A 144179-nucleotide genomic window follows, 5' to 3' on the forward strand; every position below is an offset into this window, starting at 1 on the left:
GCTTCCCAGCAGTCCCCGTTGCCTCTCTTCCCGCCTTTCTTAACCTTTTATGGGACCTGGCTGACAAGTCTAGGGAGGTTTTATGTTCCTGTCTGCTCCAGTTTTCTCCAAACTCCACATACGGAGAAGAGCCTCAGGCCTCTCTGCTGGGTCTCCCGGGGCAGAAGGAAGCCCACGTGCTGCTCAGAAAGCCCTGGGTCCATGTCTGTGTCCACTTGGGGACATTGATGAGCCCTCTATCTTCACAGCCTATCCGGAGGGCCCTGAAACCTCAGCTCCTTGTCTCCAGGGGTCTCCGCTTGCGTCTCGTGGGCCAGTGTGTACTTTATTGACCCGGGCTGAAAGGGTCATCTGCATGGCTGTGGAAAGGCTCCCCGGGATGCATGGAGGACAGGATGCTGGGATGACAAGGAAGCCGGATGTTTACTGCCTGGACGTGGCTGCTTAACTTCTCTGAGTCTATAAGTGGCAGTGACGAGGGCCATCTTCATAACACTCCTGGGGAAGGCAAAGGCATCTTTAGTCATGAATCTGCATCTGTGAACCAGGCAGGTGTGGTTTTTAGTCAGGGTTGATTAAGCACTGTGCTTGGGCTCTCTGTCCTGTAGGCTAAGACTGTGTGAGCCGCTCTCCCCGACATGGGCCTCCCTTCAGGGTCTTGAGTCACAATGCAGTCAATGTCGCTGAAACCGGAATGCTCTCAAGGCATTTCTGGGTGCAGCTACAACCGGAGGAACTAGAATGGGGAGAACCAGGTGCTGGACCTTGTACCGTCTCCACCTGCCACCCACACCCTGCCTCACTCCCCGGCTAGAGAGAGGCCAGCGACTCAGAACAGTAGCACTGTGGGGCTTTTCCAGAGCCTGGGGCCAAACAAACACATCAGAAACCATGGTAACCTTACACATTCTTACAGAACAAATGTGCATAATTTCTGAGTCCACGTGCTTCATTGGTCCCTGAGGCTCACCTTCTTGATGGCTACCTTACTAGAAGGTAAAAAAAAAACTATGTATTATCTAGTTATATAAACCAACCCTGTGGGCTATGATGTTTTCCCCTATTTTGTAAAAGGAGACTTAAAGGTAAGTCTTAAGACTTGGAGAATCAGATACTTCCAAAGTCCTGGAGATTCAGTTTTCTGAGTCTTACTATTATGCCCAGGGAGAGCAAAGGGAGAGAAAAGACCTGGCTTGAATTCAAATATGAAGAATGAAGGCATTTAGGCAACAACCCTTTGCTACCACTCTAGAAACAATCATTTTGCGTCCACCGTGTACAAAATCGCATGAAGCGCTGAGGCGCAAAGGTCAGAAGTCTCTAGAAGACTAGGGCGATGTCTCCACCATAGCGCTCTGTGGTTCTTGATGGCTTCTTCAAATAGTGGCTTCAAACCAGTCCCCGATCAAAAAGTAACAGTCTGTTTCCCTGTTGTTAACTGCGGGCTCCATGGCGGATGAGAACAGATCATTGCTCAACATTTCACTGCAGCTCCTGTCTGCACCTACCCCTAATAGGTACTTCCAGCAGTGGGCAAGCCTGCAGTACTGTTAAAGCAGATGCCGGTGTCCACCTTGGTGATCAGATTCTATCTGCCTAAGCTGCCTTTTGTTCATCTGCCTGTCCCCACTTTTGCAAAAGAACAAGGGGTTTATGAGGGGCTGGGTGTCAGTGATGGTGGCCGGTCACACGGTGAGACAGCAGTGCATCATGGGAGCTTGCGTTCCTGTTAGGAGCAGAAGGACCCAGCATGCCCTCCAGGAAAGCCTGGTGACGTCGTGGTATAGCCAGGGGTAAGAGAATATGCTCAGTCAGATTCTACAACTAAAAGGAGAAAGAGTGCATTCAAGTGAATTTTCTCCCCATTTCGATAAAATAATATGCTCTGAGCCCAAGACCTTTTCCCTCCTGTCTGCTGCCCAAAACTCATTTCTCCAGCTGTGATCTAAGCCACCATAAATCCAGCCAGGGTCGGCACAGCTGACACAGTTTTAACTATGAGAGAGCACGGAGTAAATGGTGTCATTATTATCCCCAAGAGCTGTGTGCTGCCTTTTCTAGGGGACAACAGAAAAAAGCAATATTTTTTTTGTCTTGAACATATACAATATGCTAGAATTTTGAAGGACAAGTCCAAGAACTCAAAAGCACAAGAAATCGTCAACCGGAGGAGTAAACAAAATTGAAAGCGAACACTTTGCGTTTGGTTTCATCTGGCTGCCATCCTACCTCAAGTCTGGAGACACTGTTTCTAAATAAAACCTCCCCTGTCCTACCCCCCACTCGTCCTGGCCCTCTCTGTTCTTTATGAGCCTGAGATTAGCTTTCCCAGAGCTAGTGGAGACTTCAGAGGTGAAGGGCACAATCTCTGACAAGACTGCCACCTTTAGGCACCAGCTACAAGCCCAGTCAGAGTGTCCCAGGCCACCTTGGTGGTCACTTGGTTCCAAATTCAAGGGTTCTTATGGCCCCTTCAGGTTCAGTAATTCACTGAAATGGTTCGCAGAACTGAAAAACTGCAAAATGAGAATTATCTAAGTCAGGACCAGGACAATAAAACACACATAGGGCATGGTCTGGGGACCTGCCTCTTCCGTGCCATCTCCCTGTAGCCTCAAGAAGTGCCACCCCTCTCCAGCATGTTACTGAACTTAGCATCAGGATGCTGACCTAGTGTTTAGAGTCTCTCTCGGGGTTTACAAAGACACCACCGGATCACTGGCTAGATGAGCAGACTCAGTCTGCGGCCCCCCTCTCCTGCTGGAAGTTGAACCGTATCAGGTGGACTTGGCACTAGTCCCTCACCACAGCATCCTGCAACTATCTTCAGCTCCCAGGAGTCACCTCATTAGCATAAACCAGGCACCTGTCCCAAGGCTCACCCCGGATGGCGAAGATGCTCTCATCACTTGAGAAATACCAAAGGTTTGTGTAACAGCTCCGTCTCTGAAAATGTGACAAACTATGTTGGCACCAGTGGGGGACAGTTCTGGGTCCCCCCTTTTCATGGATAACAAAACCTGTTGACACTTGAAACCTTTATCTAAAATGTCAATGCGTTTTCTGTCACCTGCTCAAGCTTCCTGTACATGGAATCATCCCTATATTATATGGTGCAGTACAAATGCTATACTGTGTGTCTAGGAAAGCCAGGTAAGGCGTGTGCATGTCTGTTTTAGATGATTTTGTGAATATTTTTGATCCACAGCTGTACCTAATGCATATAGGATCCAGTTATGGAGGGCCTGTGCTTCATTCCGTAGCAGAGGGAAAGGCCTAGACTTTGCAATGCTGAACCTGACAGTCTAGACCCCGTACTGTTAACCTCTCTGAGACAAAGCCTTGCTAACTTCTCAATCTTCATCTTCCTCACTGCCATGTCTGGCCAACCTTATTTTCAACGGCTCCCCATGATGAATTCTGCCTCCTGCCCACATGCTCACTGTGGGCCTTTGCAGAGTAGTAAGTCGAGAAACTCTGACCTGAGGAACATGCCCGGGTAAGACTAGACATACAGATCCTAGCCAGAACCCAGGAGTGACCAGAGTCCGAGGAGATACCTAGGAGTCTGACGAGGAAGGAAACCCAGCCTGTGGCCATGAAGATCCGAGAGCGTTCAGTGTATGGCTTACAGGTTGTCCTTGGAGCAAGGAAGTAGTCACTTCACACTGAGGGCCTGCCAAGGGCCATTTGAGCAGAGCAAGCCGAAGTCAGACATCAGGGGCAGAATGGAAACCAGGAGAAAGAAATGGAGACACAGGTGTAGACGGGCGGGCCTGCCGTTAAAGGGAAAAGCGGCAGCAGCCGGGGGAGGCATGAGAGAAGACAGAGGGCAGAGCCTGACCAAGTGCTGACAAGAAGAAGCTGAGAGAGAGAAAATGAAGCTCGTAGAAAAGAGAGATTACCGAGAAGAGGAGAAGACGAGAAGAGGAGTGGAGAATGGGACCTTGTCCAGTAGGCTGCTAAAGGAGCTGGGGGAAGGAGGGCTTCTTCACAACACACGGCCGTATAGGCAGAGGCAGCTAATGGTTAATGAGTTCTGGGGTGAGGCTCTGTCGGGTGTGTGTGAAAGCAGCAAGCTACGGTGCGTGCACATTTGCTGACAGAGGTAGAGCTGACAAAACTCCCCCCTGGCCCCCACATCCCCTCACCCCCCCCCACAACCACCCAGAAGAGAGACTCAATGGGCTGGGAGTCTCGAACGGCAGGAAACAAATAGTGTGTGTTAACTGAGCAACAAAGCGGGAAGGGGCAGGTTTTCGTCTAAGACTTGAATGTGGGCCAAGAGACGTTGGGGTCAAAGTTAGAACATGTGCACGTGGATTCAGTGCACTGGTAAAAGGGTGAGGGTGATGCAATGGACTTGTTGGGGTCCTGGGAACCCCCAGGCTGAGAGTTGGGTCAGGAGGAAGGATGGATGAATACCAGGTGTTGTGCCTTTGTAAATGGAGAGGATTTGACATAACAAATGGGAGCAAATGGTATAGAGAGACTGCAACTCTTGGGCCTGAGGACCACACTAGACCAGTAGCCTGGCTTTACCACCTATCTTATGAGAGATCACTACCTACCATTCCAGAGCGAGGAGACGTCATATCCAATTCAGACTGTCTGGAGGGCTGCTCTTGGGGAGAATTAAGATGGGACAGCCCGGGATTCACTTCCACATCACAACCCCAATCCTGCCTCTCCGCCTTTGTGGGCCTCTCACCCCAGCTTAGCGAGATCAGGATCCTGGTAAAGCTCCTAGCATCCTTGCTGATTCTGAGGTGTGGGGGTAAGGGACAGTCTCCCTTTGGAATGTTCTGGGGAGTGTGGTAGGGGCAGCCAACATGTCTCCAGGTCCAGGTCCAGTTGAAAAGGTGAGGAGTCTAAGGATTTGATGATGGGCAAGTCCTTTGGGACTGACATAAAGTTTCTGGCAGGACCTTACCTGGGAGAGCTCCAAACAGGAGTCGTCTTTCAAATAGTGCGAGATGGGGAGCACTGCTAAATTGCAGATGCTCGGGTAGCATGCACAAGCCTTGGGTTCTGTTCCCAGAAGGACACAAACCTGGCAAGTCAGATAAACCTGTCATCCCAGCACTCAGTCGGTGGGAGCAGGAGGATCGGAGGTTTCCGGAGTCATTCTCAACTACACTGGGTTTTAGGCCAGCTTATCTAAGACAACAATACCAGAAGCCCAGCTCACTGCGCTTGGAACAGCCCGATGACTGGGTGAAATCATTAATATGGAATAGGACACACAAGATACCTTTGGAAACACCCTGCTAGGACACTGCAAGAGCCCAGGTGTGGCTGTAACTGACAGCAGGGAACTGAACCAGACAGAACTTCTGAATCTCTCCCTGGGAATTGCCTACAGCCACAGAAGCTTGGCATCAAGAAGCCCAGATGTGCCAGGCAGTGGTGGCGCACGCCTTTAATCCCAGCACTCGGGAGGCAGAGGCAGGCGGATCCCTGTGAGTTCGAGGCCAGGCTGGACCAATAGCCTCAAAAACAATACAGAGAAACCCTGTCTCGTAAAAACCAAAAAAAAAAAAATATGAGCTGGGATCTTTCTCTCCAATAACCCCTGCCTCCTTGAGGGCCACAGAAGGTTGTAACAAGCAGGGGAGAAGAGAGATGCCTGTTGAGTTTCCACATGCCTCCCTCCCCTCTAGACTCCTGCCCTATCACACTGAAGCTATCTTACTCATTTCTACTAACACAATGCTCAGAGGGCTTTAAAGGGGGCATCTTCGGGTAAACTGTGTTCCTGATGCCATGAAAGCCGCTTGCAAACTTGAGCGAGGAGTTCACTGGCGGAGTAAGGACCGTTCTATGTTACATTAGACATCCCTCAGGTCAAGACATGGCTCTTCTACCTTATTTATTGAGGCAGGACCCCCTCAATAGAACCCGGAGACCACCAATGTGGAGTCTTGCTGGCTACCAGGTTTACTCTGGAACTCCTGCTTTGAGACCGGAATCACAGGCATTGGAGGAGGAAGCGACTACAGGCACTAGACCCTCGCTGTGGTTATTGGGGTTAGTGGGTAAACAGAGAGCAGATGTGGAGAGAACAGTAGCAGCTCATCTGCTCCTTCTATGGCTTTATAGACCCCCTCAATACCTTACTACCCAATCTCAAACTCAAAGGAACCTGCGACCCCAATACGGCTTCCAATCCGGATCCCAACCTGTAGGATGCCATCACCTGTACTCTCCAATTGGCCCCTGTGAGATGCCCACTAGGACAGAGAGCCAGAATGGAGGTTGGTAGGGAGGCAGCCTCAGGCTGCTCCATCTTCATCCTTTTCAATCTGGGTTTGACGTGAGCCTTCCTCGCCATTTTTCTGTTCTTTCCTCGTCAAAGGACAACAACAAGAGGAATCAGAAAACTCAGTCTCTGACCTTGTGTCTTTTCAGCCTAAACAAGAACATGTCTTATTAAAAAAAAAAAAGAGGGGATGATATTTAATTTTATTGGGGAGAAGCAATCATTGAAGGAGAGTGCCTGAGGCTAAATGAGGCCATCAAGAGACCAGAGCATGCACAGATATGAAGTAATCTCTCTCCACTCTGAGGAAAGCTGACACCCAATTTCAGAAGCTTCAGGCAGGCCGCTCCAATGCTGGAGGGATCACAGCCTCCTTCTCTGAACCATTTCTAAGGCTTCAACTCTGCTGTGAAAGCTTAAAAATGCAAATGAAATGGGGCCATTTACAGAAAAATATCCCTGCTAACTGTGCTCTGGGAGGGAAAAAAAAATCTACAGCTCCGAGGGCAATCTTAGTCAATGGGACTTGAAGGCGAGACAACGCTTTACTCTGACAGATAATGCGTTCTGCACTTCTCCCGGGTGAGCTTAGAAGTATTTAAAGAAAAAGGAAAATCACCCTGTTGGATTCATTACTCATCTGAAAAAAACATCTGGTTTTGCTCCCGCTTCTGGTCTGATGACAAAGTCTTCTAAATGGGTGTTGTTGACAATGTACAAGGGTGCCTGGGTGTTTGGGAGAGAATGAAACCCTGTCCTAAACTTCCATGGCAAGTCCTGCTTCTGTGGTCCTAGAAAGACAGACTGAAATTAGTTTTCAGGAAAGAGATTGTCTCAAGTGGGTGTGCAATGTTTACTGGGCAGACCCAATAACTGCCCATTTTACAGGTGGGGCAACTAAAGGCACACAACTTACTCAATCCCCCAGACCAGGAAGACATCAGAAGAGCCCTACTGACTCAACACGATGCTAAGTAGCCAGTAAAGCTCCTTAGAGGAGATGCTCATTTTTACTGGGTTAGATCAGCCACGTAGGCCAGGCCGCTCAATGCAACTGACAGCATCTTGCTGCAAATGTTTTTTTTTTCTTTGAAACAGTAGAGTTCCTTCAAAACCACTGCACTGCAAACACAGCTGGTGTCTGGTAACCAGGTATTTGGGGACTGAGGGACAAAGATGGGCAAGATCTAGGCAGAATAATTTAAGCCTAGGAATTCTTGACACTATCCATCTCAGAACTTTTCATCTTCCCACACTGAATGTCGTTCCCCATTGCATGTTCTTAGGATGTGATTGGAAACTCCACATCTATGATGCCACTTAACTCAGAGACAACACATACATTAATTCAAGAAGTGTTTTTTCTGTTAGTGTCATTCAAGTAAACTTCTCCACTTTAAGAGGGGATATCTGAGCTGGGCTACTGACCTCCTTTTCCTTTTCCCATTCCTCTTTATAGACTGCAGTCTATATCTTACAACCGGAAAGCATTGAGAACTCACACTGCTGGTGTTGATGGAAACCGATGGAGTCACTGCTTTGGAGACATATAAACCCTGCAAGCCAGGACTTCCGAGCCCGGTGCATTCCCCTAGAGACAGTTTTGTGTGTGAGTATCAGAAATCAAACACTCAAACATTCCTAGCAGCCAGCAGTGCCTACCAAAAAATAAAAATTAAAAAAACCCCTAAAATCTGGAAACAGGCCAGATGTCCATCAACAGGAGAAACGATGGATAAACAGTGACATACGCTCACAAGGGAACATGTTGATCTTTTGGAAAGGGATTAATTGCAGCTGTGTGCACGCATCTGCAAGGGTGAATTTAAGAGCATAGTGGGCTAAAAGCAATGGCAGCAAATGAAAGTTTAACATAGGGACAGGACTAGTGTCCAAACCTGGGAGAGTCATGTCGTTTACAGATGCACAGTAGGTAACAGTGATACTTTCAAAAAACAAACAGTGGGTCCTCACAAAAGTCTGGAGGGTGGTGTCAGTTGGGGGCAGGTAGAGACGTGAAGATGTGGGGGGTAAGGCCTGTGGCAGGAGCCCAGGTCAAGAAGGGACTGAGGTGTCTCATCACTGGACCTGGAAAGGCTAAGAGGGTAACACATAACTGAACTGTGTGTTCGTTAGAAAACACGTTCTTCTGTGTGCGTGGCAAATTATATATGAGTACACTTGTGTGTACGCCAATATCAAGAAGGCACGGTCCTGTTCCATCCGTGGCACACCAAGTGTCTGTTTTCATGCAGAGTTGATGTTCTGAAATCCATTCTCACCATGAAATTCCCTCTAAAGCATGTCACAAGAAACCAACCATTCACCATTCACCACCCAGCTAAAGAGCCTGCCACGCAGGGTGCTCAGTGCTTGTAAAGACATCCCAGCCTTTTGTAGTTTAGGGCTTCTCCTACAGACAATAGAGCCCTTGGTGAGTATTTTTTTAACTGGTAAAATAAAAATGATACAAAAATTTTCATTTTAGAAACTGTTGAGTAGAGGGACCAGTACCATTAAGTACATCTATAGAATTGTACAGCTGCCATCCATCTGCAGGACGTTTCCCCCCCCTCCTTCCCAAACTGAATGTTCCATTTAACAATAGCTCCCTGTTTTCTTCTTCTGAGTCGCTGGTATTTTCTGTCACTGTGAGTCTGACAATCCCAGCATCCATACTGTGGGTTACAGAATGCCTATCCTTCGGTGGCCAGCTTATCTGATTTAATATAGTACCCACGCTTATCCCAGTAGCATGTGTCAGGACCTCCCTCCTCTGTAGGCTACTCTATTCTACTATGTCCGGATGGAATTTTGTCGTCCCACTTCTCTACTGATAGGCATTTGAGTTGCTTCTGTCTTCCAGCTTCTGTGGGGAATGCTACAGTGGGCATGCATGTGAGGTTATTTTTTCTTCACTACTAGCAACATTTTATACCCAGCTAAAATGTTTCTTCTTTTGGACTCTTCCAGACGGTCCTTATTCTACTGCCTTAAGTCCATGTTAGCTAGGGGATGGAGAGATGGCTCAGCGGTTAAGAGCACAGACTGCTCTTCCAGAGGTCGTGAGTTCAATTCCCAGCAACCACATGGTGGCTCACAACCATCTATAATGAGATCTAGTGTTCGCTCTGGCCTGCAGGCATATATGCAAGGAGAATACTGTATCTGTATATATAATAAATAAATCTTTAAAAAAAAAAGTCCATGCTAGCTAAACTCTCTTCCTCTTCAGGAAACCTTTGAGTTGTTTCCTCTTCCTCCAGGTATTACGAGTTCCTTGAGTCTTTACAGCAATCCTCATATAGTACCTCAGCATCTGAACATGCTTCTCTGGAGACATTGTACATTACATTAACTTTTGTGGAGATCACATACACAATCCAGTGAGGAACCCTTCACTTTTTTCAAAATTAATATCTGCAAAATTAGGTCTCCCCTGCCTGTGGATATGTAATTGATTTTTGAGCTTCAGTGCAGTAAATTACCATCCATAGATGATAAATATCATCTTGATATTTGGCCTAGTCTTGTAGTTCATAAAAATGGTGGTGGTGGTTGGGGGGGGGTTGTGTGTGTGTGTGTGTGTGTGTAGTTTAGATACATGTTTGTCTGTACTTGTATGTATGGGTGTACATGCACATGCATGCAAAAGCTAAAGGATGATAATGAGTGTCTTCCTTGATCCCTCTTCACCCTATTTTTAAAATCAGACTGTCTCACAGAATCAGGAGCTCATTTTTTAAGCTCAGCTGGCTGGATAATGAATTCCAGGTATCTGCCTATCTCCCAAGGCTCCCAAGCACTGAGATAGCAGGAACATGCCACTGCACTCAGTTCTTCCATGAGTGCCTGAGACCCAAACTCCTATCCTCACGACTTTGTGGCAGGCATTCACTGAGCCATCTTCCCAGGGCCCTAGAGATTATTTTTGATACTATGTCATGTGAGTCTGCACTACCAAAAATTAGAAATCCTATCTGTTCTCTCTAGCATCGCACAGCATGCCGATTGCTAACTACTAGAACACCACAGATGAGTTTACTGAACACTATGGAAATCTGTGGAAATCATGGTACTACAGGTCTGTGTATCCCCAGGCGTTTTTCTCATGAAGCCAGCCCATGAAGGGTCAGCTTATGGTGCTATATCAAAGCAAGCAAACACAGACTGTATCATTCCTTTCTGAACATGCATGAAGTCTGTTTCAATCACTGTTGAAATCTTAGCAGGTCTAAGTCTCCTTATTAGCCTCTGAAGATTCCTCTTTCCTGCCTCTGAAACACGAGCAGGACGCTACTCTACTATTATTCTGGGAACTTCTCCATTCTTCATCGTTATGGAAAACTAGAGTTTTGTGTCTTTAATGCACGAGGTTAAACCACCTGAACTGGGAAACTGCAAGCCCATGTGGCCATCTGTGCTCACACTTGGGAAGCCCTCATTTGACTGCCCCTGTCTTGATGGAAACTACTTAAATTCCCCTGAGCTCCCCAGCTCTTCTGGCTCCTTCATCGGTTTCCTAGAGCCATCGGCCTCCCCACATTTGGCAAATTTTCATTAGTCTCATTGCTATTTTAAGTATTGTTGTGATATATGTGTGGCCCCAAGAGGATAAGAAGGAAAAAACTTCCAAGTTCCCAAGACTTGATTGGTCTTTCTCTAGAGAACAGAGGGCCTCTTCTCACCAGGTGTGAAACTAGCAAAAGGGAATAGAAGAAACCGAGTTGCTTGCTGCTGTTTCATTGGCCTGGGGAATTTCAGGACTTCATTGCTCTCACATCTGAAAGTTGGGGGAAGGGACTTACCCGCCAAACAGAAGCAGCACTGTCACTTGGACAGGAAGCCTCCTGCTGTGTGTACATGACAGTTCAGCATTAACTGAAGCTGTGCCCCTTGGTCTCCTCACTACAAAAATCCAAACAACAGTGTGTGTCCCCAGAAGCCCTGACTGAGACCCACTGAGAGACCACCATTAGTGTCTCTTTCATCCCTCAATTTCCGATCTATAATCTCAGCAGAGAAACACTTTGAAATTTCTAATCATTAGTAACTTTACATTAAGTTTTAGTCAATAACACGTTACTTTGCTGGAGCTCATTTTCTAGATGAAATAGAGGAAGTCTGTTCAATTTCAGCAGACATGCAATGCTTTTTTATCCCATTTTTTTTAAATTAGCAGGAGTAACTAATTGCAAATCTAGACATCAAGAAAAACTGGTACATAATTAATCATTTAAGTCAATCAGATGAAGAGCTGGGTTGAATAAAAAATGTTGACAAATTCTCATCAGATCATCACAACGAAGCCAGACAGCTGAAAACCTGTGCCTTTTACCTTTGTTTTAGAGAGCAAATGCCTTGGCTGTGCCTTGAAATTCTCTTGCAGATCAAGAAGCTGCCCCTCAAATCCAGGGAATTATCTACCTGGGCAGAACCATGTGTTTGCTTCTTTCAGAACAGACAACTCAGTCCACCAACTCTGATTCTTCTATCCTCCCTCATTACAATACTTTCCTGCTCTTTTACCCCCCCCCCCCCACTCACACCAAACATCAGTCCCTTTCCTCCCATGCACCCCCAACCAGGTAAGCCAGAACCTTAGCAGAAATAGCATAACTATTCAAGGGCCACACAAGGGTCTCTATGACCGCACATTCAGAAAAATATTTTCTTCTCAAGGCATAAGGCCACCCTCCCACAAAAAATTTCTGGCCCCTTCAAGGGTTCTGAGCAAGTCTAGACAGCAAGGGATGGTTGTGAAATTAAAATGAGGCCTCCTCTTCCCCACCCCACCCCACCCCTACCCTTGGTAGTGAGTAAAAATAAAAAAATGGGAAGGAGTTCTTCTGAAACAATGAACCGTGTCAGGCTTCCTCGGCTCCCCCAACAGGTCTAAGAAGGAGCATCGGCAAAACATGCCATGTCATGTCCCTATGCCAGGATGAGAAGTGAAAGCATTCACACTGACTTTGCAAAGGGTGAACCCTTAAGATGCTGGTCTCTTACAGCTAGCTCTCAGCCTCCTCAGCGGTCTTTGGGGAAAGGGGGGAAGACTGCCAAGGATCTGGGGTCTACACATTGAAGGAGTGATGGAATAGGAAACCTGAAAAGACAGAGGTCTGTGTGGTTGGATGACGAAATTGGAAAGTTGCGCCCAAATCTCAAATTCATTTTTGCTTTTCAACTAGTTACTCGGCATAGCCAGCCAGGGTTGGTCAGCTACTTTCCCAGGGAATGGATCTAGGTAGCTAACCTCAGTGCTAGGTACCTAGCATTAGACAAAGGCTATTTTTCATAGATTTACAGAGGCCATAAACAGAAGAATGGGACTAGATATCCTTTCATGAGGGTGAAGCCAGCAAAAGGAGCAGATACTGTAGTTATTAGGATTCAGGGTAATGAAGTCACTAGCAAGGGTTCCACAACAAAGGCTACTACTTTGAAACAGCTCACCCTGCCATCTTAGTGACTGAGGCTAATGCAGTGCAGTCGATTCAGACCCACGGTCCAGGGCAGGAGTAATCAGAGTGGAGGGGAATGACGGGACTCAAGTCACATTAAGACACTGGAGTTGATGGGCTGTCACATACAGAAGGCAAAGCTTACAGAAAAATCACAGGTGACTCCCAAAGACACCTTCAGCACTGGGTGAAAGGGGGTGCCTCTTAAAGAGGAAATGGGCCCAGTGGGGTCGGTATAAAAGCACCAAAAAAAAAAACACTCTCCCTGAACATCTTCCCCATAGCACAAGCATGATTTCAGTACTGTTCCCAGAAATGGCCACAGAGACATTAATTAACTGGAAAGAAATATCAGCTTTATCTTCAGAGCTGACTCAAGGCCTGCCTCATCCCAACTTCTGGACAAATGGAAAAGTCCAGCCAAGTAGACGCCCCAAGAATTTCCTAAGTACAGGGCCATAATCCTAATAAACCACTTTTCCAGTCAGTTTCTCATTCGAAGAATAGCTTTAGATTTCCTTTTTCCATGTCTTCAGCTTTCCAAACCCAGCACCTAATGGATAAAGTTTTAGTTGAGCCATAAAGGAACAAAAACCGTAGGCTAAGTCGCCTAGGAGTTGCTTATTGGCCTCAGACAAGGACTGGGTGCTCTAAGTCCAGTGGGAGCTAAATTCTGTGAGATTTTAGAGGTGAGAACTTAAGCAAACACATCCTGAGCTTAGAGCTTTTTCATTTGCAGAGAGCTCTTGTTATTGCTCCTCCCACCCTGTGTCTGCTGCCGCCTCCCCTTCCCCCCCCTTCCCCTTCCCTCCCCCCCTTCCTCTCCCCTCCCCTCCCTTCTCCTCTCTTCACTCCCCTTTAAGAAAGAATTCAGTCAGGAGACATAGTTTGAGCACAAGTTCATTTGGCAAAGGTAAACAAAGCAAAGACTTCAGAGAACTTGGAGTGGGGTGCTCCAAGCTAGGGAGCAGCCGCTGGCGGTGCGGAGAGTCTATCTACACTGCGAGTTTTGGAAGAGGCTTTTATAACTATCTATGAAGCAGGTGTCATACTGATGGGTCAAGATGGCCCCTCTCCTATCCTAAATCGGAGTAGACCAGCTCACCCTTTTAGAGCACTTCCCGTGATCCTCCCCAAGATCCCACCAGAGGAGTGTATGAAACCCCACAGTAATATCATGGTGATGCCCCATCTTCTGAAGACACAGACCCTGGGTTAGTACACGTGTGGGGGAACCTGCCTTCCTGCAGCTTCAAGGAGGCATAATAGCAAATGATGCTCTGGCAGCGGCTGGAAAACACAGCTGCAGTGGGCAGCGTCGACTGTGTCCACCCTGTTCATTTCCGGTTCGCCTTCAAAGTCCTGTTGCATCACAGAGAAAGCAAGGGCCGGCAAAGGCAAGGAAAACGCCCGGGTGCAAAAGAGAAGCCCAAGCTTAAGACCAAAATCTGGGGCCCTGACAGTGCGAGGCAGCTCTAGCATCCTGGTGCTGGAGGGAGATTGGAGATGCTGCAGGAAGCGCAGTGCCCGCCCAGCGGAGTCGCCATGATGACATCTCTTCCGGTCCTTCCATCCTGTCCCACACATGCTGTGTTGCCAACGTTCATTCCTAGGGCAGCTGGGGCCGCCAACCCTATTGCTCCGGTACCTGGCTCCCTCTAGGAGACAAGAGACACCAAAGCACCAGAAAAGGGGGGAAAAAAAGAGAGATGTGCCGGGCGTTGGTGGCGCACGCCTTTAATCCCAGCACTCGGGAGGCAGAGGCAGGCGGATCTCTGTGAGTTCGAGGCCAGCCTGGTCTACAAAGTGAGTTCCAGGACAGCCTCCAAAGCCACACAGAAAACCCATCTCGGGGAAAAAAAAAAAAGAGAGAGAGATGTGCTCCACAGTGCCAGCCTCAGATGTCCCAGCCTATGTGCTTCAGTCAAAGGCACCTGGGTCTCAGGGTCACCCAGTCTCTGGGCCATTTGAAGGGATCACCTGGGCGGCCTGTTAAACTGTAGATTCTGAGTCAGTAGTTCTCAAATGGGGCCTGGCATGGCGGTACCTAAGGAGGTTCCAATCCCTGCTGCTGGGAGAGCCTCACTCTGAGCATTAACAGTATAGACACCGCACACGTGAGAACAGGCTATAAAAACCTCCGTTCACTCTTCCTGCTTTCGAACTGTGTTCCTGGCCAGACCTGGCAAGATTTCACCGGGAAATCTGGAAGAAGAGAACAAAGACATGTCCGCTCCCTGCTTCAGCCCAAACGGTTATTTCTCTCCCTTAGAAATTAGAATCCGACACAGTTCATTTGATAAAGACTTCTTTGTTCTCGAGTTTGAGAGCTACCACTTATCAATCTAACCACCTCTAGAAGAGCTCGGGGGTGAGTCACAGGAGATGGTGAAGTAGTTAGAGGCCAGGCCAGGCCACAGCCCTGGTCTCCATTCCTAAAAATCGAGAATAAGTGATGATTCCCCTTCCTAGGCATTTACCAGAGTGAGCCCACCAGAGTCCACAAATACCCCAGCTGCTGACAGGTGACATCTTGTCCTGCCTCTACCCCTACGGCTCACTCTCTGAACCGCACGGCCATCTCCTCCTGTTCAGTCTGGGCAACCACGGGATGGTGGAAGAAGCTACTCAAATGAGGAAAAAGTGAGGACCCTTCCCAGCCAGAGACAGGGCTGGGGGTAGTGCTGGAGTGGTTCCTCTGAAGGGCAGGTGTGTGCTTGCCAGATCTCCTTGGAATCCCTGTGTCTGAGGAGGCGCCCCTGATGACTCACCAGGGCACTTACAGACAGCTTTCTTCAAGCTGACATGAAAAACGTGCCAGGGCAGCTGTGGGGCCCTGCTGTACAGGAAGGTTCGTCCTCTCAGCCTGCAAGTGGGGCCAGGGAAGAGTGTAGAAGCAGGGGAAACTCCCCATCAGAAGCATAGCTAGTGCAACGACAGTGAACGTGAGAGATTAAGTTGTTTGTGAAGCTAGGAGAAGGAGCCTGGGGCTATGGGGAGAAGACAGAAGATATTTATGGATGAGTCTGAGGACTCCATAATGTGCAGGGGTTGTAAAGAGATGCACAGGTAACCATTAGTGGTCAATACAAAACAATGTGTAGGGGGCTGGGGAAATGGCTTGGTGGGTACTCAGGACTCTCCATGCAAGCAAGAAGGACCTGAGTTCAGGTCCCCAGCACCCATATAAAAAAATCCTGTTAACGGCGGTACCCATATATAATCACAGCACTGGAGAGGCTGACACTCATCTAAATGGCAAGCTCTAGATTTAATGACAGGCACTGTCTCAAAAATTAAGGTGGAAAGCAACTGAGGAGATTCCAAATGACCTCTGGCTCACACACACACACACCCACACACACACACACACACACACACACACACACACACACACTTGTAATAAAAACCAAGACTGAGGGAATCAAAATGCAAAAGCCACAGATCAAGGCCTAAGAGAGCATCATGGGCTAAGGCGTATGGGGAAGACAGCGTGAAGAAGATCACATGGGATGTGCCAGCTCCAGACAGAAAAACAACAGGTGACTCATGTGTTCCGAGGATCCAAGGGGTGCATGGGGAGCTAAATCTTTCCGAAAGCAAGACAGGTGGGGATGATGAGTTCAGAGTCCTCCCTGAAAAGCTATGACCAACATGACACAGCCTAGCTCAATCCCCAATTGTTTCTGCTTTCCAAGGGGCTTTGCTCATTTCTTGAGCTTTTCAATCAAGCAGTTCCAGGAATGCTCTTAGGATACAAGCCAAGACCAACCCCGATTTCTACCCTGCGATAGTCCTGAGCCAACATTATGCTTAAATGTCTTACATATTAGCATCTATCCATTGTCCTTGCACCTGGATAACACCTTCCCCTCTTAAAAAAAAAAAAAAAAACGTGTAATCGCCCAAGAATAGAATATGACCATCCCAGAGACAGACACCAGCTGAGGTTCTTCAAAGGGGAAGGGATTTGGTAGAAATCGTTCAGTGGGTTTTGAAGGGGAAATTTACAACCGTATTCACACTCCACCTCTGGTCTGACTCCTCCTAGAGGGTAAGAATGAACATCTTTAAAATCTCATCCTACCTGATTCACACTCTTTCCACACACAAGTCTCTGGGGGTAGGGAAGTCTGAGTGAAACCTATTTCCCAAAGATTCCTTGCTTGGCTGACAAACCTCAGGATGGAATGCCCAAGATGTCCACCTCCATTGCTACCATTGCCTACCTTATCTGACTCCTGAACTACACTCAAGCCAATTTAGAAGACTGGCACTCTTCAGCTCTATTGGGAATCCCAAAAGTTTTCACCACATGCCATAGAACCTAACTTTTGCCACTATGACACCCATGCCAGCATCATAAATTTTTCTCACATCCCTTAGCAGCCATATCTGGTCTTGCCCAATGTCTATAAACAAAATCATGTTCTACTTCTAAAAACACCCAAAAGTAATTAAAAATAAATAAATAATAATAAAATTTAAGATACATTTGCTGGGGGGTGGTGGCACATGCCTTATTTAATACCAGCACTTAAGAGGCAGAGACAGGTGGATCTCCTGCCTGGTCTACAGAGTTAGTTCCAGGACAGGCTCTAAAGCTACAGAGAAACCCTGTCTCAAAAAATAAATAGATAGATAGATAGATAGATAGATAGATAGATAGATAGATTAAAAAACATCTAATGTGGTGCATATCTTAAATTCAGCACTCAAGACAACAAGGCATGAAGATGTCAAGTTTGGGGGCAACCTGGGATAGGCCATAATTTCCAAATCACAAAAGGTCATCTAAGACTCGGAAGTGGAAAGAGCCATTGCATGTGTATTATCCAGCCCTGTCCCAAAGACAAAAGAGGCACAGATTTCATGAAGTGACTTATCCAAGGTCATGTAAGGTCCTTGACAGGAGACACAGTCTAAAGCTCAGGTCTTCCAAGTCATATAGAGATGGAATCATCTTAAGAGAAAATATAACTGTTGCCCAAGACCTTACTTGTCCTCTATTTCACAATATCCTTTGGGCCATTTGCAAGTGAAGGCATGTACCTGCTGACCACATGTGTTTCCACCAAAGGATGGATCACGGTGGTAGGACTGGGAAATGAGTCCCAGTCAGGTCAGCTGTTACTTCATTTTGCAGCATCAGACCAAGATGATTACAGCACCAAAGCAGAAGGAACACCCATCCAGCATAGTCACCTCAGAAAGGAAGGTGAGGTACACTGAAGGGAAGCCTATATAAACCACCTCATTAAAGAATGAAAACAGTAAGCAGGGCTTGTTAACTCCCTGGTCCTATCTTAACAATAATTGTATGATTAATTCCGTTAACTCCCCAGTGCTTCACTGTAGACATTCAAACCACTCATTGTAACCCCTTTCAAGCTCAAAGCAATAAAAATCCCACACTCGCTCCATCGTCAGTTCAGCTAAGGAGTCTGGGTCTGGCGTTCTGTTCAGAATGAGATGAACCCAGGGCTGGGAGCCCAGGACACCTGGGTTTATTTATTTATTTATTTTTATTCGTGGAGTGACATTCAGCAAATCGTTTCATGTCCTTGCAATTGCCTGTATGGGAGAGTTGAGATAAAGAAGTCAACAAATAAACTCTCCAGGTGCCTTTCCGTGCAAGAAGTCTCTGTCTTCAACTGATGCCAAGGTCATTTTCCCAGCTTCATTTAGAGCTGAACGAGAGAATGGAAAACCAACAATTATAGAGTATTTGCTACTTGAGACTCACATCAGCCCGCGATAAAGAACTGCATGGCCCACTGGATTTGGAAACTGTTATCAGAGTGCTAAGTTGCTCACCCAAAGTTTGTGACTGGAGAAGGAAGGCATCTTTGCGCTACGACGCCACACAAATTCAAAGCCCTCAGAGTCAAGAAACGTAAGTGAGTGAGTGGCAAGGGCCAGAAGTAGACAGAAAACAAGCTGCCTCCTCTGGATGAATAACTTTAGCATCGTGCCATAAGGAAGGGACTCCGCCTCAGAGTGTTAGAATTGAGACTGATACCCAAAGTTTTGTGTAAAGTGACCCAACTTGGGAATTGCACACACAACTCAACACAACACATCACAGAAGCCACAAGTATGAAAGCCAGTACCAGGCAGAGCTCTGTCCCTGTTGGCAAACTCTAGACCAGTGGTTCCCAACCTTCCAAATGCTGTGACCCTTTAATACAGTTCCTCATGTTATGCTGACCCCAACCATAAAATGATTTCCATTGCTACTCCATAACTGTAATTTTGCTACTGTTATGAATCATAATGTAAATATCTGATATGCAGGATCTCTGATATCTGACCCCCCCAAAGGGGTCATGACACAGGTTGAGAACCAGTGCTCTAGACATTTAAAAGATCTGCTTGACTATGGATTGGGAGAAACTGGGGCACTACACACTGAGACCCTAGAAAGCCTCATCTCATGTCCTTTTATGGGAAGAATTAATTTTCTAGTGTAAGGCACTATGAGTCAACCAACCCTACCAACTGGCTGGTGTTTGTTCTGGCAACTCTCCTGTCTTGGGACAAAAAGCGAGGGGGCCAGACATGTGTGCTCCTAGAACCATCAAGAGTGCACCCCCTTTTTTCCTAACAAGCAACAAATTATTTGAGGCAACTGTGCTGAAAACTGGTTCTACCCCAATAGTTAAATCCAATTATACCGTAATTACAGGGAGTCTGCATACATCAGAGCTTAGCTGGAAAAGAAGAGGAGTGCCCGTAGCTCTTCAAAACACTGGCCAGAGGGAAACCTGTAATTTATCTACATTGTCCTGGCAGAACTTCCATGGGAAAATAAAAGGTACAAGGGGGCTCTTGATGGCCACAGACAGCAATGCAGAGAATGCAGGCTTCCTGGCCACCGCATCAAAAAAAACACAGGACCAGGGGGGTGTCTTCCTTTCAAACTGACCAGAAACTAGGAGTGCGACTCTGTGAAAGAAAGTACTGGGTTTGCTGAGGGAAAAACTCAGTTTAAAAAAAAAGCTTACTATTTCCAGGCTGTAGAGATGTCTCAATGGTTACAAGCACTTGACTGCTCTTCTAGAAGTCCTGAGTTCAATTCCCAGCAACCACCTGTAACCGGATCAGATTCCTTCTTCTGGTGTTCATGAAGACAGAGCACTCGTTACACAAATGTATGGATAAATAAACCTTTTCTTTAAAACAAAAAAATCTTGGGCTGGCGAGATGGATCAGAGGTTAAGAGCACTGACTGCTCTTCCAGGGGTCCTGAGTTCAATTCCCAGCAACCATCTACAATTCAATCCGGTATCCTCTTCTGGCATACAGGCAGAACACTGTATGTGTAATAAATAAATAAATCTTTAAAAAATTGTAAAACAAAAAAAATCTTACTATTTCCAATTTTTGTAACGCCCCCCTCCCCTGCCGCCATGGAGGCAAGACAGGATTATCTAAGTATTTTAGTTAAGTTGGTGACTAGGAGGGAACTTTTAGAAGTGGTCCTCAAAGTGGGGGAAACACCAAACGATTGTTTCTGGGTAGAGACAAGACGGAGAAAGCTTTCCTCAAGTCTGGGAGAGGATCCCCCAGCTGGGTGGGTGCACTGTGTATGCTCTGTGCACACTGTTATCGCCAAAGATCCTGTTAGTGGACATTCTTTCCTGTTCATCAAAAGCAGGGATCTCTTGCCTCAATGCTGAAACCTCCACAGTCCTCCTGACAACACCCTGGGAAAAGCTCAGCACTGTGCCTGCCTGTGTTAGACATTATCGGGGCTTCACGGGGGACACATTGACTTTGTAGCAGTAGCATCACACTCTAATTCGTCCTTAATCCCCATCGCATTTTTGTGTCAAAATATGTGACTTCAAGGAAGGGAAGTTTGAGTAGATTCATCAAACAGGTATTAACTTGAAGTTGGGCGGGGCCTAGTAAAACGTTCTTAGAGGAGGGGTGGCCAGGAATGAGGATAGGGAAGCCGGGGCCTAAGAAACTAGAAAATGCCCTCGAGTGGAGAGATGAACACATCCTAGCCTCATCACCACATAAACAAAGTCAATTCCACTTGTGTCTCTGTAAAAGCTCCAGGCCGTGAGTACTCCAGGACAAGGAAAGAGGAGACCCTGGCATAGGATTGTCAGAGAGCTCCCAGCCAGTCAGGGGGCACCACCCCAGCCTCTGAGGCAGCTGTTGTGGGTGGTAGAGAGAGAGAGTGGCCCACTCGCCCACACACAAGAATATGTGACGACAAAAGAATGGGCAGAGACCAAGAAGAGAACCCACTGGACTTGAGATGTGGTCTGGCTCAAGAAAACCCTGTATCTCTGGGGACCAGAAGCCAGTCCTGAGAGCCTTGGGGTGTGGGACCAGTTCCCAGAGGCCTCCCAGGGCCCTCGGCAACTGCTTCAGTGCACTAAACAAGCAGAAGAGCTGGCCGTGGGGAGGCCTGGGTACCTCACGCAGAGCCAACACAGGGGCAAAGGAGGGGACGGCTGTGTTAGTAAAAGCTTAACAACGGGGCTGTTTTATGGCTGGCATAACAGGTCCCATCAGGGCCAGGTTTGAGCCACACGCTGTTTCCTTACACGCTTGCTGCTGTCCACCTCAGGAGTGGGGCTGAGGAAAACCAGGAGTCTCGGCTGAGTCCTCAGGTCCAACACGGAGGCCGGAAACTAGGTGCCCAGCAGCTCCATGATAAAAATCGATAGCCAGTATGAAGCTCTGCATATTGTTCCTCGTGGTGAGGAACCCAGACGTCAAGAGTCCATAGAATGTGAGGCACGATCTCAACACTCTGCAGGCAGAGGTGGGGGAGATCTCCAGTTTGAGGTTTGACAACCATGTAGCATAGTCACCACATAGTGGGGCTGGTCTCTAGTCTAATCTCGCCGTCTCTAACTCATGAGCCCAGGAGGTCTAACTCCCAGTTCGTTCCCATTCAGTAAACACGGTTAAGATTTCCCCTGGCTCTCCCCATCCACCCTTAGCCTCACACGCTGCTGCAGACATTCAAAGTCCTCCCAGCTTGGGACAGTGCACCCTGGAGCGGCCCTCCTCTTCCCCGGCCCCAGCTCATAGAGGGTCCCGAACGCCAGATGCCTCCCATGCTCCTCTGCCAGTCTGGCTATGTCTTTCCTTGCTCGCACCCCCTCCTCCGAGTCCACTACTAAACTGTAGGATCATCATACTCCATACTCTCCTGCAGGGCAGACCTCCCCCATGGCTTATTGCTCTGCTGCTCAGAACGGCTGACCTCAGCATTAAAGCTCGCTGCTCCCAGACTCGGTGAGATGGATGAGCTGGCAGCCAGGAGCGTGGGTCTGAGACAAGAGAGCAACGCTCATAGCCTGAGATGAATCCTCCAGTGAAGTTTGGTTTTTTTTTTTATCCTGAAGGATGCAGGTATGAGAAGGCAGACTCCCCCCTTCCCCCTAACTTAAGCTTCCTTCCCCCCCTGGATCATCTCAAGGAGCGTTTGGTAGAACCTTCACCCAGAAGTTTCGTGAGGGTCTGTCTTGTCCCCCTTTTCTACCTTATCCGTCTTTCCCACCTAGATTTCCCTCTCTCAGTCAGTTGACTGGATACTGGCTGTGTGCCTGCACTCATGGAGGAAATGGGAGCACCCTCACAGGCACACGCTGCACGGTGGCCCCTGGGTGCCGGCCGAGCAGCCCCCCCGTGGCTTTACAGCCTGCCTGCCTCCCTTTTACAGACTCACTGGTCACTTTCTCCCCCGTTAAAACTTGCCCCCTCTCTTGCCTACCTTCCCTCTTTATTTAGCAAAATTTAACTGGCATCTCATGAAACGCACAAAAGAACACAGCAGGGCAGCCAACAGAGATAGCCAAACTCGATTACCCGTGCGCAATTCCATCCTGCCGCAAAGCCTGGGAGGGAAAACCTGACTTAGGATCTTTACCCTGGGCAGAGTGGGCTCCTCAACTTCCTTCCCTTCACGCCAGACCCCCTGAGTGATAACCAGGGGCCCAAAGTGGAAAGCACAGCTTTTTGTATTTTACTGGGGTCCGCCCTGCCCAGTAAATTCTTCTACACACACCCTTTTCCTTTCTTTTTTTTTTTTAGTAATATCTTTGATTCTCTGAGAAGTCCATGCACCTACCCCACATATTGATCATAGCCATACCCCACTACCTCCTTCTCATCCCCCTCTGACGTCCAATGTCCCTCCTAGCTACAGGTTTTTCTTTTTCCTTTAATATATTTATTGCTGCTGCTGCTGTTGTCGCTATTAGGCCAAAAGTAAGCAGGTCGGGGCAGAAAGGATTCATTTGCTCTACAGTAGGGAAGGGAAGTCAGGGCAGGAACACGAGGCAAGAACAGAAGTTGGGACCACAGAAGGGGGGGGCTGCCTACTGGTGTGCTCTCCATGGCTGCTCAGTTTACTTCCTTTTGTTTGTTTGTTTGTTTGGTTGGGTTAGGTTTGCTTTGGTGTGATTTGGCTCTGGTTTTCGAGGGAGAGTTTCTCTGCTTAGCCCTGCTTGTCCTGGAACTCAGAGCTCCACCTGCCTCTGTCTCCCATCCCCCTCCCCTCCCGAGTGCTAGAAGTAAAGGTGTGTATCACCATGCCCCGCCCAGCTTACTTTTGGATACAATCCAAGACCATCACACCCCCCCCCCCCCCCCCGCCCGTAGTAATACTCCCAGTGGTGCAGGCCCTCCTACATCAATCACTAATCAAAGATTTGCCTACAGGCCAATTTCATCCTCTCTTGGCTCCCATGGAGCAACTGAGGGGCTGCTGGATTCATCCTCATTTTTGGCAGCATATGTCACCATGGCACCTTCCTCTCTATGTCCTCTGTAAAGTGTTTGTGTTCGGGGACTGGGACTCGGCCACTACCCATCCCCAGCACTTTGCATGTGGCACATATAAATTGCTCAGATAAACGTTAGATAACCCTAGAAATACACAAACGATGCTCGCTTTCCTCTCATTACATTTTCTGATTTTCTAAATGCTTTGAGACCTGGGTCAATGCCAGAGGTGCAAATGTGTCCAGCCCAAGACTTCTGGTCACCTACACAGTGTCTCAGCACATAAACAGCCTCTGTTAGGATGTTCCCTAACCTAATTTTCATATTAATTTAGAAAAATAAAATACCAAACAGACACTCCGCAAGAAGGCAGAAACCTCCGACTCCCAGAAGGCTGGTAGCCCACTGTAGATGTCGGTGTTTTGTAGGAGTCTGCAAAATGTTGGGAACAGAGCTGTGGTGGTGTTGCAGATCTTTAATACCAACACTTGAGGGGCTGAGGCTTAAGAGAAGTACAAGTTCAAGGCCAGCCTGGGCAACTTAGCATGTCCCTGCCTCAAAATGAGAAGTACAAAGGAGTACAAGGGAGGGCTAGGAATGCAGTTCAACCTTAGAGCAGTTGCCTAGCAAACACACCTGCTCTACTGTAAATGAGGGGGAGGGGATAAATAAAAAGTACGGGGCATCCAGAACAGAGTAATCTCAATTGGCTCCACCTCGAGGTACTTGGAGGTCTGCTAGGCCCTTCTCTGTCATCGGCAAGGGTGGGTGGTCTTAGTGGGCCCTTCTAAGCTGCAAAGCCAGGAGAGCTTGCGCGGAAAGGTCCAGAAAGCAAAGCATAAACAGGGCAGGCTCCAGCCTGCCTCTCTCCTCCAGCACTCTGCAGAGAACAAGCCCATCTCAGGAAATGCGGGCCTGTAGCCTCAACCTGGAGGCAGGGAGGGTAGGTGGGATGTCAGGGGGCTCCTCATAGCAGGAAAGCGTCGAGCCTCTGGTGCATGCTGGACTGGAGGGAGCAGGGGCGTGAAGGGTAGTAACAGTAAGGTGCCCTGGTGAGCCTCACCCAAACCCCCTGTCTCCAGGTTACAAATGTCTCCTGGCACACTGGTGGGCTGCACCTCAAAGGTATGGGGAGTAGGCAAAGAAGCGGCTCAGCATGCAGTCCCCTGTGTGTGACACTGGCTCTCAGAGGTCACAGAGGGTCAGTGCATGGCGGTGGCAGTGTGGCTTCTGGAACCAGCACAGCAGGCTTGACTCTTGGAGTCTCACCCCATCTCCGCGTCTGTTTGCACAGCCTTACACGGGCTCAGCAGCTCAGGCAGAGCAGGGAAGGTCATCCAAGGAGGAAGGAAGAGCTGGCTGGATGTGCTGAGGGGGCACAGGCCCTCAGCTACCATTCAGACAGGTGTCCTGCAGCCCTAGTGGGAGTCCACATGGGCAGGGTGGGTACGTACGACACTGCTGGTCCTTCTGCTGACTCCATAAGAGTCAGCCTCAAATGAATGGACTTCAGTCTCCTCTGTTGCTATGGCTGCCTCAGTATCCACTTCTGAGCATCTGGAAACACATGAGGCCACAAAGGGCATGGCGTGTGGCTATGACTTTAAAAATGTACATCATAGTCTACCCTGGTCTCTCCCCAAGTATCGCTCCTGCAGATCCAGTGCCCAACCTTCTGAGGTGGCCTTTTCCCTGACCAAGTCACCTTATTTCCACTTGAATCCCACTTTCTGGTTGGATTGATTCTGCTCTAAAAAATGTGAAGTTCATAAGGGACAGTAATAGAACCAAAACTACCCTGACCAACAGGGTGAGCAGGGATGCCATCACTTTTATCATTTGGTCTCGTCACCCTTCCTTCCTCCCTCCCTCTCTTCCTTCCTTCACACTGAGCTACACTCCTAGAGGTAGTGTGAATGTGTGTGTGTGTACGCACACGCGTGCATGTGCGTGTGTACACGTGCATGCGTGCCTGTGCATGTCTGGTTTGAGCTACCTCTGTGCATGTCAGTCTACTAAGTGAGCTACCATCCTTAGCCCTCCTTTTTTTTCTTCCTTCCCTTCTTCTTTTCCTCCTTCCTTTCATCTTTGTTTTCACAGTTCTGGGAATAGAACTCAGGTTTTGTGCATGCAAGGCAAACACTCCATCACAAAGCCACACCCCTGCTCCCCCGTCTCATATTTCTAAGAGTGCAATCAAAGAAAGACCTTTCTCTGCTCCCAGCCGTGTCCCAATGCTGAGTTCTATGAAGTTCGGGGCAAGCTCCAACCCTGTTTGGGCTGTTGTTTTGTCTTTCTGCTGCAGCTAACCCGTACCTTCTCGGTTTACACTCACACATTTCCTTTCTGGGTCCCAGAACAGAACAGGTAGGGTTGGAAGCAGCAGCATGAGCGTGCTTCCCTACAGACTCCGAGCCCCAGGGACTATCTGAGAGGCAGGACTCCCGTTACCTTCCCTGCAAGGCCATGCCCTGCTGTCTGCAGCAGCTTCCCGAGAACATGCCACGTCAGACTAACCCTCCTGTACCCTCCCAGTGTAGCAGCCTCTCCTTTAGGTCACCAGCTACTATGGATTTAGCAGAACTTCAAGATGCCAGGTGCAGGCAGACCAGGAAAGTGGCAAATTAGATGGGCTTACAGCCTGTATTCTCTACTTCAGAAAGACCTGTTACAGACTCTCCTATGAGCACCGCATGGAGCCAGAAGAACCGGCAGAGAATTGCACACAGTGTGTTCCCAGGAGCCAGCACACAGGGGACCAACGATTTCTAACTGTACAGAACCTCAGGCTTGGGTGTGTTCAGGAAAAAAAGAAATGAGGGCCAAGGGATAGAAAGCACATGAGAGAGAGAGAGAGAGAGAGAGAGAGAGAGAGAGAGAGAGAGAGAGAGAGAGAGAGAGAGAGAGAGAGAGCTACAAGACTGGGGTAAAGAAGAGGGAACAAGTCACCGTTACTATGGAAACACTGAAGTGGAGACAAGAGGCAGTCCTGGACTTCTTCCACCCACCCCCCAAATTCCTTCCCATTCTCTACCTACCTAGCATGGCCATAAATTGTCTGGGAATTTAATGCTTCTTAAGAGACCCGGATATGGTACTAGGGGAGGAAGGCACTCAGGGCTTCTGGGGCAAAAAGCTAGGCTGAGAACTAGAAGACAGGTGGCTTCCAGCAGAATTACCCCTGTGTACCTCCCCCCCCAGATGCTAGCACACACCAGGGCCGGCCATCCCGCAGGCCATCCATTCCGCTGTGGTGAGCGAAGTAGATGAAAAGAAAGTAGTAGTTGAGAGTCCAGCCAAATGCAGATTTTATTTTCTCAACACATTTGGGGTGTCAAAGATGACACCCGGAGAGATGTGAGGCCAGCAGGGTTTGTGTCTGGCTTTTGCCCTATCTCTCTTTCCCCATACCCTGGGACCAGCCACATTTATGCCTGCCCCTAAGAAACAGCTCTGGCCACTCATTCCCAGGCTTCAAGACACTTGGGACACTCCACCTCCTGCAGACAATGCTCACAGGCCCCGCCCAGAAGCTATCCTCCTCTAAAGGCTTCTGTCCTGTTGCTGCTTCTCCAAGCCTCAGAGTGGCTCTAGACCATTGGGAGGTCTCCTACCTCAGAAGTTTAATTCCAACAGCTCCCGCCGTCCTCTTCTGCTGTCTACCCTCTCCCATTCAGCTCAAAGGCACCTTCCCTGTGGATCCCTTCCCCAGGCCTCGGAGATGGAAGCCGATTACTCCCTTGAGTGGACACTCGTCACATCTTACTGCTCTGTCTCTGGGACTGTTCGTGAAGGGTGTTATGGAGTTGGGAGAGCTTAGAAGACAAACTCAAAGGAATGGAATGAAAGAGGAAGAGAAAGGCCTGGGGGAGAGGGATAGAGAGGAGGGGTTCAGACCCTCCCATACACCATTTGCAGGGACTGCAGGCCAGTGAAGCCAGGCAGACCCCAGGCAGACATGCATCGTGACCACACACTGGCTATAGACGCATGCCTCATAAGCCTCATCGGTCTCTTCCCTGGCTGTTAAGAGTTTGGGGTTAGCAGATGGCAAAGAGAGAAGACTTGGAGCAGGTTCTGTGAGGGGCTTTGGAGCAGGGCAGGTCCAACACGCTCTGCGTTGGTTGCTCTGCAACTGTATTCTGCGTTTCCTTAACTCTCCTGAGAAGGGAGTGGGAACGTTTCCACACCCCGATAAGCCTCTCCGCTGATGTGTCAATCCAAATCAGGCCAAATAAAAACCGAACTAGAAAAAAAAATCCCACGTTTAATGGATACAGCGCTACTGGATGCCTCCCTCCCCCCCCCCGAGGATATAGGGAAAGGGAGACCAGAAAAACCAACAGTCTAGTTTCTGGGGGAGTGCAGTTTAAACACCCTGTGGGAGTGGTCTTGAGCATCTCTGGGGGAGGGTGCTGGGGTGGACCCTCCACCAGAACACCCCAGACTCTTTGGGTATTCATGGATGCCAGCGATTGGGGCAAAGCTTCCACCTTAACAGGGACGTCTGCTTTGGCTCGGCAAGGGTCTACTTTGAGAACAAGCAGAAGACTCTAGGGATTCTTTTAGAGAGACTTCCATATCCCTCGCCCTCCAGGAAGACTAGGCAGAAAGGGAGCAGGAGAGGTGGTGAGGGAGGGAGGGGAGAAGAAGAGGGAGAGGGGGCGGGACGGGTGAGCAGGAGTAAAAAGACAAGGTGAGGAGGTAGACCCAACAATGGCTTACAGACCAGCTTAATGGTTTGCTGGGTCCTTCCCCAGTTCCCTGGTCTCCCCAGTTCCCTCTCACATGGCACAGAGGCCCTCCCATCCCACTAAGGAAAGGAAGAACAGGCTGGGAGGCCTCCTGGGTTCTAAAACCAGGGCAAGCCACAAGGTCACAAGAGCTCTGACCCTCAGGCCTCATCCTGCAGCTCCACACAGGCTGGTGGCTAGGTACTCTGCTAAAGGTGCCAGAGGGCTTTGATTCCCGCTCCCTACGCAGCTCTGCGCGGGTGTAGGCACCGCATCCATGACTCCGAGTTCAGATCTGAACAGTTCCTTTCCCTCTAATCTTGGGGTGGAGGGGCGCGCAGAGCTGGAGTTTTCAGCTCAAGGCTGAGATAACCTACATGCTCTCTCTGGGTAGACAGAGACCACCCTCCCATCCCGCCCCCCACCCCCGCCTGCCTTTTCTGGTGTTTACCGAACAAAGACGAGAGAATAAGGTTAGCTTGCCTAAAAGACCTCAGCAAGCATGCCCTCTCCCGCCCCAGGTGTGGTTCTGGGAGGCGGAGCCAGCAGCCGGGTCCTCTCTCTCCATTGGCTGGGCTCAGCAGGTAACTAGATGCTTGGCTGAGAGGTGCATAAATAGAGACCGGTGCCGCCTCCTCACCCCTGCCTTTGGAAAAACCAGTTTCTCTTTTATTGTCTGTCTGTGGGGAAGCTCTATTCGGCACTCCACCCCCTCTCCCTCCCGGCTTCCCTTCCCTTAGCCCCCTGGCCTCCACTTTCTCCTACTTTCCCATTGTCTTTACTAGAAGGACCACGTGTCCCTTTCTCCAGGACCAACTTCTGCTCTGCCCAGGCTGCTGAGCTGGGTACCCAGTAGAACAGGCTCTTCTTTCTTCTTCCGGTCCTCAATTCTTGAGGGCAAAAAGACTTTCCCAAAACTTAAAATTCTTTTTTTTTTTAAACCCAGGATTCTTCAACAATCTTTCAGCTTGGCACTCTCTTAAGACAGAAAACGATGCACTGTTTTGCATCAAAGGCAAAAGCTGAGCCCGATGTCGGAAGGTATAGGTGTTACTCCTGTGTACTTACAGGTGAGTCTGAACTCTCTGGATTTGGCGGGTGAGTGGCTAGACCCTGGGGATCTTAAGTGTGTGTCAAGGGAAGACTGGGAAAGGCCCTCTTCACTTGGAAGTCAATGATTAACTTCCGCTGTTTTCCTGAGGATTTCTGAGCTGCTGGGTGGTAAATCTTGGTAGTAATGGAGGAGGCAGGTTCCAGGCAGCTGAGCAGCAGCTCTGCCGTTCTGTCTAGCTTCCTAGCTCCCCCCCCTCCCCCGGGGTTTGGCTCCACTAAAGGAATGTGTGTCTGGCTGCCTAGTCCTGGGGTTCTGGGTGCAGCCCTCGTAGCAAATGCAAGGCCTGCTTCCCTTCTGTGGTTCTCAAGTCAAAGATGACTTTTAAAGACCTTTATGGGACAGTCCTGAAGGCAGGTGGAAGAGCGGTCCCTGGCTAAAACTTACCCTATAGTCCAACATGAGTCTTGTGGGGCTCCGACCCAACCCAATACTGCTACAGAAGTCACTGGGGGATTGGATTACCTTGGTGGAGGCCTGCTGAGCGGGTAACTTGAATACTAGATGCTTGTGGCTCAGGGTGGGTCAGGTCTCAGGATCCAGGTTCTAGGCCAACTCTTCTTAGAGCAGCTACAGATCTACAGGATCCAGAGGGACATGATGAGGGGAGGGCAAGCCTTTCCTAAGTGCCTCCACCCCCTGCCCTGTTCATATGGCCTGCCACCGTTATCAACTCTTCTCTTCCCTGGATTTTACTGGAAGCGTGAGGATCTCAAATTGTGGACTTGAGGAATCTGACGTACACAGCTTAAGGAGGGTCTGGATGGAGAACTAATGATGGCCCCCTTTGCTTTCAGAACGGAGCTGTGAAATCCAAACAGAAGCCAAGACTCCTTCCATTCCATTCCAGAGCACCTCCCACAGTCTCCTGCCTTCCTTGGCCAAAGCCGGAAAACTGGTGTCTTTCTCCCTTTCACTAGGAAGTGGGTCAAAGGTGGTGTGGGGCCTAAGTGGTCTAGATAACTCACAGGCAGAGCACACTTCTTAAGCAGTAAGTGTTCACTAGAAGGCTGAGCAGGAGAAGATTCACTGAACCTCTTGCCCTCAGCACACAGCGCCCTGCCTTCCAGTGAGCCCTGTGCACACTCTGAGGAGGATGATCTAGTTTGGGCCTAGGGAAAGTCAGAGTCTTCCCTAACCATAGCTGGTAACCACTGCTTTTGTGTAAGAGGCTTTCTCAGAGGCCTGATGCCCCGGGGGCTGGATGAGGGAGGAGGAGCCCCTCAGTCAGGTCTGAACAAGCCCAGGAAGAAGCAAAGTATTCCAAACAAGGCAGATCAGCCCTCCCCACCCAGTCTGCATGTCTCTACTTAGAGCAGCCTTTTATGAGGGTTACGCTGAGCTGCGGACAAGTCTGAACACAGCAAAGACTGAGGCCAGCACAGTCCCTGCAAAGTTGTTCCTGCCTCGGGGCAGGGACAGAAAGTCCGCGGGTATTACATGGCCTCCTGAGGTAGCTCCTTCCTCTGACCCCTACCCTAGGCTCCCTGGAAAAGCCCGTTCACTGATTCTGTACAGATCTGGGGGAAAGGTGTATGGCCATCAGAGGCTGACTTTCCCAGACAAGTCTATGGGAAGAGGACCAAGAATTCTTTCCACCACCCACCCCACCCCCAATAAATGGGCCTGCTCCAGCAGAGTCCTCGTCCTTCCTCGGCCTGTCTTGATTTCATACGGGTGCACAGGCCTGAACCGGGCCGTTCATGCCCTTGCACAGCAGCTTCTCAGAAGAATGCCTGTGCCCCTGCCTTTAGCCCCTTGGTAAGCAATGGCAGAGAGCACCTGCCTTCTCTAGACATCACCAGACACACCCGGCTCTGGTATGGCCCATGCATCGAAAAGGACAACCAGCATCCTGACTAGGTATACACCGAGGGTGTTCCTGCAGCACTGGCTGTACCATCCACCAGGGTCTAGCTCTGGGGTGGGAACAAGGATGCTTTCGTGGGTGTTTGAACATTCAGGTTCTCACCATCCTCTTAAGAGTGTGGTTGCAGGAGCCTGGTCTCATCCAGGTCACACACAGCACAGCAAGAGGAGGCCTGGTAGACAGACAGCCCCAGACAATATCCATGGGTCCTCTTGTCCTTCATTCCACCGGAGTCTGTCTTATGCCAACCAGATTTCAGTGGAGTGAAGCTCAGGAGGCATGGAGCTACCAGCGGCGAACCAAAAAGCATGGGAAAAACTCCATCACTAAAGACATTGGCAGCGTGCACCCTCCTGCAGAGAGAAGGTGGCTGCAGACAAGAAAACACCGCCAAGGAGAGCCGCCAAGGAGAGCTGTGTGGCCTTTCTCCCTAAAAACGGATGCTGCAGAAATGTGTATTCCCTGTCACTTATAAAAATTAAAAGTTGCCTGTCAGCTGAGGAGCCTCCCTGACTATGCCCTGTGCTGTCAGTCTCTGGAGCCTGCTCCCCTGGGAGTTAAAATCACAAGACAGGAGCCTCAAGGAGGTCCTCCTGACTCCCTCTCTCCCCAGGGATTCCGGCGAGGTAGCTGGGACATCATTAGCAACCAGCCAGGGACCCTATTGCCCTCAGACCCCTCACAGTGCCAACAAGACCTGTATAATTGGGGAGGAAATCCCCATTAAGGTTATTTAAGTCTACTTAATATTATAATAAAATAAATGTAAATAAGACTTAAGTGAAGGCGGATCCAGATCTTCCTGACACCGTACAGGATATAACTCAGCACGTAGTATAAATTCTGTAAAGGTTAATGCATTTAAACATATTTGACACGTAAAGCTGGCAGATCCGACTTTAATCACTCACCAAATGTAATTGCCTTTCCATGGGTCCCTCTGCACCAGAACATGTGCTTAAAACATGAGGCTGTGTGGGAATCTGGGATGTGATGAGGACAGACACTTCTTGGTTGTCATGGTTTATGATTTTCTTTGACAGATGTGGCACTGATTTCATTGGCTGTACACACCCTGAGTGACTGACATTTTGTTTCATTTCTTGTTTTAAACACCACATTTCTTCTCCTTCAGGGAAGAAGATGTAGGATTGGAGTGGGGTGGGGGGCATAAGTTCACTTAGTACGAAGGACCTGTCCAGATAAACTCTTTATGGAATTGCCCCTTCTTCAATGGAGGGGTCTGCTTGAGGACCTACCTGGCTAAAAAGGCAGATACTAAACAAAACCCACCAAAGGAAACCCACCTTTCACCTCCAGAAGATGCCCTGTGTGGCCAGGCTCAACAGAACCCATAGCTGCCATTTCTCTCAGGAACTGAGTGTGAAGACCACTTTGTTATCCAAGACCCTGTGCCCTGAATGCCCGCCCCCTGTGGCCTCTTGGCCTCCCCAGCCCATCTGCCCAAGAGCCTCATGAGTTCCTCATACTGCACCAGAGGGAAAAAACATTTATCTTAAATGTCTTACCCTCTTGCTTCTAGTTATTATAAATGTCAAACTCCGTTCATCACCAGCGCTATGCTGAACCCCACAAAGGGGTAGGGAGACCAAGCCACAAGTATTTTAAAAGGAAACCTGTTTGCTCATAAAAATTACATAGTGGACCTGCCTCGGGGGAGACCATGGTGGTCTGGGTATTGAGCTCGCTAACTGCCAAAGGCCCTCTGATCTGGCTTCAGCGAGAAATCCAAAGGATAGAACAAAGAAAGTGCCAGGCAGTCATGATGGGATATTTCCATGGGTGGAGTTGATTGGACCCCATAGCCTGAGTTCTTTTCTAGAGAAGGAAACACGCTTGTGTGTTTCTGTGTAACCCAGCTCAGGGGGGGGGGCGGGGAAGCTCCAAAGCAGCTGGTAATGATAACAGGAGAGTAAAGACTACATAGCAGTCTAGGGCATGAGGCTATAGCCAAGGACTCTGTCCACACACCCTGAATCCCACTCCAATCCCAGCTCCACAGTTTCTGCTGGGACTGGGCCTCCACGTGTCTGGCAATGAGGTCTGAACAGATCATGCCCTCCCTCTGACAGCACAGATTGCTGGTCTCTCGCACAGAGCAAAAACCCCTGTGCTTAACCTGGAGTAGCCTGTCAGGGAAAAGTGTGGGAGCTGGAGAGCCTTGCCCATCCATCTTCCCTTCCAAGGCCTCAGTCTTCTATGTCTCCTGTCCTGGCTGCAAAGTATGGTTCAGCACAAACATAGTGTTGGGGAAATAGTTTAATCAAAGACACCCTTTCAACAGCAGCAGCAGCAACAACAAAATAACATTACCTGCTCTCTGTATTCACAGCCTTTTATTGAAGAGCAAAGCAAATATCATTGAACCAAACCTGAGTAGACAAATATATACAAGCAATGGTAATTTAATATTTTTTGCTAATGGTATACACTGTAGATACAACCCAAGAGGAGTAAATTACAATCCTATCAATAATACATTGTGTATGGGCTCCGAGTTCCCAGTACACGTGAAAATGTGTATTGGCAAAAAGTCTCCGAATATTAAAAGCTGTGCATATAATGAGGTGTAGGACACAGATGCTAGGGACTCCCTTAGCACTGTGTTCTTCTGGACGTCAGGGTCTTCAATGGGGGGAAACAGCCCATGCAGAAATGTTCCCATTTCTGAAGCTGGCATTAAATGACGATAACCCACCATACCCTCAGCAGATCTCCAGGTGAGAAAAATCTGCCAGGTTGCAAGACCACAGCCATGTCGTTTAAGCCACAGGAGGTGTCCAGTGTCCACTCTGAGGCTAGAGAAGCTCCAGAGAGCCCCAAGACAGATGGTAATACCTGCGAGAAAGACTATGGAACTTTCCTCCTGACCCACCTTCTCCAAGGAGTACAGGATCTTCTAAAAGGGAGGGAGGGAGGGAGGGAGGGAGGGAGGGAGGGAGGGAGGGAGGGAGGGAGGGAGGGAGGGAGGGAGGGAGGGAGGGAGGGAGGGAGGGAGGGAGAGAGGAAGGCTAATGACAGGTAGGGGCCACCTGCCTGGGATGAGCACAAGTTTTAGAACTGCAAATGTTCCAGCTACTACAGTGTTTTCAGCTTGTCTAAATTTGCCCTTTGCCGTCTGCAGGAGAAGTGTGTGACAGTCTTGCTTCAGAATGGGGGAGTATTTCTGCCATACTAACATGAAAAATGAGGATGAATTAGGTTAATGTCTGCAGGAACGCTAGTTAGTGCCACTGTCACATACTGGCCTTTGACCTTCCCTGATTCAAAGAATATTGAGGGCAGGTGGGGCCAGGACTTCTTGTCTTTTTTTTTTTTTTTTTTTTTTAATCAAACCCTGAAAGGAGGAGGATCTGAGGAGGGAGGGGAGGCTGGAAGGGCTCCAAAGAAGAATGCTGTGACTGTAGATTGCAGTCTGCAGCTCAGAGATGGAAGGGACCGACTGGCCACACAGACACCCATTCCTTAACAGGAATAGAAGCTTCCTGAATTGCAGTGACTTCTCCAGGCTTTCTGGAGAGATCCAACTGAGCTTCAAAGAAGAACAAGGTAGACGGTTCCTTTTGTCTAGAGATAAGAAGCAGCATCTGGAAGTCTCTTCACTCACACACACACACACACACACACACACACACACAGTGCCCCTCCCCCTTCCCCCAGTCCAAGTCTGCCTTTCCCAGGGAAGGGTGGGACACCTGGTGGGAAGCAGGGGAATTACACTAAGGTGGAACCCTCGGAGATGAGAGAAACTAGCATAGAGAGGTAAGGTGCATGCCCCGCCCCCTGCCGGAAAGCAACACGGAAGAAGGCCTTTGGCAGGAAGTGACTTCCGTTTTGGCTGCATCCAAATTATATCAAAAAAAAAAAAAAAAAAAAAGGCAGGTGGCTAAGAACAACTGCACCGGGCCCATAGACGAGCAAACTCATTGCCTCATTGACATGTTGAAAAAGTAGACGCCTGCTCAAAGGACTCCCCAGGCTAACCATCTAGGAGGAGTCCCTGCCAAGGGAACCCGCAGGTGAGAGGCCCTCACTGGAGTAGACTTCAGGGACCAGTGCCGCACCCAGTGGTTGCCAGCCGCAGCCCCAAGCTTCTGAGTCAGCATCTGAGTGGTTAAGAGGGGTCAGATTAGATCTGGTGCCAATTTGATCTGGCCACCAGACTCTGGGCCAGCCACTTAACCTCTTTGAGACCCAATTTCCTTATCTGTCAAGTAGGAATAACGACAATAATGTCAAGGGCCTGTGAAGAGCCGGGCGCCCGTGTGCGCTCCGTGACTATAGCATAATTTAATGCTCCCAGCCATTAGCAGACGCAATTGACATTTCAGGTTTACGGGTGACAGAGGGTGAGGGACTGGCCTGAAGTCACAAGGCTTGTAAACAGTGGAGCTTGGGAGTCAGGCCTAGCAGCACTGCAGGCTGGGTTTGGATCTACCAGTGTTCCCCCAACCCTAGCCAGTGCATAGGGTGGGACCTCAGCCTCTGGCCTGTTGAGATACCAGAACGTCTCAGAGACAGGGCCAAATAGCAGAAATTTGGTCTCTCCATTTCCCAGTTCCTCTAAAGGAAGCAAGTGATGGGCTGGAGACATGGCTCAGAGGTTAAGAGCACTGATCTGCTCTTCCAGAGGACCTGGGTTCAATTCCCAGCACCCATATGGCAGCTCACAACTGTCTGTAACTCTGGCTTCAGGGGATCTGACACCTTCTATACCAATGCAAATAAAATAAAATAAAATTAATAAGTAGTTTTTTAAAAAGGAAGCAAGTGACTTCTCCCCATTACAGGCTACAGAACAATGAAGTCCAGGGGCAATGGCAGGAGAGTTTCTGAAACCCAAAACCAAGATAAACCTTTCCCCATTCTAGGTCGATTTTTCCCCCAAGCATTTTATCACAATGCTGGAGAGCCAGCACAGAGGATAGCACACCCAGAAGAGACAGCAAGTGTCTGGAGAGAGACTATACACTCAAGAACACTGTCCATTATTTTCATCTCAGTATCAAGCAAGAAGCCTTTGACAAGTTTGTCTAGGACCGCTCTCCCGCCTTGCTTCCCACTCCTGCCTGGGACAGGTAACCAGAGTCCACACCACTGGAAAGCCCAGCTACTGAGGAACACCACCATCCCAGCATGCTGTGCTCACTGCTCCCCTGAACTGTCAGGTGCCTGTGATTGTCTGACAGGAACCACATGACACAGGGTGCATTAACTTTCTGTGAAGAATTTACAGCTACTTAGCAGTTGCTAGAGCTAGGGGGCTCATGGGATTCCCACCCCTCCTCGATGTACAGAGGAGAGGAAAGAGATTATTTTCTTGAGTGGTCTCACTACCCACAAGTTGCCCATGCTTCTGTACGAACCACCAGTTAAGACTCACTGGTCACCAAGCCGTATGCTGGGTGTTGCTGATGCTGAGGGGTCATGGATGCTGAGGGTACTGATGCTTCATGGTGCACTGTCTAGGGTAAGGACACCTTTCCCCCCCCAATGTCTCCTCAGGAAGAAGTACACATGACACCAACACTAAATTTGCTACGCAATTTAGTCAAGACTCTCATCACCCTTGGCATCTACAACCATTAACTCCTCTTCCCCTCACCTCCCCATTTCAGGCTTCTTGTTCTGCCTCTGTGTCCTATGGTATAAGACCTGAGAGTTTTTCCTTATTCCTATCTTTTTCCAAAATAAGCTTTAGGCAAATAAATTAACAACTGTTTTTCCAGGGTGAGTGCTGTCATTTCTTTTCCCTATCATTTCTTTGGGAACAAGTGGAAATACTGGGGAAAAAATGAAACTCTGCAGTACCAGAGAGATGGCTCCATAGTTAAAAGCACTTAATGCTCTTGTAGAGGACCTGGGTTTGGTTCCCAGCACTGACATGGCGGCTCACAACCATCTGTAAATTCATTTCCTGGGGATGCAATGCCCTCTTTTGACTTCCACAAGAATCAACCATGCATATGTTGTATGCACGCACAAACACCAATGTGTATGCATGTGTGGGTGCACACACACAAAGATAAAACATTCATATACATAAAATAAAAATAAACAAGTCTTTTTAAAAGTAAACTTTTGGTAAAGAACTAGTAAAAGTAAGTTTTGAAGACGTAAGAAAAGCAGAATGGCCAAGCAAAATGATGAAGTGAGTGATAGCAATTGAAACGTCAAGAAGACATGGTGCTGATCCTGTATGGTGCTGATGCTACCGGGTGCTAGTAATGAGGGGTGCTTGTGCTGAGGACTTCTGAGGCTGGGTGTTGCTGATGCTTAGGGATGATGATGCTGAAGGGTGCTAAGGCTGGGTGTTGTTAATGCTGAGGGATGTTAATGCTGGGTGTTGTTGATGCTAAGGGGTGCTGATGCTGAGTGGTGCTGATGCTGAGGGGTACTGATGCCATGGGGCGCTGATGCTGAGGAGTGCTGGTGTTGATGGGAGCTGGTGTTGAGGGGTGTTGATGCTGTTCCCCTCACTTCAGCATTCTTTGTTAAGATAGTATATAGGCCTGGAATCTAATCTCCTGCCTGAGTCATGTGTGTGTGTGTTCAATGAATTCCTGTGAGAAGCTATTATATTAAATCTGTTTCTCCCTCCTGATTAGCAGCGTGCCCAGCAGATCTGTGACAAAGGACCAGCTCCACTGAAGACACGTCTTTTAAAGAGATGCGCAGTGGTTGGTGGCTCAGGCGCAGGGGCTCATGTCTCAGCTGCAGCTTGTTGCCAAGACCTTTCAGAGAGGGGCCTTCAGTACAGCCCTTGGTTTCCCATCCCACACACAACAGCCTAAATGGGAGCTGAGGCTAGTAAGAAGAGTTCAACGTTAGGGCATGCCCTCACCTGAAGAACAAAAAAAGGAGCAGACCAGAGACAAACTATAACAGTTACAGCAGGGCTCTTCCTCCATCTCCTGACTGCAGGACGCTGTCTATGAAGAAGGATGGGCGCTTGAATGAAGACAGGGCCCCTCTTATACCAGAGCCGTATCAACTGCATTTCATTACTGCTCCATTACAGCACATTGTATTATCATCCAACCGCTAATGGCCTCGCCTCGGATGCCCACATCACTCCCCTTTGTCCTCAGGAAGGCCTGGCTTCAACCCAAGTTGCTTTATCTATTGCAATTAGATACAGATTCCTGCTCTGAGCCAAACCTATGCCAACAATGGCAGCCACTTACCTACACCCACCACAACTGACATCCAAAAGCTGACTTTGAACCACCTCGGGCAGGGCCCGAGGACCAGCATTGTAAGAAGCTCCCAACTGATGCCTCTCAGTATAGAAAAGCAAAAACAAACAAACAAGAAACAAGAGCTATCTGGACTCAAGGCCAGGAACAAGAAGGTGACTCAGGGTGAAGGCATAATGTGTCACCAAACCTGATGACCTGAGTTCAACCCTTGGGTTCCACGTGACCGAAAAGAGAACCGACTCCTGAAAGTCGTTCTCTGGTCTCCTGGGGTGTACACAAATAAATTAAATACATGTGATTTTTTAAAATGCCTTGACTATTGGAACCCGGCATTATGCTGACCCCGCCCCCCCCGACAATGGGGTGGGACATGCATATATCAACGCTCAGGTAGATACTTAGGCTGCTCAAAGGGACCCGTGTTGCTTGGCCACGTCATGGCTATGTCATGGCTACGTCATGTGTTACAGGGTTGCATTAAGAACTCAGTACACATGTGCAAGCTTCCCCTCTTAAGCGAGCACCTCCATGTGCGCTCTCTGTCTCTGTCTCTTTCTCTCATCTCCCTCCTCTCTCCTCTCCCCCCCTCTCCTTTTGCCCTCCCCTCTCTCGCTGTCCCTTCTCCACTTCTCTCTGCTCCCGGTTGGCCAGCACCCCCTTCTCTTCCCTTTTCCTTCAATAAACTCCACACGGGTTTGTTGACTCGTGGTTTGTGTTTTATTGCCCGCAGCTGCAGCAAAAGAACAACATTGAAGACTCAAAGCCAGTTCTCATGCCCGCTTCTCTTGGAGCACTGGTGGAAGGCACCGATTCACCACCACCCACACGGGCCGATCTGGCTGAGGGATCGTCTCCATCCCCACAGTTTTCTAAAAAGTGGATCTAAGTTAGTTTCTAAGTTAACAGAAATTTCCATTTGCAAAAGTGTCCCCCCCTTCTCTGTCCCAGGAAAGTCTTTCCAGAGACACCTATCAGCCAAGATGGCCCTTTGTCTAACATGGTAGCTCGGGAAATAGCATTTACTAATCACGTGCGTACTTCCTGGAAAGCTTCCCCACTGTGGGAGCCTCAACCGCTATTATAAAAGCTTTACTCCCATCTGGCCTCTTCTCCACCCTTCAGCACCCTGTTAAGATGATACATAAGCCTGGGATCTAATCTCTTACCAGGTCACGTTCAGTGAACTCCTGTGTGGACCCATTTTACTAATCTGTCTTTTCCTCCTGATAATTTGCCTTTTGTCATTCCCATTTGCGGGGGGGGTTGGCTGACCCTGCACGGGTGGTGGAGGAGGGTTTACGTCTTCCTGTGATACACAAGGGACAACATACCAGGGGAGCAGACACAAGGCTGTGAGATCATATCTAAGAAATGGCGAGATGCAAAGTACCCGGCCTCCACAGAGTACAGGTTGTAGGGGGAAACTTAGGTACATATGAATGTGGTAATGATAGGGCAGTTCACCGCTAACCACACCTACTTTGGGCGTGACTAGAGACACGTGACTAGATATGGTCATTACTCCGCTAGCCAGGCCCGCTTTTGGGTGTGGCTAGAGGCGTGTGCCCAGATAGGAATAAAAGACTGAGCAGCATTTGGCTTGCGGTTCGGTAGCAAGAGCTTCTTGACTCCTGTGGGTTGCCCGTTTTTCTCTTGAAAGTAATTTCTACAACAAACAGTTACCAATACCCTCAACAAGTGTGTCGTTTATTGTTACAGCGACAACAGGTCCCCAGCTAAGTGTCCACACAGGCACCGGTGGAGCCAGAGCCAGAGGTCAGAATCATCAGTAGATCCAGATGCTTGTGGAAAGTGTAGGTACAAAGAAGAAAGACATACTGTGACCACAAGTAGGAACACCCCAGGTCCGCAGCTAAATACAGAGAGCGAGTAGCAAGAAGATGCACTCCGCAGAAGTCATGGGACCTCAGCTCAGCAAGCCAGGCAGGTAAGTAGGCAAAATAAGACATCAGCCACAAATACATAGTAGGAGTCTATGAGATGACCTTGCTGAAAGGTAAATGTCTGCCCCAGGTAAGAGGCCCTCAGTCTCGTCATCAGAACTTGGGGATCTCAGTGGGGGGGGCATATCCTGGTAGGTTATGAGGGGCGCTGCAGGGCAGCCACTAACAGTGGACTCTCACACAGAGCCATAGTTTGTTCCTGACCCGTATTCTTTTTGTCAAAAGATGCATCTCAATATTAGTCCTTATCAAGGAGGTACGGACCTAACCTTGCTCTGAAGATGAGACATAGTCACATCCAAAAGAAGAGGGCAAAGAACACACCAGTCTTAACACCATCCTTCTCCATCCCTAAGCCAAATGCCCTGTTTTGTATTCACATTCCATGTTCCAGAAAACTGTCAGGCACTCTGACAGATTTTTATGGTTAATTAGCCAGTTGCAAGAAGCAGATGTTATGAAACTACCTGTGACTACTATACCTTAATGGTGGGTGACAAGAACTCTCCACCATTCCTTAATTACAGGAGACGTGGTGAGAGGTAGAAAGAGAGAGAGAGAGAGAGAGAGAGAGAGAGAGAGAGAGAGAGAGAGAGAGAGAGAGAGAGAGAGAAGGAAGGAAGGAAGGAAGGAAGGAAGGAAGGAAGGAAGGAAGGAAGGAAGGAAGCAGGGAAAGCCCCTCACGGCATGACAATGCATTAAATGGTTAGTCACTTAGGCCGACCTTGAACACTTCTTTGTAATGTAAGCTAGAACACAGACCTACCTGCCCTTGGCTCAATCGTTTTATAAGTTCTGTGTTCTCTTATGTTGCTTTATACTTTGGGTTTTAATAGTTTAAATACAAATTTCTGCATTAAAAGAATGCCTCTTCTACCTTCAACTACTCCAACAAGAAAACAGACACCTCACTAAACACAGAGGCAGCTTTGCTGCATTGGATCCTATTAGTCACACAGAGAGAAGACACAAAGTCCAGGAAAACTGGGCCCTTGCCGCATGAAGATAACAGACACAACCAATTGATGTAGAATCCTTACTGTGCAGGACACAGACTGTCCATCCTGCCTCCGTTCATGACATCCCCAGCAGCTCTAGGAAGTGAAAAACCAGCCTGAGTCCATCTTATAATCAGAAGCCTTTCAAATCTGTAGCTAAGCTAAGTTCCTGTTTACTGTAAAACTCACCTCTGCTGCTTCCTCAAAGAGAGTGACCCCAAAGCTCAACTGGAAACCTTGGGAGTGCTCTGTACCCCTTGTTCAAGAAGGGGCTTTCCCAACCGCTTCATTTTGCTTCTGTAGTCATGGCTTGCTTGAAAAGATCCCCCCCCACTACTGTTTTGCCTGTGGGTTTAACATTCGGAGGTCTCGGCTGGTCTGGGGGTAAGCTATGGGCAGAGTGTATTGCCCGTCCCCCCAACTCCTGTGGTATTAACCTCCAGTACCTTGGAATGCCACTATATAACCACTTGGAAGATTGGGCCTGTAAAGAGGTAATTAAAATTTAGTGTGGTCAGGGCTGGGGAGATGGCTGTGGCCCAAGTGCTTACTGTGCACATGTAAGGACTGGAGTTCAGATCCCCAGCACCCATGAAAAAGCTGAGCTGGCATGGTAGCCTGCCAGTCACCCCGGCTCTGAAAAGACAGGGACAGGATCCCTGGGGCAAACTGGGTATCTAGGCAGCTGAATCAGCCCTTGGAAAATGAAGAGAGGGACCAAGGAAACAACCTCTGTACCTCCCCTTCATACACACACACACCCCACACCATACCACACCCATCACACCACACACCATACCATACACACAAACATATGCCACACATACATCCCAAACCACACACACACACACACACCACACATCATACACACCCCAAACCACACACGCAAACATATACCATACCCTAAACACATACCTCCCAAACACTCACATACCACACCACACACACCATACACCATATACACATACCCCAAAACAACACACACACCCCACACCACACTATGTGCACATTTAATGAAGCCCAAGACACCAGTAATTGGCATTTATTTAAAAGAAGGATCAGTACACAAATACAGAAGAGAATACTGTATGAAAGCAAAGGAGCCATCTAAAGGCAAAAAGAGTTTTTTGGACCTTCTATGGAGCCTTCCTTTCTCTCTAAAAATGAGGCTCAAAAAAAGCAACACTCCACAAAGACACATGCTGTGGCCACAGCCACCATTCCCCAGAAGACATACTGTGGCCACATCAGCCTTCACATAGGAAGACACACACTGTGGCCACATCAGCTTTTCCTCAGAAGACACACACTGTGACCACTTCAGCCTTTCCTCATAAGACACACATTGTGACCACATCAGCCTTCTCATAAGAAGACACACACTGTGACCACATCAGCCTTCTCATAGGAAGACACACACTGTGGCCACATCAGCCTTCTCATAGGAAGACACACACTGTGGCCACATCAGCCTTCTCATAAGAAGACACACATTGTGACCACATCAGCCTTCTCATAAGAAGACACACATTGTGACCACATCAGCCTTTCCTCAGAAGACACACACTGTGACCACATCAGCCTTTCCCCAGAAGACACACACTGTGGCCACTTCAGCCTTTCCCCAGAACCGACTTTGTGAGTTAATGAGGCACCAGGGTGGTCAAACTCCTGGATACTGCTGGAAGGACTCCAAGCTGATACGCCACAGAGATACCTGACATCTACGATTGCTTCAGCACCATTTACAACAGCTGAGTTATAGAACCAACATGGGCGACCAGCAACAGAGGCATGTATAAGGCAAATGTGGGTTATACACAGTGGAATTTTTCTCAGCCATTAAAAAAAAAAAACAGTTACATCAGTGTCGGAAAATGGATACAATGGAAGATAGTTGTAGTAAATTAATTGAGCCTGTCTCAGAAAACTCATTTGTGGTTCCTGGACTTTATATAGATGCATAAAAGCGCGTATTCATACATGACACGGAGGCAGAAACGAAGCAGTCTAAGGGGATGATGCTGACTAACAGGAGGGGGAAAGTGGAGGGAAGGCAATGAAGGGAGGCATTGGGCAGATATGCTTAACACGTAATGTATACTTGTACTGAAACTGTAATGCTAAATAAATTTTCAAAAGACCAAAGAAAAATGGTGGTAAAGAACCAAGGTCTAAATAAGAGGGTTTTAATCCTAATATAAAAAGTATATACAATAGAAACAGATATCAAGCATTGCCCAGGAGAAAGAAAGGTAAAAACACATACACAGATTTAGACCTACAACCAGGAAGAGCAACATCAAGCAAGAGACACATGTTAAGTGTCCAGGCTATAGGTGATTGGCAAAATATAGAGATTATTCCAACAGCCATCCCATCCTGAGTAGTCTGAGTCTTGTATCTAAAATGCCTTAGCCAGGATATGAGAGGACATTAGCTGTGGCTATCTAGTCTTCAACCTCAACAAAGACTTGAGAAGGAAAATAACATCACCTGGGTAAGTAGGGTGATTTCCTAGTAGTATAAATGACTTCCTAAAGGTGCAAGAAATGACAGAAACAGCTGGCTGCCTGTACAGTCACCCAAGGTCTACACAGTAACGTTGGGGCAACCAACTTTGGCTAAGGCTTAGAATATCTGACAGACCAGCAGCAGCAGCAGGAAGATTCGAAAGACCGTCCTGTCTTGCAAGGTTGAGCAGTCGCTTATCTTCATAACCTGCTTGTCCAGTTGGGACAGTGTGTCCCCTGTTAAGGGCAGTTCTTTGCCCAATAGGCCACTTTTGCCAAAAAGTAAACAAACTCCAAATGGAGTGTCTCTGATGCCCATCAAACTCTCAAGAAAAGCTTGGAGCTGCCAGGAGTAGTCGTGTGTCATGTCAAGGGAGTTCTAAATTATTAAAACATTAAATGCCATATTCTGTAGGTCTTTGAAGTGCTTGAAGATCAAATGTCTATTCTGAGCACATCTCTGAGCATCTAGAGAACCTGACTAACATAAATAGGCATGAGAAGCATGGGTGATTATAACATGTAATTCTCAAAAACATACATTGCTTACTGACTGAAGCTTCCCAAATATAAAAATAAACAATCTTTAAATAGATGGGCAGCATGAGGACAATGACCTCGCAATTGTAACTATATACATACATATGTAAATATCTTGAGCAGAGACAGAATTGTATAGTGTAATATGACAAAATATCCTTAAATTGTATCAATATACAAAATATATTAAGTATATGCAGAAACAAATATACATACATGCAACATGATAAATTAACTTTACATTAGTATGTGAAAACATTGTAAACAGAAAGAGCAACCTATACAATATGACAAATATAATTTCAAGTTTGTAACGATATATAAACTAAGACAGGAATACAAAAATAATTTTACTAAGTATCAATATACAAGAATCTATATCAGTGTAAGTTGCCTGTATCTAATAGTTACTAACCCAGCTTACTTGGGCTTACAGTTCAAGCAGGAAAAGAATTCATTGTGACAGCAAGCATTTTTGCACCGGGCAACAAACTTGAAAACAGGAATATCTGAGTATTTGCATTTTGAATTATATGCACAAAGCTAAGATAGCCAATATGAAATAACCCGAGTCTTGAAACTCTTAAAGCCACCCCCTACCTACTTCTTCCATCAAGGCCACACCTCCTAAGCCTCTCCAAGGAGCTCCACCAACTGGGAGCCAAATATTCAAATGCCAGAGCCTGTGGTGAATGTTCTCATTTAAGCTGCCACAGACTCACAGTCTAGATTCCCTGAAGTGGAAGAAGCCTTCATCATAGTCTATGTTGCACATAGCATGTGAGAAGAGCAGAAAGATAACGTGAAATCAAGGAAGGTGAACAAATTTTAGCTAACCTGGGACACCAGTCCTGCCGCTGAGCTTTCTGGTAGCTCATTGGCTATCATCTTGAAAGAATCCCACCAAGACACTCAGGCATGGTGGCTCTTCCTCTTCCACGACATTAAGCGGGTGACAAGGTAGAATATGGTCTCATCTATATTGTGCAATATTAGCTGAAGATGTGTAGTATTTGTTTATTGTGTAGGGTATTTGCTTAATGATGCAATGGTGTATTGCAAATTTTTTTAATGTTGCATTTGTTTAACTCTGTGAAGATGTGTTGGTTTTCCTGTCTAAAACACCTGATTGGTCTCATAAAGAGCTGAACAGCAGGGGAATGGATAGGTGGGTCTGGCAGGCAGAGAGAACAAACAGGAGGAGAAATTTGGGAAGAGAGGATCGAGGAACAAGAAAAGGAGAAGAAGAGAGACCATACCCAGCCACACATCCAGACACAGAGTAAGAAGAAAAGATATACAGAAATACAAGAAGGTAGAAGCCCAGAGGCAAAAGGTAGATGAGCAAATTGAAGAAGAAAAGCTGGCTAGAAACAAGCCATGCTAAGGCCGTGCATTCATAAGAAGAAATAAGATTCCATGTGATTATTTGGGAACTAGGTGGCTCCCCTCCCCGCCCCCCTCAGCCACCACCACGAATGAGTAAAGAGTAAAAACTAGATGTTTTTAGATGTAAACATAATGCTATCCACCATTTCTAAGGTCGTCCAAAAGTAAGTGTTGTCTTTTCCTTTTCACATTTTCAACACCTTTCGCATCACTATGAAGCTCCCAGAGGCTGCAGCTAAAACCAATCCTAGCCACAGTCAAAACTTAGGAACAGAAGGCTGGAGTGACAGGTTCAAGGTGCCTGTTGCCAAGACTAACAGCCCAAGTTTGATCTCTGGCACACATGAGGTAGGAGGACTGGAATAGTTCTAGTATCTTGTTCTCTGACCTCTACATGCACACTGTGGCACATGTACTTGCATGTGCAGGCACACACACACACACACACACACACACACACACACACAAAGGGGGAAAAAGGAAGAAAGGAAAAAAATAATTTGTTTTTAAAGATGAAATGGGCCCAGTGTAGGGTATGTGTGACAGCATAGTCAGACAAGCAAGAGTTCCCCCCCACCACCCCAGGAAGAATAACAATTATTTCCGCCTCATGAACACTGAGCGCCATCCCCCACCACGCACCTGGCTTCTTATTAATTTACCTGTGACATGTTGCCACACTTAATTGCATTTGGCAATTAGTAACATCTCAACACCTCTTTTAATGGAACAATTAAAGAGTGTGCGCCTCCTGGTTGCAAATATATATATACATATATATATACATATATATATACACACACACACACACACGCACACACAGATTTTTCAGAAGATAAAGAAAAAAGATCAAACATAAACACAAACCCCCAGCGGTAACTTGGGTACAGGCAACTTGGAGGTAAGCGGTTGTCTTCTTGGCGCTTTGCAAGAAGTACGCGCACACAGCCTCCTCCCCCCAACCCTTGTTTGCTTGCTGCTTGGTTTCCCTGAATGAGCATCTCCCCACCAGACAGCTTGGGCTGTCTGCACAGCCACGTGGTATTAATTACAAGGAAGAACGGATGCTAAGCAGTTGATGTTACTCATTTCTCACTTGTGTGGTTGCATTGATTGCTTGGGAAAGCAGATGTCCACCCCCCCCCCAGGCAGTTCTCACAGAAAGCCCTGGGGAGAGCTGCAAAGGGGCCTCCCAGCCTTTGTCCTGGTTCCCATTCTTCCCAATTAATAGGTGGGGAAGTGTGGACACTTATTCCCTGGGTGGGGTGGGGGTCCTGAAGGAAACTTAAATCACCGCTATTTTTATTATCCTCCCCTCCCCTGTTAGCAACTGAGAAAAACCACACTGTTTTATTATTACAGAATTTACCTTACAGCAACCGCTTGCAAGTCTGTGGGCTAGGGGACAATTCAACATTGCTACCGTAGATAAGGCTGCACAGGATGTGCTTTTGGTCCCATCTGTTAAGAGCCTTGGGGGGTGCACGGAATGAAATAGGTTATTGAAAGAGGTTGATCCATTCCATTTTCCAGAGCAATCTCTTAGCATGCCAGAGGGGAGGGGTCAAGACAGTGGTGTGCGTGAATACATACCACCAGGGTGTGGTAGGTGGCTAAGAAGGCCAAGTGCCTGGGGCACAAGCTTGGGGACCTGAGTTCAGACCTCCCAGTACCCACATAAAAGCAGTGATAAGTACTGGGGAGGTAGAGACAGGAGGATACCATATAAACTGACAACATGACTTCTCCGAGGTATGGATGAGGGAGAGGCTTTATTGTAGATGTCAAGGAGAGCGGCCAGGGGCATCTGGAAGAGCAGAGAAAGCAACAGACTGAACATGGACGGCAGACTGGACTGGGCCATGAAGCAAGGAGGAGGGGGAGGGGGAGGGGAAGGGGGAGGGGAGGGGGAGGGGGAGGAGAAAAATAGATGCAAAGGAGACCAAGAGAGAGGAGAGCAAGGAATATAGGGAATGAGTAGCTGGGGGCAGGGGAGCCCATGTGCTGGAGACATTTAGGGTAGGGGTCAGGGTGAGAAGAGCTAAGAGACAAGATATCATGGGCTCTGTAACAGGTTCTTGTGATACTCGGAGAGCCTGGAGGCCAGCATGCACTTTGATACGCTAGTAAACATCACAGGTAGCCATTTGTCCCAATTGGACCTGACGGATAGCCTGAAGGTCTCAGGGTGGTCTGGGCAGTGAGATCCAGATGCAGTGAGAGACCCTGTCTCAAAATTTAACTGGTAATGTGGCTTCACCTGACAGTGACCTCCGGCCTCCAACATATGCACGTTTGGACACACACACACACACACACACACACACACACACACACACACACCTGCAATATGATGACCCTGTTGACTGGGGTTTCTGATGCTGCTCTGTATCCACCAGACTGTGGAGAGATCCCGGGGTGCCTGTGCTCTGGGCCAACTGCCTTCGGAGCCCACTGGCGTCCGTCTGGAGGCCAGAAGCACAGAAGACCTAGCCTGTCCAGAATAGCTTCACCTGTCCACGGCCTCAGAGGCCCCTGAACTTGCTGTCACCCACCATGCCTGCCATCTACATTTGTCCCTAACCCACCCTCCTTCAACACACGGCTCTCGCATTTGTTCTTCTGATTTTCCCTGTCCATTCTCTCTTCCAGACGGTTAGAACCCCTACTTAGGCACGGGTGAAGTGTAAGCATGAGCCCTTCTCAAAGTAATCCGTGCGCTCAAGTACAATGTATGCTTATTTGCCTCAACAACAATATCTGTAACTGTCGGGGGAAACCCGTCAGTAAATATTTCTCAAGTTCAGTTTTTATTGAGCTTCCTGACAGCGAGTCTAACTTCAAAATTTCAGTTGGTTTGATCAGCAACCGTCTTTTTTCACGGCCCCACATAAGCACGTCTACAGCTGAGTGGCTCAGAAAGGACAGCGGAAGCTGCCGAGCAATTTCAGCTTCAGCCCTCGTGTCCCTCAATCACCCGAGGCTGGCACATCATCAGCCACTCCGAGTGGCTGGCTGTTTATAACCTGAGCGTTGTCACCGTGTCCCCCAAAGGAACAGATACAATCAGAAGAGCAATAATGGCATCCTGTGGGCTGGGGATGAATAGCCTCATCTTCCGGGTCACAGGGGCCCTCGGTTCTCTAACACCCACCGCGGGTTGGCCGCAGTCCTTCCTCCTCAGCGACACTTCTCCCTTGTCCTTTGCTCCCCACACTGCAGCCAGCATCAGAGAGACCCTGATTGGACTCTCGGTGTCTACGGAGAACCTGCTGATTCAGGTGAGAAGGGAGTCGCTGGTCTCCAAAGAGTGTTAGTTACCTCTTGCATGTTGCATCTTCACAGCTACTCCAGGCTCAGCATGCACGCATGCGCGCAGGCGTGCACACATACTCTGAAGGGCTGACTGAGCACGGTAATGCCGCTTTCTCGCTAATTGTATTACCCTTGCTGGTTATTATTAAGGTCTTGCTTCCAGGACATGGAGAAAGCCAACCACATAATGATCCGAGAGACAAATGGAGTGTATCGCCGCAGTGACTGTGCAATGATAATGAGTTATATAAATCAAAAGTTCAGTAACTCACCTATGAGACGGAGCAGTGAAGAGGGATTTTCAGTTGCTGCAACTGTTTGGCGATAGATTTTTAAAGAATAACTCTCACATGTAGATGTCCCAGAGCTAGAGATTTGTTCCCCAAAGACAGTCGCCAGCTGTTGTGCAAAGAATACAGTGGGGTCGTGTTAAGAGAGCCTGGAGGCTGATTTTAGCTCTGCTTCCTTGAGCTCTGGAAGAGGTCTCCTCCATAGCTGGATGGGAGACTTTCTCTCAGATTCTGCTATCTGTAACCCTTAGAAAAGATGAAATGGGACTCCTCTGCCTTCTGCTTTGCAAGAGAGGGGAACTATAGGCTTAATCGGTCAGCCAGCCCCTTGCCCACCCCTGGGACTTCCTTGCTCTATATCACGGGACACAGGACACCTTGTACATGGTCATCACAGGCCGTAAGTCAGCCTAAGGCCTGAGATAGCCCTCATGGCAGATATCATACACAGTAATTTTCAGTTTACAACACAGACATTTGGAACAGTAACCCTTTTTGTTTTGTTGATTTGTAGATTAACACTTTCTAAGTTGCTATCATAAGATGTTAAATTTAGAACCCTTGACGTTAATAGCTCATCTCATTCCAGCTTCCCAATTGAATAAGCTCAAGGATAAGGATGTCCCTGGTGTCATTCTCAGGCTTGAGCAAAAGAAGACGTCATGGGATTGGCAGATAAAAACTGGGAACGTGGGCATAGTGTTCTCTGGTAGAGGCAGCAAACAGACTGCTTGCATGTATGTATGCATGTGTGCACATTTGTGTAAGTGTGTACATGCGTGTGTGTCTGGATACGCACACATTTGTGTGCATAGCTTTATGCATTTATGTGCGTTTGTACAAAATACAACATTCAAGTCTCCTGGTCTAAGTCTTTGGATCAAGCCATAGGTACATTTGCAAAAAGAAGAATGGAGAAGACCAAGCCTCATCCCTTCCCCCAGACCAATGGTGTCTGCTTCCCTCTTCAAGCGTGGATCTCTCCACTCCAACCACAGAAAGATAATAATAGCACTTAACTTCACACAGAAAGAGATTGGCCAAGCATGAAGCAAGTTGGCAAGGGATCCCTTCAAAATGAGCAGATAAACAAACAAATAGGAGCTTGGAAGGAGGAGACGGTTTGTGAGTAAAACAATGTTTTATTAAGTTGCTATTAAATTTCAATTGAACAGTGCTCAGGATACATAGGCAGGGACATATTCCTGAAACTAATTGGTTTTCCACATCTGCCTTGCTTCCTAATTGGACTAATTACTGCACCGTAGGATCATGTTTGCCATACTACAGAAAGCAAGAAACCTTGATTTACAGCAAGGGGAGCAGCAATTAGAAGGAATTAATTCATAAAGCAACATCTAAATAAATCATATTATGAAAAGACAGCAATGTAATTATTGTGACTGGTGGGTCCCCAGTGAAGGAACATCAAACTAAGCTTCAAACCATGCTGCCGAATTCTCCCTGTCACCATACGGCTCTATTTCATCAAGCATGTACTACCTATTCTTAAGGCCTAATTGAGGCACTGTGTCAAAAACAATATGGGCCAACAGTGAAGAGAAAAAATAACAGCAAGTTCTCAATGCCTCCTATGTGTTCTTGGTCAAAATTAAATGAGGCCAAATTAACGTGGGTAATGTGTGGTGGCTGCAGTTTCAGAATAGGACCTTGACAAACCTGAGTGTCATTACGAATCTCCTTTTCACATCTGGTGGCATTTTTGAGGGTGTAGCTAAGAGAGCTTATTAGTAAGAAACACATGCTAAACTCCAGTGTTTCAATAATTCATCTCCCGTTGCTCTGTGGTGACAGAGGCCCCAGTAGCTGTCAGGGTTCTAAAGGTTCCATAATATGCACTACAATACTCCCTTTATCTCAAGCAAACAAGGTACAGCAGAGGTGGCAGCACACCTGTAATCGCAGTTAATATGGTACACACCTGTAATCCCAGTAAGGGAAGCACACACCTGTAATCACAGTAAGGGCAGTACACATTTGCAATCTCAGCAGGGGCAGTACATACCTGTAGTCGCAGTAAGGGTAGCACACACCTGTAATTCCCAGTACATGCATTACACACCTGCAAACCCAGTAAGGGCAGTACACACCTGAATCACAGTATGGGCAGCACACACCTGTAATCACAGTATATACAGCACACACCTGTAATCCCAGACATGCAGTACACACCTGTAATCCCAGTAAGGGAAGCACACACCTGTAATCACAGTATGGGCAGCACACACCTGTAATCACAGTATGGGCAGCACACACCTGTAATCCCAGTATATACAGCACACACCTGTAATCCCAGACATGCAGTACATACCTGTGATCCCTGTAGGGAGCAGTACACCCTGTGATCCCAGTATATACAGCACACACCTGTAACCCCAGACATGCAGTACACACATGTGATCCCAGTATGGGTAGCACACACCTGTGATCCCAGTATGGGCAGCACACGCCTGTGATCCCAGTATGGGCAGCACACGCCTGTGATCCCAGTAGGGGCAGTACACACCTGTAATCCCAGTAAGGGAAGCATACACCTGTAACCCCAGTATGGGCTGTACATACCTGTAATCCCAGTACGTGAGAGGCTGAAGCAGAAAGATCATGAGTTTGAAGCAGTCTGGGTTACATAGTGAGACTCTGACTCAAAAGGAAGAAATAAAGGATGAAGAGGAAGAGAAAAGGGGAAATGGGGGAGGAAGAAGAGGAAAGTGCAGAGGAGGGAAAGAAAAGAAATAGATCCCCTTGGTCTCAGTTTCTTTGTGTGCTATGGTCCAATGTTTGTGGTTTCCATACCCCAATTTTATACGATAAAGTCTACTCAAAGCACAGATAACAATCTATGCTACATAGAGAGCCCAGGAAGATGAGGGAATAAACCCCACAGAGTGCCAAGCCCCATCCTGGCCCCACACCAACATCTCAGAAGGTGAGTTCCTGCTGCTTTGATGTCACCCCATCTAATCCTCCTGGTATGATGCCCTTGTCTCCCCCAAACACTCGTGTTCTTGATCACACAAGAAAACTGTCTGCCCCCCCCCCCCGCAGCAGCACATTCAATTTTAAACAAATTGCAGATCCCCTGGTTCAACTTTATTAGGGCTTTCATGTTGCTCGGATAGGATTCTTTTTGCTCAAGCATGTAGGGACAGCAATGCTCTTCCTCCCTGTGCAGCTGGTTCACCCTCAGCACCAGGGATCCAGCCTAGAAGAGCATCTCAGCAGGGCTGTCTGAGGAGGCTTGCTTTGGATCCTACGACTCCACGCAGAAACTCCTAAATGCAAAGCAGTCTCGTCTCTGATCTTGTAAACATCTATTACGCATAGATTTACTTTTTAAGGAAATTACCAATAAAGGACGGCTTGTTTTTAAAGACTGGTTTAATTTTACCTCCAGACATGTCCTAGGGATGATGCAAGAGCCATCTTCCCTGTGGTACAGACTGTTGGATGCCCTGTTTCAGTATCTCTTTGGGTGCTGCAAGATCGTGCCACTAAGTAATGCAATTCGAAGTTGAATAAATGTGAACATGCCTACGAAATTTTCAGTGGCCTCAAATAAAACAAAGAATGAAGGGTCTGAGTTTGCTTTCACGGAGCCAAAGGACCCCAGGCTCCTTAGAAATCTCTGGGCAACATATCACTCAGCCCACATGCCCGTGGTGTTAAGACGTTAACTGAGCAGGATGGTAGGGAGCACTTGTGTGAATGTTTCTTTTCTTTTTACAAGACAGGGTTTCTCTGTATTGTTTCAGAGGCTGTCGGTCCAGCCCGGTCTCGAACTCACAGAGATCCACCTGCCTCTGCCTCCCGAGTGCTGGGATTAAAGGCGTGTGCCACCACCGCCCGGCGGTAGGGAGCACTTGTAACCTCAACACTGGGGAGGTAGAGGAAGGAGGATTGCCTGTGAGTTTGAATTTGAGGCCGACCTTGTCTACAGAGTGAGATCCAGGCCAGACAGGACTGCGTAGTGAGACCTTGTTTCCAAGAGAGATGGGGAAGTAGAGAAAGGAAGGGAGGAAGGTGGGGGGAGGGAGGGAGGATGATGGGTGATGTCCTTCTGTATATATGTTTCTCTTATTGGTTGATGAATAAAACAGGCAGGAAGTATAGGACGAGGAGAATTCTGGGAAGAGGAGGCAGAAAGAAGCTGCCAGGGAGACACCACGTGGCCGACAAAGGAATAACTACTGGTCTGGACATTCTCCGGTAAGATAAGACCACACTGGAAATACTTAGATTAATAGAAATATGTTGAAAATGAAGAGAGAAAGCTAGCCAATAAAAAGCCTGAGCCATCAACTAAACAGTTCATAATTAATAAAAGCGCCAGTGTGTCTATTTGGGGCCAAATGGCTGTGGGACCAGGTAGAATAGGAACCTGTATCCACGGGAGGGAGAGAGGGTCACCTTGTGTGGTGGAGAACAGGCATGAAAAAGAAAGAAGATGTTTTTTTCTCAGCAGAACAGAGGTTCCTCCATTCGGAGACAAAGCTTCAGATGATCTCTGTATGAGTGAGAGATGAGGGACCATTTCAGACAGGTAGACAGGGATCCCTCCTGACTTACATTATATACGTGATAGCAAAGACACATTGCATCTGCTTCCCTGAGTGGCTGAGAGATAATGTCACTCCAGACAGACGCAAGCCAGGAAGGCCAGAGATTTGCTCAACACCATTTATCTGCCTGCTGTCTCCTCTGGAGACCATGAACACTCTTGTTTTCCTTTGTGCTGAGTTACTTTTTTTCTCGGGGACAATTTCTTACTCACAGCTTAGGTATACCTATCCACACAACTCATCCCGACCCTCATTGTCATGAAGCTCAGGGAAACTCTCATGCAGTAATACCTCATACTTGGGCAACTCAACACTTCAACTTTCGTCTGCAAAACTCTTGTCTGTACCACAGGGATGCGAGTCTAATGAAGGAAATTGTATAAAACATGGAAAGGGAAAAAGGATTAAAAATTAAGGAAGTGCAGAGATGAAAAAACATAATGGAATTCAATTTTCTGAAGGGCAGCAATCAAGTTCTTACTTGAAAATTTCTACAGTAGATCTAGCTCTCACATTCCTTAAATTATGTGGAAAAACATGTACAAAAGAGTGCCAACATTTTGCAAAGAAGCCAGTGACCTCTACAGATCTCTAAATTACATCATTCAAGGGACTGGAGAGATGGCTGAACAGGGAAGAGTGCTTGGTCATCTGCCTGTCAATTCAAGGTCCAGTCTATGTATGACGGAAATTTGTGATTACCCACAAAGGAGACATTATAAGGTCATTATCACATGCTATAGAGACCCTTGGAATGGGGAGAGTCAGGTCAATGAACATCCAGCCATGTGAATAAGAGTTTTGGTTTTTTTTTTTTAGAAGAAATTGTCTTTATTTACTTATTATGTATACAGGTCTGCTTGCATGTCAGAAGAGGGCACCAGATCTCATTACGGATGGCTGTGAGCCACCATGTGGTTGCTGGGAATTGAACTCAGGACCTCTGGAAGAGCAATTAGTGCTCCTATGCACTGAGCCGTCTCTCCAGACCAACAGATTTTTTTTTATGTTCCACGAAGTGGCCTGCTCTCAGGAAAGCCGTCTAACAAGCAAGGATGAACATTCTTAAGGTGGGAACCTGAAGACCACGAGGTTTGCCACAGTGCGATGGTCTTTACCATCACTGACGGGATTCGGGGTCACCTAAAAGGTGCGCCTGTGTGCATGTCTCTGAGGACAGTTCCCGGGAACTTCACCTGAGGAGGGAAGACACCTGGTATGAAAGGGCTGAGCATCAGCCTTCATCGCTCATCTTTCTGGCTGTGAGGGTAATGTAAGCCCTTACCCCAGGCTCCTGTCACCACAGCTGGAGTCCCCCTCACCTTCCCTTCTCCTCAAATGATGGCTATACCCCCAAACTGTGAGTAAATAAACCCTCCCTTCCTAAGTTGATCTTGCCAGGTATTTTTGTCACAGCAAGAAAGAAATGAATACAACCGAGTTAGAAGTGGGAAGGAGGAAGGCTATGAGCAACGGTCAGTGGAAGGAGGTGAAACAGACCTAGAAAACTTTTATTTCAGGTTGTCCAGCAAAGGCCTCAAGTACTAGACTAGCAAAAGACAAATTAACAACAGGACAATGTAATACATGCAAAACACAGGCAACCCTCAATTTACAGTGGGCTTGTATCCTGATAAATCCATCACAACTTGAAAATGCCATTAAGTACAAACTGCAGTTTAGTAATCTAATTTAGCAAATGCCAGAGCTCAGCCTGGCCTGCCTTTGTGATCACAGCACTGACTAGATGCCCAGTTGGGCAAAAGCATCTCCCCAAAGCCTACTTTGTAATAAAATGTTTCCAGTGCATGCAATTGACTGAATTCTGTACTGAAATGAAAACAAAAACAAACAACCAATATCTGTGTGCTACACTTTACACAGTGGCAACATTGAAAACAAGCAAAGCCAAACTAACAAACTGGGGCTCTTAGTTTCCATTCTTCTTAAAACTTACTTGAGCCAGACTCCGGTAACAAATGACAGATCAGCAAGACAAAAACAAGTTTAAAAACATGCATGGATGGGGAATGCCTAGGGAAATAAGTAGATCTCAGAGTTTGCTTTGGATTTACCCTGAAATGCCAGCCTGATGAAACAAAGCATGAAACCATGGTGGGGGAGAGGAGGCAGGAAAAGTCAGGTGAGCCAGGGAAGGGCTTCGGAGACTCAAGTCTGAGGCTTGCTCTACTATCAGGAAAGCTAGAGGTTGGAGGTTCGGATGAAGCTTGTTGGTGGAGTGTGCACCCAGTGTGTGCAAAATTGGTTGCAGCTTGTAGGTGGAGTGTGCACCCAGCATGTTCAAAGTCCCAGTAACTTTCATCCCCAGCATCTAAGAGAAAAGTATATAGTGATTTAGACTTATCTTCTTTCCTATAGAGAAGAGGCAACCTCACAAAGAAGGAATACTTTACAGAATGAACTTCCCTCACAAAAATACTTTGTATTGACCACAGCCACCCACTGTCTCCCTTCTTTCCTACCACAAAGACATGAGGAACCCAAGCCTCATGTAGTGACTACACACACACACACACACACACACACACACACACACACACACCCTTCTGGCTAGGTTCTTAGCCCACAATCAGCAACAACTCCATACTTGCAATTTTGTCGTGGTGTTTCTTTACAACAGTAGAAACCATAGCTAAGACAAGTTGGTACCAGGAGTGGGGTATTGATGTTGACAGGCATGGCTATGCTTTTGGAGGATTGTGGAAGGACTTTGGAACTTTATGGAAAACAAAAAGCCACTGAGTGTTCAATACTTTGTGAACAGTTCTGTATGAGTGTGGATGACAAGAATGTTGACAGGAGTGCCGATGACAGAACTGGCTTGTGAAGTTTCAGAGGGAAGTTTAAAGACTCCACTGTGGCCATTTCTTATTTTGAATAAGTTGTCTGTGATTCCGGTTAGCTAGGGCTGCAGAATCAGCTACAATTAAGGAGACACCAGAAACTACCAAGTGAAATCTTCACTTTGCTGTACTTGATGCTAGTTAGGTGGAGCTAAGAAATTAGTACAGAAGCGGCCAGCATCATTGAGGTGAAACCTTCTGGGAAGTGTCTCCTGACAGTCACTATACAGAAGCTGTGTCCCAGAGCCAGCCAAACTTCATAGTGTAAGTCACCCAGGTAGTCCAGGTTTCTGAAGGCATGAAGGGGTCATGGTGATCAGCTGAAGCTTGGCACTGTGAGAGGCCAGGAAAGGCCATTGGTGAAGCTGCAGCCTCAGCAGCAGTTGAAGGCCCAGGATTGAAGGCCTTGGTACCATGAAGAGACTCTATGAGAGGCTATTGGTGAAAGTGCAGCCCAGTTGCAGGAAAGACCCCAGCGTTTTGGAGACACCAGGACCATGGGATGACCACCAAGGACAGCAGCAGCAGCTATGGAGTGGAGCCAGCCGGAGCCTAGAAGACAGCTGTGTGTGCTGCAGAGGACGGAGCTGGAGAAGCGACCCAAGCCCCTAGGAGGAGCCCGGAAGATCGTGGGTGGATCCCAGACATTGGATATTGAGTTATTCATGTAGTTGGTTTTGCTTTTTTTTTCTGATTGAGACTGTGCCTTGGTTCTTCCCTCTTGAAGCAAGGAAGTATTTAACTTACTTTTTTTTTTTTACAGGAGCCCACAGTTGAGAGATTTCGAACTTTTAAAAAAGATTTTTGGATTTTTAGAGAGAGAGGATGTGTTCACCGAACTGAACTCTTTTTGTTTTTGTTTCTGTTTTTCGAGACAGGTTTCTCTGTATAGTTTTGGAGGCTGTCCTGGAACTAGCTCTGTAGGCCAGGCTGGCCTCGAACTCACTGAGATCTGCCTGCCTCTGCCTCCCGAGTGCTGGGATTAAAGGTGTGCACCACCAATGCCTGGCTCGGAATGAACTTTTAGTTTTGTTTGAATTCGTAAAGATTATGGGACTTTTAAAGTTATTTGTGTTTTTAATGTGAGATCTTGAGGATGAATGAGAAAGAAATGGTGGCTTAATGGTGATGTGGTTTTGTGTTGAGTTGACAAGAGGCCGGTTGTACTGACTAGTTTTATGTCAACTTGACATAAGCTAGAATCATCAGAGAGAAGGGAATGTCAACTGAGAAAACGCATCCTTAAGACCAGGCTGTGGACAAGCCTGTAGGGCATTTTCTTCTTTAGTGATCAATGGGGGAGGGTCCAGCCCATTGTGGGTGGTGCCATCCCTGGGATGGTGGTCCTGGGTTCTAAAAGAAAGCAGGCTGAGCAAGCCCTGAGGGGCAAGCCAGTAAGCAGCGCCCCTCCATGACCTCTGCATCAGCTCCTGCCTCCAGGTTCCTGCCCTGCTTGAGTTCCTGTGTACAATGATTTAGAAGTGTAAGCCAAATGAACACTTTCCTCCCCAGCTTGTTTTTTGGTCATGGTGTTTTATTATGACAATAGAAACCCTAACTAGGGTGGTAATAAAGGACTTTATAAAAAATTAGCTCCTTTCTTGCCCTACCTGCACTCCCCCCCCAAAAAAAAACCAGGTAGGCTCTTATACTATCAGAAAAAAAATGGGAAATATGTGGAGGAACGTCAAGACAAAGGAAAGACAGCAAGGAACCCACCAGCAGACTATGTTAAGCTGTTGATAATGTATACACATAAACCCCTTCCTACATTAGGGGGTACAGATCTGCCCTTTCAAGATAGAACATAAAAGCATTCACAGGGTGATGACATGTCTCAGTGGGTAAGGGCACATACATCAAGCTTGGAGACCAGTGTTTGATCCCTGGAACCCACAAAATGATAGAGAGAACAAACTCTACATGAGAGTGCCCCATCCATTCTGTCTTGATGGGGGATGTCCTTCTGTATATGTGTTTCTCTTATTGGCTGAGGAATAAAACACTGATTGGCCAGCAGCCAGGCAGGAAGTATAGGCAGGGCTACCAGAGGAGGAGAATGCTGGGGAAAGGAGAAAGATGGGCCACCAAGAAATGCCATGCTGCTGCCAAAGGAGTAATATGCCAGATTATGGATAAGCTATGGCCTCATGGCAATATATAGATTAATAGAAATGGATTAATAATTAAGAGAGAGCTAGCCAATAAAAAGCCTGAGCCATCAGCCAAACAGTTTAACGATTAATATAGTGCCCATGTGTTTATTTGGGGCTAAAAGGCTGTGGGACCAGGAGGCACAGAAACCCCCATCTTCACTGTCCCTCATGGAAAGGAACAAGAGGTCTCTCTCTTGCCTCTTCTATAAAGGGCATTTACTCTAGGAAGGTAGAACCCTCACGACTTCCTTAAACATCCCGACTCCTGTCATAACTTGGGAGCTGGGGTCTCATCGTGTGACTTCGAAGGGGATACCAAAGCCTTCAGAGCAGAGCACTGACATTTTGAAGATGACAAAACCCTCAGGTTCAGAGGGTAGTAAACCCAGTAAGGTCTTCCTGCAGTCACACAGTGTGACAGGGACTGAGCTTATATCCCAACCCACCCCAAGTGGTAACCTTCTATTGAACCTCCATCCTTAGCATTCAGGGAAGGGCGGGGATAGAGAGAACACAGCAGAGAAATACTAGAAGAGAGGGAGTTGGTAGCGTGATGAGTCAGCTCTCTTTAGACAGCTTTCTTAGACTGCAGAGCTCCAGAGGACACCTAGAAGGAGCAAGAAGCCAGTTCGAATGATATTAGCAGGATTTCTGCCTTCCCCCTCGTCTCCACTGGTCCTTGTGATCTCTGGCAAAAGAACTCAGTGGAGACACCAGACTGCAGTGTGCAAAATACAGTTCATTACAGAGCAAACTGGGGCATCCTCAATAGATGAGAGTGGACAATGGTCAAAGGGGCCACTGGACCCATCTATACACTTGCTCTAGGGTAGACTTTACGCTATTCCTGGAAGAGACAGCTTTCTGCTTGGGTGACTGACAGTCCCGTTTGGATTAACTCTGACAATGTGATGCCTTTGTTCTTTACTAGAAAGCCCCTGGCTGGAGAGTAATCTCATGATCTTTGGATAAGAATGTCACATCTCCCTCCAAGGTGCACAAATGACTCAGAACCCACTCTCTGACCCAGTAATCAGAGTCCCATTGTTCCAGTTCCTAGTGGACAAGCTGCGGATGAGGGAGGGATCCATCCAGTGACCTCCAAAATCTGCTGATACCTGACTACCCACCCAGCCAACAATATAAGACCATGATGTGAACAGAGAAGCAGGAGCCAGACCGTGGGATGAGGATGGAGTGAGGGACAGTGGAGAAGTCCTATCGACCTCTGAGGTCTTGCTGAACCTGCATCTTCTCTCCACGTCTCTTCTTACCTTTCATTTATATTGATATCAGATTGCACCCTGCAGGATAACTAAGCTTCAATGGGTCTGACAGTTGGCCTACAGCATGTGCAGTAGACATCTCCTGACAGCCAGCCGGGGTCTGCCTGAAGGCCTTGACAACAGCAGCCGAGTCTGAGTGGCCTTGTGGACAGTGACCTCATCACCTCAGCAGATGCCAGCTCAGTGGCTCAAAGAGTGGGTTCTGAGTCATTTGTGCACCTTGGAGGGGTATACGGCATTTCTATCCAAAGATCATGAGATTACTCTCCAGCCAGGGGCTTTCTAATAAAGAACAAAGGCATCACATTGTCAGAGTTAATCCAAATGGGACTGTCAGTCACCCAAGCAGAAAGCTGAGGCAGGGTTGAGAAGGCTATAAGGCTTACCCTTCCTGGAATAAACTGAACTTGTTGTTTCAACTTGTTCCCGATACCTATATTGTTGGTGTTGCATCTTCTGCCCCCCACCCCCCCAAGGGATACTGGTTGGGACCCTGCAACGGGACCCTACTTTAAGTTACCCCATATTGGACAAAACAGTGGTTTCTCAGTCTGTGTCTAGCCTTGGAGACTCCATTTTTCAAGTAGCTTTTGATTCCATTTCGAGGGAGAAGAAGTCAATACATCCTATGAGTGAATCCACACCATCTGCTGGACACTACCGATTCCAGCACAGACTAATCAATGACTAATTCATGGGATCAGAAAGTAAGCCACCCCATAAATTTATTGTGGGGACTTCAAAGTGGCACATGGGTGTATTAGAGTAGCGCCAGGAAAATGAGGTCCAAGGACTTATCAGACAACATATGATTGAGATTGACGAAAGGGTTTAACTTCCTAACCTGGACCCCATAAAGTGAGAGCTGACACTGGATGGCATGGTCCCATACCTGGAGTGTGCGTGAGGAACCAGCTTGCTTCCTGTCTCCAACTGAGGTGCAGACTACTCAATTGCCTGCCTGTCCACAACCCTGCTGTCCACCAGTTGAGAATTCTTCCTCAAATGATTCCCCCTGCAGGCAAGGCCCTTGACTAGAGAAAACCTTTTATGGTCATATTTTGAAGAGGGCTGGAGCAGGTCTCCTGGGAGGAAAGAGGGAATAGTTTCAAGGCTTGTAGTTATTTGTAGAATGGAAGACGACAGTCTTCCCTCAACTCAGGGTGTTCCTTGGCACTTAAAAGCAATGCCATTTACTTACAGATTGCAGTGGTCTTGATGCAAATGAGCCACTCTAGGACAGTTTCCTCTTTCTAAGATTAGCTAAGAAGTGGTGGGGGAAATCGACCAAGGATGCGGAATGCTGGGCCTGACCTGAGGTCTATAAAAATCAAGTTCCTGGTTTAATTGTTCCCATTTCTGAAGTAAGCAGCAATCGGAACGTAGCAAACTGGCAGGAGGAGGATTTTTGCTTTGATTTACGTGGCTTCAAAGCCAGTACAACAGGAGAGTGCATTTGACCTGGCGGTTTGATGAAGTTGCTGAGAGCAGAGACAGCATCCCAAGCTAGACTCGCCCCCCGGACAACCAGGAGAACTGGGGTGAACCACTGAGTCCCTTTGCCCCGAGTTCCTCTGTGAGGCAGAGAGAGTTATCCCTGCCCTCTTTATGAGAAGTCTGGGAAGGAATATTAATCCAGTGAAAGATCGACGATTTGAAATTTTTAAAAGTACTTCTGCATGTATTACTTCATTTGATCTCCACCAGACTGCACAGTGGGAGTTATTATCATCTGCATTTTTAGGAGGAAAACTAAAGCTTGCAGAGAGGTTAAGTTGCCAAGCCACACAATCAATTAGTAATGGTGGCATCCTGCTTCCAGCTCCAAATCCCATTAGGCATCCTTCCTCCACAGATAACTTGGGATGCACAAAACAGACAACCATAATAGCAAACCCTTGGTAGTCCTTAAGGGCCCAGCATGACTCTAAGAGCTATCTGTGTGTCAGTTCATTTTATTTTGCCAATGGTCCAACAATATCATTATTAGTCTGCTTTCCAAGGAGAAAACTGAGTCATGACAGTCAAAAAGACTGGGTCTAGAATACATGTTCTGAAGCCCCAGCAATCACTTTATTCATTTCATATGACTGAGCAGGAGATGGGACTCAGTACTGGAGAGTATTGTATCTAACTGTTGAAGTCAGGTTGTACCCTGACCTAAAACGGGCTTGTAGGAACCAGAGTACTCCCTTCAAGCAATCAGAACATGCTTCTCCTGCCATAATTCTTCTGTGTTTAAACACAACACTCACATCAGTATGCTAGAGATGGACTTGGTGGTCACAAGAGCCTATTTTCTCAGTGTGGTGAGCCTGGGAGTTCTCAGGAAGGGTTTCTGACTTGATGTCAATGTGTTTGTGTGTTTCTTTAGCTCCCAAAGCCTCCTAGGATGGTACACTTTCTGAAAGTCTGTCTTGTGAGTGGGACCAGACGGGTAGTATTTTCTATGTGCTCACCCAGATGCAGAGTCATCTCCATCCTCAGGAGACCTGAGTCCAACCCCCTCAAACCCACATAAAATAGAAAACAAACAAATGTCTGTGGTGTGTGCCTGTACTCTGCCTGGAAAGGACGAAGCAGGCAGACACCTGGGACTCATTGCCCAGCTAGCCTAACCCGCTTGAAGAGCTCCAGGAGAGAGACCCTGACTTGAAAAAAAGTTGTAAAAGAGTCAACAGTACATGCCTCAAAAACATCTGACATTGTCCTCTGGTTTATGCACACACAGAGAATGCACACACACACCTGTCCCTATATATACATGAATGTGCATACACAGACACATACCGGTTTCTATATACACATATACACATGAGCACGCATATACAGATAGAGAGACAAAGAGACAGACACACACATACCTGTCACTATATATATATATATGAACATGCACACACACACACACAGGTTTATTTCAGTTTATGACTGGTGGCCACTGTTGCTCTGGGGACTGTTGTGAGGCTGAATATTGTGTTGTGGAGTATGTATGGGAGCCTGCTATTCACCTCATGATAGACCGGAAGCAAAGAAAAGCAGGAAGGACCAGGACTCATATGTCCCCTCCAAGGACATATTCCTGTGATTAACTTCCCATCATACCCTAGTAGTACCATAGTCTGGTGACCAGTCCTTTAACATATGGCCATTGGGGGACACTTAAGACACAGGAAAAAACAGGCTTGTATAGCGGCTGATTTGTTGGCTGATTAAGGGATTTGTTTGTTTGTGGTCCTGGGGAATCAAACCCTGGGCTTCACATATATAAAGCAAGTGTTTTGTTATTCAGACATATCCAAGAACCTTTGCAGCTTTTCACTTAGCTAAATCATGGGCAAATTACAGCTCATGACAAAAGAATTATCTAATAAAATAACCTGTAATTAGGTTCTTCCAACTTGCAAGCTTCCTTTATGCCTTTACAGTAGGATCTGAAAGTGAGTCCATCCACTGTGAGGGAGGCAGAATCAAGAAATCAGAGCTCGTATGTTCCACTGCCTAGAATTCAGTTGCATCTGTTCAGTCCTTCTAACGTCTGGCACGTGCTCCTTACTAACTATGGAGCATTTAGTCCGCAGGGAATGTCCTGATCCAGCCTGTTTCCAGAATCTTAAGTTATATCACATGTTTGTTCTCCCTTCCCCATGGCCCTGACCCACCCTGGGTACTGTTCGATTCAGCCATGTTCCAGGCTTAGTAGAAATCCTGATCCTGATTATCAACTGTCTTGGGACTAGCAAGGTAAAGACTCTTACTGCCATGTGTGACAAAACTGAATTGGATTCACATGGTGGCATGTATGTATGTGTGAATGTATGCACGTATACACACATGTACTTTAAAAAATCAATTACCTGTCTTTCCCATCTTTCCCACAACCACAACATATTTAGTAGTGCCTTCTATGGCAAGTGTTCATTCATTCTTTCCTTTCATCAGATGGACGAACCCAATCTCAATGCCTCCTTCAACACGCGTGCAGGGGCACACGCATGCACATGTGCGTAGATACAAGATTGTCCTTCCTGCTTTAGGGTAGGAAGAGTTTAGTTATGAGAAGCACAATGACTAGCAGGGAAAAAAAATGTTCATACTCAGGGAAGGTCACCTTGCTGTCTGTAAGGGAAATGGATTTCTCCTAATACAGCAAAGAAAAAGCCAAAAAATAAGTTGGATTGTTGACATTTTAAAAAAAGCTAGCAGGTTGGGCATAAATATTCTTCTGCGTGTTTTCAGAGGCTCTAGACAAAGCATGTTAATGAAGGCTGGCTCAGAGAGGGCTGGGGTGCTCCAAGCCTGGACAGGAAGACAGCAGGAATGCCGGGGGGATCATAAAAGGTACAGGCGAACCTGGTACTAGAGGCCGACCACAGGGTCTCCTGGTTTCATGAACTGACCACCATGGAGATTCTGCTGGAAACCCAGACAGCTGTGTCAGAGCCATAGCGGGAAGAACAGAGAGTCTCACGGAGAGCCTTGGTGCAGCTCAGGTGTGTAAGCTACCTGTCGATGTGTCCACTGCTCTCTGCAGAAACTCTCTGCATGGAGCTTTGGATAAACCAAAGCTCGATTCCAAAGCTGCCACAGGGCTCCGTGTTTCCCAAACAGGCACATTTCTATGCCTCATGAAAGTGCTGGATGAACTGACAACCCCTGACCACACTCAAGACTGTGCTGGCCTCTGTCACTCTGTATCCTGCCCCTCAGCCAATTAAGTCTGCCTCCCTTGATGCCTTTGGTCTCAATCAGCTACTGCCTGTAGGAGCCACTGGGTTGGCAACAATGATGTGCCGATCATGTTGGGTCAGTGTGATTGACAAGCCAGGAAGTATAGGAGGGACTAGGAGATGAGAATTTTGGGAAAAGAAGGTAGATGGACTCGCTGTGAAAGGACTGGGAAGAAAGGATGCACCAGGCATTCTCTGGTAAGATAAGACCACGTGGCAATACATAGATTAATAGATAAGGGTTAATAATTAAGCAGATCTGGCCAATAAGTCCTAGTCAACAGTTTTATAATATAGCGTCTGTTTATTTGGGGGCTCAAGGGTGGTGGGACCCCACCAGGCCAGAAACCTTGTATCAATAGTCTCTGTCTCTATGTCTTGGTGTCAGAGCTCCTGAGCTAGAGAGATACCCAAGGAAGAATGGGATGGGCCTCTGCCGACATCCCATCTTAAAGCAGGTGAGGGCTCAGTGCTGTGTAGTATCCTTATGCCTGGTTATTAAAAATGCCAGAGGGCTCACAGGGGTGAGCTTGAGTGCTCACAAGCCCAGGGCCATCCTGTCTCTCTGTGGCATCCTTCTATGAAGGAAAGAGGAGAGGAGACACTTATTAGAACATGTCCAAACAGTTACCAGTCATACCACTGGCCCTCCAGAGTGGGTGTAGGGATATATGACATGTCCTAGCAGATGCTAGCTTGGATGCTGTGTCAACGAATAAATGTACTAGGTCCCCTTGCCTTTCAGTCCAGCATCCATAGCGGAGTGAAGGCCTTGATGAGGTCCCTGCCTGTGAGCCATGCCCTTGCTGTTCTCCAGGTAGGAGTCCCGGTCTGTAGATGTAGGCATCCACCAGGCATCAGAGCTTACAGGAAAAGCCCTCCTGTCGATGTGGCTCCCTTTATCCCACTGCAAATTCCAGCTGCATTTAACTCAGCCGTGATCAAGGTTCCCTCCATCTGCCAACTGCAGTCCCTATGTATAAGGCCTGGCACTTCCAGGGGAAGCTCAGATCCTACTTAGTATTCAAAGGCTAGTCCCTTCCACTGCCTTCCTTTTAGAAGTGACCTCCATGCCCATGTAGGCATGGCCCAGCATCTGTGTCCTGGCTCAGAGATGCCTCCCAGCCACACGGCTGGGAGAAATATGGCTTTCCTCCAAAACTGAACAAGCTGGGACAGAATCATCTATGCAAGTTACCTAGGAACAGCACCTGACTTTTATGAAGCCCAGAGAAATGAAAAACAGTCAGCAAGGCCATGGGATGAAACAAGAAGGATGTAGGTGTGTGTGTGTGTGTGTGTGTGTGTGTGTGTGTCTGTCTGTCTGTCTGTCTGTCTGTCTGTCTGTCTGTCTGTCATTTGTGTATGTGTTCATTGGCATGGAAGTGAAGCTTGCCCACTTAGCTAGGCTGGCCAGCTAGTTAAATCCCAGAGATCACCCTCTTTCTTCCCCACCTGAAGTACTGTATGTGTGGAGCAGCATGCCTTACTTTTGAGTGTGTCAGTTCCATAGACCAAAGTAAGGTCCAGGTCCTCATGTTTGTGTGGCGAGGACTTTACCAGCTGAGATAACTTCCCCATCCCTAAAAGAAACTCATTCGCTGTCAGCAAGGAAGCTGTGCATAAGGCCCTCATGCCTATAATCCTAGGCGAATACAAGAGACTCACCAAGGGTCTGAGGCCAGCCTAGGCCTGTCTCGAAAACAAACCATGAACTAGTAAGTCTTCTAGGGGTTAGGCACTGTGCCAAGCAGAAGCAGTTAAGAAACTTGTCTTCATTTCTAAAGGAGAAGAGGTGGGGGTGGGGGACAAATGAAAGTAAAAATTCCAGAATGATGAGCACTGTACAGAGAAGAGACTGAGGATCCAGTGATAGAGGCGGTATGGCAGGGAGAGAGTGGGGTGGTGTGACAGGGAGGCCACAGGGAGGACTTTTGGAGGAGGAGGGGCACAGGAGATGTCCGAGGTCAAGAAGGAGCTGGCCCCTGCAAATAGAGTGAGGGGAACCTAGAAGCTTAGGAGCAGTTGCTCAGGCCCAGGTCTTGCTGCTCCCTGTCCGACAAACGGGGAGAGGGACCCGTGTTAGGCAGAGAGGTGATGGGCATGAGGTGAGCACAGGGATGAAGGCACACTGAGGAATGAGATCAGCTTCTGTTTCAGGCCTGGTGAGGAACTGATGTCAGGCTCTGACCAGCAGAAAGACACAGGCTTCCAATTGGACAGGGTCCACTATCCTGTAGAGCCTGGGAGGGAGAAGGCAACAAGAAATGTTAGATAGCTCAGGCCTCTCAGGGCTCCTTAATTCTTGCCAGACAGCCAGCCTTTTCTCAAGAAAGGGAACAATGAACTCTTTAAAAATGCAGACGTGAATGGGTAAAGATGCTCTATGCCAGGGTCAGCCCGGCTACAACAAAACAGTTAGCCAAAGATTTTAGTCATTCCCAGTTCATGGACCCTGGGGCAAAGAAGATAGGAGGGGCTGATGGGGAAGGGAGCAGGCTGAGTCCAGGCCACAGCCTGGACAGCCTGCCGGGCTCCACACACAACTCCAGTGTCTGATGCAAACTGAACTAACTGGTAAGTTCAGCAGCTCCAGCTCCCGAGAGGGGACGTTTTCTCCGTCTCTCTCATGAAGTGTCCAGCTATACTCACCCCCCCACACACACACATCTGCTTGGAAATGATGCCCGGATCCTTAGGCTACCCACAGTGGGATCAGGAGGATATCTCCGAGACTCTGCTAGAACCAGAGGATGTTATGTCTGCAGACGCGACAGCACTCCATCCCCAGCCATCTCCGCAGGTGTCAGGAGACCTGCTGGCCCTCTGTTGGCTTCAGGTAGAGCCCCTTGCTGATGACTACACTGATGTATTGCTTGGGTCAACCTTTACCATTGATGGTCTACGGCTATGGCTCTTCTCAGAATGAGAATCTGCGGTCCTCAAAAGCCCCTAGGGAAGGGGAGGAAGAGTAGGGACCGCTCATTTTAGACACAAAGACGTGGACAGGGGAGCTGGGAGGTGGCTCATCAGGTGGCACTTGCCTCACCATCATGAGAACCGAGATCTGAGCTCTAGGAACCAGAGTTGGGGAGGCAGAGACAGGCAGATCCTTGGGGCTGGCTAGCCAGCTAGAGTAGCCTACTTGGCAATGTGCAAGCCAGTGTGAGACCCTGCCTCAAAATAATGTCAGTGGATAGCACCCAAGGAATGACATCTGAGGTTGTCCTCTAATCTCCAAATACATGTGTACATGCACACACCTTCAAATACACATGAGTGAATGAATGAATGAGAGATTTTATGACTCAAGGGAAAATTCCTCAGCAAGGAAGCAGCCTGGATTTTAGTTAGGTTTTCCTGTGCTATTTCAAACAATAGCAACCAGTTTCCTCCAATACTAAGAGCAAATATCTCTCTGCAGCCCGGGATAGGAAGCTACAGAGGCCCAGGTGGCAGAGAAGGTGACTGGGGAGTTCCAGAGAAAGCAACTGCGTTTTCCTAGGGCTCATAATTGATCTGACTTATATCAACGTGAGTAGGAACTACCCAATTCCCCTCAGTAAAAAGAAGTCCCTGTTCACTGTGCTGTCCCTGAAGCAGGCTTCTAAAGTTAAAAAAAAAAGTGCATTTTTGTCTCATGATGCCTGCTCTGTAGATTAATCAGTTTTCTGATGGCTCTGACTTCTCTAACTCCCTCCGGGAAGAGGAGAGGGAGGGAGAGAGGGAGGAGCCGGTACCATTTATTGGTGTAAAGAGGAGGTAACCAGGGGCAAGATGGGGATTTAGTGTAAACTTTGTTTGTTCCTGAACCAAGCATGCTTGTCCCACTCTGGGCCCTTTGGGGAAGGAGGGACTCTTGAGGGGCTTCAAAGACAACTCATAAATGATTGACAAGGGCTGTGCTCCATCCAAGTTGGGGTGAGTCATGGGGTAGGTGTGGGAAATGATAGCAATGTTTAATTTCTTATAGAGGAGACACAGTTGGCCTGCCAAAAAGCAACGGCTGGCCCTTGAGCCTCGATGTAGATAAAAAATTATCCGGAATTTCATTTCCAATCCAGGTTCCTAGGTCCATCTCCAAAGAATCTTTATCAAGGTTGTGTGTATGACGCAAATAAGATGGTCAAAAAACATACATGATCTTGGGAGCATCTTGACTCTAGGACCAACCCAGGGCCTGGGCTTCTAGAGCCCCTTATTGCAGCATTTCACCTGGACAGAGAAACTCGAGGGCCCTACTATGTACAGAACTCACCTCTTACTCTGAACCAGGAATAGTCCTTATCAATAAAGCACCAAGGAGGCTCCCTCTCTGCCTCTCACCTCAACTCTGGAGTCTCTGGAGCCCAGCAACAGTGTCTAACTTTACCCTTCTGATATCCTCATAAGACAGTTTCCTGAGGGCGATGTGCCCATAGGAAAGGAAATGAGGTTAAGAGGAAACAAAAATCCTAGACGTGTGGGTCAATGCTCTACAAACTGCAGTGGGTTCCTGGTAATAAAGGGATCGACGGAGAGAGAAAGCGGTTCCCCACTGACAGCAGGACCCAGATGTTCCATTGAGAGAAACCACACCGAGCCACGAGGAAAGCAGAGACTCTGGGTCGTGGAGTTGAGCCTACCCAGGCACATGGCCATTGCTGCTGTCTCTCTGCTGGTAGACACAGCTCCCCGCAGAAGCAATGGCCAGATGCTGCATGTTACAGTACAGGGATGGCTACCACCAGCAGGTCAGCAGATGGCGGCAAGCTGTGGAGGTCAAGGCTGGAGAAGAAATAAAGATGAACCCCTCAGGCAGAGAGCGGAGTGAGTCTGTGGAGGTCAGCCTGGGCTCTGGGCTGGAACTAGAGGAGAAGCTATAGGTAGAGTGGTAGGGAGATAAATAAGAGAAATGAGGGGCCTCCGAGCTGAGCATTGCAAAGATGGCAGTCCTAGCAAGCGGGGGCCAAGGTTAATTAGCACAGTGGTGCTCAGCAGCACAGGCGCCAAAGGCGCCAATTTCTAGCTCCGCAACCTAGACCAACCCATTCTGTCTCCCTCTGCCCTGTTCCGTATTTCTATTTGCCTCAGAGCACAAAACGCAGATAAAAGATGTGTCTATTTTGCAAAATTATTGTAAAGGTTTAGTAAAATAGAGTACAGTCAGCGATCGTCACAATGCCTCACACATGCTAAGCATTCAGTAAATGTTAGCTATCATTACTGATACCAACTTTAAACATTAAAGCAACATAGCAAAATCTGGGAAAAGTTGGGATATGAGGAAAATTTGCCTGGTAGCCTAACAGAGACAGGCTGGATGCCCATCTGCTCTAGTCAGATTTCTGCTACTATGACAAGATATCCGATAAGTCAAACTTGAAGGAAGAAAGTTCTTTTGCTAGCCAGGTGGTGGTGGTGCATACCTTCAATACCAGCACTTGGGAGGCAGAGGCAGTTGGATCTCTGTTACAAGAGCTGTCAGCCTGGTCTACCCAGCCTGGTCTACAAGAGCTAGTTCCAGGACAGGCTCCAAAGCTACACAGAGAAACCCTGTCTCAAAAGAACCAAAAATCAAAAACAAAAGCAAACAAAGATTCCTTTGGCTCACGGTTTCAGTTTTGTGGGTGCTTGGTTCCATTGTGTCTAGGCCTGAGGTGAAGCAGAAGAAGGTTGCTCACCTCACAGCAGCTAGGAAGCAGACAGAGATAGGAAGGGACCCTGACAAAATATCCACACTTCCTCCAACTAGTCCCGACCTATCAGGTTTCCTGTCTCCCAACAGCCCTGAAGTTTTGAATCCATTTAGATCAATCACTCATGAGGTCGGGGCCCTCAAGATCCCAGTCCTCTGCCAAAGCCCCAACTCTGAGCAGCCCGGCAGCCCAGCTTCCACACTAGCCTTAGACTATAAAACTACCCATGATGTTTCCTTCCCATGCACGCTTCCTAGTCTCTTGCACACAATTTGACTACTCTGAGAAGTAGCTTCGAATACTTTCTGAGGGTCACACTTCTGGCACAAGACAGCGGATGAAGGAAGGGTGGGACCTGAGCAGCTGCAGAGGATCTAGTTCAGACGGAGAGGGAGCCACACCCTCTGGAGATGGAGGAGAAGCAGCTCATCTTCACCAGGTACCTAAGAACGACAGAGTCAAAGGGTCTCTTGCAGAGGGAGGCACAGAGACACAACGACGGTGTCCTCACAAGCAAGGATGCCCTTGTCCAGTGCAATTCCCAGCTCACACAACTACATTCTCACCCAACCTTTCAACCACTTCCACAAAGGTGGCTAAGCATGCTGAGACGTCTCAGGGGCCCTCAGGTAGACCTGCAGTTCCTGACCGTCAGAGGAACCCAGCACACATCCACCTATTCAGTGTTGTGCTGGAATCCACTGAAGATGAGCCCGGGGATGGAATTCTTCTATCCATCTACGTAGATGCTATTCAGGATGTGCCTTCCAGACACGAGCCAGCCTGCTAGGTACTAAAGGTCTGATTGCAGACAACACAGACAGGCATCATTAATACTGGCTATGCCACAGCAGATAGGAAAATGCTGCATAGACACAGCCTACACCCGATGATTTTTTGCTTGATGAAGAAGTGTGAGGCCCCAGCCAGAATCCACAGAATCAGAATTTTCAGGGCTTGGGCACCATTCCTGGGTGATGCGATGCCCAGTGTTGATTGGGTTAGAATATAAACTTAATTCTATCTAGCTGCATGCATTCCTTTTGTTCTAAAAGCAATGACTGCTATGCACTGACACCATGCTAGGTATGAGAGCTGCATTGCAGAACCCTTGGGATATAGGAGCCAGAGTTGCCCAGGATATCCTGGGAATTAGGCAGGCTACATGCAGTAGAACACGAGACCCACTCCAGAATGGACGTCAAAGGGCTGTGGGAGCAGGGAAGAGTTGAGCTGGTGTGAGCTCTTGAATGACACCCCACAAAGCAGAGAATGCTGGCACTAGATGTTGAACGATGAGAAAGAACGGAATTAGTGGGCGGGGCAGCAGGAGGGTAAAATTTCTGGCTGAGGGTTAGGAATGACAGACAGAAAAGCAAGAGGAAGCCTGTCTGCTTCTGGCTGGTGGCCTAAGCTCTTACCCTCCCTATGGGAAAGCTCTACGCCTCTGGGAACACTGCCAACTATTCCCTGTGGGTCTTGGGCAAGAGTCTGCTCCTCCTCTCTGGGCATCTTCATCTCCCGAGCTTGGCTTGGATCGGGACCAAAATGGAAGGAGCTCTAAGCCTTCATCAAGGGCCAGAGAAAAAGGGAACCAGAGGAGAGTCTGGGCCTACTGTTCATAGAGGATCCGCCATGTGCACTGACATTCCATGTCTGGCATCTGCTTTGCTTTAAAGGGAGAAGGAGAGAGAGTCTGGAGAAAATTCCACAAGATTACATTGAAAACCAGAATACTCCCCACCTCCCCCCAAGCTTCTAGGCATGGGTTGTTCAAAGTAACTGATGTTACATTGTTGATGTTGTCATCAACCTGCTTTCTGCCTGTTTGCTTCATGGATAAGCTGTGGAACGTGGAGGTTTCCCTCCATCTATAGCTCCCAAGTGCTGAGAGGCTGAGTGGGTGGTGGCGAAGCTTGGGCCAGGTTGACACTGACTTGTTTAATCAGACTCGCAATGGTGACTCTCCAGGTTGACCCCTCTGTACCAGCCTGGGGTGAGGGTGGTGGGGAGGAGAGCAGAGGTGTCCAAATTCTAACTCAGACTTTTTACCATTAGTGGAAGTCCTTTCCCATGTGAAATTCTGTAGGAAAAACCCATGGTGACTAAATCAGACAGGTTTCTGTGCAGACAGACTCATCGCTATTTGGTAATACTCAAGGTAGAGACCCTACCTCGTCACCACACCCCACCCCACCCCACCACACCCTACCACACCCTACCACACCACACCACACCAGCCCTTGCACAGATCTCCAGGGCAGAGTGTGGAAAGGAGCGACTCCTGGGCAGAGGATCTGGCTGAGGTGAAGGCTGGACAAGCCCTGAAGACCCAAGAGAAAAGGATCCCTGGCAAGAAGCGGGGTGGGTGGGGTTACCAGTATTCTGAAAGGAGTGAGCCGTGGAAAGATAAATTGAGATGATCAAATCCAAGAGAGCAAATGAGAACAGAGACATTTAAATGACTTTTTTTTAAAGATAAGGAAGAGATCTCCCCAAAATACCAGTAAGTGGTCAGAGGAAGGCTCACTCAGCAACACTGGTTCCCACAGCACACACAACCGTCTTCTGGAAATGGTGTTAAGACTCTGTGTTCTAAACCATAGAAACAAAAAGAAAAAAAAAGTAGCTTTCTGCTTGTTAGGAGTTGAATCATGTCCCCCACCCCACCCCACCCCAAAATTAGACACTTCAGAACATGGCCTTAGGTAGAAACTGGGTTATTGCAGATGAGATCAGCAGGGAGGAGGTCACATTAGAGCAAGGAGCTTGTCCTTATAGAAAGAAGAGATGGCTAGGGACACAACTCTCAGCGGAAGAGCTGGAGTATCACCAGAGCCTTGGGGAAGTGCCCCCATGGATGTCTCGATTTGGATGTCAGAGAATACATTCTTCTCCTTTAGGCTACCAGGCCATGGGGCTGTGTTAAGGAAACCCTTGTCAGGCAGTGGCACTCAGTCCTTAGAAACCATGTGTGAGGGGACAAAGGGGACACTACAACCCAGCTCACGACACAGAGACACCAGGAAAAATCATCCACTACAGAACCCTCAAAGCCACAGGGGGTGTGAGCAGGAATTCCCCCACAAAGGGCTGTGGTAGAGGGGGGCACTGTAAAACAGGCCAATGGAACAAAGCTTTGCCCTCATTATCACCAAAACTACCACACACCTCTGCCTGCAGCACAGAGAAAAGACCAGGGAGGGGCATGTGTCCAGAGACACAAGGGGGAAGTGGAGAACTAAAGAAAGCCTAGTTGTTCCTGCTGGCCCAGACAGGGCTTCCCTGGGACTCCAGAGTTTCTATTTTTAATACTAGAATGGTCTTGGGCAAACCAGGATAAATTGCTCCCCCAACAAGAAAGTAAAGTAGAAAAACAAAGGAGAACGGTTTACATGGTGTGAGAAGCTAGCCACTCCCAGCACATGTTCTGCCAAAGGGACCCAGACCAATCAATCTAGGCCTTTCCAAACCCTGGTCTTCTTGAATTCTAGCAAGATGAACTGTGAGCGGATGCTGAAGAGCTGGTGGACAAGATTCACTGAGAACCTCCACTGACCAAGGACCCTTGGGACAGGAGCAATCAATAAGAGACTGTGCCATTTGGAAGGCTTGCTTCATCTAGCCCGCTCACTGAGCCTACACACACACACACACACACACACACACACACACACACACACACACACACACCTTATCTAGCAGGGCTCAACCCTCACATTGCTTAGCTACAGGAGAGCTCGGAGAGGGGGCATGCCCAGGGTATGCCTACATGAGAGGTTTTTCTGGCCTTGTCTTTCAAACCCTTCTGACACTAACCCCACGTGGATTCTCTCAGGCATGCCTAGGAAATGTCACCCACCGGCTCGTTCCCACCAGGTGAGAGAGGCTTCCTTTATCTTCCCACCATAACCCTCTCCATGGTGTACCAGGGCCATTGATTTTTATCTTCGACCTTCTCAGCTTGAAACTCTGCCTGAAACAGATCTCCTGCACAGCAGAGCCCACACCACGCTCATCGCTGAAACCCTCGTGCCCAGAAAAATGCCCGGTGTGTTGGAGTTCCTCTCGTGAGGTCTGGCAAACAAGCTGATTAATTAATTGATGAGTTCACCAGTGTTGATCACTCTGAGCTCTCGCAGTCAAGTGTCTGCTGGTGCTTGCTGTATCCTGTGACCTGGCACTTCCCAGATTTGCGTTGTGTCTGCCGTTAGTCACCTGAACACAGGCGGGAGAACGGAAGAGGAGGGGACAATGGAGCTTCAGAGCCCCTCGAGGGGGTCCCAGATGATCACCTGGAGTGCAGTTGCCGAGTTCTCAGATCTGATGTCAGCGAGCAACAAAAGCCAGGGGAGGGAGTGACACATCCATTAGGTTCTTCCATCCCTGCTACGGTTGTAAGTAAAGGAGAGAGAGAGAGAGAGAGACAGACAGACAGACACACACACACACACACACACACACACACACACACACACACACACACACAGAGGTGGGGGTTGTAAGTGAAGGAGAGAGAGAGAGACACAGAGACAGAGGGAGAGAGAGACAGAGAAAGAGACAGAGACAGAGACTGCCTCTGCTTCAAACACAGTTTAGTACATGACAAGTAGGATGCATGAATTGGCTCAAAGAACAGTTGTCGCTAACAGCATGCTATGAAGCCCATCTTGTGAAGATGGCCCTGAACAATGAGGTAGCTGACAGGGTCTGCCTCTGCGCCAACACTTTGCGTCTTTCTTTGAGTTATTGAAGCCCCCTTAGAGCCTCTACCAGGTTATCGCAAAGCCTGGCTAATAATCCCGCCCCAGGCCCTCAGGTAGCTGTCCAGCCATCCTGAACTCCTCTAAAGAGACACCTTCAGGAATAATAAGGCTGAGAATTTTCTGCGACTTAAAGTGACTCCCGTAGTCCTCCGGACAGTTATTTTAGAAGAGGTTGAACGTTTTCGGACCTGCGGGCTAACACACTTCCCTCTGACTCTTAGAGGCTCTCAGAAGCCAGGAAGCTAGCAGTAAATAAGACTCATCTGGGGAGTCCAGTCCTGTGTCGCCAAAATCCTTTTGTTCTGAAATTTAAACAAAGACAGGCCTAATGTTTCACTGACCCCTGGTGGACATAAGCAGGAACTGCATCCCTCCGGCAGCTCTGCATCTCAGCGCAGCTAAGGAACCCTGGACCTTCAACCTCACCTGCTTGATGGAAATCCCACAAGCTGCTCCATCATCACCCCAGGACCCCCAACTCCTACTCCAGGCTCCGGCAGCCATCTCCAGTGACAATCTAACTGGCACTTCAGTCTGTCTGGAGAGCCACACGGTAGCAGATGCTGCAGGCATTGGCATTGTTCCAGGAAGCCATTGCAGCTCAGACTGAAGTTCCTTCCTTGCTAGAGACTCTGATTGGGGTAGAAACTACCCGAGAGATTCTTATCAAGCGGGGATTCTGCAGAGAGACAGAGACAGAGACAGAGGACCACCTCTGTGCTTCCAATGTCCCTCATCTTAGCAATGAGGAAATGTTGGATCAAGACTGGGGAGGCAGGCTCTGGCTCTACCAGCAAAGCATGCAAAAGCCATTAAGGTCACACAAGCATGAACACATAGGTTTGCTCTCCAACAAGTAAGCACCAATCACTATCCTAATCTGCATTTGTTGCTATGATAACCCCATGCCCCACAGACATACCCACAGACCAAATCAACAGAGGCATTTTCTGAGGCTCCTCTCCCCCTACCCAGATATGACTAGGTTTGTGTGAAGTTGACAAAAGAAGGCAGTACAGGCTTTACACTGGGTCTGCAGTCGCAACACCAGGGACTGTGGTGGGGTGACAGGAGGGAGGGTCCCTGGGTCTCACTGGACAGCCACCTTAGCCTAATTGATGAGTTCCTGTTTAAGTGAGACACCTTGTCTCAAAAGAAAAAAATAAAAAGGAGGGCGCATGATGAACCACACCCAACGTTGACCTCTGTCATCCAAATACACACACAAACACATATACACACATCTACACACCTGTACCCAAAACCGTACACATTGGACCCAAATTCACACACTCAATGAGGGTGCAGAGAGAACCGGTTCTAGTTTCTAAGTCTTATTCTGTCTTTTGTGACAAAAAAAACAGTCACTTCTTGATCATTTGTTAATCAACAGGCTCTGAGCTAATTCTTATATTTGACCAAGTTGCATTATGGATAGAATTATGTCACCCCATTTACAAGACGGGCTTTGTGCGCAGGTGTGCCTGCAGGCATGTATGTGTGCCTGTGCGTGTATACACATGAGCACAGGTGTTCAAGGAGATCAGAGGCATTTGGTGGACCCTGTGGAACTGGAATTATAGGCTGCTTTAAGTTGTTCATTGTGGGTGCCGGAAACTGAACTCAGGAGCTCTGGAAGAGCAGCAGATGACCTTAATCTCTGAGCCATCTTTCCAGTCCCTAATCTGCATCCTCTTTATTCCACAGAGTAAGAGGACAGCCTGGAGTCACACCAGGAAGATACCCACCCATCTTTACAGATGAGAAAACAGGCACCAAAAGGTGAAATGACACAGATAAGAAAGAGCTTCAAATTAGTCTATGTCCCTTTAAACTAGGGCAGCTCCCCCATCACCCTAGTCCAATCCCACGCCATTCGACCCTGATGCGTCTTCAAAGCTGTTGCATTTATACGCTATGTGATTCTATAGGTTTGGATTTCCTCTTGCTCTGTGGAATGAACTCTAAGGCACAAGCCATGTGCATATATTGCAATACGTGACACATAATACCCACTTGCTATGGCTGCAATAAATTCTCACGGAACCCAGTGAAACCGTAGCATTGGGGATCTGCAGGCACCCTTGTGCATGCGTGTGGCTGCACTGTCTCAAATGTATGCATGTGCACACACACACATCTATCTTCAGAGCATCTGAAAACTGCAGATGGTGGAGGGATGACTAAAGCCTGCTATGATTAGACCATGCTGGGTGGTTTTAATCCAAAGGAAGAGAATAAAGAATTCTAAATAAGGAACGATCAAACGCACAGTTACTTGGGCTTGTTCTCACACAGCCTTGATAACATTACTGCAAAGGGGTTTTTCAGAGCACAGATTCTCAAAGACGAAAAAAATGATACAAACCACAAAATGTTAGAGGCTGCAAAACAAGAGTCGTAACTGTAGTGACTTAGCAAACAAAATGTTAACCCGAAGCCAGCAGCAGAGAGATCTAATGAGTGAAGCAGTTTATGTGAACAGGCCCACACAAGGTTTGGGAACTGACAGAGAAGATGGTCCTGGAAATGGGGAGGAGGTTGGGACTGAAGACAGGAGGTCCTGTCTCACTGGGGTCTCATGCACTGGTTACATTTCTCACTCTGAGAAGAGGCCTGTCAGGAGCAGTGGGGAGGAAGGACAGTGCCTGGCTCCCATGTCAGGGAGGCATGGTGGCATTCATGGAGGCAGGGGAATGCCACTGGGACATTTTACATCTTAGGAGCTAGGAAGGAAAACAAAAGGGAGGGAGGGAGGGAGGGAGGGAGGAAGGAAGGGAGGGAGGGACGGAGTGCAGGAGTCCGTGGGAGACCACAACTCCTCCCTAGAAGCAAGTCGCTGTCAGAATCACACTTGAGTGAAAAGGGGTAAATCATACGCGTACATCAACCGTATGATAGCATCCTTATGTCAATCAAAATCAAAACAATCATCGGCTATGGGTGCATACATGTGCGATTAAACTAGCTTTTTAGCAGCGAAATTATGGATATAGAATAGACAATGAAAATATAGACGATGAAAATTAGCTGTGGCTAAGATGGCGTTAGAGGCAGCGAGATGGGAAAGAGCAGCGGAAGCGACTCAAAGGGCAGTAGAAACGCCTGATGCTTTACTGATATGAACGTCATGAACATGCTACAAATTATGTATGAGCTACTGTGTGTTTTATATGTAATAATTGCAATGTGGTACCTTGTATCAAAATTACTGCTGTAGTTTGGATCTTCAGTGTCCCCCAAAGGCCCATGTACCGGAAGCCTCAGTCCCCAGCTAGGTGCTTGTCAGACATGGCCTAGTTTGCTTCTCTATGCTCTGATAAAGCACTCACCAGAAGCAACCTGGGGAAGGTTTACTTGGCTTACAGGTCACAGCTTGTCACAGAGGAAAGTCGAGGCAGGGACCCAAAGAGGCACTAAAGCAGAGACCACAGCTTACTGACTGGCTGTCTGTCCATTGTAAATGGAGTTCTTAATTGGTCTAGATAATAAAAGCCAGAGTCAGATACAGAGGGAAATCCTGAGAGATCAGAGAGAAGGAGCAACCCACAGCACACCTTACCTCCTAAGCATCTCAGCTGAAAAGAGAGCAATTTCCTGTTTGTCCCTGCTTAGATCCTGTTTCTGCCCAGCCATGTCACTTCCTGCCTGTCTGTACAGACCTCCAGACCTCTATGGTTAGCTAGTGGCAAGCTCCATACTCTGACCCCCGAGACAGGCTTTATTTGTGAGAGAAAGATATCACCGCACTCCATAGCTTGCTCAGCTTGCTTTCTTATACAACCAAGGCCTATCCTACCAGGGCTGGCACTGCCCACAATGGGTTGAGCCTTCTTCCATCAATTAGCAATCAAGAAATGCCCAACCCCCAGGCTGGCCCGCAGGCAGGCCAATCTGGTGGAAGCAATTCTCAGTTGGTGTTTTCCCTCCACCCAGGTGACTTTGGTTTGCTTCAAGTTGACCGAAACTAAACAGCACAAAATGTAAGGAAACCCAAGAGGCCGAGCCTGATGAGGACTCTACCGTTATTGGGTGTTCCCTGGAAAGGACAGACTCTGAAGCCTCCTTTCTCTCTTCGTGGTCTACTCACTGGGTGAGAGGCTGAGACCCACCACACACTCCCAGCTGCAATGTGCTGCCTTGTCGTGGCCAAGGACTGAAATGACTGAAAACTGAACCAAAAGAAGCCCTCCCCCTCTTTTGAAGTTGATTATCTCGGTATTTGTGACAACGCCGAAAGCAGCTTGTGAGGATTACACAAACAAACAGCCAGATCTCTCCTCCCACTCCAAGTATCTAGGTGTGGCCTCTCCCCTACCCAGGAAGAAGTCTGGAGACCTCATCTCTGAAGGGAGTAGAAAAATAAGGTCTATCACAAGGAGTGACAGACGCCAGCCGGAGTTGAAGATGGCCATGCTATAAATATCATGAAATGAAAGTTTATTTCTAGCATATTGTGACCTTCAGCTGTGTCCTCTAATCAGTTTACAGAGTGCCTACAACCAGGCTTGTACAGTAGATGCTGGAGACACTGGTTTGGAAAAGCTGGGCAGCTCAAAGGGACAGAGTTTTCCCATTGCCCCCCACCCAACCACATTCCAAAGCCAGTGACAGTCAACAGCCCCCACCAGCTTCCTCCAACTCCAGTGCTCATCTGTAACCATGAGCAAATCACCAGTGACTCCTAAGCGTGAAAGGGCTCCTCCAATAAGAAGCACCAATGCCAAAATTAAAGCAACACACAGGCGAGAGAAACCAGAAGTTTTAGGTTTGCGTTTTCAAATTCCCAGGAAAGATGCTTATGTGAGATGGAAACAGCATAATTAAGGGGAAATTAAGACTACCAAAAAAAAACACCCTTGGAAACTAAAAGATGATTACAGGAGTACAATACTCAACACAAGTGTTCAAGGTTCATTTGAGTACCGCAGATGTAGCTCAGTTGGTAGAAAGCTTGCCTAGCATGTTCAAAGTCCTGGGGTCACGTCCCAAGTACCACAAAAACTGGGCACAAGGAAACCTCCCCTCCCCCTTGTGATTCCAACTTTCAGAAAGTAGAGGCAGAAGAACAAGTTCAAGGTCATTCTTGGCTATATATTATGCTCAAAGCCAGCTGGAACTGGGCAAATGGGACCTTATGGGGGGAGAGGGGGTGTTAAGGAAATTTCCTAAATACAGGGAAGAGAGAAAAGTGAAACAAAAATTTGAGAAAACAGGAAGGAACACAGAGAGAGCTGTTTTCCCTTGGGTTTCTGCAACAGGGCACCATGGACCAGGCAGTTCATGCACAGCTGAAGTTTACAACTTACCATTCAGGCGGGCTGAGAAGACCAAAAGCTGGTGAATTTATTGCCTGGTTTACTGAAGGCCATCCTTCCACTGCAAACTCTTCACGGCAGAAGAGGGAAGGGAGCTCTCCAAGGGCACTTAAAAAATATACCCCTCCCCTCCCCTTCCCGAGAGAGAGAGAGAGAGAGAGAGAGAGAGAGAGAGAGAGAGAGAGAGAGAGAGAGAGAGAGAGAGAGAGAGAGAGAAGAGAGAGAGAGCGCACTAGGACACTAGTGTGTGGGAGGAGCTTATTGGGCAATCTCCATGCTGGTCATTGTCTTAAAGCTTGGGAAAAGGTCTCTCGTTTGCCTCTGCACAGGCTACCTGGCCCCAAAGCTTCAGGGGATTCTCCTGTCCCTGCCTCCCACCTCCCAGTCAGAGCACTGAGATCACAGATATTCATGATCCCATCCGGCTTTTTGTAGGTTCCAGAGATCAGAACTCAGGGATTTATACCCACAAGACAAGCACCTTACCTACTGACTGATGTCTCTCCCTAGCACCAAGCTCATTTTTACCAGGGGGCTGATCCCACTCCCGAGGGCTCCCCCCTCTCGGCAGGATCATGCTTCAAGCTTGCTCTCGATACCACCACATTGGAGATTCGGTTTCAACCAGACAATTCGGGGAGCACACAAACATTGAGTCCACATCCAAAAAGGATAAGAGAATGAAACTAGCCACAAAGCTCCAACACTTGAATAAAAGGAATTGTAGAGAGGCAACCGAGGGTATAAAAACACTTGTTAAGTGGATCACGGGGCTTTCCATAACTGAAACAAGGGAGTTTCCTGGGCTGAAACGTCCTGTTGAAAACCCATAAAAAAGTTAAGTGGGATTATATTCCACACGCTTCACACTGACATGAAACGTCAGAAAGGAGAGAGAATGAGCATATTCTAGAATCTGTCTGGAGTGGTGGGGCCAGAGGGGGCATGAAGATGTCCATATGAAGGTGTGGTGGCTTGAGTGAGAATCGTCCCTCACAGGCATATGTGTTTAACACTTGGTCCCCAGTTGGTGGCACTGCTGTGGAGGTTAAGCTACCTTTAGGAGGTTGAGTCTTGCTGGAGGAAGTCCATTGCTAGTGACAGGCTTTGAGAATTTATAGCCCACAGGTGCTTTCCAGTTTGCTTTCGGCTTTGTGTTTGCATTCGTGTTTTTAAAAGAGAAAGTAATTTCTTTCAGGGCTGGAGAAACAACTCACCGGTTAAGAGCACTTTACTGCTTCCCAGAGGATCCAGGTGTGGGTCCCAGCATTCACGTTTGGTGACTCACAACTACTCATAACTGCAGTTCTGGGGAATCCAACACCCTGTGGTCTGCTTCTATGTGGTGCACACACATTCATGCAGGCACACATACGTACACATAGATAAAGTTAAATAAAACTCAGAATTGTTTTTCGAAAGCTACTGAGAAGCCAGGCCTGATGGGGATGTCCTTCTGTATTATGTTTTTCTTATTGGTTGATGAATAAAACAGTGTTTGGCCAATAGAAGCAGGAAGGTAGGTGGGGCTAGGAGACAAGGAGAAGACTGGGGAGAGAGGCAGGAGGCGTGTGAGGGGACGCCATGTAGAGACTGGGAAAACAGGACATACCAGGCATTCTCTGGTAAGATAAGGCCATGTAGAAATACATAGATTAGTAGTTATGGATTAATAATTAAGAGAGAGCTGGCCAATAAGAAGCCCTAGCTATTGGCCAACAGTTTTATAATTAATATAGTGTCTGGGTATTTATTTGGGGCTGAAACGGCAGTGGGACCTGGCAGGACAGGAACTCTAGCAACACAGGCCTGACAGTATGTGCCTAAAAAAAATTCCAGCACTCCTAACTCTGAGGCAGAAGGGCCCTTCCCTTCGCTCCAGGTCAGTGTGGGCTACAAATCAAGATCCTGTATTTCAAGCAAAAGGAAGAGAATTTCAAGAGCTCTGCGGGACAATCTTTAATGTCTTTTTTTTATGCCAAAAGACAACAAGCACTTACTTGTTCATAAAGAGTATTATGTGATCTCAGACTCATCAATGGACCAATATTTTCCTCAAAAGATTCTTTGGGGAACTAGGAGCTGTCAGGCTCGCTGTGGTAGGTAAAAGTTTTTCAAAATTCTGAGGCTGGAGAGACGGTTCAGTGGTTAGGAACACCTGCTGCTCTTACAGAAGACCCAGGTTCTCTTCCCAGCACCTGGATGGTGGCTGACTGCCCTCCATAACTCCAGTCCCAGGGGACCCAACACCCGATTCTGGCCTGTGTGGGCACTGCACTCACATGGTGCACTGGGCACACATATAAGCAAAACAGTCATGGACATAAAATAGATAATAGTAAATCTAAAAAGCCCTTCAAAAATCCAATTTTCAATGGAAAATACAGTTTTATGACAGGCAAAAAAATATTGCTGGTGGTTTATTCAGACAGATTAGACTATGTGGTACATTTATTAAATATATCACCCAAATGCCCATCCCCAAAGGATGACAGTTTACTGGAAAACCCTTCCTGGAAAAGGCGTGCAAAGTGACCCACCACCACACAAGCCACCGCACGCCTGCACACAAAGCTGTCCATGGAGCTTTGATGACCCGCTGAGGAGCCTTCAGAACCATTCTCCTATTGCTACACAACATAGTTTTTAATCATAAAGTCAGTCTTAGGGGAAATTAGCTTTTTATTTTTTTGTTGTTGTTGGGTTTTTTTTATTGCTGTTTTATTTGTTTATTTGTTTTGGGGCTAGGATCCCATGGAGCCTGGCTTTATGATGGAGGAAGACCTTGAATTTAGATTTTCCTGCCTCTGTCTCCCAAGCTCTGGGGTTACAAGCACGTGCCACCACTGTGGCTTGTTCTTATGCAATGCTGGGGGTCGAACCAGGGCTTAATGAGCCTTGGATTAGCACCTAGCAACTAAACTACATTCCCAGCTCAACCAGTCTTAAAACAACAACCAAAATAAGCCAAGAGCATGAGTCCTTCATTTGGGAACTGCTGAGTTAACACTGAACTTCTATTTTTCACAAATTGCACCCCCCTCCCAGAATGCAAATGTCACTATAGAATTAAACATGTCCTGGATTTAGCATTAAAAGTGCTCCCACCTCAGCCAGGCGGTGGTGGCGCACGCCTTTAATCCCAGCACTCGGGAGGCAGAGGCAGGCGGATCTCTGAGTTCGAGGCCCGGCTGGACTGACAGCCTCCAAAACAATACAGAGAAACCCTGTCTCGTAAAACCAAAAAAAAAAAAAAAAAAAAAGTGCTCCCACCTCACATGTATCCTGAAAGAGTCCTGGAGACATCCAGAGCTGTGAGCACCACTGTCCTAGGACACCCACCAAATAAAACCAGCCAGTTTCCCTCACATGCAGCATGAAAGAAACCAGGTACACACTACCCCAGACGACATGAGGAAACGCTCACAAAAGCACCCCAGGATCCTGTGGCTCAAATGAGGAATTCCCCGTTGAAGCCACTGTTCCCAAGTTCACAAATACTTCATCACGAAATAAACCTCAGCATGAATCTCACAAGCCAAACTGAGGCTATCAAGCTGCTAGCCCAGATTCTAGTTCAGACATTTTCAGCTGCACTGCCTTCCTGACTCCTTGCACACTTCCCCTCCGTCCTCTCACTAAGACTGAGACGAGTGGGAAGTGTGCAAGGAAGTGGGAAGTCATCGAACTCAGGAGCAAAAACTGGCCTCGCTCAGTGACCAGGCAGCCTGGAAGTCTGGAGGAAAAGCCAGGTTTGGAGTTTCAGCAGTGATTATGTGGTTGGATCATTGGCTTTGCCAAGCTGGATTCAGACTTACATTTGGCCATTTATCAGCTGTGGGACACCCTGACCAATAGACTTTGGCCTTTCTCATTTCCTTATCTGTAGAACACCGATTATACCTACCCTCAGAAATCCCAGAGTAATGACAACCAAAATAATGATTCTGGCTTTGCAGTTACCTACTAATATTATCGCCACCGAAAGCCAACACAGTAGGTTCATTTGCAGCAAAAGTCAAGCCTGTAGCACATGGACGAGTAATGACGCACCTTGGCTGTGTCTACAACATGATGCAATGCAAAAGTTTACAGAGCAGTTGTATGCACAAAGCTTAGGCACAGACTGGGTCCTCGAGGAGCTGTGAATAGACAACCCAGCACTCAGGGAAGACGGGCAGATAGTAGAGGACTGTACTACAGCACCTTGGAAGAGAGAGACCCCTTGTCTACCCAGCTATGTCCATCTTGAAGCGTGGGGTGCCTCGTTCTTCTACTCAGGGATCACGCTCAGGAAAGCCAGAGAAATGTCAAGCTGCCAGGGGCTGCAGGGCCCCATCAGTCACCTTCCTGTGGGTTGAACGCGCTCCCCGCCACCACCAAGGCTCTTCCCTGTGAAAGCCTTGCGCACTTCACTTTAAACGAGACAAAGAGCCAGCTGGCATGAGAGAGCACACCATGGGGTTACTCTACAAAGTGGACTTCCCGAGTCTCCTGAGGGCGGGATGCTGTCATCCGCTTGCTCCATGTAACCCCTGGGGTTCTGGAACCTTGAAAGCCAATATCCAAGACCTGACACTTGCTGGCTTCATCTTGTTTCTGTGTTATCGTAAGGAAGGCAAATTCCGCCAGTGACAGGGCTTGCTGCTTCCTGTGGGGATGGACCTGTGGCATCCCTACCCTGTGCTGAGGAAGAAAGCTGGGATTCTTGCAAATGTCACACCCACAATGTGACTTTTGCTTACAGAGGTGACAAGAAAGATGAAACTTAGGGACAGGAAAGATGAAACAGCCACTTAGGGATAGGAGACTTGATTTTGAAGTCAGCTGTGCCTCGATTCCCACATCTGCCAAGCAGGAGTAATTAAGGTGATGGGGGAAAGAAAAACCCGCTGACAAGTTAATAGCAGTGTTAAACATCTCAAAGGGAAGAGTGTCAGGCAGTCCATCATTTAGGCAGACCCGCAAGACAGCCTCAGGAAATGCCAGAGGAGCAGAGTCCACCCGACGCTTCCCAACTCTGGCCTGCAGGGGGCGCTTGCTTGCCCCAGGCTTTCTCTCCGGGGGAAGCTCCGTGGTAGGATCACCTTTACCAACCTTTTTTAAAATCCCAACCACAGGGATGCTGTCCCGCCTAGACGTCTCTGGAAGCCAAACATTTCAGAACCTTACAGAGGCCATACCTTTCTTCCTGGTGTATCGGGAGATGAACGCAGGAGTTCCGCCGAACTGGCCGCCGGGCAGTGCTGCGCCTTCTCCAGTTTTCTCCCAGCCACAGGGAACACTTCTCCGCTCTCCGTGTGTTCCGTCCACGTACCAGTCAGGGTTCCCTAGAAGAACAGAACCAAATGGGACGAGCAGGTTTATTAAGTCGGTTTTTGCTAAGATCTGAATTACCACCACCACCACCACCACCACCACCACCACCACCACCACCACCACCACCACCACCCCACAGAGGCTGAGAACACCGTAGTTGATTTGTCCTCAAGGCCGGGAGCCTCAGCAGTCAGAACAGCCCCACAGTTTTCTTACCGAGGCCAACAACCCTATTGCTGTTCAGTCACGAAGTTGGAGGCCCCGGGAGTCCCAATCTGGAGGCAAAACCCTGTACGTTCCCTAGAGAGGTCCTTAGTCCGCAACTGAAGCTTGGAAACAGTGCATCAGGGACGCAGCAGCAGCAGGTGGATTGACTTGGTAGCAGGAGGGAAGGCCAAATGCTCAAAAGACCTTTTGAATCCTGGCTGCTGCCAGAAGGTGCCAACCACAATAGGGGGCTGTTTTCTTGCATCAGTTAAGGCAAACAGGACAGTTCTTCAGGCGATGCTCCCTCCTCGGCCGTGGGTACCTCGTGGCAAGCTGACATTAAAACCAACCAGCCGCTTTGACTCCTCCCCTTCCCCACTCTCTTCCTTTATGAATTCTGCCGCGCTAGGTATCAACCCGGGGCCTCACACGTGCTCAGGGCGAGACCTGTACAGCTGGCCCGTATCTGCAGCCTCTCTCTCCCTCTTAACGCAAAGCATCTTCAACAGGTCAACTCTGTGAACCTGTTCCTCTGGGCTCCTTTGGTCGCTTACTCCCTCACACACTCACACACTGCACTGAGAACATCTTTTTAAAAAGGACGCTTCTGCTAGCGGCCTCCTCTTGAACTGGACGCCATGCTCCAGGGACTGGGATACACTTTCACATATGTAACCTTGATACCTTGCAGAGGTCTTTAGGACAGACATCTTTATCCTCGTTTTTAAGAAGGTCAGTACCAAAAAAAAAAAAAAAAAAAAGAAAAAAAGTTCAGAACCGTTGAGAACGGCTCAAATATCCACAGCTGACATCGCACACTCGGGGATCCAAGCTCCAGGCACTGCAGCAGGAGCCAGAGATCCCCACAGCCAGGATGCTGTTGCGTTCGCTTCTGACCCTTGGGTTTCATTGTGTCCTTATATAGAAGAAGTCCTCGATGAGGGTGTGTATAACTGTCAGCCAGATATTTCTCCTCCACCGGGCATGCCCCTTAGCATCCCGCTCGCCCTTGCTTCATTTAAGTTTTGCCCAGATTCCCATGAGGTAGGCATCATCATTATGAGCGCCTAGCACAGCACCTGACAACACCCCGTGCTGAGTGTGGTAGCCTCCGAGGCACAGGTGCAGGAGCTGAAGCCAGGCAATACCAAGTCCATGGACACGTGGAGAGGGAGGCAGCAGGGCTGGGATGGGTTCAGGTGCAGCATTCTCCATGACTGGGGCAGGGAGGCTGGGAAATAACTACCTCTTCCCTCTTCTCAGGATGATAACAGCACCTAGCAACTCCTACCAGAACAGGACTTTTCTGAGTTGAGCTTTCTTGACCATAGAGTGCTGAAGTGGTGTTTGGTAGAATCCATGCATGGACAACTTGGAAATCTTCTTAAGTTCTGGTCTTGTGTTTCTTTCCTCATTTTTTTTAAAAACCAGACAGTAGAACAGCCTTGTCACCTAATCAGCCTGAGTCTAGTTCCTGCCTTGATGAAGCAAGGGGTCACCAGGCTCAAGCCAATGACAGAGAGCAAGAGAAATGTGACACTGCTGTAAAGACGATTCCATTGACCCTTAAGATTTGCACGGCCATGTGCTTCCTGACTCTCAGTTAAAACAGATAGTATAAGGAGTCACCCCCAAAGCAGGCAGCTTCCACAGTCGCATGCTTCCTGTTTCCAAGGGTCTCTGGATCCCTGGAGAAGTCACCCATGTCTCCCTTTCTCTGACTTTAAAAACCAAATTTGTACATTTCTCTGCTCACCTGTGGTGAGGAAAGAGCCCAGCACGGGGCATTCATCAGACTCCTCACTGCAGTGACTGCATCAGACTGGGCACGCATCACACTTCTCTCTGCAGTCTCCTAAGAAGTGCCAACAGCTGTGTCCCCATTTGTAATAGCTCCAAAATAGTCACAATATGTATCAAATGCTTCCTGATCCTGGGAAGCCCACCACCCACCTGTTCCATTTTGTTTCGCAGAGCCTGGGATTCCTTTATAAACCCCCCACCACGAGAGCAGAACCCCAGGACTCCGTGGAGCCAGCGCAGAAGGTGAGCCAGTCGCAAGGACTCAGTCAAGCCCTTAGGACCCTGAGTTCAGTGCTAGCGGATGGGGACTGGCTGGGAGTGGCTGAGTAACTCCTCCAAGATCACTGGGATGCCTGTTCCGAGTCCCACCACATGTGCAGTCCCCAGGAGCTTGGGTTTTCTGTCAGTTGTTTAACTGTCCTGGGGAGATGGAGGGGGTGGTCCCTGCTTAGTTCCAAGAGAGAAAGGAGAGTCCAATCCAAAACCCTCCTACTGGGCACCCAGCAGACTCTGGGAGGTGGACCCTCAGACATGAATGACAGACTCTGCCCTTGCCCTACAAAGCCCAGGTTCATCCTGTGGCTAAAGAAATAAGGTTTAAATAAATATAAATAAATACAAAATAAAAACCTGCAGCTAAACTGACAGTCTTGTGTTCACCATTCCCCCTACTCATACCACCTTCTCTCATCCTAAAACACACCACAGCCATCCCACAGTATTCACATGGAATCCATTCTACAACCTCCCAAAGACGTCCAAATCCACCCGCAGATAATCGAAGTCCTCATCCATTCACACGTAACTTGCGTTTATCCTCCCAAGTATACCAAATACGCCACAGATGGCTTTATAGTATTGAATGCTATGCAAATGATCATTGCTGTGTCGTTGAGGGACTGATAATGAAGAATTCTGCACACGTTCAGTACAGAACAGATGCGATCTTTTCATACATGTAGCTTCAATCCACAGTTGTCTTGAGTCCACTCTGAGAATACAGGACCTGTAGGCACAGAGGCTGGGCCATTATATCGCCTCCACGAGGAAGTCTTCCGGACCGCTCCTATCACACACGTGGCCATTGCTCTCCAATCACATCCTTCACCTGCACTGAGCTACCCAGCACTGCCAGGCGTATGCCAAAGGTCAGACTTCTTCACACCACATCTTTGGGCCCCCTTCTGCTCTATGTCGGTCAGGCCCTATGGCCAGCTCCCACACAGCACCTCTTCCCAGTAGCATGCCGGTGAGCACTCAGCCCATCCCAACATACTCTAATTCTACCGTGCCAGCATGATGCCATGTTTGAGCGTGTACCAACCACACTGTTTCTACCGTGCAGATGGAACTCAGGAAAACAACCTGAGAACCTGGACGATAGACAAACGTGGTCAAATAACTAGGAAACACTAACTTTCAGATACGTGTTACCCCTTTTGCTAACACAGCTCTTAAACTTTGGATTTATATAATTTGATTAATAATAAACGTCATGTTTAAATACTAGCTACACTTGTAACTCCTGGCTCTGGTAAGCTTCCAAAAATGGTCTCCATGTACCAGCGTGTATCAGTCCACCTTCCTGGTTCTCTGTGTCTTTCTTGGTGGTCTGACTGTTTAATGGCCTCCTAGCCCATCTCTCATCTTCTGGTCCCTCTGCTTCTCTTTGTAAAATACAGCTGAGTGCCCCCTCCCCCCCTTCACTGAGTGCCCCCCTGCTTCAGGACATTAGCAGCTTCTCAGTGACACCAGAAGAAAGTCACTGTTCCTTGCTTATGATTCCAACTGCCTACTTTGGGAAAGGGAAACTGATACTCTAGATAGGAAAACCAACTAGGTCTTCCCAGGGCTCACCCAACTTTTAAACGGAAAGCCTTGTGTACTCAGAAACCTCTAATCCTGAGCAAGTCAAGACCAGCTGTCCAGTTGCAAATGCCGGGTCACCGCTGCCTATGTCCTCATCATTTTTTGAAAACCATTTCCACATCTGGGAATCTCTTCTGCTACCCACAAGACACCTGCCCTGCCAGATGGACTTTCCCCCCAGGACTGTGCCCTATTCCAGTCTGGCTCAACTTCTCTTTTCCCATCAATGCAACCCTACCTTAGTATAACCATCTGAAATATCTGTCACTTGCTATGACAATTTATTGCTTTTATGGAACTAACCAGTGAATCCTATTGACTGTTATTCTGAAAAGTCTGTGGAACCTTCCTTTTCCATCACAATAATAATTACAGTAGAAACCAACACCTTGGACTAAATTCAACAAAGTGTATTCAAGAAAGAGAGGACACAGAGCCATGGGAACCAACAAGTACACAGAACTCAGATTCCTCCAAAAACGATTTGGTAACAAAATTTATTTTTCAGAGAACATACCATAGGGCCATCACACAAGCTGGTAAGTAAAGTCGGAAATGGCTTGTCTGTCCCACAGACGTGTTGTTTTACAGAACTGAGACACGGAACCTGCAAAAATATCAAGGTGAGTTCATGATTTCCCACATGGAAACTCTCAGACCATAAAGGAGTAGCCTGACCACACCGTCTGGGATTCCCTGGTTCCAAGTCTGACTCAGAGCTCCTTACACACACCGCTACCATCTATTGAAGTCTACTCAAGGTCAAGGTCAAGTTTGCCATTGAGCTAACCTGTGTTAACCAAGCTCCGTTTCCCACACCGATGACAATTGTTACTAAATTGCTGTAATAGGCGTCTTTGTTGTTTTCTTTATAACTCAGGAGCAGGCACTGTGACTACAACATACATGTGTCACCGTCAGTCGGGCTTGTGACTGTAACACTCATTGTTAATCCACCACAGCTCCCCTTCAGAGCCCAGGGGAGCTTCAGGAACCTTGCCAGTGCAGCACTCTGGATGGCTGCAGCAAAGCAGCCCCGGTTAGGGTGTGAGGTGAGGTGCCACGTCTCGTCTCTGAGAGCCTGACTACATCCCTAAGCAGTCCCATTGTGCGTCTTAGCTGTTCACCCCTTCTGAACAAGTGAATCTGTAGCATTAGAAGCGAAGTCAACAACGCCTGCATCTTTTCCTAGAAGCTGCTAGCGCCAGCCAGCCAGGTATGCAACTTTGCCCTAGTAAGTGCCGAATAACCGCTCGAATGACTGAATAGAAGACATTAATATGATAATAAGCAGCATCTACATAATGCCTCACTACAGGGTACCATGGTTACTTAATTCTCTCAACAGCCGGAGGAGCAGGGATGGCTTTGCTGCTTAGTCCCCCTTAGGAGGTTCTGAGGGGCAGAGAGATGATGGTTCCTCGCTCACAGTGGACTACCAGTCTAGAGAACTACAGTGAGGGCTCTGATGATGAAGAGACAAGGTCTGAGAGGGCATGCAGTTTGCATCGCGGTCACCCATTTGCATTGTACCACCAGGGCCTTGCGACTAAATCCCAGAAATGCTCAGAGACACTGGCCCTGCATCCTGCACCGCGCGCACCCGTCTGGGCTCCGCCTTCACGGCTCTCCTTCTTCCTGGTGGGTTAATTAATCCTCCTCAACGCTGGGCAGCAGTAATGGGATCAAGAAGAGAGCCTCTCCGCCTGAGCTCCCAAGGGTGGCTGGCAGGAGCCCAGGAGGAGATGGAGCACAGCCTTCAGTCCGTTAATTGTTCAAGAGCAAATCATCTGTCAGCTGGAAGCCGGGGAAAAGACTCCGCCACCGCCGCCACCGAATTCAGAGCTGGAACAATAAATAATGCTCAGAGCTGTGAGCTGCGCCCCGGAGGAAAATAAAGCTGCCCACATTCGCTTCTTAGGGAAAACAAAGATGTTTCGAGTTCTGCAGGCCTGGGGATGTAGCACAAGTCAGTAAAAAATACCAACTTGTTCAGGCTTTTGGATCAACTCAGGACCCAGGGGCCCCTACCCCTCACTCAGAAAACCACTTCCTAACAGGAAGGTCTCCTGGGCTGGAGTAGAGGGGCCCCTCACTCATCTCCTTGTGTCCACACACTTAGCCCCAAATCTACCCTAAGAAGCTACCATGGACTGGGACAGAGTTGGAGCCCTTCTCTACCCTGCCGCCTCATGCCTCACTCTCCAGTTCCTGCTTGCACCCCTCGCTCCTGGAAGCAGGCTCCTCCCAACACTACTTCCAACTTGGTCTCGGTGGCTTCTTTCCTCTACGCCAGGAAGGGTTTTTCTTTCATCTGTCTAAATCCTCCTGAAACCACTTCCTCTTCCCCCAGAGACCTCAAGGACTTTGTGTCCACCCAGAGCGATGATGGAAGGTGCGCCGGGTTGACAGTGGAGGGAAGGAAAGTCAGGTTCCCAGGTCAGGAAACAGGTTCAATACTCAACTCTGCTACTGTGACTGCTGTGGTCTCAGCTATGATGCTTACCGGGGTGCGGGGACGAATCAGGGCTGTTGCAGGTCTCCTTCCCTTCTTCCTTAAGAAGGAAAGTGGAGAAGATTGACAGCTCCTACCTCGTAGAGCTGTGTGAGGACTGAACCACTTAATTCATGTCAGCCACCGAGAACAACAGTAGGTGGCCACTAATCACACCGGACAGTAATTGGCACAGTTGGTGCCCATCTTTCTTGGAGTTCTTGGAGGACCCGCAACATCTCCTTGTCCCTGGATGCCCACCTCTTAGCATTGTATCCTCAGATGGCCAGGTAAGAGGGTTAGTTGTTCGTTCTTCTTGTAGTATGAGACTACTTGTGTGCCCTGCTGCCATGCCCATTATGATAGGGTATCACTATAAGGTTTGTTTGGGCCAGTGACATAGGAGAAGGTACAAGCTATCAGCCCCAGAAAGAAGGTCCTGGAGACATTACAGAACTGTGCCAGCTCCTTCCCCCCTCTACTAAGAGTAGAGTGTGTCTTATATGGGGAGCACCTTTTTTCTGCACCCCTGAAGCCAAAATGCAGCTTAGAATAGGGTTAGACGTTGCCAACCAGTAACTAACACACATTATCAACAGAAATAAACATTTGAGTCTTGAGATACCAAGAAAAGAAAATAAGCATTTGATTTTAAAGCCTGGGCCGTTGGGTTTACTCCTTCCCACAACGTTAACTTGGTGAAAGCCGTTTATGCAGAAATTGACACCTGGACCAGCAATGAATGACTGGGTACCACAGACCTTATCCAGTTTCCAGCCCAGATCAAAGCTCTGGATGCTGATGGGAGATGTCCTTCTGCGTATATGCTTCTCTTATTGGTTGATGAATGAAACACTGTGGCCAATGAGGCAAGAAGTATAGGCAGGGCTAGGAGACAAGGAGAATTCTGGGAAGTGTAGCAGACACCATATGAGACCGGGAAGGTAGGACACGCCCAACCATTCTACAGTAAGATAAGACCACGTGGAAATACACAGATTAATAGAAATGGGTTAATAATTAATAATTGAGCTAGCCAATAAGCAGCCCAAGCCACCGGACAACAATTTTATAACTAATATAGTGTCCCTCCGTGTGCTTATTTGTGGGACTCCAGAAAGCTCACATTACAGAATGCACTGGTAAATCAACTAATTTAAGGGTGGGGAACACAATCCAAAGGGAAGACACTGTGTTCTTAAGACCCTAGGTCCCATGCCCAGGAAGGCAAATGACAGCAAGGGTTTACAAGAAGGAAGATTCAGCGGGACCAAGGCCACTTCCTTGACAGCTGCTGTTTCCAAGGCTTCAAATATGCCAGCCAGGCAGTGCACCCCCCCGCAATCCGAGGAGCAGTGTATGCCTTCCAGGCACGGAAACTGAGGCTTAAACACTACGTGAAGGTCACCGGAGACAAGTGGTCCAGGTGTGAACTTCATTTGCCTAAGTGCAAAGGCCATACCCTGGCGCCTAAAGAACACTGTCATCATGCAAGTCCATGGTGACAGCCCAAGGAAGCCTGGCCATCCAAGCACGGTCTCACTGAGACTGACACAGTTCATGCCTTGGCACACGTGCCTAACAGCAGCTGGAGATTAAGTGGACTCACCCCAAAGATGCAATATCCAGATGGAGAGGAAGCAGACTGTCAAGTGTTTGTTCTAAGTAAATGGATTCCTTTAACCAGATAGTTTTCTTATCACAAGATTAGAGTGTACGTAGGCAAGAAATGCCAGTTTGGTTAAGCGGCAGGGGAGAGAAGAAGGAAGAGGTTTCCATCCAGGGTGCTTCAATTTAATTTCTGTTGCTGTGACAGAATACCCCGATGCAAAGCAATGTAGGGAACGGAGCTATTCTGCTCACAGTTACTGTTGCAGAGAAACCAAGGTGGAAGCTTGAAGCATTCTCGTCAAGAGAGGAGAAAGAATAGATGCATGGATCCTTGCTGGCTTGCCTGCCGAAAACTAGGGAGTGGTGCCACTCACGGTGGACTGTGTCTTCCTAACTCAATTAGTAATAAAGACAGTTCCTCAAATGCATGCCCACGGGCCAGTCTAACAGACAATTCCCAGGAGACTCTAGGTTGTGTCTGAGTTGACAGTTAACACTAACCAGCACAGGGGGCTTCAAGCCCACAAGACAAAGCAGGGAAATCAAAGAGAGAAGAGGCTTGAGTAGACGTTGGCAACCGAGGCCACAGAGAACAGTTCCAGGGGATTGTCATCCCACAGGGATGCCAGGCTACTAGAAGGCAAACATCTGGACCAAGGAAAAGCCATCAAAAGGTTTCTCGGTGTTGTCAACAAAGCCACGTCATGTCTCGACACTGTATCCCAGACTCACCCTGAAATACTCGTTGTGGGTCCTGACACACATTCACTTCTCACAGACACTGAAGAAGACTGGATGCTTGGAAGAATCCCTGCTTGGAGGACAAAGAGGGACAGAATGCCGGCATAAACTATGAGAGCAGTGTGCTCAGGAGGGAAGGACGAGGGGAGGCGGGCCAGCTGGAGGTAAGGACACCAAGGGAAGCACACGCCTTTGGACCGTCTTCATCTCTCCAGTTCAGCAAGAGTCGAGTCAAAAGCAAACTCTGATAAGGAAAAGCCATTTGTTCCCGAATAAACTTCATTACTCTGCTAAATATCTCGACTGGATTTCATTTGATTCCACTCAGTCTCAATTCAATATTGTGCTTGGCCAGCTTAACCTTTTAAAAGGAGTTTTATTGATGGCATGTTATGGGGACATTAGCATTTCTCAAAAAAATTAAAGAAATAGAAAGAATTAAATTGCTTTGCTTAGTGATCTTAATTATCTAGAATAATTAGCTCCAGTCAATTCCCCCACAAGAGCTCTCCTGAGAAATCAGTGTTTGGGGAAACAGAAAAAAGGAGGGCGCCAGGCTCGGGACAAAAGCAAGCATTTGGCAAGTTATTTGGGAATATCTAATTAACCCCGGGAGTGAAGTTGACAGTCACATCCACTTTCTTAGTGCTTAATTATTAAAAGCAAATAAAGAAAGTAAATACTTGGGGAGTCAGTCTATTGGGTCTGGAAAATAGGAGTCACTTTGTGCCAACAGACACAATAATCCCCAAACACACAGCCGTGCGTTTTGGAGGCTTCAGAGACAGTCTTCAATGCCTCTGCTGAAAAACACCTCCCCGCCAGAGAACACATTACCTCCCCTAAGCTTCCAAGGAGCCCTTAAAACTCCACTGTGCATTCCTTAGGTAATTGTCTGCCCTCTCCATCCCCAGAGGACAAGCACTGAAAGTTTGGTTTAGCATACACTCACCCCTGAGGTCATAGAAACCAGACCACATCGCTAGGTGCTGGTGAGTGTGGTGGAATGATATATAAAGCAAGGCTTTTTATGCTTCTGTACATAGTTTATATTCGACAAATCCTTCACGTTCCTTCTTCCGTGTGTGTGTGTGTGTGTGTGTGTGTGTGTGTGTGTGTGTGTGTGTGTGTGTGTGGTCTCTGTGTGTGCCTGTGTCTGTGTGTATGTGTGCCTGTGTGACTGTGTGTGTGTCTCCTGTGTGTATCTATGTGCATGTGTACATGTGCATTTTTTGCATGTGTGTGACACGTGTGTACAGGTATGCATGTGTATGCATGTGGCACATATGTACACATATGCATGTGTATGTGTGTGCCATGTGTGTACACATATGCATGTGTATGTATGTGGTACATGTATACACATATGCGTGCGTATGTGTGTGGTACATGTGTACAGGTATGCATGTGCATGTGTGTGGCACATGTGTACGTGTGCATGTAGAAGCCAAAGGATGATGTCAGGAATCACCGTCCCTCTGTCTTCCACCATATTCACTGAGGCTGGGTCTCTCAATCTAACACAGAGCTTGACAATATGACCAGTCCCACTAACCACCTTGCTCTGGGCATCCCCGTCTCTGACTTTTGCCTTCTGGGGCTGGAATTACAGCTGGGAAGTCATACAGACACTGACACGAGCTCTGGGGGTCTGGGCTCAACCCCAGTCTCTTGTTTTTTTTCCCCCTTCTTCTTCCTCTGCCTCCTCCTCTTCCTCACTCTCTCTTTCCATTTCCCCCTCTACTTTTTTCCCCCCAATGTATTTCCTGTTTAGGTTCCACCATTAAAGACATCGACTCCAGAGAGGACGAGCCCTAATCAGTGTTCTCCACATAAGTTTGCCATTTTGACTTGTGACTGAGTTCCAACAAAACATTGCAAATAGCAGCAGAATGGCTGAGAAGCCCTGGGACAGGGCCCATTGGGAGGGGAGTGATTTGGGTGAAGGGTCTATCCTTGGGTTTGAATGCCCCAGAAGATTTTTCTTAAAGACTTGGGAAAGGGCAGAAGAAGGAAGGGGAAGAGAAACAGAGGAGCTGCTGGTGTGACCTCAGGGAGCTGTCAAGCCAACATGTGTGTCTTTTCTGAGGATAGTAGGGCTTTTGTGGAGCATTGGAAGCTTTATTCCCAATGCTAAGTGGAAATTCACTAGGTGAGCAACATATGAAGTTTAGGATGGTGAGGGCACAAACAGTGGTAGCCATTGATTGAGGGGACTGGAATACAAACATATTTGGTTTCTTCAGTTATAGGTTAGGAACCTATAACATCCAACAACTAAATGTAGGGACCTTGCAAAAAAGACAAAAAACAAAAAACGGGAACAAGCCAGGCAGTGGTGGAGTACACCTTTAATCCCAGCACTGCGGGGGAGGGGTCGGAGGCAGAGGCAGGTGAATCTCTGTGAATTCAAGGCAAGCCTGGCCTACAGGGCTACTTCCAGGATAACTAGGTCTGTTACATGGAGAAACTTTGTCTCAAAGAACCAGGGGAAAAAAAGCAACAGTAAAAGATCTCTAAACAACCAAAAAAAAAAAAATTCAAAATCAAGTGTGTAACACGTCTGTGGTATTTCTGACTGTGTCTACCTCAGTCACATGACATAACTCGCTGCAGCCTTGCTTCTGAACTCCGCGTACCCTTTGCGATATACGCGTCAATAATGTCGATGCCAAGGGGCCCCACCCAAAACACTGAGACTGGTGTCTGTCATGAACAGCAGTCCTTCCATCGTACTTACAGAACTGTCTGTTCTTAAGGAAAGCTGTGGCTTTGACTATAGAAGATAAAGACCAGATACTTCCCTATCATCTTTCCCCAGCATTAATTAAGTATACCTTTGATTAGACTGTGTTAGAATGTCTGGTTTCAAAACTTGCTGTCTGAGTTTTCTCTTTAAAACAACTCCCCCACCCCCCGCCCCTCAAAAAAAATGATTGGATGAACTCTGACTTGGGATTAGGGCATAATTTCCAACAATTCTTGAAATGGCCTTTGACATAGTTCTTCCACTTTGAACTAAGTGTCTCTGCAAAGCAACGTTCTCAGTATCGACGCCCGTAAGATCAAAAAATATGGATCAACTCCGAAAAACAAAAAACATTGGACTGTGCTCTACATCCTGCAGCATTGACTATTCTGCCAGGATTTAATTCTTCACGAAAAATTAAACGAGCACACCAACCTCATTAATGTGAAATTTGCTTTCATTGTTAGTAGATGATAAAATTATAAATACCAAAACAAATGTTTTAAGAGAAATCTTTTTTTTTCTACAAAAAGAGGGACACGATTATTCTTTTCTGGTAATGTATAATAGCTTTTAATTTTTTGTCCTATTGCACTAGCTGGAATTTCTATTTTGGACAAAATCTCTTTAAGAGATCACCGATGTTTGGTTTACATACTTACTTTATATATTAATAGACTCGGGGTCATGTCAAAATTTCTGGGGTGAAAGGGTGTCCGTGTAGAAAGGTTTAAGAAGTGCTGTCCTACACAACAATGCCACTCTTCTGATACGCTGCGTTAGTTTTCCATGACTGTAGCAAGATACCTGAGGAAAACCAACTTATGACGACAGAAGCCTACAATCTCCTTCAAAGGCCCCCGATGACCACAGGGACCCCAGTCAGGCCTAGTCTCCTAAAGAGAAGAACCCTCTCATACCCGCTCCACTGGGGGACACGTAAAATCCAGCACGTGGCACTTGCAAGTCGAGGGTTAGGGTGGGGAGATGCTTGCAGGCTTGGGTGTGCCTGCGACGGGGTCAATTCCAGTCTGACTTTCTCCTAGGTCTCGGTGAGGTCCTCGTTTCATGTCCCACCAGCCCCCCTTCCCCGCCATGTTCTCTGTGCACAGCCATCCCACTGACTTCCTCGACACCAGCCTTCCTTCGCTCTGAGTGCTTCGTTCGTTCCAGCACCTTGGTCCTAGTTGTCTAAGGGAAAACTCCCAGGAGGTAGCTGCCTTCCATCCTCTCCCCTGCCCTCCCCTGCATCCTCAGCCAGCGAGTCCCAAAGGCCCCGCCTCCTAATGTCTCCTGGATCTCTGTCTGCTTCCTCCCCATCCTTGCCACCATTGCTGCCACAGTCCCAAACACAGTCAAGGACTTCTGAACCCCGGCCCCGCCCACTTCGGTACCGCATGCCCCTCTTAGTACTCCAAACAGCCCACAGTCCCCTCGGCATCCTAAGCAGCCCCTTTCCTGCTACCCGTCTTCCTGAAGCCCCTTCCCACCGCCCTCCTGTGTTCTTCCTTTACCCTCAGCATCCAGGTCTAGACTCTTCTTTCCCTTTCAAGTGCAGGCTCCCATAGCTCCCTCCTGGATTCCCATACCCCACCCCCGCCCCATGCACACATCTGTCTTTGCCTCTCCTTGTGCTAACAGTCACAACGCGTTTCTAGCAGCGAGCTGTAGTTGCCATCACCCCATCCGGTGTTGGGAGTGACGATCGTACTTGGCACTCTGTAGGCACACGCATCACCCTGCCGAGCTGCCCCGGGTCGTACTCCCTGAGATGACTCTTGACGACAGAAAAGCTCAACCTGAGCCAAGATAAGCTGTCTCCAGATACACAAGGGAGGAGGGTCAGAGCAGCTGGGCTTCCTAGAGCCCGCCATGTCCCCTTCGTTGTTGTGTATTTAAAGCGTGATTCTAAAGAGCAGAAAGCTATCTGTGGGATCCCAGATTATCTAGGTTAAACCTTAGTTCCCCATGGCTACCTCAAATGACGACTGGAGAGATACAGTCTCTGGGTTTTGGGTGGCTCTTCTGCAAGATTAGAGTTCTTTGATTAAGGAGAAAAAGTCTATGAGGCCCCGGCATAGTAACTAACATGATGTCAATACCCACCATTACCACTCTTCAAGCACACAAGGCTCTGACGGGTCTCTTTTTATACAGAACTTAGTTTTTTTCATATATCATTCCTAACTGTAATTATTGCTATAATCAGCTTTCTCCTTTTGTTCCCTCAGAGATAAGGTTTCACATAGCCCAGGTTAGCCCTTAGCTCGCTATGGTACCAAGGATGTCCCTGAACTTTCTGACCTTCCTTCCCCCCCCCCCATTTTATGAGTTCTGGGACCATAGGCATTTGCTACCTACCTTGGCTTATGTAGTGACTTTGGCATGCTGGGCGAGTACAAATATCCCTACCCCTAGTTTTCCTCTTTAAGTGTGTATTACACGTCAAGTATATACAAGGTCCCCAAGGTACCTTTCTTACCAGTCTTCATGGTGGTGGTGATCATGACGGTGATGTCGACTGCTCTCGATGTGTCCTTGCTACGTGCTGAGCCTTATTCTGTGTAAGTATCAACTCCGGGGACCTCACTGTAGACAGCATATCTTCATTCCTCAGATGAAGACGTCGGGTCTCATAACTTAATACGTTTGCATAAGGAGTAATATGGAGGAATGCTGAGACTGAGGCTCAAGTTTGCCCCAGCACCAAGGACTTCCCTTTACCTCATTTCACAATCTTCCCAGCGTGGCCACCCGTAGTTTTAGGGATTGCTTTCTGCTTAAAAATAACTGTTTCATAAACTGTATATAAAGATGGAGAGGTAGGGAGTGGAGCTGGGGGAGAGTGGATCTGAAAGCCTGGTTGTTCTCAGATGGAGCCTGTGGTGGTTTGGGGTGGTGTGGCTTTGCTGGAGGTGTGCTTTGAGAGTTAAAAGTTCCCCATCATTTCCAGCTTGCTTGCCCTGCCTTCTGCTTGTGGCTGAGGGTATGAGCTCTCAGCTCCCTGCTTAGGCTGCCATGCCTGCCTGCTGTCATACTTTCCTGTCATAATGGACTCCTATCCCCCCGGAATTGCAAAACAAGCTCCTTCTAAGAGTCTTTTTGAGTCCTGGTATTTTTTATTACAGCAACAGAAGGGAAACAAACATGAAGTCATGGGTCCTGTTCTGTCTGTTTTTGAGGGTTTTTGTTTTGTTTCTAAACACTTTTTATTTCTTGGGTACTGGTATTTTTCTTCAATGCTTGTCTGTGAATCATATGCATGCCTTGTACTCAGGGAGGCCAGAATGGGCATCAGATCTCCTGGATCTGGAGTTACAGATGGCTGTGAGTCACCTCATAGGTCCTGGGAATTGGGCCTATGTCCTTTGCAAGAGCAGCCAGTGCCGGTAACTGCTGAGCCATCTCTCCAGCCCTACAGGTCCTGTTTTTTAAAGATTCTCGTGAGAGAAACTCACGAGGGGATGAACTGTTACACAGGGAGCAAGTCAAGACTCCATTTGTTTGGAGGCCCACACCTTGGACCGGTGCCCAGTCCCTTGTCTGGAAATCCTGCTTTGTTCTGTCCCCGAAAATGCCTGAAAGTCCTCTTCCTGGCAGTGGAGTGGTCACAGTCATCAGTGACACCCACTCTGCCACAGCCGGCATCCCGGTCTCTGCTGAGAAAGAGCTGGCTGAACTGCTGCTGTTTCTGGTCAGACCCCATCTGCAGGGACCAGAAACATTCAGGGCACCGCCCCAGCCAAGAAACAGCAAGGGCCCTGTTCTCCAGACCCAGCTCCCATGCCACCTTCTCCTCCCAACCTCCCAACCCAGCACGAGGGTTCCAGATGGGCTGGAAGGAAGGCCCTGGGCAAATATTGGCTCTTGAAAGGTTAATAATTTACAAATGAACTACAGCTGATAAGAAGTCGGAGCTTCTGCTGCCAGGATACAGGGGGACGTGATATGCATGCAGTCAGCTCCCTACGGTGGGAACAAAGCAGCAGGATCCAGGGGACCCCTTTAATAGAAAGCCTTGGAGATGTGGCTAAGATGCCAGTTTCTTTATACAACAGCGGCAGCTGCGGGGTAGGGGATTGGGTCAAAACATGCCAATGAAGGCATAGTAGAGGCAGCCTCCCCTCTCCTGTCCACGCTTCCAGCCAGGAAGGGCAACCATGTTTTTTTTTTTATTCAACCGCGCACACCTGCCATTGCACCTCCTCAGCCTCCCACACAGCTCCCATCCTGAGACGTAGATGTCCTCGAAAAGGCAGGTGCTTCTATTTGCTCCTCCACAGGAGGAAGGAGAAAAAAAAAAGAATAAAGTTTATTTTCATAAGCTATTTGGGACTTCAGAAGGCATCTAAAAATGGCAGAGACAGCCCACACATTCGGGAGCTGGGAAGGAGGGGCAGGGAATGGACGGAAGAGGTAGAAGGAAATGAGGAGGGGGGGCTGTTTGCATGAGGGGTTATCACAATGACATCCACACAGGCAGCCAGCAGGGAGAGGCAGTGAAAGGCTGTGACAGGGCTGGAGCCTGAAACATCTCCGCTGCTTGTTTCAAAGTGTTTTTCACTCCTGCTCTGATCCATTGTCCGGGCTGACACACATGAAGGGGTGTTAGGAAGAGAGAACATTTCATCACGTCAAGGGGCTTGTCTCACACAGAGGTTAAGAGACTTCCCTCATGAAACTCCCGCTAAGAAGTCGTCCATGAGGCACCAGGAGGGTTACGCCCTACAGCCTAGCAGAGTCATGCTCGCAAGTCACCTACATGCTCACCGTCTCCACTCCTCTTCCTGCTGCTGTGAGAAAAACACTCTGATCAAAGCAGCTTAAGGGATAATGGGCTTGTTTTTTGTTTTTGTTTTTAACCCATGGTTCCACATTCTTGTCCATCTTGGTAGGGAAGCCAATACAGCAGGCGCTTGAGGGAACTGGTCACATTACATCCTCAGTCAAGGAGCAGACAAAGACGAAAAGTGGTGCTCAGTTCCCTTTCCCCATGTGTACAGTCCCGGATCCCTGCTGAGGGAATGATGTTACCCATAGCTGGTGGGCTACCCCATCTCAGTCAGTACAGTCAGGATAATCCCCACAGACACAAACATGCCCAGAGACCCGTCTCTCAGGTGATTCTAGAATTTGGTAACACTGATAATCAACACTAGTCATCAGACTCACGCTGTGCGCACATACGTGCACACCCTCACGTGCTCAAACACCCAAGAGCAGGCCTCTGTGTGTGGTCACGCTCATGTGCAGATTGCATGGCCGCACTTGCAGTCACACATATGCGCATAGACGCAAACACAGATGCATAACCTAAGCCAGTCTGGAGGGTAGCCAGTGTCTGGTCCAGAGGCTTGGAGAACAGGTGGGAGCCAAGGTGAGGGCTCCGGCTGGGAGTCTCCAACCGATGGGTCCCTCTTCTGGAATGCCCTTCCTGATCACATCCATACACCTCCCATGTTTGTCCATCCATCTGCCCAAGGGCTTCTGGCCAGAGGAGCTGCTCTCCCTGCATCCTGGGTAACTTCTTCCACCACCGGCCAGAGGAGTCTTAGCAGCTGTGTTGCTGGGGAGCTTTTCCTGGTTACAGCTACTCCGCTCAGAGGCTGGGCTTCTGGTATACAGCCTGGTGCAGGATATCATATCTTCTATAAGCTGAAAGTTTGTCCAGAAAAGCAAACGGTCATGTACAGGAAGCCACATGGCCGGGAAGCTCTGAAGGAAGGGCCTCAGGTTCTGTGATGGGCCTGAAGATCCTTGCTTCCTACCCGCCTGAGACTTTCCTGTTGGGTTTTCCCAGGGATTCTGTGGGACACTACAGGCTGCTTAAATCTAGATTAGCTCTGATTTAATTTACTTGCCAACTAATAATACCAATTAGCACCATTCACATTAATGCTAATGAATATTAATTACACAGTTGATGGACAGAGCGCTAAGGCAACCCTATTCAGCTATCCCCCTCCCTGCCCGCACCTTTGACTAGAAGAAGCAAGCAACTGGCCCTCAGATCCCACAACCCCTCTGCGCGGCTTCATTTTCCTCTCTGGGCAAGATGTTTCCCTCTTACCTTCAAAGAAGGACCCCACACACTCTTTACATGTGGAAGCCACGTCTTATCTCTCATCTCAGCGCACACACCCTGGTGCAGCTACTTGCTCGTAACATGATGAAACGGTATCCGTGGCATGGATGAGAAAATGCACAATGGAACACAGTTTGAGGTGATCGATCGAATTGTCTCAGGCGATGGCATTTGAGGCTTTATCCTGGGAGTGTGTTGGGTCCTGATCCTTGAAGGTAGGCATCCTCAAGTGTGATTCATTCCACTCTCCCAACAAAAGCCAGGCCACACAGGGAACATGAAAGTCAGAAACGACTCTGACCTTGAAGTCTCCTTGGGCTGAGGTCAGGGGTACAAGGAGGGCAGGAGACACAGTGGTGACTCCACCAGGGGACACATCAGGCACAGCTCCCACCCCAACCCCCGCCCCAGAGCAGCAGAGGTAAGAAAATCATGCAAGACAGATCTGCCCTAATCTTGCAACAAGATCATGTTAAAAGCAATTTTTCAAGCCTGAGTAAGATGTTTATGGCCTGATAGACGATGGCTGGCGAACTCATTTCATCATAAATATCACAGCAGATAATACACTTCAGTATAAATGATGCATCTGCCTTTGCCAGGGTCTCCCCATGAGTAATGTCCCTCCGATACCAGCTTCTAAAAGATAAACAAATTATGGGTGGTAATTACCCAGAGTTTGATTTTCTTTTTTATGAGCTTTCTTTCACCCTAATCACACTCAGGGTGGGAAGACAGAGACATGAATTGGACTTAAAGTGGGGAAGCAAAGGGCCTACCTTCTCCCCCCAGTGGGGAGGCTGAAGACTGAGCGTGTTTCCATGGCTCCCCGATGAAAGGGAACACCCAGTAAGTAGGAAAACAGTACAGGAAGCAGAGAATTAGGACAGGGAGGAGGCAGCAACTCATCCAGCATGTGACTATTTAGAATATGCTAAAGCCGTAGACAAACCCTTTCCCCGATTCACACATACATGAACATGGGGCTGTGTACCCAACTGCCGCCCACCCCGGCTCAGGTTTCTCTTTGCAAACCTTGAAGCCACTGAGGCTCCCAGCCTTGGCCCCCCTCATTCTGACTGGGGACATCTACATCTATTGCCTGCTGGTGTAACAGAAAACCAGAACACCTGTAAAGAGCAGCCTATATTTATTTTGTAAAGAACAGCCTTATATTTATTTATTTATTTATTTTCTTTTTGGCTCATGCTCCTTGAGTCTGTCAAGACCGAGAGCATGATCCTGGAAGCCCAGTGGGTATGAACTTGGCTGTGAGAAAGAGCCAGCAGCCTAATGCCCGAGCAGGTCCAGTGAGGTCCAGGGTCTGAGTCTTCAAAACCAGTTCCGGACTGGGAAGAGAAGGGCATCAGAACCTGAAGTAAACAGGGCTGGCGTCACCAAGTTCCACAAAGCAAAAGATAGAAAACAAGAGCGGAGTCTTGACTGAGTTCCCTCCAAAGGTTGTGCGGTGGCACCGAGTCCTGGGACCCTGTAACAGGCAACGATCCTTGGTGCTCTTCTCACGCCTCAAGCCTCTACCTCCATGGTCGCTTGTCACCCCTGGCAGTCTCCCAGGACAGCGTCAACATGGGATGAAGCCAACACCCCGCTCCAGTGTGACCAGCCTAAATAAACGTGCCTGGTTCCATTTCTAAGTAGGATTTCATCATGTGACTCGTCATGGGACCAGTGAATTTTCGAGGGAGCACAGTAAGGAAATGAGAGCCAGGCTGAGAAGGAAGGCAGAGACAGCTAGAGGAAGAGAGAGAGTGATGGGAGAAGTCCTGTGTATATGTCAATAAAGGACTGTTGGCCAATAGGGAACCAAGATAGGCGGGACTAGGAGTCCAGGAGGACTCTGGGAAGGAGAAACACAGGAAGTTGAGATGTAACCACCATGGGGTAGGAAGCCCGGAAACTTCTACGGTAAGGGAAATACTTAGATTAATAATTATGGGATTAAATACTTAAGTCAGAGCTAGCCAGTAAGAAACAAGCAAGGCCAACAGCTTCATAATTAATACAGTCTCCTGTGTGTTATTTGGGACTGATGCGGCTCTGGAACCAGGCTGGCGGGAAGGCTTCCCTTTACAAGAGAGGCTAAGATGAAGAGTGAGAAACACAAAAGAGAGACATGGGGGAGATGAAGGGAGGGAAAGAGAGGTGTGGGAAGGGATGAAGAGGAGGGAGAAGGCGGATGGGAAGGGGCACGGGAGGGAAAGGAGGTGGGTGGGATGGAGCGGAAGGGGCTGAGGAGGAGAGGAGATGGGCAATGGAGCATCTGCTAGGGAAGCAACCACATGCACACACTGATTCCCAAACACCAAGGGTAGAAACCAAAGAGCACCTCAGCGTTCAGAGTTTCCCCAAATGCAGACCCCTCACTGGCTAGGCCCAGTGCCAGCCTCACACTGCTTACTGGAGCCAGGTACATTATAAGAAGCATTCCACGTGTATCTGCACGTCGTAAACAGCTGCAGTACGGAAGAGTGGCCTGAGGGTTGGGGACCCTAACCCTAACCCTAACCCTGTCACATACACATCTCACTTCCTGCCAAGACTCTGACCGCAGGGGCTTCCAGTTTGAAAGCTGGGAGCATGAGAGCTGGGGAGAAGAAAACCTTATCCACAAGCTGTGTCAGAGTAGTCATGAGCTTTTTTACCTCCTCTAGAGAAGAGAGCAGGTCACCTAGGAGCTTCGGTACAGTTCCCCCTAAGGGGCGTGCTCTGAGGGCTACAAGTCTGCCTCCATCATTCATCCGAGGTGTCGCCTGTTATTACTTTCCAGCTCCCATGCTCTGGTCTGTTCCAGCTTCATGGAATTTTCCAAAACTCTCTAAAAAAGGAGACTGTCACATTAGCATCAGCCAATGTGGACCCCAGGCATGACAAATCTAAATTAATAGGAGGAAGGACGTCCCGAGATTGGCAAGAGAGTTCCCTGGGGGCATGTATCTGTGCCCAGGTGTTTTAGGTGTGCATTTTCTGTTTGTGTGTGCATGGTTTGTGCCTGTGTGTGTGTGTGTGTGTGTGTTTGTGAAATCCGGCAGAGGCAGAAGAAAGGCCCTCAATAAACACATTCATTTCTGAGTCTGTGGCCTCTGGAATACTCTTTGTCATTGGAATAGTCACTCATTCACTTGGCAGCAAGTCATAGGACAGGCATAATTTATGAATGAGGCCTCCCTTGCTTTCATTTTCTTCTACCGAATTAGAAATGAACGAGTTTGGCTTTCGGGTAATGGTCCCCACACCCTTTTGTCCTTGAAACCATCCCTGGAAATGGAAAAGCCTCTCTTCCTAGGGGAATTTGTCATGCCAGCCTTGACCAGTGCTGCGTCTGGAAGAGGAGGTTGAAAGAGCAGAAGGGCAGGTGCTGACTCAATGCCATCCCTAGCCCCTGGGCCATGTCACAAGGGAGGGACAAAATGATGCAACACCATCCCTAGCCCCTGGGCCATGCCACAAGGAAGAAGAAGAGCCTCTACTGTCAGAGCATGCATAGCTAGAACTGCCAGGCTGTCTTCTCCACAGCCACGCCCCTCTCAGGGACAACCATACAGAGAACAGTAAGCCAATGGGCAATTACTCCACATGGACACACAACGGAGTGTGTGTCCTAGCACCATTAGTTGCCATAGTAACCCTTATTCTTTATTCCACTTCCTTATTTACTCATTCATTCTTTTCTTCTTCGGGAATACTGATAGTAGGCTATGCTAAGTACTAACGGCAAAAAACCCATTCTGTAAATATCAGCTTATAGCAAAACCAAGAAGGAAAGGGAGTTGGGAAAGCTGAGGGCATCATGGAGTTGGATTCTCCTAACGTGGACAGGCTATCTTTGCCGTTCTTAGAGGGTACAGGTGGCTCTAGACCCACAAATGAGTGTTTGGGCCTCTTCCTGTTTGGAGCTTTCTCCCTCTGCTAGTGTCTGGCACCCCTCAGTGACCTTCTGATTGGAAATCCTCATAGTCCCTTCCACAATAAGGTGGGTAGTACTAAAGATCAGGGCCCTAGAGAAGTCTAGAAAGGGCTGTCGATTTGGAAGCGTGCAAAAAGAGGTGGTTGTTGCTGGCACCACGACACAAAGGAGGATGACTCCCGCAGGTCCCAGGCTGAAAGACGAAGGCTGCTGGAGTGTGAATCCATGAATGGACAGGCCAAAGCCCCCACTGGGGCTGAGCAGAACTGGTGAACAGTCAGGTTCACCAGTCTCATGCCCGCACGTTTCCTGTCTTAATAAACTTAGCTGAAGAAGCACCCATCCTGAAGACAGTCTCCACAGTAGCACACTCACGTGGTGGCATTGCCTCTCACCCTCTGACCAGTGTTGGTTTTACTGAAAGCAGCCAAGCCTGGGGACCATCCCAAGTCCTTTCTCCGTCCCCTTCTATGCTAGGAGCTCTAGCTAGGGTGAGCTCTGTAGCCGGGAGAAGGAGAGGGAGGAAGCCAACAGCAGCAGGTACTTTCTCCCTGTGCCCCAGGCCATGCCTCTGTCAAGCCACAACCCCCACCTCCCACCAGATCACCTCTGACTGAGACTCACAAGGGTTTGTTCCCTCACCCGACCCCGTACCCGCCCCCACCTCCAGAAACTTCTGTGAGGACACCATGACACCTGCTGCTGACCACTAAGGCCCACAGTGCCAGGACACCATCGCGGGGCCCCGAGTTCTGCCTTTGTGGCCTCAGAAACCAGCTCCCAAATCAACCCTAGGTTCTATCTGACTGGTGGGCAGATGTATGTATCCCATTCTCATGTCAGAGGATGAGGCGTTGAGAATATGACCTCTCATAGCAGGGTAAAGTAAGATTTTAGGGGGAAAAAAACTTCCCAAGCATCAGAAAAGAGAACAGGTACAAAGGACACCTAAAATAATAATAATAATAATAATAATAATAATAATAATAATAATAATAATATAATACATTTTAAAATGGTGTTTGCTATAGGAATAATAAGTCAGGGCTGAACTACAGATTTGGGGTCAACATACCAAGAGTAAAATATCTTCAAGATTGTAACATGTAGTCTTCACACCAGCCGCTTGGGTCCTGCTGCTGTTTCAGCCCCCAAATAACACACGAGACACTATGTTAATTATGAACTTGTTGGCCATTTGCTTTGATTTCTTATCTGCTAACTCTGACTTAATTATTAACCCATTACTGCTAATCTAAGTATTTCCACGTGATCTTCTCTTACCGGAGAAAGGGTCTGGACCCCTTATTCCTCCCATGTCCTTCATTGTGACTGACTGTGCCTCTGTTTCCCAGAGTCCTCCTGGACTCCTAGTCCCACATATCCTGCTTCCCTATTGGCCAACAGCGCTTTATTCATTAATCAGAGAGAGACATATACACAGAAGGACTTCCCCCATCACAAGATCACTGGATTCATTCTGGCAGAGAGGTTAGAACTCCCCGAAGGAGCTACAGCCCCGGGCATAATCATCCATTCCCACTTACCCAGCAAACTGATGCTGGGTTCTCAGCAAATCCCATTAAAGTTGCAGAGGTCAGCATGGCTTCCTACCGAGAGCTGCATGTCTACCTAGCTAGGGACACTAATCAGATGTTAGAGCTAATGCTGGCCCTAGTCAAAGAGAAATATTAAGGAAGCCCAACTCTAGATGAATTCCGAACTTACTCTCAGACTCCACGCTGAGCCCTAGGTCTGAGGCTTTTACCACAGACCCACCCCCAGAAGGCTCAAATGGGAATGAACCAGACATGCAGCTCACCAGTGTCCTACCCTTGTCTCTTACATGGGCTCCAGGTTCAAAATCCCTGCATTTCTGCTTCCAGCCAAGGAGTCTCGACTCCTGTCACCACCCACCGACCCTCCACATAACTCTCCCTTTCCCTTAACGACCTGCAGCCTTGCTTAAAAACTGACGCCTTCTCTTGATGGATTCCTTTCTAACTCCCTGTCAAACAGGGTGCTTTCTCTCTTCATTTTCCAAGACTTTATCCACATCCATTAGGCCGGAGAGTGGATTTCATTATGATCATTACCAATATGGACAGGCAGCCAAGATTTAATATCTGTTGGTCAATAACTGCTTTCCTATCTAATAGCTCTAATGGCCATTTAGAGGGGACTGTGACCTTCCTGTCCTGCTGGTTTCCCAGGGGGTAGGTTGGCACTAACAGAGTCATGGGAGTTTGGGATCTCTGGGCCCGTTTTTTCCTGAGTAGGCACAGGGTATGGGAGGCCAGGATAAGGAACCAGAGGCCTGGCACCTCATGTCCCAAGTCTAATCTATGTCCAGCACCCAATAGAGTCCTTTCTGACCCCATCACTCTCTCTTCTCTAGGTGGTCCATACCCACATTTTTCATATCCTTTCTCACCTAGCAAACCTGCAGACTCTCTAAGAGCTTTCCTTAACGAATCAGCGAGACAGAAAGGGGAGCACCAAGGGTGGCCTGAGAACCTTGTACTGGAGCAAACAGGGGCTTAGGATACTGACCTGCCTAAGGAGTAAATCGAGGATGTATTCCTTCCAAGGTGAGGTTGGGGTTCAGCAGCAATGACTGTCCTGACCCTGGACATGACGTGTGCCACAGTAACTGAGGAAAGAGCAGGTTGTTGGGGAAGTAGAGGGAGAAAGCCCAGGACAAAGATCACATGTAACCACTGGTATTTAGGACTCTGGCAGCACAAAGCAGTCACCATCCAAGACTGTCCACTCCCAGGGAGTCCCCAAGTGGTAGAGTTGGTATGAGCCACCAGATCAGGGAGATGCAGGGAATGGCCTCTGGAAAATGCAGAATTGAACTCAAAATCAGAGAGAGAAAGGTAATACTGAATGGAGATCTCTCCTTGGAGACTGACTATGAACCCTAAACTCCTCTTTTATCCCATACCACACACTGGCTTCTCCAAGCTTCACAAGTGAACACCACCGCAGAGGCAGACAGGACCTGTCACAACCACATCTTCTCTGGAACTCATGGAGGGTTCTGCTGCCATCAGGGAATTAATTCTCCAGGCTTCAGAAAGGACCCTGCTACCACAAGGACTTGGTTTTTAGAGCTCTGGGTCCATCTTGGGGACCTGCTCTTCTCCAGTCCTCTCTAGAGCTGGTCCCGGATTTGCGTCTAACCCCCAAGAACTGGGAAACTTGAACAATTTCTTAGTTTGCAAGCTGCCAAGACTCCAGCTGTGGCCTGCATCGATTCCAGTCTGCAGAGTCAGGGGCTGCACAGGTGAGGTCCTGGTTGACACATCTTAATCCACAGAGCCTGCAGTCAACCCACGTCTGTAACCAGCACCAGTAAACCAGGGTCACCCAAGCAAGTGCGCCCAGGAAAGATGATGGAATCCATGCCGAGGAGAGCAGGCCTCTGTCAGAGTTCATCTAAGTGGCCCAGTTATCCTTCTTCCCCACAAAACGGAAGAAACCAGGATTCAAGTCAGAGCTTATTAACCTAGAACCTTAAGTAAATCAATCTCTCAAAGAACAGGGACTGATAAAAGAACGCTACAGCAATGCTTAAGGTGTCTGTGCCCACTATCTGGCTAGTGCCCACCTAACTAGTTCATGACTCATCAACCTCAGAAATCAAACAGCAGGATTTGACAGTCAGTACTATTGACTGTATTTCTTCACTAATTTATGACTAAGGATATCAAGCCACAAAATACCTACTTATGGTCGGTGGGAAGAACACTCAGGCCCTGGGCACTATGGCTTGGCTCGGTAGTTTCGGGAAGAGCTGGCAGTCTGTTTGCAGACTAGGCACAAACTCTTCTCAAAAGACAGACCGCCGTATGAATATTTTAGCATCCTAGGTCACTAACGATGGGGATGGCCTTCTGTGTATATGTATCTCTTATTGGTTGATGAATAAAGTACCATGGCCAATAGAGGGAGGGAGATAGGTGGGACTAGTAAACAAGGAGAATTCTGGGAAGTGTAGGCAGACAGCAGATGCCATGTGAGACCGGGAAGGTAGGACACGCCAGACCCTTCTCCGGTAAGCTAAGACCACATGGAAACACTTAGATTAATAGGAATGGGTTAATAATTAAGACAGAGCTTGCCAACAAGAAGCCCAAGACACCAGCCAACAGTCTCATAATTAATATAGTGTCTGGTCTGTGTGTTTATTTGGGGCTGATGCGGCTATGGGACCAGGCTGGCGGGAAAGAGTTCTCGTTACAAAATGGCTCTCGTTACACACTGACTGTTGATTCATTCAAAAAGACGGATAGAAGAATTGGGGAAGGAGACGCCAAAGAGGCAGGATGATGAGGGAACAAGAGCCCCTCATCCTGGCTACTTCCCCCAACTCCGTTTCAGGGTTTAGTGTATTTTTTAATCATTTCACTATGACTTTTAAAACCTAACAGCAGGTTCCTGGTGGAAGAGGAAAATAGTGATCCAAGCACGGGAGCCATTTTCCAACTGATTTCCTTTCTCTCTATTTCTTTCTGACCTCATGGGGGAAGGCAGAGCCTCACCCTTCAAAGATACCATAACTTAGTCCTCGCCCACGGACTTTGTGTAAGAAAGGTCTTGGTATTTTTTCTTTTCATGTCCCAGGGAGCTACATTTCAGGTAGTTAATCATCTTTACAACCCTAAAACATTTGGGATTTATGGAAAGCATTTAAGCTCAGTTGAAAAAAAAAGACTTTCCCAAATTCAGGGTAAATTTTCCACTCTCATTATGGGTGCTAATTTATGGTCAGACAATGGTTTCAAGGCTGTATGTCAATCCCTTGGGGGCTTGTATTTTCTTATTATTCAGACAAGTTTTATTCTCCATGTCAAATGAATCACACACTCAATGCCATGGAATAAACAGCATGTTATCTTACCCCACACATACGATTCTGAGTCTTTTTCTCCAAATGTGAACCCCCTGGGGAAAGGTTTAGGGGAGTCCTGGTGGTATCTCATCCCCCTGTGATAAAAATGTCCAGTCCTTCAAAGACTGGGGTTTTGAGGGGCCAGTGCTCATGGAGGCTGAGCTCGGCTCTAGACACTGGGTACCCGGTACCATGAAGAATTACCTAGAGGAATGCGCTAGGGTCCACCACCCAGGTGTGCCTCCACTACACAGCTCTACAAAACACCTCTATAGGGACCATCGTAACGCTACTATCTGGTGCTGTGAACCTTCATGTCTGCCTTCCCTGACCCCATCCCTGCTCTTAGAGCCCCTCTTCTGACAAGCCCCCTCCATACTGATTGATTCACTCTCTCTCCAGATTGGGATGCTGAACTACTCCCCACCAACATGAAGCAGATAGTGTCTCCCTTACACAGACACACACACACACACACACACACACACACACACACACCTACATCCGGATGCTCAGGTCACTATTTGCCTAGACAAGATGACTTACAAGACCAACATTTCCCAAGGAGAAGCCAACTGTTGCACTTGCTATGTAGTCTCCAAGAACTTTCTCAGGAAGCTGGTCCCACTGCTTCCGAGGAGAGCTGTGCTCTGTCTCACTCCACAGTCCCCCATGACATCTGACATCCCCATGTCCCCAGGACCTGTCAGGTCAGAAAAATGCTCATTTCTGCTCAGGGAGAAGCAGAAGTAACAAAGCTGTATCTAAAGGTTGTGTCCATGAAGACATGGAATTGCAGAGTTTTGACGAGCAGCATGGGAGAATCTTAATGGGGAAAGTCAGTCTGCACATTGCTCATATCACAGTAAGCTGCATAAAGACTCCACAAGAAAGACAGAGACTCACTTAGCACCTGTGCCAGACCCTAGCTCCTCACACAATGTGTTCTCTCCACCTCTGACTTCTCCGAGAATATCGTCTCACTTTTACAGAATAGCAGCTGAAACCTAAAGAGATTAAAAGAATTAGCCCAGTTAGGGAAGGGCGGCTCTGAGCTCTGACTCAAGCCTCTATTTCCTTTGGAACTCGATTTTCTCCTTCAACATCTTCAGAGTGGTGGGCACTCTGCTTCAGGAGATGCCTGCCCTGAAGCCAGCATTCCATCCTGAACACCTGGTGTGTGAGGGGGGGTGCTTAACTCCAATTTTCTGCTGTTCCCACACCACTTGCCAACCCAATGAAAGGTATAGGTTGAGCCACCCCCAGTGCTTCTTGCCTCTGAGGGGCTGACTACCCCTGTCATAGACTACCGCACCACAGGCCACTTTGGACAAATCTTCCCTGTCTTCAGGGACCCTGGAGCCTTGCCCTGGGACTCTTGACTCTGCAGAGCTGTGCCTCAAGGCATGGGTACAGCAGGACAGGTCCTGGGTTTGAGCCCCTAAGGGAACTTCTACCAGACCACTGCTCAGCCAAGTTTCCTAAGAAGGACACTTGCATAGAGTGGTAAGGGGGATTGAGGGAGTCTTCTGGTGTGGACTGGTTCTGCTTCTTACTGTGAGCTCACACCATCACAAGGCAAAGGACCTTTAAGCTCTGGACTAAAGGTCCACTGCAGTGCCCAAGTGCCTGAGACACTTTTAAGAGACACTTATGGGGCCTAGGGGCGTAGCTTGGTCAATAGAATGCTCATCTGGTATGCTTGGGGACCTGGTTCAGTCCCCAACACTGCATAAAACCAGGCATGCTGGCACCTGCCAATAATCACAGAGACAGGAGGATCAGGAGTTCAAGGTCACCCTAAGCTACCTACCAAGTTTGAGGCCAGCCTGAGCTCTTTGAGACATGGTCAAAAAAAAAACAGATAAAGGGAGGAAGGGAGGGTATTGGGGGACATCCTTCTGTATATGTGTTTCTCTTATTGATTGATGAATAAAACACTGATTGGCCAATGGAGGCAGGAAGATAGGCAGGATTAGGAGATCAGGAGAAATCTGGGAAAAGTAGGCAGAGAGAGGTGCCATGTAGAGACCAGGAAGATAGCACAATTAGGCATTTTCTGGTAAGATAAGGCCATGTAGTAATACATAGATTAGTAGTTATGGGTTAATAATTAAGAGAGAGCTAGTCAATAAGAAGCCCTACCCATGGCCAACAGTTTTATAATTAATATAAGTCTTCTTGTGTTTCTTTGGGGCAAGGCAGTTGTGGAACCAGGTGGGAAAGAAAAAGAAACTCCAGGAACAAGAGGGAAGGAAGAGGGAGGGAGGAAGTGAGTACTCAAAATAGCCTCACATGAGTTCAGAAAATTCCAATGGGCTTGGAATCCCTATAAGAGGAAGATTACCATACACAGGATAAGGATGTCGTATGTTATTTTATTAGGGAGAAATCCCTTGCATGAGAAACTGAGAACCCAAGGTCAGTGCTCTATTGCTCTCCAAGACCCAACTGGAACCCCAAGAGAGGGTAAGTGCCCCTCTCCTTAGCCCTTTGTTCAACATGCCCATATGCACCTGTAGCCATGCCCTAAATGGGCGTGGTCAGTGGCACAGGTGCCTAGGTCTCTCCCTGCAATTCCCCTTTTAGTCTAAAGATTTAGACTTGAAACAAAACTAAATTGTGTCAATATACAAAATGTCTTAAACATATATAAAGCATATATACATAAAAGATGATGTTTATGCATCAAACATCATGAATAGGAAGAAGACCTTACACAGTATGACAAATTGTGATATACAAATTATAAATCACCAGAAGATATAATAATATGCTTATATCCCATCCTAAGCATATCTATTCCATCTAAACCTTAAACTTATCTAAAAGAGATGCCCATGTCTGAATACCTCCTTCCAATCCCAACCCTAAACAATTGAAAACTACCCCTTAAACAGGTGTAAATTATCCCTTAATGTCAACAGCAGGGAAAGGGGGCATAGTATTCTCAGAATTACAATTTCAACTTAGCAAAAGCTTAAAAAGGGATTTTTAAACACAGAAGAACAGAGATAAGCACAGCTTCTTGGTAGCAGCGTTTTTCTCAGATGGGCTCTGTTTTGCTAGAGACAAGCAGAGACTCACGCGGCTCCCTGAAGGGAGTCTTCCTGACTCAGCATAAGCAGTAAAAAAAAAAACACAGGGCTCTTTAAGAGGCCCCACTACCAAACAAGAATGATGTGTATGAGCAGCTGTCAGTGGCAGTGACCACATCTCCAAGTCAGAAGCATGCTGCTTGATGGCAGCATAGACTAAGGCAGTGAGCACAGCTCCCAGTGCTGGCAAAAAACTTACGTCTGCCATCTTGGAAAGACAGCAGTTAAAACAGCCCTGGCTTTAATTTTAGCTATGTTGTTTAGCAGATAAAAGACATGTGGCCATAAATAAATAAAATAAAGATTTACAGTAAAGTCAGATTCAGATGAAGTAAAACCTCTAAAATGTTTATAGTGTGTTTAAAAATATACACAGGCCTGGGAGAAGACAAGAAACAGGATAGTAGAAAAAAACAAAAAACAAAGAAAGATAGTAGCTGGGTGTGGTGGCACATGCCTTTAATCCCAACACTCAGGAGACAGAGGCAAACAGATCTCTGCGATTTCAAGGCTAGCCTGGTATACAGAGGTAGTTCATGGGCAGCCAAAGTACACAGAGAAACCCTGTCTCAAAAAAGTAAAAAGTAAAACTAAAAGACACAGAGTAATAAAAAAACCCATATAAAGACAGAAAATGCACAGAGAGTCTGGATGCTGTATGCTATTGTGTTGTCTTTCAGTTGTTCAGTTGCTAAGGAAGAAGCAACAACTGCTAAAATCACTTGATTATCAATCCAACTTATATATTTAAAAAATGCTTTGACTTCTAAATTTAAATATAAGGACAGGTTACTTGCTTGTGTTTCCACAGAATATAAAAAGCTGTGGATTCCTTCCAGACTATAAGGTTTGATGAAGCAAGACCCCCTGAAGCAGTGGCCCAGGTGATCCAACATCAAAGTCAGCTGAGATTATGCAGTTACAGACCTCTACAGCCAGGATTTCTGGGTCTTCTTAGGATCCCTAAGACAGTGCCCCCTAACAGCAGAAAGTAGTTTGGAGAGAACAATGCCCACATTCCCAAATATTGTTTATAAATGTTTGTTTTCATTTATACAGGGTTGGTTATAAATGATAATGATCACAGTAATCTCTTTCTAAAGGGAAAAGGGAATATGATATAGAAATGAATACTTAGTATTGCTATGGGTTTTCATTTATTGATACATATTTCAGGTCAATTTGTGATATGTATATTTCTTTTCTTGTTTAAGTATTGTGTTTATACTGGTCTTTTAAAATGTAATACATAATTAAATACAGATTATATATAGTCACCTATAATAGTCAGAATTTATAGTTAGTTTGATTAGGTTTTCTAGATATACAGAGATGTATTTGAGATTGATAATTATTCTTCAAACCTTTCAAAGATCTGCAGAATATATGGCATTTAAATGGTTTAGGGTTTTTCATGATAGTGAGATACAACTACTCCTGGCACACCAATTATATCTAAGAGGAAGATGGGCATCAAAGAAACTCGTTATGGAGTTTGTTTTCAACATGGCAAGATTAGACATTTGGGCAAGAAACTGCTCTTGCCTCTACTGTTTGATAGACTGAGCATACAGAACCCACAGGAAAGTGACTGCTAAACTTCATGGGACAGTCCTAAAAGGTTCCTGCTTCATGAAAGATTCTGCCAGACATTCTGCAGACACAGAAAAATGACTGACAAACTGCCAATGTAGATGGACAGTTTGAAATGTCTTGCTTTGCTAAGAAGTCTGCCAGACACGCTGTGGCCTATGGGCTGGAGATGAATTTCCCAATGTTACAGAGGAACTTCGGATGACTGTTCAGGCAACAAGATGTCTCTGTCAATTCTAGAATTTATATACTATCTTTCTGTGGTCTTTGATGGAGATGAAGATAGATAGTTATAGTTTTCCTTGGTTATGATAAAAGATAAGCCACATATAAGACTTTAGACTCACACAGATAGGATAGATGATAAAATGCCCTCTTTAAATCTCACTGAATGTTAATGAACTAAATATTGTAACTATAGTTCTTACTTGATAACTGTTCTGTTATATATAATTTGACTATGTTAAAGTTAAAACCTTTCTTTTGATTTAGACAGAAAAGAGGAGATGGGGGAACTCCTTCTTTGTATATGATTGCTTTATTGGTTGATAAATAAACCACTGTTGGCCAATAGGGAAGCAAGATAGGTGGGACTAGGAGTCGAGGAGGAGCCTGGGAAATGTAGTCAAGAGTAGAGAGTCGCCATGTGATCCCTGAAAGAGAGGACACATGAGGCTGGCATCCTCAGTAAGATAAGACCTTATAGAAATATATATATGTAGTTATGGGTTTATACTTAAGACAGAACTAGTCAATGAGAAGCCCTGGACATTGCTAACAGCATTGTAACTAATAGAGTCTCTGTGTGTTATTTGTGGTTGATGCAGCTCTGGGATCAGGCTGGCAGGAAGAATGCTCATTACAAACGCCCCTTCATGAACAAAGAGATCATCCATTTAACTTTTCCTTTGTTCAGTCCTAGAGAGTAAATCCATGGCCTCATGCATGCTAGACAACAGCTTTACCTCGAAGCTCCTCCACCCCAGCCTCTATTTACCTGGCTGCAAAGTCATCCATGGGCTTGCCTGGTGGTCATCCACCCAACTCTCAGATGAACTGGGAAAGCTGCCAACCCTCAGCAGACCTTATCCCCTTCCTCCCCTCATCCCTGCATTCTTCATTTCCATCCAGAATACAGGGCAGGGCAGGGGTAAGGAGACCCAAATGCCTCAAGGCTCACTGTGGTAACTTCTCCGCACTTTCCTGGCTCCACAGAGGAGAAGGTATGAACCAAACTATCCCAAAAGAGATGAGTGAAATGATTGCTAACTGCTGAGAAAAGGCTGAGCTCCAGTGAGAGCAGAATCACATCCCCGTGAAAGATACTAAAATCCCAGCACCCTAGGGCCTGCGAGTGAAGCCTGACTTGCAATGTCTTTGCCAAACAACCGAGCTAAAATGAGTCCGTGGATGAGAATACATCCAAGTGACTGGGCGCCGTCCATACACAAAACACTCAGACAAACATGGAGAAGGCAGTCATGTGAAGGCTGAGGGTGAGGCTGCTCAGAGCAGTGGGTCACTCTGAAGCTAGAGATAAGCAAGACAGAGTTGCCTCCAGCAGCTTTGGGGGGGGGCGAGGCTCTGCCTGCATCTTCATTTCAGACTGGCCTCCGGAGCTAGGAGAGAATTCATCTCTGCTGCTTTAGGTCACACAGTTTTCAGTCCATCTGTAGAGGAGGCAGTAAGAAACGAGCATACACACCATGGGGGTATAATGGCAAAGTGAGACAAGAAAACAAACCATGAGAGAAGAAACGCATCCAATTCCCGCAGTAATAATAATAAATGTGACTAACGCTATAGCAGAGACTCAGAAGGCTTCTGACGCCTGCCGTTGGCAAGGAGGTGGAAAACACCGGAACAGGGAAGAACAGGTCTTCTAGAGAGTAATGAGGTGGTACATGTTAGAAGACATAAAATAACCTTCATATTCTAGGAAACAATTAAGCAAGTAGGCGAAGATCTGTGCAAAAACACTATCACAGCCCTTCCTGCAACAGCAAAACAAAACAAAAAAGCAGAGAAGTGTAAAGCTCAAACAAGTAGGGAATTGTTCAATTGTTTATGCTATGGTCACATAATGAGATTATCACAAAACCATTAATGATCATGTCGATCCATACTTAACAAAAAGGAGAGTTCAAGTGCGGTCACCGAGGGAGAGCAGTGCAGAACAGTCCAGCCCAACAGTGCGCTATGCAGACAGAAAAGGCAGCGATAAATAGATGCCAAACCACAGCTGCTAACCTTACGTGTCGTTTCTTTTTCTTTTCTTTCTTTTTTTTTTTTTGACTTTCTATTTCTTCTGTGATGAAAATCAATACTCCAAGAAACAAATACTCAAGCAAGATGGATTTGGGCGTTTCTGCTGCTTGAGCCAATGTGAGTGATGTCCCTGGGTCCACACCTATTTATACTCACAGGGCAGAATGGGCCAAGGAGGAGGCGTGTCCCATCCCCTGTGCTTTTCCTCTGGCTCTGAACTGTGCCATCTCCAGCACCCAAAGGGCCGTGTCTACAGCAGTCAACTCTTCCAGTTTACAGACAAGGGGGGTGGGTAGGGAGGCTCTGACGGCTCAGATGGTGGCCGGCAGATGAGTCAGGAGGCTGGGCTTCTTGCTCCTGACCCAAGAGACTCCTGCCATGCCCACCAACTCTTGAAAGAAGCTGTGATCTTGAGCCCTGGGCTGAAGACCCTCCTGACAGTTTTAAAAGGAGCTTGAGAAGTCCCTAGAGCCTCCTGGAAGTCTAGGATCACCAACAGGGGGGGCCTCAGGCATTGTCATCCTGTTCTTAGGTCCCCACACACGGGTCCCCGCCTGTCCTCAGATGTAGCGTACCTTCGAACTGTGAGCCACAATGAAGCCCACCTTCCTTAAGTTGTTTTTTTTTTCCAGATATTTCATCACAGTGAGGGGAGTAAACCACAAAAACTCGAGAGCAAAAACCATGCTCAGCTAAGGTTCGGTGGACAAGTATGAACCACCACCACTCCCCAGCCCCACTCACCCCCCACCCCGCCCACACAGGCCTCCACAGATAAGGAGTCCTTCAGGACCTCTGTGACATAGTGAAGGGGTTGTACCAGCAGCTCTGACCATTCTCAGCTCACTCAGCACTCCACTTAGACTTCTTTTACATATTTTGAAATTCCTAATTATATTAGAAAACTGGACACAATTGTTAACAACAATCAAAGTTTTTTTGGTTTTGCTTTGTTTTGTTTTGTTTTCCAAGACAGGTTTTTTTTCAGTATAACTTTGGAACCTGTCCTTGAATTCACTCTATACATCAGGCTGGCCTCGAACTCACAGAGATCCACCTGCCTCTGCCTCTCTCGAGTGCTGGGTTTAAAGGTGTGCACCACCACTGCCCAGCAAAAACCAAAGTTTGTGAAAACAGTGGAGTAAAGGCACCAGAAGAAGACAGGGTCTCAGGACAAAGGCAGGATTCCTACTATCCTGATTGGAATCTACACTCATTCATTCCACAAACACTCTGAGTTGTCCTGCATGCGCTCTGGGAAGCCAGTCGAGGCCATGCTTCTTGTCTGCCACAGAGTGAGCTGAGACCCTGGACCTGGATGGATTCTGAGGCCTGAGCGCCTGCCTTGAACTGGGGTTTCACCTATCTGACTAACCCCACAAAGCATGTCTGGAGTCAGCAGCCAGCACCTACTTTGTCTATCTTTGCACCACGTGGCCGGAGTGGGCCTGAAGGGGTGGTCCATCTCTGCTCTGAGCTAACTACCCAAGGCTTGCGTGTGTGTCTGGCAGTTGCCATTGGCAGCTGCCTGGGACTCAGCTGGAGCTGTCAGCAACCCCATGCCCACTTGTTTCCCCCGGGGTGGTGGCTGGGTTTCAAGAGGGAGCCCCCAGAGAGAAGTGGCAGCAGCTGGCTTCTTCAGGCCTGGAACAGATTGCAGAACACTGATGCTTTCCCATCTAGGGGTGAAGTAGCTACAGGAGAAGGGATACAGGGCTGCAGGGAGCAGCACATGGTGCCACACACCTGTAATCTCAGCACTCAGGAGGCTGAGGCAGGAGGATCACAAGCTTGAGGCCAGCATGGGTTACAAAACCAGACCCCGTCTGGAAACAAAAGGAACTAAAATCAAACGATCACTGTGATGCGGGAGCTGAGATGAAATGAGGGCCACGAGGGTGAAAGGAAGGGTTAGGACTAAGGACCTCGCTGAATAGCCCTCCCTCCATGAAGAGCCATACTTAGCGGTGTAGGTCAGAACACCAGAGCCTGCAACACCCTCTATAGCACCACGTGGCCCATCCCCTCGTGGGGGACCTTGGAGCATCTTGAACAATGCTTCCCGTCATCACTCCAAGATGTACCCAGCCCCCAGAAAGCACTCGTAACTTCCCATCCCCTTCCTTTATCACCCTTATTTCCATGTATCTCCCTCAAACTGGCCAGCATCCCTGGGCAATGTCTGCTCCTCTGTGTATCCTGGAAAGGGCTGCCCTGTACTCGGGGCTCTGTCACGGCAAACCAAGTGTCCCAGGATCAGGTCCGTCACCAAGTCTACTCCATCAACCCTAAGGCCCAATGTCTGCAGCAGCCTCTCCATTCTGTCCATTCATGCTGAGTTTGCAGGACCCCAAGTTGGTCCCCTGAGGTACTGTCAAACTCTGGCCCTTCCTTCATCCTTAACAAAGCCAGCTCTGCAGCCATTGAAGGCGGCCGAAGGAAGGGACTTCGTGTGACCTGCAGAAGGGAGAAGCCACAAGGCACATTTAGGTTTTTGTTGTTTGACCGGCATCTTAGCTAAAGGATCCTATTGTCAAAGTATAGAGGACACACAGCCAGCAAGTTGAATATTACCCATCAGGGAATTTCCACCAAGCTTCAGCTACTCAACAGGACAACAGAATGATCTAGGGATATGCCAATTCCAACCCGACCCCTCCAGAAGCTACTGGCTCCCGAGGAATTGGGAGGGGGCACATCCAAGAAAAAAGTCTTGGCTCCTAACCTGACAGGTGGTGGCACAGGGCTGGAATTATTGAGAAATAGCTAATTAAGCTCCCGAGGAAGCTAGTCATCAAGGTGTTTAATTGGCAGCATGTGACCATTAGAAGCTAATGAAGTCATTCCCTCGCACTTTAATTAATGTCTGTCGCTCAGGCTGCTGCACGGAGGGTCCAAGGGTAAGGGAAACAGAAGGGCCTGCTGGCCAGGCCTGGACAGCCCCACTCAGTGTTCTCAGAACCAAGGTGGAGCAGAACAGATGGGCTGATGGGCTGGGTGACTCCCTCCCCCAGCCGAACCCCAGCCAAGCCCCTGAAGCTACTTTGGATTCACTTAGTGGAAAATTGCTGAGGCTCAGTGTGATGCCTGCCAGGAAGGCCAAGAGGACAGACAACAGGGGGACTTTGTCAAGACTCAGACATTTCCACCTCTGCTTCACCCCATACGCACAGCCCTGGGCCACCGGCCCCTCTGACAGCTCTCTGCTTTGCTTGGCTTGACTCGGCCTGGCTTGGCTTTCTTTCCAAAATAAAATTAAAAAATAATAAAATTAAATTAAGAGAAGGTCTCAGGTAGCCCAGGCTGGCCTCAAACACAAAGGATGACCTTAAAATGCTGATTCTCTTGCCTCGGCCTCCCCAGTGCTGGGATTACAGAAGTGTGTCACCGGGGCTGGTCTTGAAGTCAGAGTTCTTATTTGTGGGACACCTCGACCACTATGGCTACAGATAGAAGCCAGGCCTCCTCGGTTCTGTGTGCAAAAACCCTTACAAGACTCGGCATTTCCGAGGAAAAGCAGGACTCCTCACGAAGGACAAGAACCTTTCAGACTGTCCCCTTCTCCTCCCTACTCCCCTCCCCTTAGCTCCCTGCTCCTCCCTGTCCTCATTCCAGACACACTGTTCTTCCTGCTCCTTGGACACAGCAAATCTCTCTCCCCCTCCCCACCACTCCCCCCACCTCCCATCCCTGATGGGGGATGTTCTTCTGTATGCTGTAAGTGTGTGTTTCTCTTATTGGTTTCGGCCAATGGACAGGCAAGATGTAGCCAGGCAGTAAGTATGAGCAGGGCTACCAGACTAGGAGAGTTCAGGGAGAAGGTAGACAGAGAGAGAGAGACGCCAGGTAGCCACCAAAGGAGTAACATGCCTGAGCACTGCAGGTAAGTCACAGCCTCGTGGCAATACATAGTTTAATAGCAATGGGTTGGTAATTAAGAGAGAGCTAGGCAGTAAGAAGCCTAAGCCATCGGTCCAACAGTTTATAATATAAGCCGCTGTGTGTTTATAAATGGCTGTGGGACCTGGTAACACAGAACGGCAGTCATCTTCCCCACAGGGCCTTTGCACTTGCTGTCTCTGCTCCCATTAAATTCTTCATTCTTCAAACACAGCTCGCATGCCTCACACCCTCAGGCTTTGCTCAAGAAACCTCAGAGAAGCTTCTGATATCCCAACTTCCCAAACGAATTCCCTATCTTTTTCTGGTAACATTTGGTCATATTCAAATACAATTCATTTCAATATCCCACGTTTACTGGAGGTTTTGGAATGCCTGTGCCGGCTCCACGCAGACAGGGAGCTCAGTGGTGACAAGGAGGGCTTACTTAGCTTACTGCTACATTCGTTTCCAGTGCAAGCAAATGGCAAACACGAGAATAAGTGGGGGTGTGAGACGAAGCTGACACAGGGCAGAGATTGGTGCCTCCTCCCCTCTTCCTCTTAGATAACTCAGCCTTCAGCCCCTGTGGTGGGCTGAGTCCTCAGCAGTGAGCTGGAAACCAGGAACAGGATGACGGAGAAGAGCCCCCTAGTGGTGAGACTGAGCAGCTGGGATCGGCGGCTTAGGATCTCCCCTCTGTTGGCATGGCTTGAGTGAGTTTGCCCCACCCATTCCCATTCCAGGGCGGCTGGAAGTCATTGGAACCTTTCCTGGAGCTCCATGGAAGGCTGCTGTGTGCTGGAGTGCGCTGGGCCTCCCAGGACTTAGTTCTCATGAGAGTGGGTTGGTGTGGCGTGATGGTCTCTACACACACACACACACACACACACACACACACACACACACACAGCTCCCACACTGCTTTTCCTTCGTGCTGTGATGCAGTCAAGGGCCCTTACTGTCACACTGGTGCCGGGTCTGCTCCGGACCCCAGTCACCAGAATCAGAAACAGAATGAGCCTCTTACACCGTGGGGTCCTCATCCTAGCAACCCTGTTCCAGCAACACAAAATAGACGACTATGCCATCTGCCAGATTGCAAGCGTTCCTCTAGGTACTACAGCAATTCTGACAAGAAGGGCGCTCACCACCTGCCTGGAAGCACAGAATCAGGACCAGCACACTTTGCTGTCTAGGTCATACAGTCCATCTCCACCCTACCACTCCACACTGAAGCCACAGGTGGCTGTGGAGGACAGGCAAGTGAACCCAGCCTGCATTTGCAGCCCACTAGAACTGTGTGGATGCAGAAGTCTGAATTTCGCTCAACTTTCAGTGAGCACAGAGACGCCACCAATGCAGACCACTCCATGGGTAGATAAATAGTTTATTGGGGAATAAACTTTCAGGCTGCCCCAGATGATAGACAACGGTGGCTGGACTGGAACTAGTTTTATGGGGCAGGCAACTGCGGTAGGTGGCCTGCAGACTAGAATAGCTTGGGAGTTCGTGTGGGGACTTGGATTTGTTGTAGGCTGTTGCTGGTTTCTTTGCCGCCCTGCTGCTTCAGCCCCAAATAAACACACGGACGCTGTATTAATTATGAAACTGTTGGCCCACAGCCAGGGCTTCTTACTGACTAGCTCTGTCTTAATTATTAACCCATTTCTATTTTTCTGAGTATTTCCACGTGATCTTGGCTTACCAGAGAACATCCGGACTTGTTTCTCCTTTGGCAGCTACATGTTGTCTCTCTCGCAGGCTCTCTCTGCCTACCTTTCCCAGAATTCTCCTCATCTCCAAGCCCCACCTATCTTCCTGTCTCTACTGGTTTTTGGCCAAATGGTGTTTTACTCATCAACCAATAAGAGAAACATATATACAGAAGGACTTCCCCCATTGGTAGGCTGTTTGGGTTAACTGGGAACTAGGTGCCCCCTGCCTGAGGTAGTTGACCTAGGGAGCAAATAAGGGAAGTGGTGGCTTTCCTGACAAACAGAAGCTCCACCCCAACAAGTTTTCTGAGGAATGCTGAGGATAGGTTTTTGTTTACCTGATAAGATTCCTTCTGTTTACATAGTAAGAATCTAGCCCAGGTCAGGCCCAGGCCACCATCTTTAGTACCACCATTGTGGGGGCCACTTTTCCACCTAGCAATTACAATGTATCACGAAGTATACTTTTGAGTTTTCTCGACCACTTAAAACTATCAAAATGGTTCTTAACTTACAGACTACATAAACAGCAGTAGGCCAGGTTTAACCCATGGGTCATGTGTGGTTGACTGATTCATGATCTACAAGAGGAATAACGAAGAACAAAACTCGGAGGCTTATCACTGAGGTTTAAAATGCAGCGCTACTCCCACCGTTCATCAGAGAAGCTTCTGTTTGCAGCAGATGGAGACCGTTACATTAAACAACAACTCGTCAAAATGCAGAAAACAACAGACCGTGTGGTACCCTGCCCCAGTGGACGTATCTATAACACAGCTCTTGCAGCTAAGAGCCGGGAAGCACTGTGGAAGATGGGGTGGAAAGGCTGAAAGAGAAGATGACTGGGAAATTTGCTAGGAGGTTGTATCTCTTAGACATGGCAGGGAAGCTAAACCCACACTGCCTCAAAATACGGCTTCCTACAGCACCAGCAGACTAATGTGGAAAGGGAAAATCTTGTGGGCCCTACCCACTAGACAAAGAACTACAGGCAACTGCTTACTGAAAGAGGGAGAATTAATCTTCCCCAAAGCTGAGCCCCCCTAATTGGTTATCCAATACTGAGTGGTCATCCTGAAATCATAGACGTATAGGCAATACTAAGCAGACTCAGACTGTTGTATTTGTACATTTATGCATATTTATGTAACAATAGTAACTAAAGAAAAGGAAGCCATGAATTTGAGAGGGAAGGAGGAAGAGGGAAGTGGTAGGGGCTGGAGGGAGGAAAATGTAATTATATTTTAATTTTCACAAAGTTTTAAGATCTGGTGCTGCCGATTGTGGTGATGTCAGAGAACGGAGCTTGCCACTGGCCAACCATAGAGGTCTGGAGGTGTGTATAGACATCCAAGATCAGAGAGAAGAAGGAGCAAGTCACCGCCACAACTTAACCTCCTTAGCATCTCCGCAGACAAGAGAGGGAGTCCCTGTTTATCCCTCCTTATATCCTGTTTTTGCCAAGCTACCCCACTTATAGTCTGTCTGGTGACTCCGTGGTACACCTGGCTCTGAGGCCAGCACCTTCCCAGCACTGTTTAAAGGGAATACTGCTTACCTTTGAAATGAATCTGGGATTTGAAAGATTAAAGATTTGCCCAGCATCTCAGCCCAGGTTATAGAGGTCTAGTAGCTCTCTCATCCTGTTCTCTCCTCTCCTGCCCTTTGATCCAGGCTTCTCCCTTCTGCTACAAGGATGCTGCTGTCCCTGGTGGGCCTGCATTCATGTAAATAACCTCTCCTAAATACACTCAATGAAAAATCAATTACATAGCAAAGTGGCTGAGGTTTGGATAAACAAACTAATTGTTCCCTCTGGGGCTGCTAGCTGAGAGATCCCAGTTGAGAGAAGCAAGAGCTAACATTCATTAAAGTCCTGCCTTGAGTTCCGATAGCAGTTTGAGCCCAATGGCCAGACCCCTACAGGACATCAGGGGAGATGCTGGCCTTCTGTAGTCCTGTACAGAGGGTTGAGACCCTCAGATTCAGGGTTGACCTCTGGCCCAGGCATGCTTGAGACTCAAGCGCCCCATGCATACACCTCACCACCATCAGAAACCCTCTGAACTGACCACATTTCCTCCTGGAAGGTCATCCTGTCCATGCCCCTTGCTGCTCATGAATTCTGTTCAAACCTGGACTCCAACCCCCCACTTTCTTTTAGAGACAGGGCCTCTCTGTGTAGTTCTCACACTCATAGAGCTCCTCCTACCTCTGCCTCTTGCGTACTGGCATTAAAGGCTATGCCACCACCGCCTGGCTAAGACTTTTATTCTCTTAAGTCAGGATACTGATTCTAGTTCCAAACATCTTAGATATCACATGACTTTTCCTGGGGAAATGTAAACAAATGTCTGTTTGGCTCAGATAAAGAACCAACCAGAGACAAAAAAAAAAAAAGATTCCTTTCAAGTCTAGCCTAGTAGACCAATGCGTTGAGTTAGGGTTACTTGCAGGATCATCATCAACACATGGGCACTGCACCATGAAGGAAATATTCTATCCCAGTAGCTGCTAACTGTCTGTCACTCCTTGGGAAGGGGGGGCCTTCAGAGCCCCTCCTCTACTCCATCATGGAAAGCTAGTGGGTTTCTTGAGCACCCATGGGGAAAGAAGACAGCATTCTACAACAGAAGCCATTTAAACTTGAGCTCGGGGCTGGAGAAGGTGTGGGCTGGGGCTTAGGGTTGAAAGAAGAGTTGCCTTCACTCAAGGGACCCTGAGAGGAAGCTCCAACATCCAGAGTCTACAATCCACGCTCCAGCTCACTCCCAGCTGGAATCATCTGTGTGCCAAGGGTGGCAGATGGGCATCCAAGGTTAAATAAACAAGATCCAGTTCCTACCCTGGCCTCTGAGAGGAACACAAATGCACATCTGTCAGTTCTAGATGATACAGAGTCCCCAGGCTCGACCATACAGCCACAGGAGTCATGGGATAACTGAGAGAGCTCTGAGCAAACTAAAAAGTCTAAGGTTCTAATGTCACTTCGTGTGTGTGTGTGTGTGTGTGTGTGTGTGTGTGTGTGTGTGTGTCCTTATATGAGCATGTTTTCTCAAATATCCTTATCAAAACAAATTTGCAAAACATTGCAAACACTGTATAGTTTTCTACCTTGTCTGTCAGCAACACCCGTATTCATATCAACAGCCCCTAGCAAAGAAGGGTGCCCCCACCCATCTCTAACCTGATGCTTCAGACCCCACAGTCCCCCATGGGCTACAGCACATGAATGCTGAAGCACTGACACAACAGAAAGCGTCTTTTCACACCTCAAGAAACCATATTCTTCAGGGCGTCTGTGAGCACGTCTCACATAAACTCATAAGCCTCTGCTTATTGAAACTCCAGAATGCCAACACCTGAGCCGTTCGGTCCAAACCATCAATCATGTGTTTAATATCACGGGTGACACAACAATTGTACGTTCTGCTTAGTCTCTGGTGCTCAAGACAGATAAAGGCACAGGAGCCATGCACAGACGCACCCACACTCCTCAGGTCCCTGCCGAGTGTGTGCCCTCCAGCTGCCCGCCTCTCTTTGCTGCCTGTCTCTTCTACACCAACCCTGTCCATGACCTGTGCTGAGTTATGTCTCCTCTAGCTCTCCTGGAAGACTCCTAAGAACACAAACAAAAGCCAAAATGTACAAGAATTAGCTGGTAGAAGAGGCCCCATTGAAACGGGGAAGCCCAGCAGCTTTTGTCATCTCCTGCAGTGAGTCTGCAGCTGAGACCAGACTGGAGCACAGCCATCAAAGAGGGCCTTCGCCACTGAAGACCCTGCTAACACTGGCCAAGTCCTTTGCCCAAAAAGCTAAACTCCTGTCAAGAGAAACACTGATGAATTCTCGAAGGTATCAACAGCTGCTACTTTGTAACCCGGGATAACTTGCCTACACTCTTAGCTCATCTTCTTACACAACAAGCAGTTTTGTAAACAATTAGTGCATTGAAGAGACATGATCAAATGGCATCTTACCCCAGATACAGCACCAAACACAGACCAAAAAAAAAAAAAAAAAAAGAAAGAAAAAAAAAGAAACCAATTCCACCATGGTGTAGATTGGTGTACCCCCCCCATGACCGTATTAGGGTTACTTTCAGGAACTGCATCAGCAAAAAGCCCACCCCTGTTTGGTTGGAAGCTGAGCCCCTGTGGTTCCCTGTATGGCTTGGAGGTAGCTGCTCCACAGAAGGAGCCAGGGAGGGCCCTAGTAAGTCACTTGACTTTCCTGTGCAACTCATGCCCTCAAAGAGGAAATGTTTCAACAGATTTTAATCTATTCTGACGTTGTCTATCCTTTGTTTCACATATTCACACGGTGTAGTCATGTGATTTATCATAACAATACATTGTTGCCATCATTATCATTGTTATTCACTTATGTAGTTACTTAGTTTTGAGACAAGGTATCATGTATCCAAGGATAGCCTCAAACTTTCTATACAGTTGATCAAAGTTGATCCTTCTGCATCCTCCTCCTGACCACTGGGATTACAAGAGTATATGCCACTATGACCAGTATATTTAGGCTGAGTATCATGGGCTTTGTACATGCTAGGCAATCACTCTACCAACTGAGCTACAGCCTCCTACCCAACCTAGGGCATTGTACATACAAGGAGTAGGCTAGAACTCTACCATGGAACTACACCTCCATCCCCTCTACTGTGTTCTTCAAACACTTGTCCATTAGATCAAATAATAACAAGAGCTCCCTTACCGTGTGTTTGCCTGAGATAGTCTCTCTCCTCTTTTGTAGGATCATTCCCTATTACAGATTCTTAACTGGTGGCTACCTTCTCAAAACTTTAAATACTTGGCCCTATTCTCCTCAGCTTTCATAGTTTGCACAATGACCCTGCTGCAATGTCTACCTTTGCTCTTTGCTAAATCAGTAAAACTTCTCCTCTGGCGTCTTTAAACAGTTTCATGTCTTCAGTCCTCAGCATTTTTGATCAGGTGCACATACATGTACTCTTTGGGAGGTATACCCTACCTGGTATTCTCCGAGCTTCCTAGATCTGGGGTTTGTTATCTGTAACTAATTTTAGAAAGTTCTGGGCCATGCTGGATCCAGATAGTTCTTCTGGCCCTCTCTCCTTTCTTCTCTTCTTGTTTTCTGGACACACGCAGGCTTTTTCTTTTGTTCACGGTCCTCATCGTGAGATCCCTGCACTTGAGGCATCGTCATCTGAAAAACAGTGAGCTACAGATGATCTGGCCTTACCCCAAAACAGACCCTGACACTGAATGGGACCCAGCAGTGTGGGTTTAGTGACAACCTCTCTGTGCCATTTTTGCCTGAAGAAGTCTGAAAGATATTAGCTGACGTGTGGCTATGACCCTGAGCTACATAGCATGCCACAGGGGTGACAGAGGAAAGGGAAGCTTTGGCCACTGAGAACATTTGCGGGTCTGAACATTTTCCCCTTGGCTTCTGCCTGCATGTCAGTGGCACTTTGTGTTGGGCCTCACACGCCTTCGGTGAGGTCTAAAGAACAGTATGATATGAAGGCCAAGTGAGCTGTCATTCTACTGCCCTCTAACTCTTCCCCCAGACAGTGGACTCCATGCCAAACTGCAGGATACCCTGGGAGCTGATTGAAGATGACTTTATACCTGCTAAGACAGAATCCTCACTAAATCATTCTTAGCAAATCCCCCTGGGTGTTCTGACTCAGCCAGTGCATGACCTGGTGGATGACATCACTCATGGAGCCTGAAAGTCTAGCCTGTGGGTTAAAGCTCAACGCTACCCCATCCCCAAAGGAGCATTTCAACCCTCTGAAGCCTTCTCTGGAACCCCAGAACTGAGTGTCAGACCATGTTCAGCTTCCCTGAATGCCTATGAGGTTATCAGACATGGTATAGAATGTCCCTGGATTTGGTGGCATTGGTTAATAGATACACTGTCTCTGAGATATAGCCATTCCCATTCCTCCTGTCCCATCTACTCCATGTGGCCAGCTATGGAGATGTGACTTCTCTCAGAAGTTCTAAATAGTTGCCTTTGTACCCCAGGGTTCTGAAATCTCATGCTGGGGAGATTTGCATATGCAGGGCTCATCCAAATATCCAGTCAAGTTTCAGCATGAAAGAGAACTAACTCCTTTGGTCCTGTATGTTCCCAGGGTAGACCCATTTCCAACTTTCCCAACCCCTCATTCCCACTAGAGGAGGGGTGCCCCAGACTAGGCATATGGGGTGCCCCCAGAAATGCTTGCTATCAGGATCAGCACAGGGTTAGAACTCTCCAGAGAGCTAATGACTTCTGAAACCCTGTCACAGAGACCCCTTACTCATCACACCCTCCAATTTTACTCTGGATCCAGTCTGTCGTAATGATCCCCATGCAGAATGAGGATACCCTCAATCCCAAGGGCTCCATGAATCCTACTTAATTGTGTATCCCCAGGTGACAAAACACCAAGCCTGTGAAACACTCAACAATACAGAGGGGAAGACATACCTGTAAGCAAGAACTGGAAACCCCAGGGTGTTTGGAGCTGTGACAGAGCCCCATTAAAAGACAAAGGAGGCTGGGATCCACTGCAGTGAGAGATAGCAAGGGAATAATAATTTAGGAAGTGACAGTTTTACCTAGGCTGTGGGAAACTCATGGGTGATGTACAGGGAGAGAGAACGGGAAGCCGACAGCAGGCAGATGTTAGCCTGAGTCAACTGAAGAGTATCTGAGGGCATCAGGTGACTGGACAGGAGTGCAGGCTTGAAGGCCCATAGAGTGTCAGGAGCTGAGACCAGGTAGGCAGAGCCTCGACACCCTGTCAGGCAGTGATAGGCTTCTGCCTGCGTGACATCTGGGAAGAAAGTCATTTCAATTCACATCCTAAGCAAAGAATCCAAAGTTGAAAAGTGAACAAGATCAGTTACAGGAAGGGGGTTGGAAGACCAAGGAATAGCGCCCGAGTCATATCTGATTTTTAATTCTGGTGAATTGAAGGCTAGAGGCTGCCATACCACAGGCTGGGAGTGGGCAGCAGACAGGCCCCAGCATGAGAGGCATTTTCTTCACCACACACATATCTGCCAAAGAACCAGACTTTGCAGAACACAAACCCACTGGCCAGAGGCTTCACGGGGCAGTGGCCTCAGAAGCTACCGTTAGGGATGACACCCAGACAGGCGCAGAGACTGCATGACTGCCTTCCAGGCTCCTGTCGCTCAGGAAACCTCTCTCCCTCCCTCCCTCCCTCCCTCCCTCCCTCCCTCCCTCCCTCCCTCCCTCCCTCTCCCTCTCCCTCTCCCTCTCCCTCTCCCTCTCCCTCTCCCTCTCCCTCTCCCTCTCCCTCTCCCTCTCCCTCTCCCTCTCCCTCTCCCTCTCTCTCTCTCTCTCTCTCTCTCTCTCTCTCTCTCTCTCTCTCTCTCTCCATCCATCCATCCAGAAAGCACAGCCCCTTCTTGGGCTCACAGGAGCTTCCTTCCTGCCGTTCTGTCAGGGTTCCATAGCTGGAGAGGCAAATATCCTATCCCGCAGGGTTCCTGGTTGAGTAACTCCCGGATGTCTGCAGCGAGTACTTCCATCCAGGCTTGTCTCTCCACCCACTCTTAGCCAGGCTAAGCCACAGTCCCCTCACCTGCATAACTAGAACTGTCTGCTTGTTCTTTCTGCTTTAGCCCTGCTCGTGTTTCTCAGTCCATTTTTCCAGAGAAGCCAGCGTTAGAGTATCTACAGCACAATCCCACCAGGTCACATCCACCTTTTAAAACCCTTCCCTAAGACTTCAGGACACATCCCACTCTATCACAGGATACTCTGAGACACACAGTAATGCAGCCCACGACCTTTCCAGTCTTGGCTCTTACCAACCCTCTCGCAAACCCCATGCTCAGCCATGAAGTTGGTTTAGAGGTTAAGAGCACTGGCTATTCTTCCAGAGGTCCTGAGTTCAATTCCCAGCATCCACATGGTGGCTCACAACTATCTGTAATGAGATCGGGTGCCCTCTTCTGGCCTGCAGACACATATGCAGGCAGGGCACTGTATACATAATAAATAAATTAATTTTTAAAAAAGAAAACGCCTCCATAAGATCAGGACATTTTCTTAATTAGAGATTGATGGGGGAGGGCCCAGCCCATTGTGGGTGGAGCCATCCCGGGGCTGGTAGTCCTGGGTTCTATAGCCTCATGATCTGATCATCTCATAAAGACTCCACCTCCTGATACCATGGTCTGAGGGATGAAGTGTTTAACCTGTAAATGCTGTGGATACCAATGTCCACACTGCAGGTCGCCGGACCACAAAGCCCCTCCTGGCATACAGAAGTCCATGTCACTAGTGGGATTCCAGACTGTCATCTCCACACGGGCAAGAAACACATTTACCTCATGTCCCAAGGGAGTCAAACGCTGAACCCAGCAGCTGGCACATCGTGTGCCCCAGATCTATTGAGACAAGAAAAGGAGTCTGCTTGTCCCATACATCACCGCAAAGTATGGAAACGAGCTAAATTCCTTTGAAGTTCTGTTTCTAATCCACCCTGCCACTCACTACTGCCTACACACAACACACCTCGTTTACGCCACACTCACCACACGTCTGCACACCCGGACAAGTTTCCATGCAAACTACACTGCGTGTGTGCGTGCAAGCACACACACACACACACACACACACACACACACACAGATTCCCAGCCCCAGGCCTCATACTAACACTCAGTAAACAGATTCTTATGTATACTACACACCTTGCCAAGGTTGGAGGGAGGCCCAGAGAGGTTGTTATTTGTTCCGAGTCACAGAGCATATCTGGAACTATACTCCCAAAGTGATTGTAACTACGCTAGGGAAGGAGGAGGAAGTGATGGGAGAGAAGGGAAGAGAGAAATGAAGAGGAGAGTAGGGAAGGAAAGAAAGAGGGAGGGAGGGAGAGAGGGAGGGAGGGAGGGAGGGAGGGAGGGAGGGAGGGGGAGGGATTTCTGAGCAGTTGGAACAGCACAGATTTGCTTCAGAACACTAATTCTCTCAGGCACAGGGGCTGGCAGGAACACTAGTATGCACGTTATACTAAGACTGAGATAAAAATTTTATGTGGTTTCTCTCAAATGCACTGTGCATTATTCAATAATAATTAAAATCTATTTTATCAAATGATATAATAAAGTATGTTTTCCAATTGTAATGAATCCCAAGACACTCAAGCTTATAAAATGTTTAATATATGTCCTTCTACACCTCTTATTAATCAAACGATAAAAATTAAACGCCAGCATCTGGATCAACTCCTTCCTAGCAATGTATACATACTTCCTGTTTCATTAAATTAGTTGAAGAGTTTATCTCAGTGTCTAAAAAAATTAAAGTAATAATTTCCATTTTCTTTTACAAATGACTCTTATTCCCAGATGCTAATTCTAAAGTTCAGAACACACGTGCACCTGCATTAAAAATGTGAACGTCATCAATTATGTTTTGTTTATTGTAAATACCTGCCATTGTGGCTACACAGGCCATTTCATTGTGGCCAGTTGTGTCGTGAGAAGAGGCTATAAATTTATCCTTGCTTTTGTAATCTATTATAAAGTGGACTATTTCCATCATGTCACTCCTGATTTTGGACTTCATTTTCAGTAATCTTTTTTTTTACAAGATTAGAAGTAATCCTTCTTACAGTGGTTCTTACAACAGTCCTGAAAACATATATTGTAATGTTGGCATGAATTAAAAACTTAAGCCAGGCTTTTTGTCACAGAAAATAAGGCGGATCTCAGACTGGCCTAGAAAAGAAGACCAGCTCTGCTGAAGAGATGCTTGTGTGCAGGGCATTTCCCACAAATTGAATGAGCTAGATCTGAGCTTGGAGGTTTTGACACTTAAAGTGTGTAATAAAATGAATGCACTTACTTTTTAAAAAATGCATTGGGGAAAGTGTACTGAAATTTACAATATTTTAATTTCCCAGTCTTTTCTTAATGAATTGAATGAGATACGTTGCTGCTAAGTGATATAATTGATACACTTTGAATAAATTTTGGAAATGACTTTTTGTGTATCCCAGAAATCAAGAAAATGAGTGGTTCTAATTATGGGCAACAAGTCCCTTAGGAAGTCTTTTCTCTTTTAACGAAATTGAAGGAGAAAGTAATCTTCAATGATAGGTTATTGTATGGTGTGGGCACTTGAACTCAGAAATGAAGTAACTGATGAATTCCCATAGTAAAATATCCTGCCCCCATTAGCCCATTATGCAAGCTTTGTGAGTGGGCACATCTATAAAAAATAAAATTTGATTAAGAATAGAGTTTGGAAGTCTGCATACACTAACATTCTAGCAATAAGAAACACTGACTTGGGGGGATGGTGCTAATGTCATTTAAAGCTACTGTGGGTTGTGAAAAAAATCCATCACAGGCTCAAGTGTTTGGACACCTGCTTCCAGCTGGTGGCACTCTTCGGAAGGCTGTGGAACTTTTATTACGAGGTGGGGCCTCACTGGGGGAAAGTGGACCTCTGTGGGGTGGGCCATAAGGTTTTACAATCCAGCCCTACTTCTAATCCTCTCTCTGCTTCCAGCTCTACTAAGACATGGAGAGCTGAGAGTTCCAGCTGCTCACCCTCCTGCCATGATGGACTATACCATCTGAAACCATAGACCTCCCCCCCCAAAAAAAACTTCTTCCCTAAAGTCACTTTGTTAGGCATTTGGTCACAGCAATGAGAAAACTAACATAAGAGCGACGGCCCCAAATACACTTTTAATGTTTAATCCAGAACTGACAGAACTCATACTGTACTTAATGCTACTTTGACCATTTGCACACTGATTGTTGTTGACATGACCGCTCACTCAAGATATAAGTTCAGCATTTAGAACCTTAAGAAATCGTGTTATCAAAAAATGACTGGTTACATAGGGCAATGAACTACATGCTCATCAATGTCGGAATGTCAACTTTTGTGTTTGCCTACCAAAATAATTTTACGCGGCTTTGTTTTGTTTACCAAAAGTATTTTTTTAAAAAAATGTCTAGGAATGAACAGATGACTCAGCACTTTGGAGTACTGGTTGCTCTTGCAGAGGACCTGAATTCAATGCCTAGCACCCATATGTGTTAGCTCACAACCATTCACAACCCCAGGTCCACGGGATCCAATACCCTCTTCTGGCTCCGTGGATACAGCATGCCCATGGTGCACAGACACATATGGTGTGCAAATCACTTATACTCATACAATGAATACACCTTTTTTTTTAAATTCTAGTTACATGAATAATGCCACTTAAGAAAAACATAGTGGTTGATTGGTAAAACATGATCAAACATGAAAGCATGGAGACAGAATACAAAGACAAGTTTGGAAGACTAGAAAATAAAGTATCTGTTTTTTGAGACAGGGTCTTACTCGGGAACACAGGCTGGACTAGAATTCACTTTGCAACCCAAGTGAGTTCCAGACTTGTGGTGATTCTCCTGCCTCTGTGTCCTGGGTGCTGGGTCAGCTAAAATTTCCCAGTGTTGAAGAATGCTATGCTCATGGAGTTTGCTGTAGATGATATACTACTGCACATCTTTATGACAGTCTGACTCTCCCAGTCTAACGAGGGATGATGGCTCCATTCTAGGGAGTCTGGGTTTTGTAGAACCCTGAAGTTGTTGTCTCTAAGATGTCTGAGAAGATGAGGGGTTTTAGGATGCTGCAGGGGTGCATGAGCAGGGATGAGGGACTCCTAAACTTGCTCCCCTACCTTATCCCTCACTGCGCTGCTTTCTCTTGGATAAAGCACTGGCCCCATGGAACAGGCCATATGGTCTTCACAGACTCCGTCCACCACACACGGCAGACAAGCTTGGATTTTACATGCAGACTGATTGGATTCTTCGGGAAGGAGTGGAAAAGGAGACCAATCTGCCATGTGTAGGAGTAATACCCATGCAATTGGAGGACTGAAGATGCCACCGTCACCACCACCACTTGTTGCAGGCCAGCAAGGACTTTACATGACCTGCTCTGGCCTTAACAGTCCTTCGAGGTGGACATCATGTCACCCTCACTTTGCAGACAAGAGGAAATAAAACACAAAAGATGTTCAAGGTTAAGCAGCTGGGAGGTGACCAAGTTTGACAGAACACTGAAGTCCAGTGTGCTGAACTCAAATGCCATCTGTCCGCGCTTGCTACCAGTTGCCAAAATCAGCACCTATAAAGCCATTCAGGTCTGACTCATTCATCATCTCTTCTTCCAGACAGGAAGTAGGGCATTTTTCTCGTCACTGCCTGCATTTATGTTTATCTAGAAGTCTCCATGTAACATCATTCCTATTGATTCTCTGACAAGTTTATGAAGGATAATTGTCCTTATTACTATCTCCTCTGTCTTTTTCTCCAAATGAGAAAAAGGTCCTCAGACCCTCTCTCCTTGAAGTTGACAGGCCCCTGGGTGTTCACCAACATCCATGTGGAAGCAATCAGACTGGCTCTCAGACCAAGACACGGCAGCTGCCACCACCCCAGGGTCCTGAGCTCCCAGCTGCCACAACCCCAGGGTCCTGAGCTCTCCCAGGGCTCGCCTGGCTGAGTGAGGGTAAGGAGGAGATGCCAATCAACTTCCTGTTGCTGGGACAAAATGCCCCAGATAAACAGCACAGGGGTGGGTGATAAATTTGACTTGCGGCGTCACAGTTTTCAGTCCTGCAGTGAGGCAGAACATCGTGGTAGAATGCATATTGGAACAAGAGTGGCCAGCAAACAAGAGAGGCACGGATTCCAGTAAACCCTCAAGGGCATGACCCATGACCTACTTCCTCTGGAAATCTCTACCACTTCCCAATAGCACCATCAGGAACCAAGCCTTTACATATGAACTTCTGGGGAGCAGTTGAGGTCTGAACCACAAGAAGCCCTGACTAGCACACACTGATGTCTCTGGAGTTGTGGGCTCCTGGCTGGCATGTTCCATCCTGCAGAGAATTGTGGGTATCTTTCCTCTGCGTCTCTCCTGGTTCTGAGCAGAAAGGGAGGGGGGGGGTCTCACTCACCCCTGCCACTGCCCGAGCTGATGATGTGCTTGTATTATGTTTTTAGTGAGATCAGGACAAGTATCTGTTGGGGGAAAGTCCTGTGCATTTGTCAATAAAGCACTGCTGGCCAATAGGGAATCTAGATAATTGGGACTAGGAGTCCAGGAGGACTCTGGGAAGGAGAAACAGAGAGTCGAGATGTAACGCCATGGGGTAGGAAGCCCGGAAACTTCTCCGGTAAGAGACATACTTAGATTAACAATTATGGGGTAATTACTTAAGTCAGAGCTAGCCAGTAAGAAACAAGCAAGGCCAACAGCTTCATAATTAATATAGCCTGCTGTGTGTTTATTTGGGACTGATGCGGCTCTGGAACCAGGCTGGAGGGAAGGCTTCTCTCAAGGAAAAAGCCTCTCTATACAAGTATTAACTACACCCCCACACAGCCAGGAGGGAGAAACAGTGGGCTCATCAGGACTCCGCTCACCATGGCTTCTGAAAGATATGTCATGGTGTTCTTTCCATGTTAGAGCCTCTAAGGAGAGTGGGCAGAGTACACTGTCACAATAACACGAATAAGAAGAAGGAATTTCATTCCGGGAGAAATGGAATCGGGCATTAGTGATGGTGAACGGAGGACACCAGAAAACTGTCCATCTACAGAAAGTGGGTACCCCAGGGAGGCGCTGACAGTTTTTTGGGGGGCTCCTTGCCTCACCTGTGGGGATGGTGCATCCTGAAAAGATGAACTGACTCACATGGGTGCTTTTCTGTTGTTTTTGTTTTTGATCGGAGGGGGAGGAAATCACTTTTGTTTTGTTTACTTCCCAGTTGACTAAACATGACATCCAACCCGCAGGCTCAGAAACAACTTCACTAGCCGTGTGAGAGATTAGACAGGACAAGAGCCTGGGGTATTCTCTCCCCAAATGAGGAAAGCCCAGGCTGTCTGTGCCTCTGAAACGTGTGGCAATCGTCAGAAAGGAGCAGCTGTCAAAGCTGCCTCCTGCTCCTGTGGGGCCACCAAGCCACCGAAGTCTTTATTTAATTGGTTTATTAATCTTACAGTATAGTGCCGGCTTCTGCCTCATTGTCCCTCACCGGCCAACTGGGCCTGGACTTTGTAAATATGCTTAATTAAGCTCCAAAAGCCACAGCCCTTCTCTCCCTCTCAAGGCTGTTTTCTCCCACCAGGAGGGATGATGGCTGGAAAGGAATTAAACCAACAGCCCTGCCTCCCTGCCCATCTGCTGTCACCTGGGGTGGGATGTCAAGGAAGGACTGACTGAGGGGCGAGGTATACCACCTCACCTCATGTGAGCATGGCTGATCTCCCAGGTCATGGGGAAGAAGACTGTTCTGGAAAGAGACACTCATTTAGAAGATTCCAGAAGATGAGGAAATGGCACCCACAAATTTCTGTATACAACTCTCTCCTTTCCCAGGCTCACACCCCAGTTTGACAAGGATATCTGGTTATAGGAATGGCCTTTACTGGTGATCCCTGAGCCCCAGGTGGTAACCGTTCCCACCCTGGGAAGGCAGTGAAGGGAACAAGAAGCCAGGAAGAGAAGGTAGAGATTTGCTGGAGATGGTCCTGGAAGAAACGCACATAAACATGGCCTATACCGTTCCTGGAAGAAACACATACGAACATGCTCTATACGGCTGCAGTTTTCTGTATCTGCCTGACTTGCCCAGCTAAAGTCACAGGAGTTGAAGACACGGGTCACATAGCACAGGGTATGGCGGGGGCGGGGGACTAGGAGAGGGGAGAATGGAGTGAAGGACAAATGAGAAATGAGGAGGGAAGGGAGAAGAGGGGAGGAAGGGAAGAGAGGAGGGTGGGTAGGTGTGTGGACGGACAGATGTGAGGAAGACTGGGACTAGGGACTTGGCTCACTATGACACAGTCACTGTGGCTCCAGAAACCGATGCCATGACACTGTTTCCATGGAAAAGCCACCGGGAAGAGTGGGCAGAGAGTATGGCCAGTGCCGGTTTGAACCAGCTCTAAAGAGCCTATCATCACCACAATGCCAACAGGAAGGACGAAAGAACAAAAGGAGGCCCACCCGTGTGTTACAAAGAAAATATGCTCGGTAACTCACGCAGGCAGGCTTTATTTGTATGTCTGTTTGCTTTCACTAAAGTGTGTCCACAGGCACCCAGAACAAACAACTACAAACATTAAATCCTCCATCTGGACATTTCTGCTGCACATCTGGATGCTCAACATCATGCTGATTCTGACTGGCTGTCTCATGACAGCACAACTACAGCCTAGAAACAGACTAAGGACCAGGAATCTTCCTGTGGACTGGCACACAGAAAAACTCCATGCATCCCAGAGGGTCCTCGGACATCTGCACATGGTTGGGGATGTCCCGGTTTCTGTTTGGGGGAGACACAACCTCTGATCATGCTAGATGCAGGAGTAACGGTGAAAGGATGGAGAGAGGAAATAGAGACGGGCTCGTAAGGACAGCAGGAATAAGAGGAGCCAGCAGGGCCAGGCTCTGAGCAGCAGGGAAGCAGCACTGTGGACATCAGGCCTTCCTGAGACGGGGCTTCCCCAGAGCTGCTACTCGGGACATCTGATCATCCTTACTCTAGCCCAAGATCTAGGAAGCTGCCCCTTCCTAGGTCCTCACGAGTTCGCCCTTTGAGGTTGTTACCCATCCTGTCCTTACCACCATCCCTGTTAGACAGAAGGCGGGACAGAAGCTCCTATTCTACAGAGGATGGAGGCCAGGCTCGGAAGGGAAGGGACAGGTGCTGGCTAGCCATGAGCACACGGGCAGAGCTGAAGCTACACTCCTTACCTCCAGGTGTCCCTTCCTGCGGGGAGGATTACAGAGAAGCTGCCCTTCCCTGACCTGGAAATGATGAAGGAGGCCAGATGGGTTAGATGCGGAAGATTGGCAGCGCTTAAATGGGACCCCTGACATGGATCACCCAACAGACACACACACACACACACACACACACACACACACACACACTCACTCATACACACACACTCATACATACACACACATGCTCACATGCACACACACACACTCACTCATACACACACACTCATACATACCCACATGTGCTCACATGCACACACATACAAAAGCACACACTCACTCACTCATACACACACACAAACACACACATACTCACTCATATACACACACACTCATACATACACACACACTCACTCATTCATACACACATACTCATACACACATACATGTGCTCACATGCACACACACATAAGCACATACATACTCGTACACACAAACACACTCATACATACACACACATATGCTCACATGCACACACACACATAATACTCATATGCACATACACGCTTGTACACACACATTCACAATACACTCACAATGACACTGCCTTCCCTCCTCTCCTCTCTTCCTCCCTCCCTCCCCTCTCCCCATTAGGGTCCTTGCTATTCAAAATGATCCCTGGACCAACAATGTCAACAGTGAATCTTTTGAGAGCAAAATCTCAAGGTGACCTTTGAGCACAGGAACCTTCTAGAAGCCTTACTGTGCCCCCAAGGAAAGGCAAGAAGGTCGACAAAATGGCATCTGATTTTCCTCTAAGCAATATCAGGTTGGTGGTTTCGAGAAAGACTTAGTCAAGGCCACTGCAGGCACACGCTGCTGCCTTGAGGTAAGGGTTGAGCTCTGGCTCCCTCCCTTCTACGCCAGCTCATTGCTGAGGTGCTTTTCTCCAGGACCCAGCTGACAGACCGGAACACACAGGCTCTGCTCAGACTAATTGCCAGCACTTGGCTGAAGAGACATTCCTCATCGAAACAGCCTCATTAATCTCCTAATGCCAGCACAGTGAGGCTGGTTAACAGTCCTCTTGTCTTCCACACCTACATGCTGGCTCCTAGAAACACAGCAGTGGGAAACAGCCTTCTTCCTGAAAGGGAGCCAGACTGAGGGGCCTGCCTGAGTCCTACATCTGGTTTAAGTGGTCCCAGACCTCATATTGAAGTCCTGGAGCCTTGATGTCCCCAAGTGCAGGACTGCATCTGACATCACTGAGACATATTGGCGGGTCTACAGAGCATCAAACGGGGAAATCAAGGAAGTAACCCTTGGAAATACTTGCAGGATGTTGGATGTGTGAAGAAGATGTAATGTGGAAATATTAAGATACACAAAATAGGGATGTCCTATGATATTTTATTGAGGAAGAAATCACTTACGTGAGAAGTCAAGAAAGCAGAGAACCAAAGGTCCCCATGCTGCTCTCCAGGCCGAAAATCAGAACCTAAAGAAAGAGCCCCCCCCAGCTCTTTTTACCACCCATACATTCTATGTACCTGTGAACACACCCACACGGGTGTGGTCAGCGCTACGGGTATGTAAGATCTCTCTCCCTACAATTCCCCTTTTAGTCTAAAGAAAAGATTTAGACGTAAAACAAAACAAAATCGTATCAATATATAAAGTGTCTCAAACATATATAAAACATACATACATAGAAGATGATAAACAAATTATAGTCTACCTATATCCTATCCTAAGCATACCTATCCCATCTAAACAGTCAGAACCATTTGGAGGTAAGAAAACCAATGCATCGTTGAAAATACGTCCAAAGGCCGTAAGCCGGCACACCCCGCACACACATCATCACATGCATCTGATTAGGAGTCAACCCATTAAAGGTAACAGCCGTATCGGAACAGCATCCTTCTCCTACCTGGTCCGGGTGGTTAGACGTGGCCTCTTTAACGAAACCACCGAGAGGACACAGAGATGATTTCTAGAAAGCTCGAAGGAAGCCCCGAAGAGCTGCAGAGCCCGTTGCCAAGCTTTGAGTTTGTGACTCAAGCTGCCTTCACCCTCTGGCTCGACTGTGCATCTACTGCCCTGCTCCTCTGGGTGCTGCTACTTTGAGTCTGTCCCCCTGAGATGGGAAGACCGTACCTCCAGGGAGTCCCTTTCTGCAGGGAGGCCTGCTAACCCAGGGGCCAGACACTCACACCCTCACCCAGGTATGGAGGCAGAACAGAGAACTAGGTAGAAGGGAGACGAAGGGGAGGCCAGGAAGGAACGGGGCAGGAGCTGTGAGGACACATCATCACAGCGAGAGTATAACGGACATCAAGAGAGCCCCTGCTAGGTACAATGGAGCACCCTGTACTCCCAGCACTCGAGGAAGAGGCAAGAGGGTCACAAGCTCCAGCCTCCATCTCAAAAAGCTAAAAGCAAATCATCACAACAGCGGGAGAGAGATGCTTATGGAACAGGGATGCCATCGCTTGCTGAGGCTACAGGTCTGGCCCTAGGTGGGTGGGCTTCCCCAGCAGCAGGGCTGATGTAGACAGAAAAGCCAAAGCTTTATACAGGAAATGTGGGTTGTGGACGGTAAGCACCCAGGTGTCCATCTTCTTTATTGCTTTTGTTCAAATGGACAGACCTGCTGGCCCTTGTCCATTCCAGCAATCCTGCCAAAGCTCTGGAGAGCCAGCCAGCCAGCCAGCCTGGCCAAGCGGTTATGAAAATATTTGCTGAGACAACACTGCCCTCTGCTGGCCACAGGTCCTCATGTCTCTGGAACAGCTCTGCCCAGCAAAAGGCTTAACTTGTTTCCACCCTGCCCTGCACTCTCTGTCTCCCTGGCGCCCCGCTTTGTTCTCACAATCCGCTCAGATTTTCTGTGACCCTACAGACACAGGAAAGGGCCCCTGTGTGAGATCCAGCAGAGCCAAGACAACGTGCCAGGCCAGACAGTGTCTCTGCAGCTTCCTTGTTCTATAGCTGTTACTGAGTCTCTGCTGGGGAAGCACAGACCTGGAGGTGTGGGGGGGGGGGGGGCAAAGCTCCAGGCTGCCTTAGTGAAAGAGGAGTGCTCTTTCCTTAGGGTAAAGATGCGTGACAAAGCAAGGGGTGAGCCAGAGTGCAGGGAGCCAATGGCTCAGACACGCCAAACACACCAGCAACTAGAAACATTCCGTGTGTGTGTCTGCGTTGTGTGTGTGTGTATCTCTGTGTATGTATCTGTGTGTGTCTGTGTGTGTGTCTGTCCATCTGTGTGTATGTATCTGTGTGTGTATGTGTATATCTGTGTGAGTGTCTGTGTGAGTGTCTGTGTGT

General features: G+C 47.8%; 3 long non-coding RNA genes across 7 annotated transcripts; 1 reads left to right on the forward strand and 2 right to left on the reverse strand.

Moving 5' to 3' along the window:
• Positions 1-18182: 18182 nt before the first annotated feature.
• Positions 18183-86922, reverse strand: LOC110343329. 5 transcript variants are annotated; one of them, XR_005874140.1, is made up of 7 exons: positions 86341-86922; positions 85989-86135; positions 52014-52036; positions 51457-51568; positions 49413-49539; positions 29794-29906; positions 18183-18416 (listed from the first exon to the last, which is right to left on the reverse strand). It is a non-coding gene; the product is annotated as an uncharacterized LOC110343329 (long non-coding RNA). The 5 variants fall into 5 exon arrangements; XR_005874139.1 differs by lacking the exons at positions 18183-18416; positions 29794-29906; positions 49413-49539; positions 51457-51568; positions 52014-52036 and adding exons at positions 58388-59637; positions 61209-61401; positions 64171-64344 and having other exon boundaries at positions 86341-86921; XR_005874138.1 differs by lacking the exons at positions 49413-49539; positions 51457-51568; positions 52014-52036 and having other exon boundaries at positions 86341-86919.
• On the forward strand, positions 28859-31693 carry LOC110343330. The gene is made up of 2 exons (XR_002385581.2): positions 28859-29287; positions 30126-31693. It is a non-coding gene; the product is annotated as an uncharacterized LOC110343330 (long non-coding RNA).
• Positions 86923-104816: 17894 nt separating the features above from the next.
• Positions 104817-130255, reverse strand: LOC121137153. The gene is made up of 2 exons (XR_005874386.1): positions 130066-130255; positions 104817-105056 (listed from the first exon to the last, which is right to left on the reverse strand). It is a non-coding gene; the product is annotated as an uncharacterized LOC121137153 (long non-coding RNA).
• Positions 130256-144179: the final 13924 nt, after the last annotated feature.

This window comes from Mesocricetus auratus, unplaced genomic scaffold, assembly GCF_017639785.1.
Source record: "Mesocricetus auratus isolate SY011 unplaced genomic scaffold, BCM_Maur_2.0 Super-Scaffold_100676, whole genome shotgun sequence".
In the NCBI taxonomy this organism is placed as follows: domain Eukaryota; kingdom Metazoa; phylum Chordata; class Mammalia; order Rodentia; family Cricetidae; genus Mesocricetus; species Mesocricetus auratus.